The 144,179-nt window shown below is 45.3% G+C and overlaps 1 protein-coding gene and 1 pseudogene across 1 annotated transcript; one reads left to right on the top strand and one right to left on the bottom strand.

Moving 5' to 3' along the window:
* Positions 1-37,336: 37,336 nt before the first annotated feature.
* Positions 37,337-122,772, bottom strand: LOC141133727 (C-type lectin domain family 10 member A-like). The gene is made up of 8 exons (XM_073623249.1): positions 122,659-122,772; positions 110,652-110,762; positions 83,168-83,206; positions 80,428-80,466; positions 79,347-79,421; positions 75,948-76,099; positions 62,663-62,769; positions 37,337-37,704 (listed from the first exon to the last, which is right to left on the bottom strand). The coding sequence occupies exons 1-8, from the start codon at positions 122,690-122,692 to the stop codon at positions 37,554-37,556; spliced, it is 708 nt and encodes a 235-aa protein (XP_073479350.1). The 5' UTR covers positions 122,693-122,772; the 3' UTR covers positions 37,337-37,553.
* LOC141135841 (U2 spliceosomal RNA) lies at positions 98,399-98,544 on the top strand (annotated as a pseudogene).
* Positions 122,773-144,179: the final 21,407 nt, after the last annotated feature.

The following is a 144,179-nucleotide window of genomic DNA, read 5'->3' as shown; positions in this document are numbered from 1 at the left end:
AGTGATGGTTGACTTTCTACAACTTTCTCCCATCTCCCGACTGCATCTCTGGAGCTCAGCCACAGTGATCTTTGGGTTCTTCTTTACCTCTCTCACCAAGGCTCTTCTCCCCGATAGCTCAGTTTGGCCAGATGGCCAGCTCTAGGAAGGATTCTGGGCGTCCCAAACATCTTCCATTTAAGGATTATGGAGGCCACTGTGCTCTTAGGAACCTTAAGTGTAGCAGACATTTATTTGTAACCTTGGCCAGATCTGTGCCTTGCCACTATTCTGTCTCTGAATCCGGTAGCATTAAGTTACTCAATCCAAAGAGTTTCCTTCTGAAGGATAAATTTATCCCACCCCCCCCCCTCTGGGGCTTTTGGGGACGATGGCCAGAACAACAAATGAGACAGAGGATGTATCAAAACGATGATAAAAGTCAAGATGTCGGCTAATGGGAGTGAGCATTTTCCCATTACCCAAATAATAAACATGATCGTTGATTCTCTGTCTCAGTTGTCTGGCCATCTTTCCCACATAAAAAAACCCACATTTGCACGTCATGAGGTAGACCAGACCCTGTGTGTAGCAGGTTGCGGAAAATCTTGGGTAGTAAGTCTCACCATTGGGGAGTAGAATTTTTTGAATAGGTGACACCCATGGGCAAATCACACAGCTGCCACAGCGTGATGTCCCCAAGGGTAATTTGGATGTACAATCTTTGTGTCCAGTATAGTGACTGGTCACAAGTCTGTCTCGAACGGAACTAGCATGTCTAAATACAAGTTCCGGGCGTGCGACATCACCAGATGCCCCCCTTCCCCTCATGACGTCACCGATCAGTGCACCGACCAGTGAATGTCACATGGGGGGGCCAGGATCTGGGGTCCCCCATTTAAATGGGGCTTCCAGATTCTGATATTCCCCACCCGCAGACCCCCACAACCATTGACCAGGGTTGTGGGATGAGGCCTTTGTCCCCATCAACATGGGGACAAGCACCTCCCCCACTATGTTGAGGGCATGTGGCCTGGTATGGTTGAGGAAGGGGGTTTCTCGCTCACCCCCCCTTTCCTGACCTGCCAGGCTGCATGCTCAGATAAGGGCCTGGTATGGATTTTGGGGGGACCGCATGCTGTTTTCATTTAAATTTGGGCATGGAGTTCCCCTTAAAATCCGTACCAGACACCTTGACATGCCTCATTGGCTTTTTTGTGGCATTGGCGCAGTAAAGGCTTCCTTCTGGCTGCTCAACCATGCAGCTCTTTTTTGTTCAAGTATCGTTGGATTGTGCTCCTTAAAAACAACCACACCGTCTTTTTAGAGAACAGCCTGTATTTCTCCTGAAGTTACCTGTGGGATTTTTCTTTTGTGTGCTGAGAAATTCTTCCTCCAGTTGTGGCTGCAATCTTTCTTGGTCTACCTGACCTTGGCTTGGTATCAAAAGAGCCCCAAATTTTCAATTTCTTAATAGGGGATTAAACAGTCCTGACTGGAATATTCAAGGCTTTGGATATCTTTTTATATTCTTTTCCATCTTTGTAAAGTTTCATTACCTTGTTATGCAGGTCTTTTGACTGATCTTTTCTAGCTCCTCATGGCTCAGTGTCGAGCCTGCTTAGTGCATCCATGTGAGAGCTAACAAACTCATTGACATATTTATAAACAGACACTAATTGTTATTTAAAAAACCACAAATGTGGGAAATCAACCTCTAATTGCCATTTTATCCTGTGTGTGCCACCTTCTATGTCTGAACCAAGGCCAAACATTCCAGGGTATGTAAACTTTTGATCAGGGCCCGTGGAGTGATTTCTATTATCATGATTTAAAAAGGATCCAAAAAACGATGTGGTAAATAAATGGCTTCATATCATGACTAGGGCAGCCAGATAACTTACTAGCCCAACAACACATGCATAATGCCCTACCATTACTATTTAATAATTACACGGATACCTTCTTGGAAGTAAATGGCCTGTTCGGCCTTTATTAACAAAGCCAATAAACTATAACTTTTATTTCAAATATTTAAAATATTTAAACTATTCCAGCTCCAATCCCAATAATTGGTTGCTGGTCCCTGACAACCCCCCTTTAACTTTTTGAGTCTGTAATAGCTTTTAGTTAGCATCTGTCCCCAGCCGCCAAACTCGTCTCAAGGACTCACTAACTGACCACAGACCCCCACAACTTATTACCCGTTAGTCCAGACTGAAACCAGACCAACCAGGAGGACTTCATAACTGGGATGGGTCCCAACGTTTTTCAATACCTCATGTTTATATATATATATATATATACCTGTCATCAAGGACCCAACCGCCACCGGGGCACCAGTGTGAAACCTTACACTTGTGCTCGCAGCCACACCCTATGGATGCCATCCTCCAACCCCAATGCCCAGAGGTCAATCCCGACAGGGTTAAGATGAACCCCATCCCCTCTCAAGTACCTCCAGGTGTCTACCTCCAACTCCCAATGCCGTACCACCACTCCACCATTACGGGCAATAAACCTACCCACTTGTTTATTAACCTTGATCCGTGTTTTGTTCAATTTGTCTATTGACCAGGCCCCCCTCCAAAACATGCGGGCCACAATATCGGACCACACTACAATCATGTCCGGGAAGAAAGTCCGTAACCTGAGAAAGTCCCACTGAATGTCCTTTGTGACCTGTCTCATGGGTCGAATTCCCAAGTCATTGCCACCCACGTGAAGGACCAAAATGTCTGGAGGCCTGTCCAGCTGTGAAAAACGATGTACAACCTTATGCCACATCATGCCTGGCACCCCGATCCACCTGATCCTGCCTTCCTCTCTTGTCAACCTCAACTGTCTCCCATTTGGCCTAACATCAGCTCTTCTTGCCCCCCAAAAAACGTATAAAAGTCCCAGTATCCAGATGAGACATTGTGGGGAATCTGAAAAGACATAACAAAAACCATACCCAGCAACAGACTTAACCAACGAGCAGGAAAGAGATACTCACAGGAAGGAGAATCACAGCAAATGTAGACAAACATACAATTGATATCTAGTTGACTCCCATCTGCCAATCTTCTTTATTACTTCTGAAGAAAGTCCCCACCAGGACGCCTCTGTGGCCGCCCCTATATGAAAAGAATGCGCTGAATAATCCCCCGGGGCCAACCCACCCACCTTTAAGCACTTACGGAAAACTTCTGTAAACTGAAACCTGGACAGGCACGATCCATCCCGGTGGATGAACAACGCACCCTCCCCTTCTGGGCGAATAGCCAGAAACTGCCTCAAGGCTGCGACTGGACAAAACTGGGTGTAATGCCCCCTGAACAATTCTGCTTGGACCCCTCTTCCTTGGTCAGTTTTTGAGCGCCTGATCCAAATTTTGACTGACAATTCTGAGCAATGTACATTCCCTAACCGCAAACCTCCCACCACCAGTTTGGAAGGCGAAACCAGCTCACTAATTCTGAACGCCCCAAAAAAGGACAGCACAAAAGCCGCCCGGAAAAGTACCTGCTCAAAGTATGACGCACACATATTCCCCAAACAAGATAAGATTGACCCCAACACCTCAAACGAAACTGAGCATCTGGAATCCTTGTGGTAACTTCCTTTTCGATAGCCCCTTAATGCCCTACGAACCATAAAAGATTTGGTGAAATCCCTGTGCCCCTCCAACTAAAACAAAAAGGCTAAGGCCGCCATCTTTTTTTCCCATCGTTGCCCCTGAAATACCCTTTGAATAATTACTGCAGATAAAACACAACACCCATGCCTGAATATCTTCCAGGTCCTCCAACCTAACTCCTCCATCAGAGCCAACCATTCCTGCCACACTTTGGAATACGCCTTCCACGTTCCAGCACTGAGGGCTGCCGTATCAATCCAGCGGCGATTCCAGCACAATTTTCCATAATCCTGGAGGACATGGCTCCCCAAAACGGTCTGCCCCCATGCCAGCTTGCGAAATTCTTCCCACTGGAAACGAGACAAAGCATCTGCTAACTTGTTGCCAACCCCAGGGATATGAACTGCATAAATAAAAGCATTTATCCGCAAACAACTGAGCACAAGATACCGTAACAATCTGACCACTGGGGGGAAGAAGCCGAGATGGTGTTAATCGCAGTTGAACCGCACTTTTTTGCTTCGTAAAGCCTCTCCCCATAGCTCCACAGATAGAACAACAGAACAATGGTAAAAAGTTCCAGCAGAACCAAATTCTGAAGGAAACCTGCCTCCCTCCAAGTCTCAGGCCATGGCTCTGCGCTCCGCTTTCTCTGACATTAAATGCCATATCCCACTGAACCCACTGCGTCCGTGAACAGGACCAAATCAGCATTCCTAACCGGTCCCGCCTGCCACATTGAGCGCCCATTGAAGGATTCCAAAAAGGTATCCCAAATCCTCAAATCCTCCTGCAGCTCTCTGGTCAGTCATTTAAAATAATTGGGTACCTGCACTCCGGCCGTGGCCGCCGACAGCCGCCGACAGAATATGCGACCCATGGGAATAATCCTGCAAGCAAAATTCAATTTGCCCAAAAACGATTGTAGTTCTTTTAAACAAATCTTATGCTTGCCACTCACCAGCCTCACCTCCGTTCTCAGGGCCACCAATTTGTCCTCTGGCAACCTAAATTCCATGGCCAGTGACTCAATGGTGATACCCAGAAAAACCAACTCTGAGGTTGGGCCCTCCGTCTTGTCGTCCACCAATGGGATACCGAACCTCTCAGCCAAGTTCTGCACGGTCCCCAGCAACACCCCGCAACAGCGAGATTCTGGTGGGCCTATGCACAGAAAGTCATCCAGATAATGGATGACTGAATTAACCCCTGCAACCTCCCATTCAAAAAACGAACTAAAACCGTCGAACAAGGCACAAGAAATTGAACAGCTCATAGGAAGGCAAGGATCTACAAAGTAAGACCCCTGCCAACAACACCCTAATAAGTGAACGCTTTGGGGGTGAACCGGAATTAACCTGAACGCTGATTCCACGTCGGTTTTTGCCATGAGGGAACCTTTGCCATACTTCCTAACCCACGAGACAGCTGCATCGAAGGATGTATAGATAACTGCACAAACTTGTGGGTCAATACCATCGTTCACCGAGCTGCCTTTGGGGTAAGACAGATGATGTACCATCCTGTATTGCCCCGGCTCCTTCTTCGGAACCACTCCCAACGGGGAGACTACCAACCCTGGCAACGGCGGGGCAGGAAATGACCAGACATCCGGCCCAGCGCCGCCTCCTTGAACAACTTAGCCGACACCCCCCCCGTGATGGAGAGGCACTGACCTCAAATTACCCGGCACAGACAGGACCTCCCTCACGGTGCTCGGAATTCAAAAACCCTCCCTAAACTCCCCTTCTAACAAACTTGCTGCCGCCCTATTGGGATACCTAATCAGGAAAGGCAGCATCCTTTCCAGTCTCACCGGTGTCACCCCTTTTTCCAGCGACATCCCCCGCGTGACCTTTTCCTTGCTTGAAACAGCGCATGAGGGGGTGTGCGCCACTGCACCCAAAGCATTCATGTTTGTAGCGACATGAGTTGCCAAACTGTAATCCTTCATTGAACTGCCAGCAAACCCCTTTCTTTTTTGGGGCCAGCTAAACCTGAGCAGGAGGCGCCGCCGACCCCACCTGGAAAAAACGGACCCATAATCCTGGAGAAAGTCATCAACTTCATCCAGAGACTAATATCTTTATGGTCCCATCTAACAGAGGGGCGAATGGCCTTCCGTTGAAGAAATTGTTCATCATACTGAAGCCATACTTAAGCCCCCATACACCCTCTGCGCCTCACTAATTGCCTCCAGGTAGCAGAACAAAGCCAAGCAATTCTCGGGGGCTTTTTCCCCAATCACGCTCGCAAATATCGCAAATGCTTGCAACCAGTTCGCAAACATGCGCGGAATAAGCCTATACCTCCTCTTTTCTTCTTCTTCCTTCTTACTCTCGTCTGGCTTCACCCTATCTAAATTGAATTTTCCAACGGGAGCAGGGAAAATATTTCCACAAACTCATCTTTCCAAATTTTTTCTCGCACTTCTTTCTTCAAATGTGCCCCTAGCTGTCCCTCGAAGCACACATACACCTTGCACCGCGCTGCATCCGTTAAGCGCACCTTCTCCGCATCTTTATCCTTTGGCGTTAACCCCATTTCCGGTCCCAAGCTGTCTTTTTCCATCTGCGTCTCTGCTACCACTGTCACCGGAGCCTTTTGGGGGGAGTCCACCGTGACCGGGGACTCCCGAACTATTGTGGGAGGTGAGGCCCGGAGGCTAACCAGGGCTGAGGCCTGCGGCACTCCACTCTCCAAGCGGCGCAGTAGCTCCCTCAAAGAATCCCACAGGCCCCCCCCAGGGGTACCCTGTATATTACTGCCTCCCCCAACCATAGGTACAGGAGACAAGACAGTAACAGAGGAGAAGTATATAAAGCTTGCTTACCAGGCTGCATCGGGCGAGAAGACCCTCCAGCCATCGGTCCCGACACCACCGCCACCTCCTGGGGATCTTCCCTCAGCTCACCCTCCTCGCTGCTGCTGGATGACCTCTCTGTCTGCCCATGCGACCGCCGCCGTCTGTCTTCCATTCCTCCTCTTCCCCTGGGCACTGCAGATGTGTTGAGTGGTGGGGGGCTGACATCCCCGTGGGGGCTTCGTCCTCCATCATTGTGCTCCTCAGTGATGATTTCATCATGCTGCGCCGCCAATGCGGCCAGCGCACAGGCACCGCTCTGGCCAACTATCCCAGGCCCCGACCTGGAGCTGGAGGCGGGGCCTCCCAACTGACCTGCTCTGCCTGTAGCAGTGCCTACTCCACGAGGCATGATGGCGCCACCGCTCCCCACATCAGGGACTAGGCCGGCGCCCGACAGACCCATTCTCCCATGACAGGTTGCCCCCCCCGACCGGAGCCTCGCCGGAGGTGGCAGCCGAATGAATCTGCACCTGGACACGCCTGGAGGCCTAGCAGCCTGGTGAGTGTCCCCTCCTCTAGGATTTTGCCATGGACGGGGATTCCTCCCAGGCCCCCTGCCCACTGACAAAGGGGTCTGCTTACCAGGGGGGCCTGAAAGGGCCCAACTGGGACTTCCAAGCCGGCGTTTAGTCCTGGGGGTGTTATCTGGGCTAAGGCGCTCCGGAGGTCTGTACCTCCAAGCCCGTGTAGAAGCAGGCCTCACCGTAGAGGGGCCCTGCCTTACCACCTTTAAAGTAGAGGCGATTTGGCTCTGCAGCCATTCAGTGCCATGCAACTCTGCTGCATCTCTAAGCTGTTCCCAAAGCTGTTCTAGCCCACTAATCTTCTCTTTTGCAGTGAATGCAGACCTCCCCAGAGAACGTTCCACCACGCTTGCTACCCCGGACTGCTGTCTCTGCTCCACCCATCTCTTGAACTGAATACCATCATCACTCCTCCCATCTCCTCGGATCCTCCAATCCGATAAGATCAGTTCTTTCTTACAACCCCTCCTATTCTTAAGCTCTTCTTCTCAGTAAGCTCCTTGCACCCTGTCATGTATGTCCTGTGCCTCCTTTTCAATACAGTTGCCTACATGTCTTCACTATCCTTAAATAAAAGACAATTTTTTGGCATGATCAGTCATATTTTCAATATTAATGCCAACATTTCACAATTTCTGCAAGGGTGTGCAAATTTTTGAGCACGACTGTATATCCAGGTCTTTTTCTCAGAGAATAGGTGCAGGTAGTCCCCCCTTGTCTCCACCCCTACTCACCTCCTAGCACCGTCCCTTGGTTCCAACCCCTACCCACCTCCCAGTACCACCCCTTTTAGAGACCCAAGTATCATTTTGTGGTGTTTAGTAATTTGTTAATGATATCGAGAAAAGCAGTAAAAATAGATCCCCTGCAGCCAGCAACAATAGATTCCCAAGCAACAATAGACCCCCAAGCAACAATAGACCCCCCCAGCAACAACAGATCCCCCACTACAATATACTTTCATCCAGCACTGTATATAAAGTCTATACTGCACTGAGGAGGGATGGGCGGACCTCCACTTTAAGGGGGTAGGGTCGGGAGGGCACAGGTTAAGTGAGAAATTTTTTTTATAGATTTTGGAAGACAGATTGTGGCGGTATATCTTTCTATTGTATTCTGTTTTATTCCATTCTATTTTAAACTATTCATTTTTTTCTATTGTATTGCATTCTTTTCTATCTATTATTTTCTGTTATATTCTGCTCTATTATATTGTATTGTATTGTATACCATTGTTATAGTCTATTTTATTCTATTCTATAAAGCTGCCTAAGTAGGAATCATGATCTTATTTCACTTTTATGCCTTACTGTATTTGTTGCAATATGTTTCGATTTCGATATCAAATTAATTTTCAAATTAAATTTTAATTTTAAATTCTAATTCATTTTCAAATTTGAATTGTTTTGTTATAGATTACTTCAGATTGCTTGAAATTTGTTACTATTGTGATTCAGAAATTCGGATACATCTGAATCTCAGAATAATGAAAACGTTTTCTAAATTTTTGATTCTTAATGAAATCACCAGGGCCGTCTATAACCACTTCAGCCCCGGGAAGAATTTACCCCCTTCCTGACCAGGCCATTTTTTGCAATACGGCACTGCGTCGCTTTAACTGACAATTGAGCGGTCGTGCAACGTTGTACCCAAACAAAATTGGTTTCCTTTTTTTCTCACAAATAGAGCTTTCTTTTGGTGGTATTTGATCACCTCTGCGTTTTTTATTTTTTGCGCTATAAACAAAAAAAAAAGCGACAATTTAAAAAAAAAACACATTTTAAAAAAATTTTTTGCTATAATAAATATTTCAAAATTAAAAATAAAAATAAAATGTCTTCCTCAGTTTAGACCGATATATATTATCTCAGAAAAGTGAGTACACCCCTCACATTTTTGTACATTTTTTATTCTACCTTTTCATGTGACAACACTGAAGAAATGACACTTTGCTCCAATGTAAAGTAGTGAGTGTACAGCTTGTATAACAGTGTAAATTTGCTGTCCCCTCAAAATAACTCAACACACAGCCATTAATATCTAAACCGCTGGCAACAGAAGTGAGTACACCCCTAAGTGAAAATGTCCAAATTGGGCCCAAACTGTCAATATTTTGTGTGGCCACCATTATTTTCCAGAACTGCCTTAACCCTCTTGGGCATGGAGTTCACCAGAGCTTCACAGGTTGTCACTGGAGTCCTCTTCCACTCCTCCATGACGACATCACAGAGCTGGTGGATGTTAGAGACCCTGCGCTCCTCCGCCTTCCATTTGCGGATGCCCCACAGATGCTCAATGGGGTTTAGGTCTGGGGACATGCTTGGCCAGTCCATCACCTTTATCCTCAGCTTCTTTAGCAAGACAGTGGTCATCTTTAAGGTGTGTTTGGGGTTGATATGTTGGAATACTGCCCTGCAGTCCAGTCTCCGAAGGGAGGGGATCATGTTCGGCTTCAGTATGTCACAGTACATGTTGCCGTTCATGGTTCCCTCAATGAACTGTAGCTCCCCAGTGCTGGCAGCACTCATGTAGCCCCAGACCATGACACTCCCACCACCATGCTTGAATGTAGGCAAGACACACTTGTCTTTGTACTCCTCACCTGATTGCTGCCACACATGCTTGACACCATCTGAACCAAATAAGTTTATCTTGGTCCACGGTAATCCATGTCCTTAGTCTGCTTGTCTTCAGCAAAATGTTTGCACATTTTCTTGTGCATCATCTTTAGAAGAGGCTTCCTTCTGGGATGACAGCCATGCAGACCATTTTGATGCAGTGTGTGGTGTATGCCTGAGCACTGACAGGCTGACCCCCCACCCCTTCAACCTCTGTAGCAATGCTGGCAGCACTCATATGTCTATTTCCCAAAGACAAACTCTGGATATGATGCTGAGCACGTGACCTCAACTTCTTTGGTCGACCATGATGAGGCCTGTTCTGAGAGGAACCTGTCTTGTTAAACCGCTGTGTGGTCTTGGCCACCGTGCTGCAGCTCAGTTTCAGGGTCCAGGCAATCTTCTTATAGCCTAGGCCATCTTTATGTAGAAATTTTTTTTTTTCACATCCTCAGAGAGTTCTTTGCCATAAGGTGCCATGTTGAACTTCCAGTATGAGAGAGTGAGAGCGATAACACCAAATTTAACACACCTGCTCCCCGTTCACACCTGAGACCTTGTAACACTAACGAGTCACATGACACCGGGGAGGGAAAATGTCTAATTGGGCCCAATTTGGACATTTTCACTTAGGGGTGTACTCACTTGTGTTGCCAGTGGTTTAGACATTAATGGCTGTGTGTTGAGTTATTTTGAGGGGACAGCAAATTTACACTGTTATACAAGCTGTACACTCACTACTTTACATTGTAGCAAAGTGTCATTTCTTCAGTGTTGTCACATGAAAAGATAGAAGAAAATATTTACAAAGATGTGAGGGGTATACTCACTTTTGTGAGATACTGTATATTCGTCTACATATTTTTGGTAAAAAAAATTGCAATAAGTGTATATTGATTGGTTTGTGCGAAAGTTATAGCATCTACAAAATAGGGTATAGATTTATGGCATTTATATATATACATATACATATATATATATATATATATATATATATATATATATATATATATATATATATATATATATATATATATATATATAGGGCTTTTTCTTTCAAACAATAGGTGCTGGAACTTAACCACGGCCCCACAAAACCTCTCCCCTACAGACACCCTCCAAATCACATCAAATAGTGGGTGTGTTCAGTCAAATTTCACAAAAACAGTAGGAGGGTCTTAAAGGGGCATTAAATACCAGGATTGCATTACATAAAGAGTGCAGAGCTGTCACTTGTAACCACAGAAACCAGACTTCTGCCAAGTGATTGTGGTGAGCAGGCACCAAAGGGTCTGAACCAGAGGTGGTGGAACTGAGTTCCACCAAGTTCCCCCAGAAAAAAAGCCCTGTATGTATATATATATATATATATATATATATATATATATATATATATATATATATATATAATATTTTTACTAGTAATGGCAGCGATCTGCGATTTTTATCAGGACTGTGACATTGAGGTGGACAGATCGGACAGTTTTGACACTTTTTTGGGACCATTGACATTATACAGCGATCAGCGCTAAAAATAGCCACTGATTACTGTATAAATGTCACTGGCAGGTAAGGGGTTAACACTAGAGGGCGATCAAGGGGTTAAATGTGTTCCCTCGTTGTGTTCTAACTTTAGGGGGGATGGGACTGCCGGGACTAGGAACACACGATCTGTCTCCCCTCCCCTGCCAGAACGGGGATGTGTTTGTTTACGCACTCACATCCCCACTCTGGCTCTGTCAGGAGCAATCGCTGGTGCCTGGTGAACATCGCGGGCGCCGGGCACGTGCATCGGCTCCTCAGTGATGTGGTGCCCTCCCCCTATATGCCTTAAAGCAGCCGCCGTACAGCTACTGCGATTCGCACAGGGGAGCCATTCGTCAAACGACAGCGGGCAGTCGGCAAGAGGTTAAGGCAGGGTAAAGGGGGCAGGTACTCTGGGTCCCATCAGTGTTGTGGGGCCCAAATCAGCTGTCTCATACTTCCAACTATCCCAGTTTGAATTCCCTTGTCCCTTGAACTTTTAGTCCCATGCTGTGTCTCGATATCTCAGTGTGAAGTCCTGTTGCTAATGCTGCCCATCTCTGCCCAATTGCCGTGTACAGATGACTCACCTGCAGACCCTGTGTTTACATGTAAATAAACTTCATTGATATGTAAATTTTTTCCGATTCCGATTTTTCTGTGTGTCAGTTTTGTTTGGTACGGATTTTAAGAGGAACCCCGCGGCAAAAAAAAAAAAAACGCCGCGGGGTCCCCCCAAAAATCCATACCAGACCCTTATCCGAGCACACAACCTGGCAGGCCGCAGGAAAAGAGCACCCTCCCAATGTTGATGGCATGTGGCCTGGTACGGTTCAGGAGGGGGGGCGCACTCTCGCCCCCCCTCTTTTCCTGCGGCCTGCCAGGTTGCGTGCTCGGATAAGGGTCTAGTATAGATTTTTGGGGGGACCCCACGCCGTTTTTTTTTTTTTTTGGCGCGGGGTTCCCCTTAAAATCCATACCAGACCTGAAGGGTCTGGTATGGAATTTAGGGGGACCCCCACGTCATTTTTTTTTTAATTTTGGCCGGGGTTCCCCTTAATATCCCCTTAATATCCATACCAGACCTGAAGGGCCTGGTATGGAATTTAGGGGGACCCCCACGTCATTTTTTTTTTAAATTTTGGTTCAGGGTTCCCCTGTGGGGAATTCCCATGCCGTTTTTATCAATAAACTTCTATGTGTATTGTCGGACCGGCAATGCATTAATAGCCGCGAGTAGTTTTAAATGGGTTTTTTCCTTCGAAATGTCATTTTGATGTCAGACTGTTCTAAACACAGGAAACATGCGTCCCTTTACAGGCATACTATAGACACCCCCAGCTACGACATTTAAAGGGATATTACACTTTTATTGTTTGACTTTAAGCATTATTAAAATCACTGCTCCTGAAAAAACAGCCGTTTTTAAAACTTTTTTTTGCATTGATCCATGTCCCCTGGGGCAGGACCCAGGTCCCCAAACACTTTTTATGACAATAACTTGCATATAAGCCTTTAAAATTAGCACTTTTGATTTCTCCCATAGACTTTTAAAGGGTGTTCCGCGGCATTCGAATTTGCCGCGAACACCCCAAATTGTTCGCTGTTTGGCGAACTTGCGAACAGCCAATGTTTGAGTCAAACATGAGTTCGACTCAAACTCGAAGCTCATCCCTATTATGGGGGAACAAAATAAACCTTGTCAAAAGGAATGTGACTTACCTTCCTAAGCAGGAGGGTGGTCTAGGGCTCGTCAACCCTGTAGTCTTTTTCTCTCTGATGTTTGTGAAGTACAATCTTGGTAACATGATGGTAGAGAGACCGCCTGGGTGGGTTGGTATTTTCCAGTCCTGGTTTAGGCCCTTTCTGTGAGACTGGGAAAATTGCGGGCCCATGAAAAGCCTGAGGGCCAAGCATGATAAGCTCCCGGCTTATGTTGCCCCGTGTTTGAAAATGCTTTAGCACTGGCAAGTAACAGCAGGAGAAGTCAGATCTCTTCCAAGGAAATCTCTTGAGAAGCGGATCATGAGCTCTACTTTTTGCGAGCCACTGGCCTTAAGGGATTGCCCAAGCCTGGTTTTGGGGGTGGTTTTGCTGCTGTCTGTTGATATCAGGGTGTGCGGATTTTCTTTGTATTCTTGTTTCACTCCCCTAGATTTTCAGATCAAATATATTTTTGATAAAAGGCTACATGCATGGTGACGGTGATGTTCCTTAGTCTGGCTCTCTTGTAGGGATTATGTTGTGTGCAATTTGGTTTGCACCATTTATCATGTTCTTGTTTTTTTTTTTTTTTTTTTGTAAGTGTAGCGCTGACAACTTTTGTTTTTAGCCATATGTGTGTTATACAGGACATAAGTTGTTATAGTGCCATCTTGTGGACAATTGAAAAGGTTCAATACTGTTATGTTTCATGATTAAGAGAAGTGACATGGAAGTAATTGATTGTTTACTTCTGAACTTTAACTATGACCTACCCACAATGCTCCTGGACAAGAGGAGAACTGAACTGCATTGTGGGAGCTTATAAAAGGGCTGGGTGCGCCATCTTAGGTCTCTTGTTCTTGGGACGTGTGGGCTGCCTGCAGAGCTCTGTGGGTGTGTGTGTCCCACAGGGTTGCAGCCTACCTTGCGGAGGAGCAGCAGCAGGGATCCTGTCATCGTATCACAGTGTGCTGGAGCAGCAGAAGTGATCGTTCCGGAGACCCGTGGAGGAGGTAACTGAGGACTCCTGGTCGTTAATGAATGGAGCAGTGTGGTGGTGGTTCCATACGGACTGAGAACTGTTGAAACAGAGGCATCCATCCGCCCGGATCCCGTGTGGTGAGAGGGTTAATTCCCAGAAGTTTGTTTAAATACACACACACTTAGAACTGTTACAGAGTGTTGCTGGGACTGATAGTCCCACGGAACAAGTTAAGTCGGAGAGCATTACATCTGAATAGACTTCAGTATTCAAGAACGTATGCTAGAGGTTTGTCTTCTTCATATAAGAACACTTAGTCAATCTGCTGGATTATAATTGCCTTAGTGTATTACATTACACTGTGCAACACCCAGGAGGAACCCTTTGTGGATTACAATTACAAAAGCTAGCAAAGACTGAAGACATCTGGACTATCTCTTTTATTGCAGGGCCCTGCATTTAGTTACCAAGGATAGTGACTTTACAGTTTAGAGCAGGGGGAGCTCCCTGGTATAGATATATACAATTAGGTATATTTGTGTGTGTTACCAATTGTCGTAACTATTTACTATACTATTGCACTACATTGGTGTGATAGTGTAGTCCTTGTAATAACCTTTTACATAAATATATTATTTACACAAAGAAAGAAATTATTTTTGATTATTACTGAAGTTTGTGTGCAGTGTTGTTATTTCTCCTGCAGGTGGAGCTACAGACACCCAGGTAGAGGTAAATATAAACATAAGTGTATATTGTGGGTTAAAGTCAATACTCATACCATTACAACACTGCACTACAGCTGTGCCAAGGGGATTGAACAATTTGAGAGGGGTAAAGAGATAAGAGGACAGGCCCACTTTAAACCAGCAGCTCCACCGAGAGTTATTGCTACATGTGGGGGCTCGTTCGGGATTTGTTAGCCGTCAATTCTCACAACCTGGAGAGGTGGTTTACCGGGAGTTTACGGTGAGAACTTTACTTTGTCATGTTCTCAGGAGAAGAAGAGGTTAAAAGTTACAGGACTTTATTTCTGAGTGTGTAGGTGGCAGGCGCCAGTAAAAGCCCGGGAGCTACGTGATCAGAAGAACAAGTGGGAGGAGCCTACCCTACTTGATACCACATGGGACGTGTGTATGTGTTTGGCGCCAGAGAAGAAGAGAGGCCTCGTGATCGTGCTGAGAAGATCAGAGTGTGGCCATGTCTTTTTCGGCGATGCAGTCAATTATGGGACCAAGAATGTTCCCAGCGAGCACCGTGTCGAGTACTGTGTTGACCGGAACCCTGCTTACAGATACCAGTATTCGTCTGAAGCCGCAGGGGAGGTTTATTTTCTACACCGTTGGAGATATCGAAGGGCTGGGCATGATTTGCCACAAATGTGAGGGACTGGCCGTACATCTCCATCCATTTGGTCGCTGCCCACAATGTGGAGAATATTTTTTTATGGTGGAGCAACCTACCATGTCGTCCCGTGCTTATCGTATGGACTGGGCTACAGGTGTCGCCACAGTAGAAGCTGCTACTTCTGCTGGAAGAGAATGGCAGGCCGTGACTTTGCCTGTTGCTACCGAGAGTTATTGCTACATAAAATATATTTTTTATACTTACTACTGTCCATTGTGCCTCTAAAGTCCGACCTTGGGCTGGTTTATGGCCAATTTTTTTCTTTTGTTGATTCAAGTGGGCCAGGAGATAACAGCTCCATAATGTGATGGAATAGGGTGGCTGCTCTCTACTCTTCCATGATGGCTTCCTCATTGGGGTTGTGCCTCACCCTCACTTTCCTCCTTTGCTCTATCCGGCACCCAAGTCGAGTCAGTGACCTCATCATCATCATATCCTCCATGCCCCTTACCACTGAAAACAATTTGGCAATACGCTGCGACTGGGGGAACATGACTGCCAATTTGTGTACCAGTGTTCTCCCCTCCCTGTAGGCTCATGTTCCTGCATTCCTCAACCTCAGAGTCAGAACCAACATCTGAATCAAGTAATGGCTGTGATTTGTCAAGGAGCAAGTGGCTGACGCTGTGTTCAAATAGCTCTGCTGATTCCTCCATGCCTGTTGTTGGGGCTATGGTAGGAATAGATGTGGACAAGGAGGTTTTGCCACTCTGGCAGCTGCAGGGGACTGTGCACTAGTCTCTGCTTGGGTGACGAAGGATGAGGAGGATGAGGAGGATTTAGTAAGCCAGTCCACCACCTCCTCTGCATGCTGTGGCTGGATGGCACGGGCTATATCTCTAAACAGAGGAAATGATGCCCTGCCTGAGGACTGACCACGTCCACCTTTGCCTGTGGACACATACGCTGCTGCCCCTCCTACAGTGGGATGGGAACGTCTGCCTCTCCTTGTTGTCCTTCCAGACATGATGGGGGAATGGTGGAGTGCTTATTAACAAAATGTAATAACAATGTTTAAATGTGTACATGGATGCATTTTAATTAATGGAAAGAGGTGTTTGGTGCACTTTAATTTGAGTACTCACACTGCACAGACACACTCCACAGATACACTATAACATACTGCATCAAATGTGCAGTAACGCGCAGAACTATATGGCATTAAACTTGCAGTAACGCAATGAAATATACTGAGTTAAACCTGCAGTAACGCACAGAACTATATGGTGTTAAACTTGCAGTAACGCAATGAAATATATGGCGTTAAACTTGCAGTAACGTAATAAAATATATTGTGTTAAATGGTCACTGCACTCACACTGAGTGAACTATCCCTACATTGACAATAATGTAAAGATGAATGGTCGCACTTGTAATGGAAATTTGTAAGTTCTGTATATAATTGTATTCTATTTTGTATGTATCGCACACTGCCCTCACTGTGCAACAGCACTAATAATGTTTTCAGTAAATGTTTACATTCTTTCGAGTCCTGATTAGAATTAGCCTGCCTATGTAACGCCCCTTGTTACCATAAATGTACAATTGTAATATTAATGTGATACCTACGTAATCATGTGCATAAAAACCTTCAATTGCGTCATAATAAAGCAGAACAGTTATTTGGAAAGATGCTGAGCGTATCTTTTGTGTCTGTTCCCTACTGCAGTAGTTATTATTAATTTGGAACCACTAATCAATATGAGGATAGGAGTTGCCTATCATCAATTTAACCGAGTCATGCATGGCGAGCTTTGCCTTAGGAGGGGATTCCAGGTGACCCTGAGTATCCGAAACGAGGAGCTTGAGACGATCCGGGAATTTCTGATAATCAGCCGGCTGAGGTAAGCCTTTTGCTTACATTTGAGTTATCAGACTTCCTTGATCGGTAAGGCATTTTCGGGACAAAGGGTACCTATTTTACTCCCCTTAATCGAACTGTATTGATTGGTGGTTATATGTTATGTTGTCCCTGTCTATTGTCCATCAGAGTATTATAGATAAGAAAGGGAAGAATAGTGCTGTTCACAGGTATATGTAGTAAATCTGCTAGATAAAGTAGTTTGGAGGCAAGAGGGTATAGGCACAAGTAGAGAAGAGAGAAGACTGGCCAGTCATTATGGGCATTGAATTAAGTAAGGGAATGAAGGGTAAGAGACCCTCAAAAATGCCCAGCGCAAGAGGAGCGCTATATATGAACCGAAGGTGCGGTTCTGCCTATACTGAGCCCCTAGATTAATGGTTAGAGTGTACAGGGATCCACAATGGGTAACTGGGTTACCAAAGGCCATAGGGACTAAGAATCATGCAGAGTAAACAGCTAGAGAAACAGCTATCTATGTGAGCAGGATGGATCAAGGGTGACATTAACACTAGACAGAAAGGGACATTTTCATGTTAAGTTGTGGGATGAATTTGGGGTCAGGCACTACAACTAGTAAGAGTCAGAAACAGAGAAATGAGAATTAAAACAGAATACTTTATATGTTGTCAGAGAGGGGAGATGGGACGAGCACTCTGGCTGCCCATCTGATCATAGAAGCTAGATATAAAAGATATCTGAACAAAATAAGGAATGCAGAATTTATGCAGGGAAATATTAAAGAGTTAAAAGAAAGTGAGAGAATGATATGCATGTGTTGTGTACAAATGGGAAAATGTAAGCGATTTTAGAGAGATATTGGTGTGTGTGCGAATGCTGGGACCTTTAGTTCTATTGCTTGTGTGTGTCATGTACGCAGATGTGACCCCCTCCTTTGTGCTCTCATGAAACAATGTGGCTGGGATGAGAGGTTAGTGATAAGCTGGAAGGACACCATGCCAATTTCTGTTTTTTAGACAAAACATTTATAACAAAATGTGCCGGGTTAACGAATCTAATGGTAAACAATGTGATCACAATTATTTTGAATCTGTTTTCCAAACATGGTAAAATGAAGGTTACATTTAACCGTGTATTACACAAATTGAATATCCTTTGATAGTGGAAACAGTGCATTTAAAAAAGGGAAATTAAATAAAATTAAGTAATAATGAGTATTCATTTCTAATATGAGTTTAACAATTATATAGATATATTGAAACTGGTTTAGACAACCTTTGGTTGGAAATGAAATCCAGGTTATTGGGGAAATTTGTAAAAATGGGATTCGTTAAGATTAAGATAACAATTTTGTAATTTTACATTTATACAATAAGCCCTTATTGAAAGAAAAAAAGATTAAGATGAGGTTGTTATTTGGAATAAAGTTGCCATAATATTTAACAAAGCCAAGATGGATGGGATACATAAGAAGTTTTTCTACAAAAATGAAATTTTAAGGTTTTTGATGATAACTTGATGTGCGGTCCATGATGTAAGAGTAATAATAAATAAAATATAAATATAACAGACCCATCACATCAAGTCCACACACCCTGTTAGGATAGATGCCACCTGCAGCCAGTTGTTTTATAGTTTTTGATGCTTTCTGGTCCATCATACAGATTGTTGGTCCTTTTGTTTTTATTTATTTTTATTTTTGAAATCCAAAGCAGAATGTGTGGATTGTGAAATGATGTGCCCCTTTTTCTTGTAAGTACAGTGGTATAAGCAGAAGAATATTTTGGATTTATGGGCATCTCTGCATGACCGCAGGGTATTGTTATCATTTATTATAATATTGCCAGGAAAAAGTTGTCTTTTGAAACATGAAACTGGAGTTCTTACACAAATAGCATGATAGAAAACAAGCCATTGTAATATATTTATGTAGCTGGACCCAGTAATGAAGGGTTCACCCCGATATATCAGAGCTGCAGCTTTTATGCAAAGGTGCTATTAGACAAAGTTAGATATTGTTTTGGTCAAACATTTAATTTTTAATGGTCCGACATTCTGTGCAGCAAATATACAGCTAACTAAATGTCTGTCTAATGAAAGGTTTAAAATATGAGTTTGTTTATGTACATATCTAACAATGAAAAATGCGTACATTTATTCAAAAGAAAGGAAAAGACACGTGTGTTAAATTGATGGTGTAGGAATCAGCTGCTGTGAGCAAAGTGCAGGACACACTCCCTGAAGACCCAGATATAAAATTTTTTGTAGATTTGAGTATGTAGTTTACCACCCAGAAGGATACTCTGTATTCAAAGTCATTGGATCCTTTTTGCCCAGCTCAAGAAGCAGAGCTCCATGTTTTAGCAAAGCCTGTGAGCTATAAAAAGAGTGTATATTTATATAGATAGTCGAGATATAGAGAGCTTTTGGTTCCATTTGAAGGGCCAGAAGTTTTGTTTTTACTTCAGCAGGTAAACCAATAAAGCATGCCAAGTTAATTTGATTGACTGTTTTCAGCCTTCCAGGTTCTTGCTGAGGTAGCCATATTAACTTTCACACATGGAAGCAGACCAGGTGACTAAGGATGCTGCATAACAGCCCCGGACACTTGATGGGTCTGTGCAACTCACAGATTCCACCCTAGTTCTGGCCCAGTATAGCTGGGATTAATAATTCAACTTTAAGGACCCCAGAACGAGAAGAACAAGTGGTCCACAAGGGGCAACTTCTTATGAAACAGGACTTTGGAAAAGGTGATCATTTATGTCTGCCAGCCACTCTTTTCCCTCCAGCTTGACACATGGACCGTGTCATCAGTCACAAGCAGTTATGGCTGCCTTAGTAAATGAGCGTGGGATAGAGCCAGGGTTCCCCACAGTTGTTTTTATAACATACCACTTCTTGTTTTACCTGTTACCAAAGGTGTTACCAAAAGCTGAACATCCCTTCCAGAGATTACAAAAAGATATATCCAGATGCCCAAGTTAGGATCTTACAAGTATGCATTTTGTCTGTATGGACATGTTTTGTGTATGTCCAGTGGCAAATGCTACTGCAAAGGCCACAGTAAAAAGTGTTATCAGAAGTAGTTTGTAAGTACAGAGTGCCAGAAAGTACAGAGAGTAACAGAGGAAATCATTTTTTATACGAGAGTCCTTACTAGAAGTTTTGAGGTTTTATTTTTACACCCCCTACTGTCTACAATATAGCGGACAAAGTAAAGTAAGAAAACCCCCTCCACCTCTGCCCTCCCGGCCTATACAAACGCCAGGTATGGGCCAGGGAGTGGATGGGGGAGAAGGGGGGGACTTACGAGAATTCCTAAAAGCTTTACCAACACGGAGTGAAATGGAGGCATTTGTACAGCGCCTGGAGCAAGGTTATCGCACTGATATCCAGGCGGTTAAGACAGATCTACAAGCAACTCAGGTTAAAACATCAGAGTTAGAGGGCTCTGTTACAATTTTGGCTGATGCTATCCATGTGCAAGACCAACGATTAGATAGGCATGAATCTCAAATACAAACACTGTACTCCCTTATAGAGGATCAAGATAATCGCAATCGGCGGAATAATATTCGGATTCGAGGGTTACCAGAAGCAATGGGGGTCGAGGATCTTCCAGAAACGGTAGAAGGCATTTTCATCTCTATATTGGGGACAATTGAGCCGGTTAATCTGGAAATCGATAGGGTTCACCGGGCTTTGGGGCCACGGAACCCCGACCCAGCCAAACCAAGGGACATTATATGCCGAATGCACTACTTCCGAGTAAAAGAGGACATTATGAGAAAGGCGCGAACAAAAGGCTTAATTGAATATAAAGGGAATACGATACAACTGTTGTCAGATCTGTGCCATTTCACCCTAGAAAAGAGGAGGGCATTAAAACCTCTCCTGGTTTTGTTACAAGACCGAAATATTTCTTATCGATGGAACTTTCCATTCCAACTACAGATCCGCAAGGAGGGAAAGTGGTTAAGTATCCGTGGTCCATCGGATATCCCAGCAGTAGTAACAGCCTTGGAGCTACCAGAGCTCCCACCGTTGGAGTGGCCACAGTCATATTCTTTGTTTCGGGGTGAAGGACGTCGAGCCCCTGTATTGGGGAAATACCCCGGCAGACCAGGAACCTTCCAACCCCCCATAACTTAATCAAGGGTTTTCAGTAGCGATAACATTGGTGGATTTTTTTTTTTTTTTTTTTCTCTACAAACTTTTTGTTGCTTATTGTCTCCCCCCCCCCTTTTTTTTTTTTATCCTTTATCAATTCCTGATTAAAATATGCCTTTGTATTATATATTATTCCAGCAATGAAATATTGAGGTATATATGCGTTTATATATGCATATTTGTATGGAATATATATTTATGCTAAATGACACCTGATGATATTTGTCAGAAGTTTTTCTATCAGGGATGCAGATGATAGGTTCCTGAGATTATTAGAAGGAAGAAAATATCGGCCTCCCCTACCCTGAGCATTATCCTTTTTTCTTTTTCTCCCGTTCTCCCCTTTCCCTCCACCAGGGTGAGGTGTGCCATTTTTGAGGGATAGGTTGCACCTGGGGGGAGAAGAGTAAGGAATTTTATTAAAGTTTTGGATGTGGATATCCTAAAAAGATATATCAGCTCAATTATAGCCAGGATAAATTTATATATATAGCACTATTCCTTTTTTTTTGGGGGACTTGGTGTACAAAATTGTGCTGCAATATGGCTATTTGACGTGCGGGACGGGGTGGAATGGGTAATATGTAGATGGGTGGCATTTGTAGTGCTTTTATAACATGTTTCTCCGACCATGCCGCCTGCACACGACAAATAAATGTTTGTGGAATCAGTCTACCGGTGTTGATGGCTCCTGGGTTTCCAGTTGAGTATGCATGACCATGCGGATATGTGAGCCTATAGCTGTAGGGTGCCCACTAGTGAGCACTCATATACATATCGATATGGGGATCAAAGAAGGGGGGGAAGGCATATCTTATAGAATGTATTGGTGCCAACTTCTTTACTCTCCCCTATAGGAACGTGTTTTCTTTCTTCTTCCCCATCTACCCCCCCCCCCCCCACGAATGTGGATTCCCCTCCTGAGATGTAGCTGTACTTGGGGAGGAGGTGAGGGAAGGGAGAGAGATTTTAGATGCACAATACGTAGCTGCAGTATGAGTTTTCGTGGGTGGGGGGAGTAGGGATAGGTACTAGGCAGGCAATTGATGTTTGTTTATCAATCTGTTGCCCTGATGGTGTCATCACATTATGACAAATAGTGGTGTATAGGTGTAGGATACGTGTGGTGTGTGTACATCTAGGTTTAGGGATTAGGGAATTTGGGGGCGGAGAGGTACACCCTATAGAAGGCATGAGTACCAATTTTTTTTTTTTTCTCCCTTCATTTTCTTTAGTGTGCAGAAATAGTTTGAGTTTATTCTCCTATATATATTATAGATCGCAGTAAAAGCAGGTTTTTCTCTCGGGTCTCACTTGGAGACCTTCCCTGTGTGTATCCACTTCCCCCGCGTAGGTATACCAGCCCTCTGGTAGGGACTGGTTTGAGGTGTGTTTTGTTTTTGTTTTTGTTTCTTCTTTTTTTTTTCTAGTTATAGTGGTGTGCTATACTTTTTGTAAAGCATACTAATTTAATTTTTTGGTTGGATCTGGTATTGGACCAGATCCAAAGAGAGAGTTATCTCTCTCATTTCTTTATTTTTTGTCTTTCACCTTTTTTTTTCCTCCTTTCTCTTTCCTTTTTTTTTTTTTTTCTCTTCTTCACAAGCCAGGAAATGACGACCAGACAATCTTCGTCGGTCTCATTGAAACTATGTTCATATAACGTTAAGGGTATCAATAAACAATCAAAAAGAGGTCAAATTTTATATGCTCTACATAAAGCTAGGGTAGATATTATACTTTTCCAAGAGACCCATTTTAAAGCAAATTGTATCCCAGCATGCTCACAAAGATACTATTCAAGTTGGTTTCATAGTACCTTGTCCTCGTCCAGGAGTAGGGGAGTCTCCATCGCTATCCATAAACGTCTACCAGTGTCGGTCTCGGAGCATGTGACTGACCCCAATGGCCGGTATATTTTTCTCAAATTCAGGTTGTGGAATAGAGTCTATACACTCGCCAATTTCTATATTCCTAATTATGATCAAATAACGGCAATTACACAATATCTTCATCTCTTGACAGAATTTGCAGAAGGTACAATCCTTGTAGGAGGAGATTTTAATATGGTTCTAGAACCCCAACTGGACACCTCCTCTCAGCGATCAAATATCTCTTACAGGCGGTTGAGAGCCCTGAAAAAAGAGTTGTTTGGACACCGATTGCTGGACTTATGGCGTATTTTAAATCCTAAAAAGCGGGACTATACATACTATTCCCCAGTCCACCAATCCTATTGTAGGCTAGATTATTTTTTCACGGGAACACAACTATTGGAATGGAACCCAATAATGGACATTGGGTCTTTCATCTGGTCTGATCACTCACCTCTTTTTTTGACAGTACAACCTCCCCAGATCCCACGGTCTGATTGGTCATGGCATTTAAACGAAACCCTTATGCAAGACCCATTATGTCATCAGGCAGTTTTGGCAGCGATTAAGAATTTTATCGCTGACCATGAACATGATGAGACCCCATTACCTATACAGTGGGAGGCCTTGAAAGCAGTAGTAAGAGGACTATTTATCCAACATGGAGCTCGCTTAAAAAAAGAAAGATCAGCAACTATACAGGACGACCTGTCAAAACTTCGGGTGTTGGAGATCTCGCACAAAAAGACCCCAACTCCGGAGCTATTGGCTGATATATCTTTAGTACGATCATCTTTGCTGCAGTCTTTGGAGGTTTCCCACTGTAAAAGTCAATATAGATATGCCCTGGGAAAGTACCGGTATGGAGACAAGGCTGGGAGATCACTTTCAAGGTCTTTGCATCCCCGACCCCCAGTAACTTTTATACCTAGCATTGCGTTACCATCTGGAGAAATTACTACAGATCCAATCCTTCTTCAAAAGGCATTCTGTGATTATTTCACAGCGTTGTACAATCTAACTCCCCCATTATCCTGCGACCCAGACTCTCTTGGTCGTCGTATACAGGAATATGTGTCCGAAACCGCTATACCAATATTAGATGAAAATAGTGGGAATTCTTTGGACTCCCCGTTTTTACTTGAGGAATTACTGGAAGTGATTAAGAATACACCATCAGGTAAAAGTCCCGGCCCCGATGGTTTTACATCGAAATTTTATAAGACTTACAAGGATTCTATTACACCATTTATGCTTCGAGTGTTTAATAGCATATCTGATATTAATGGGTTTGTACCCCAGACATTAGAAGCGCACATTTCACTACTTCCTAAACCTGATAAGGATTTAAACTTGTGTTCTAGTTATCGTCCTATATCCTTAATTGGGGTAGATATCAAGATATATGCCAAATTGATTGCCTCACGTCTTCAATCCCATATTCCCAATTTGGTACATACAGACCAAGTTGGGTTTGTACAGGGGAGAGAAGCACGCGATAACACGCTTAAATCCCTTTTACTCATCGAATATACCCAATCGGCAAAGATACCAGCTTGCCTTCTCTCTGTGGATGCTGAGAAGGCATTTGACCGTGTTGGGTGGCCGTTTTTGGAACAAACTTTGATTCAAATAGGATTAGGACCAATTCTGTTAAGAAAAATTATGGCACTCTATACCAAGCCAAGAGCAAGAATACGGATTAATCAATCATTATCCCCTAACTTTCCTATTCAAAATGGTACACGTCAGGGATGTCCGCTATCTCCCCTCTTGTTTGTCTTAGTAATGGAACATTTGGTAACTGCTCTTAGACAAAATCCTTGTATCGCAGGCATACCATTAGACGGACAGGAGGTGAAGCTGGCAGTATTTGCTGACGATCTGCTACTCTATATTACCAACCCACATGTCTCCATGCCATCTATTCTGTATGAATTTCAGCGTTTTGGAGCTCTGAGCAATTTTAAAGTAAATCTGTCCAAATCAGACATTCTTAATATCTCTCTATCACCACGTCAAGTTCAAGCTCTAGGGAATAATTTCCCATTTAAGATCTGTACTTCGACACTTCAATACTTGGGCATAAAAATTCCACAAGATCTTACTAAGCTATATATAGAAAATTATTATCCTCTCATGCAGCGTACAATACAGGACATTAAGAAATACGAGCGAGCCCATTACTCATGGTTTGGGAGGATCAATATATTAAAAATGGATATAATACCACGCTTTCTCTACCTTTTCCAAACCATACCTATAGCGGTCCCCCGTTCCTTTTTTACCATTCTACAATCTACCTTTACAAGGTTTATCTGGGGATGTAATAGACCTAGATTGCAAAGGAGAATTTTATCTCTCCCCAAAACTAAGGGGGGCGCAGGGGCACCCGACCTATATTACTACCACGCTGCAGCAGTGTTAACTAGACTAGTAAATTGGTTCCATCACTCCCATCTTAAACAATGGGTACACATAGAACAGTCAATTGCTCCCTTGGATCTCCAGGCGCTTCCCTGGCTAGATATCTCTGCCCGAGGCCCACCTTCCTCGGTATCCTTTCTTACAGCACATTTATTGCGTACTTGGGATAAACTACAAACCCAATTAGGACTTTCGCCTAAAGTGGGATTAATGACACCCCTGTTTGGTAACCCAGGGTTCTTACCAGCAATGGCACGGAGACATTTTCTGGTATGGAGTAAGGAGTCAAATCGTTGTATATCCCAAATTATTTATCAGGGAGATCTCCCATTGCTTTCAGATTTGATCCCTACTCAGCAACAATCAATTAAACATTGGTTGGAATATCGGCAAATAACGTCCTTTCTTTCTTATTTTCCTTCTATAGATGTGTTTAATAGAGAGCCAGATACCTTTGAGTCTCTTCTGTTGCAACAAAATACACCAGAACATATTCTGTCTGCCGTGTATGGGGTTCTTATTCTTAGACTCCATACATGTCTCCCGGAGTTCACAAATAAGTGGAAAATGGACTTGAATGTTGAAATTAAGCCAGAGGAATGGGAAAAAGCATTTATTCTTACACATAGTATGTCGTTAGCAATCAAGGCCCACGAGACAAATTTTAAGCTCTCTCGGTGGTATAGATGTCCGGTGTTGCTTTACCGGATATATCCAAATGTTTCAGACCTGTGTTGGCGCTGTCATTCTGCCAAAGGTTCTTTATTACATATTTGGTGGGAATGTCCTTTGGTACATAATTTTTGGGACACGATACTGCAGCTTCATACCCGTGCAACTGGGGTGACTATTCCCAACATACCTCAAATTACTTTGTTATCCATCTTATCCATCTTACCTGGCTCGTACAAAAGCATTAAAAAAGGCCTTTTAAGACACTGGTTGACAGCTGCAAGGGCAGTAATACCGCGCCACTGGCGGTCAGCACATGCTCCACCGTTGACCGATTGGATTCTAGAGATGGACCATATTGAGAGGATGGAGACTCTTCTATCACAGGAATTGGACACGTACGAACAATGTCGTCAAACTTGGCTTCCTTGGAAAGTGCTAAGGGAGTCCCCTGAACTAAGGAATCTGTATGTGGTTTGGAGGTAGGATATGAAACTGGTGGAGAGATGGTTTGAGTGAGGCGATCCTGGTTTGAGTAACTACTTCGGGTAGTGTATTTAATTAGAACATTACGGTCCCTTTTTTTTTTTCTTTCTCCATTTACTTTTTTTTTTTGTGTTGTGTCTATGTGTGTGTTTTGTGTGATTAGAGCTAATATTACTATGGGAGTTGAAGAAAGGGAGTAGGAAAATATATATCTTATTTTTCTAAATGGATGAAAGAAAATAAGACAGGGATATCCCTATTAGGGTTTAGGGATATATGGTCTTGGGCGGTGGTGGCGGAACTTGGTGCAGGGGATGTTTTGGGACCAAGCTTCCCTTGAGTGTGGGGAGGGTAGGGGAGTGTCTGGGGTCCCGGGGTCCGCCATCACGGGTCTGGAGTATGATCAGGGGTCATCTCTCTCCCTTGTTTGTTTATGATTTTTTTTTTTTTTTTTTTTTTTGCTTCTCTTTTCAGACTCCTTCAGTGTGTTGGTATATCTTTGTTTTATGTTTTATATATATTATTGTAATGTGGTATTTATATATATATATATATATGTGTGAATGTATTTATGTTTATATATGTGTATATATATGTGTATATGTGTGTATGTGTATGTATATATGTATATATGTGTATATATGTGTGTATATATGTATATATATATATATATATATATATGTATTTTTTTGTTTTGGCACTCATTGGATGAGATTAATGCTTGTCTTTTCTTTTTTTCTTCCTTTTTTGTTTTTTTTTGTTATGTAAATTTAAAATTTTCAATAAAAGATGGAATGATAAAAAAAAAAAAAAAAAGAAAAGAAAACTAGAAAACTTTTGCCTGAATGTTTTCTTATATTTTATGAAGCCCCTAAGGGGGATGTTGGACTCTCTCCCTATGGGATTTGGTTTGGGAGTGTGTTACTCACTTGCTTATATTTTGTCTCATCAGCTGAAGTCCTCCATTCGGATCTCACAGAGAATGTTGCTGATCTTTTAAGGTTTTTTACAAACTCATTTATGTGTTTTCTCCCCAATTCCAGATCCTAAAAGTTTGGAAGGATCTAAAACTAAAGCCAGGTGACTTTTGGATTGTTAAGAGACATTTATATATAAGGAAAAGTTTGGAGACTCAATACAGCGTCTATTTCATATACAGTTTTTGCAAAACTTGAAGGAAAAGTCACCTGGATCCACACCAGGCACTGCAAAAATGACTTAATTAAAGAAATCTCTGTGTTTGATTTGTTTCACTCTTGTCATCACAGTCTAGGGTACTTTTTGATTCAATTACTTTAATTGTAAGGGATATATATATTTGAAAAATAGTTTAGCCATGTTGAAGACATATTTGTCTTTTGTACGTCTTCCATTTTATGTAGAATTGTCTGTGTTTACATATGCTGATAAGTCAGCATGCCAACAATTCAGCTAGAAGGCCATTCTGGCCACAGGAGTGTACAGCCAGTACTCTGTAAATATGTCTTATCAATCATTTGTTTTTCACAATGAAAAGTCATTTTGTAATGAAAAAGTTGCTCAGCTATTATTTTCTCCACAATGGAGTTTTTTTTTTTGCCTCTTTGGCCAGGACTACCTCCACCTAAGCGTGTGGAGGTTCCAGGTTAAAGGTGATGGCAGGTATGGTTAGTGATCAAAATATTGATCAAAAGAGGGGAGACTGTAATGGAAATTTGTAAGTTCTGTATATAATTGTATTGTATTTTGTATGTATTGCACACTGCCCTCACTGTGCAACAGCACTAATAATGTTTTCAGTAAATGTTTACATTCTTTCGAGTCCTGATTAGAATTAGCCTGCCTATGTAACGCCCCTTGTTACCATAAATGTACAATTGTAATATTAATGTGATAATTATGTAATCATGTGCATAAAAACCTTCAATTGCGTCATAATAAAGCAGAACAGTAATTTGGAAAGATGCTGAGCATATCTTTTGTGTCTGTTCCCTACTGCAGTAGTTATTATTAATTTGGAACCACTAATCAATATGAGGATAGGAGTTGGAACCACTAATCAATATGAGGATAGGAGTTGCCTATCATCAATTTAATCAAGTCACACTACACTCACACTGAACTATCACTAGATGCACAATACACTGACAATAGAATCAGTATAGCACACTAACTGTCTAATAGCACTAAATAGAGCCCTGTTCTATCTCTCTCCATGCCGCTATCACACTACAAATTGCTGCTATGGAAAGAATACTTTTATAGTTTGGGGCGGGACTAAGAGGAACGAGCCATGATTGGATACAGTCATCATGACAGCGTCCAATCATAGATCTGACAGTGCTTCTGGTGAAGCTTTCATCGCTTCAGCCAATCAGGACTTTCAATGCACTGTGCAGCTGCACAGTGCATTGTGTTTGTTCGGCGGACCAGATAATTCGGTTGTTTGGAGAATGTGGAGAGTTCGGCCTGAACTTATGTTCGGTCCGAACCGTTCCCCCATCCTTAGTCCCAAGACAGAACCTTGGGGCACCCCATTTACCACTCCAGACCAGCCTGAGTAGACATCATTTATCACTACCCTTTGGACACACCCCTGTAACCATTTTTTTACCCAAGAATAAACCTTATGGTCCACGCCTGAAGACCTCAGCTTGTAAATTAAGCGCTTATGGGAGACTGTTTAGAATGCTAAATCGAGGTACACTAAATCCACTGGCCTTCCCCTGTCTAGATGGCAGCTCACTTCCTCGTAGAATGTTCACAGATTTGTCTGTCAAGAACGACCCTTCATAAACCCATGCTGATACAGTCAGGTCCATAAATATTGGGACATTGACACAATTCTAATCTTTTTGGCTCTATACACCACCACAATTGATTTGATATGAAACAAACAGGATGTGCTTTAACTACAGACTTTCAGCTTTAATTTGAGGGTATTTACAAATCAGGTAAACGGTGTAGGAATTGCAACAGTTTGTATATGTACCTCCCACTTTTTAAGGGACCAAAAGTAATGGGACAGATTAACAATCATCCATCAAACTTTCATTTTTTAATACTTGGTTGCAAATCCTTTGCAGTCAATTACAGCCTGAAGTCTGGAATGCATAGACATCACCAGACGCTGGGTTTCATCCCTGGTGATGTTCTGCCAGGCCTCTACTGCAACTGTCTTCAGTTCCTGCTTGTTCTTGGGGCATTTTCCCTTCAGTTTTGTCTTCAGCAAGCAGACTTTCAGCTTTAATTTGAGGGTATTTACATCCAAATCAGGTAAATGGTGTAGGAATTACAACGGTTTGTATATGGGCATTTTCCCTTCAGTTTTGTCCTCAGCAAGTGAAATGCATGCTCAATCGGATTCAGGTCAGGTGATTAACATTCCACTTCTTTCCCTTAAAAAACTCTTTGGTTGCTTTTGCAGTATGCTTCGGGTCATTGTCCAACTGCACTGTGAAGCACCGTCCAATGAGTTCTGAAGCATTTTACTGAATATGAGCAGATAATATTGCCCGAAACACTTCAGAATTCATCCTGCTGCTTTTGTCAGCAGTCACATCATCAATAAATACAAGAGAACCAGTTCCATTGGCAGCCATACATGCCCACGCCATGACACTACCACCACTATGCTTCATTGATGAGGTGGTATGCTTTGGATCATGAGCAGTTCCTTTCTTTCTCCATACTCTTCTCTTCCCATCACTCTGGTACAAGTTGATCTTGGTCTCATCTGTCCATTGGATGTTGTTCCAGAACTGTGAAGGCTTTTTTAGAAGTTGTTTGGCAAATTTTAATCTGACCTTCCTGTTTTTGAGGCTCCTGTCAGTATGCTGAGTTCTCTGAGGACTTTCGGGTGTAAGCCATCTGGTCCTGGTGATGTATTTGTATTAAGTCTTTTCTTCACCCCGGCTTCTGTTAGCCATGAGGGTATGCCCTGTGATGTGTCACTCACTAACAGTACTGTTGCAGTCGGTATACCCCCCCCCTTTCCTGTGTAAAAACTGAGGCGAAGAAGGCATTTAGTACAGTTGCCTTCTCCTTGTCATCCGTAACCATCCTCCCATGCTTGTCTTTTATGTGTTTTGATCTTGCCTTTTTACTGTTATGCCCCGTACAAAAGGTCGGATTTTCCGACGGAAAATGTGTAATAGGACCTTGTTGTCGGAAATTCCGACCGTGTGTAGGCTCCATCACACATTTTCCATCGGATTTTTCGACACACAAAGTTTGAGAGCAGGCTATAAAATTTTCCGACAACAAAATCCGTTGTCGGAATTTCCGATCGTGTGTAAACAAATCCGACGCACAAAGTGCCACGCATGCTCAGAATAAATAAAGAGATGAAAGCTATTGGCTACTGCCCCGTTTATAGTCCCAACGTATGAGTTTTACGTCACCGCGTTCAGAATGATCGGATTCTCCGACAACTTTGTGTGACCGTGTGTATGCAAGACAAGTTTGAGCCAACATCCGTCTGAAAAAATCCTAGGATTTTGTTGTCGGAATGTCTGATCAATGTCCGACCATGTGTACGGGGCATTAATGTATCTAAAAAATTTCTAACATTTTTTTTTTACTCAGCGGTAAGCTCTTTTTACATTAAGCTGTTCACATTAAATGTCTTAGGATTGTAAGATATAGCTTCAAGGGGATGTAAACCCGATTTTTTTAAAATTTAGGCTTGTAACTTGTACAGTATAGGATTTCATATCATCTGTGCCTAGTCTTGCCACGAAGAGTTAATCCAGCTCTGAGCAATCCTCTTATCTTTTTTCAGTGAGATAAAAATGGACAGAGAAATACCAGTCAGTTTCTCCCCCTTGCTGTAAGTGACAGATGATTTACATATCTCATGCACGAGCCTTAGAGAGGCATTATGTGTAATTCTCATCCCCTCCTCCTTTCTTCTCCAGCTCTCCCAGGATTGGCTGCTCCACACCTCAGCATGATTGGGCATGCTGAAGTCATATGGTGACTTTTCTGGGATTTGACTGGATGTTAGAGATCATAGCAGAAGTTCAGCGTAAGAAATACACAGGAGAAAATTCATGTTGACAAGGCGAGTGTAGAGGTGGGCGGGGAGTCTACTGACATCACGACTCCACCCACCGAGCTCCAGACAACAGACCCGCCCAAGGAATCTGAAGTTTTTCGGGTCTCATAACAGACAGAGGGGAGACATTTGACAGGTAAGGATACATGCAGGAGGCATGTATATCCTTATAGATAACCCCTATGGCAGTAGTTTAGAAAGGCTGAGAGTGGGTTTACATCCACTTTAATGTGAATAACTTTTGGTGTGATTTACAAAATGATCTGAAATGTTCAGAATATGTTGACATAGACAGAATCTTGTATTGTGCGAAGTTTGGGGGAAATTGGTTAACATTGAATCTCTATTTTGTACATTAAGCCACATTAAGCTCCCTAAAAAAAGAAGCTTAATGTCCCTAGTTTGCCTTGTGGAAGACCAAAACCCATGAAACTTCTAGGATTGTATGGATAGTAGGGATGAGCCCGAAAAGTGAACAATATGAGGTATTTGTGGCAAATTCGAAAGCCGCTGGAACACCGTTAAAGTCTATGGGACACTAACATGAAAAATCAAAAGTGCTAATTGTAAAGGCTTATATGCAAGTTATTGTCATAAAAAGTGTTTGGGGACCCGGGTCCTGCCCCAGGGGACATGTATCAATGCAAATTTTTTTTTTTTTAAAATGGCTGTTTTTTCGGGAGCAGTGATTTTTTTCATTCTTATGCCCCGTACACACGGTCGGATTTTCCGATGGAAAATGTCCGATCGGAACGTGTTGTCGGAAATTCCGACCGTGTGTGGGCTCCATCGGACATTTTCCATCGGATTTTCCGACACACAAAGTTGGAGAGCAGGAGATAAAATTTTCCGACAACAAAATCCGTTGTCGAAAATTCCGATCGTGTGTACACAAATCCGACGGACAAAGTGCCACGCATGCTCAGAATAAATAAAGAGATGAATGCTATTGGCCACTGCCCCGTTTATAGTCCCGACGTACGTGTTTTACGTCACCGCGTTCAGAACGATCGGATTTTCCGACAACTTTGTGTGACCGTGTGTATGCAAGACAAGTTTGAGCCAACATCCGTCGGAAAAAATCCAAGGATTTTGTTGTCGGAATGTCCAAACAAAGTCCGACCGTGTGTACGGGGCATTGAAGTGAAACAATAAAAATGAAATAGTCCTTTAAATATTTTTCTTGAGGGGTGTCTATAGTATGGCTGCAAAGTGGCACATTTTCCCCTTGTTTAGAATAGTACCACAGCAAAATTACATTTCTAAAAATTGTCATTTAAAACTGATCGCGTCTGTAATGAATTATCGGGTCTCAGCAATATAGATAAAACTAATTGAAAAAAAGAGCATGGGTTCCCCCCCCCCAGGCCCTTTGGGTCTGGTATGAATATTAAGGGGAACCCTGAACCAAAATGAAAAAAAAAATTGCGTGGGGGTCCCCCTAAAATCCATACCAGGTCCTTCAGGTCTGGTATGGGTTTTAAGGGGGACCCTGCGCCAAATTTTTTAAAAAAATGATGTAGGGGTACCCCCCAGAATCCATACCAGACCCTTATCCAAGCACGCAACCTGGCAGGCTGCAGAAAAAGAGGGGGGATGAGAGAGCACCCCCCCACTCCTGAACAGTACCAGATCACATGCCCTCAACATGGGGAGGGTGCTTTGGGGTCTGACCCCAAAACACCTTGTCCACATGTTGATACAGACAAGGGCCTCATCCCCACAACCCTTGCCCGGTGATTGTGGGGGTATGCAGGCGGGGGGCTTATTGGAATCTAGGGCCTCCCCCATATGTGAAATTGTAATGGGATACATTGTACCTCTACCATTTCACAAAAAAAGTGTCAGAAATGGTAAAAAAGACAAGAGACAGCTTGGGACAAGTCCTTTATTAAAAAAAAAAAAAAAAAAAATGTCCAGCGATGTCCTTTTATCTTCTATCACGCCGCCCAACGGACTGAAAAAAAAAAGCCGCGACCTTTCCGCCTCCACGGGAGGCTCCCACTGAGTGACGCTTCTTCTCTGTGACAGTTCTTATATAGCTGAGGGCAGGGCCACCCGGGGACGTAAACGTGTGACCTCGCCCCCCTCTGATGCCCCGGGGGCTTACGTCACTCTCTCTCTTTTTAACACCTTTCTCCCACCCCCTCTCTCTCACCCTCCCACCCCCTATCTCTCTCACCCCCTTTCTCTCACCCCCTCCAACTCTCACCCCCTTCTCTCACCCCTTTCTCTCCCCCTCTCTCTCACCCCCCTTTTCTCTCGCCCCTTCCAACTCTCACCCCCTCACCCCTTCAACTCTCATCCCCCTCACCCCTTCTCTCTTTTTCTCAACATCATTTCTCTCTCTCACCCCCTTCTCTCTCTATTATCCCATCTCTCTCTCATTCCCCCTCCCTGTGGTGGGGCTTAAGTGTGGGTGGGAACACAGGGGGTCCCATGATCTTGTTTTACCCGGGAGCCCCATGAGTTGTCAGTCCGCCCCCCGCCCCCCCCCCCCCAATATTTATTTTACAATCATTTACCTATTAGCCTAGAAAATGGGCTTTTTTAAATTTGACAGAGTTGGCTGCCTTTGATTTCAATGGGGTATGGGTTTGATATCTTTGCAGGTTTGTCGAACAAGGCTAGAACTGAACCCAGGGCAGTTCTCATTTCATCCATAAGATGTGTTTGTTAACAAACGTTTGTGAGTACCTGTCCTTATTTTTTGTTTAATAAAAGTTTTTGAAGGTGTCACATGATGCTGGTGCACTTTTTGTTTGCACTATCAACCTAAAGAAGGTGATTGAAGAAATTAAACAGGGATATTACAAAGTCCCACAATTTCTGGGAGTCACAAGTACTTCTGGTCCTCCAAAGTGATCAGATGACCAGATTCTGCATGGACTACAGGAAGCTCACTAATGCTGATGCCTAACCCATGCCCAGGGTTGATAATTTGTTCAACAAGCAGGTGGCCACCAGCTGTCTAACAAAAGTTGGGACGGTTGCTCAGCAAAGCCATCCTTCAAGTGCATCTTCACCCTTCAGGGCATGTTGCCTCCTATCCACCCCTCGGGAATTTTTTTTTTGTCCTTCATTTAGGTTTGTTTTTTAACAAAGAACTGGCCTACTTCCCGTGCACATCATTTGTCTGAGCGAACGACGTCCACTTTGCCCGCTCCAGCCCCTGGGATATGAATGTCACATATCCCAGGAGTCAAGTCCTTCATTGGGAAAGGAGGCGGGGGGGCAGAGCTTCATCGGGAAGCCGCTGGCTTAACCCAGAAGAACTGTCAGCTTTCCGATGACATCACAGGGGAAGATGGCATGAGACCGAGGGGGGGGGGGAGAAGTGGATCTCCGCAGGAAAATGCTGGATCTACTGGGCAGGTGAGCACCTTAAATGTGCAGGACCTGCAACCAGGAAAGTGGGAGTTGAGAAAAAGGGGGGTTAGTGAACGTGAAGATCCACTTTAAGCTCCAGCCAGTGACTTTGCCTAGGCTGAGATGACATCGGTCTGCTGCAAGAAGGAGTAAGCATTTTCTCACTTTCCTCTAGCCCACAGATAAGGAATTACATGACTGTGCAATCTTTAAGCCACCATCTCAGTCCAGGAAGTAGATGGTGACCCTGGATGATGCTTAAGCAAAGATGGTGCCATCCTTTTGGAGAGAAAGTAAGGCATTATGTATACTGTACTTCCAAGTGAACACTGAAACATGACTTGACTGATCCTACAGCACCAGACATAAAAATATAAGGCACGCTTTTTCCCTCATTTCGCAACCAGATTTTCCTGTATTTAATAAAAGTAGCACAATGATCTATGTCATTAGCAAATTGGTTTATTAAAGGAGGTGCGGACATGAAAGCAGATGGGTGACCGGGCTACTATATGTACAAACTCATCTTTGCTCTGGTGGACCAACTCATTGTTTTGAGAGGTTCTCATCTCACCCGTCTATAGTTGCAGGGAAGGTATTGAGATAGGACCTTAAAACTAAAGTGCAGGAATTCAGCCACTTTTCTAAAATCTACTGGCTTACTAAGGGTTACGTCTAATGAGTTGCATGTCCCCTGGGCTTATCTCTGTTATTTACAACTGACAGTTGTATTGAGCACTGGGAGTACAGCTATCACTACCCTCCCAGAGCTCTGACAGGAGAGAGGCTGTCTTTTCACACACAGCAGCTCTGCCCTCTCCTCCCTTTTGCTGTCCATTCGCAGAAGGCTTTACATTTTTTTGAATGGGTTTACATAATACAAAACACTCTGTGATCGGGCAGGAGGAAGGGAGAGGCTGGTAGAGTGGCTGCATATGACTCTGCAACTGCTAGAGCTGAGACCAGAAGTTTCAGCGTCAGAGCCCAGGATCTATAATGAAAGCTATGCTCCTGGCGCTCAGTAAAAACAACATTTATAAATTAAAGAGATAAGTCCATGGGGTGGCATGCACTTAATTGGACTTAACCCCCTAGTAATCCGACACATTTAAAAAAAAAATGGCTGAATTCCTGGAGTTCAACTTTAAAAATACTATATGTTAGATCTACTGATATAATCACTGAGTCTGTGTACTTTCCTATGCAATGGAGGCAGATCATGGCTGGTAGGAGGGGCTGGCAGGGCGCTGTACTAAGCATACTGAAAACATCCCAGCACTCTCAGTAATCCTTCTAAGAAGGCCTGATGCAAGCAGTGGGCTGGCTCTTGGGAGGAGTTATGCAAATATGAAAATTCCTTGATGGGTGGGTGTCAGTCTGGAGGAGTGGGTGTTCCTAGAAAGGCTACATTTGTATGCAGATCACCCTAGATCAGGGGTCTCTAAACTTTCCAAACAAAGGGCCAATTTACTGTTCTTCAGACTTTAGGAGGACCAGAATGTGGCCAGTAGGAGTAGAAAAGGTCCCGAAGTTGGTGGGAAAAAATATGGCGCCATTGTTTGTTTCACTAAGTGTAATTGCACCCCATTATTGGTGTAAGTAGGAGGTATTGTGCCCCATCGTTGATGTCATTGAAAGGAATTGTGCCTCATCTTTGGTGTCATTTGGCCCCAATGATGGTGTCATTGAGAGGAATTGTGCCCCATCGTTGGTGTCATTGGAAGGAATTGTGCCTCATCATTGATGTCATTTGACCCCAATGTTGGTGTCATTGGAAGGAATTGTGCCCTATCATTGGTGTCATTGGGCCCTAATGTTGGTGGCATTGGAAAGATATTGTGCCCCATCGTTGGTGTCATTAAGAGGAATTGTGCCCCATCATTGAGGTCATTGGGCACCATTGTTGGTGTCATTGGGAGGATGTGTGCCCCTTCGTTGATGTCATTGGGAGGAATCGTGCCCCCTTCATTGGTGTCAATGGGGGTGGATTATGCCCCATTGTTGGTATCATTGGATGAAATACTGCCCCAAGGGCCGGATAAAAGCAAGTAAAGGGCCGCATATGGCCCCTGGGCCACAGTTTAGAGACCACTGCCCTGGATAATGCACACATGCAATGTTTAACCTCTATGGTGAAATCCAATTAATGAATTGGGCTGGACAGGAACAGCCAGTCTGTGTAGAAAGAAGATAGATGATGCTAGATGCCCTTCAGCCAGGAACTGAAGCTGGGCTCTATAATACCTGCTATAGCTTTTAATGCACATTGTGAGAAGCTCACAGTATGTGGTGAAATAGATGAGCCTATATAGCTGTGCAAGACTAAAGGCAAGGCTGGAGTTCAGTCCCAACATATCCTCCAGCATTTTTTTATGCAGTAGTAGATTTTTTATGGCCGTAGTATGATGGAGAAGGAGAAAAGGTTGACAGAGATATCAAGTGTCCTCTGATGTTCATCAGTCCATATCAGAAAAGGATCTTCTTCTCACAGACGTATGGGTATTTCCGGGAACAGTGACCGTCGTTCCAGTCATTTGTAGGCCTTAACGCAGCACAGTCTTCCCCTCCTCCGTAACCGTGACCTTTATAATCATCGGGCTGACCCTTCCCCCAGAACCTGAAGGACAGAAGAGACAATAGTGATTAGATCAAGGCAGGAACTGAGCAGAACTGGGACCTCCGAAATGCTATAAAATTATAAGGTGTGAGCCCAACAACTGTGATGGGCTGTAAGAGAGCTGACCACATGCTACAATGTGATGGTAGAATCTACTTAGGATAGATTAGTGGTGGCCAACCCCATACTTACATACTGTTCATACATAGCCCCTATTAACTATGTAAAAGTTCTTCCTCCCACCTCTTTCACTAATGGAATATGTGAGAATTTCTCTCCCCCCGGTCCTTCCTGATCTAAGTTGTTCTCCCCTTTCACTGCTTTAATTATTGGCCTATGTAAGGAATTATTTCCCTAATTGGCAAGGTGAGGAGTAGGAATTAGGAATGAGCCAATGGTTTGGCCTGAACCTAGGCTGTTAGGGCTCATTTACACTTGCTTCGACTTTAACACACATTAAAGAGCCTACCACTTCAAATGCTTTTTTGATGTGTTTTTGATGCTTCGGTGATGCTTTTTTGAAGCTTTAATGAAGCTTGGCAAATGCCCAGTGAGTATTGATTTTCTATTTGTTGTGAAGGGGCCCAGTAGAACCTGGATCAGTAGTTCCCCTTACTCAGCAGATCCTCAACTCATTATTATCCCTGTTCAGCAGATCCCAAGCTTATTATTACCCTTGTTCAGCAGATCCCCTGCTCAGTATTACCCCCAGCTTTGCTGATCCCTCAAGCAGTTGTAACCCACAGCTCTCCTGATCCCCCGCTAAGTAGTAACTCCCAGCTCTGCTTATCTCCCGCTCAGTAATAACCCCGCTGATCCCCCACTTAGTGCTAATCCCCAGCTCTGCTGATCCCCCGCTCAGTAGTAACCCCCAGTGCTGCTGATCCCCAGCTCAGTAGTATCCCCCAGCTCTGCTGATCCCCCGCTCAGTAGTAACCTCCAGTTTTACTGATCTTCCACTCAGTAGTAACTTCCAGGACTGCTGTTTCCCTGATCAGTAGTAACCCCAAGCTCTGCTGATCCCCGCTCAGTAGTAACACCCAACTCTGCTAATCCCCCATGTAGTAGTAACCCCCAGCTCTGCTAATCCCCACTTAGTAGTAACCCCCAGCTCTGCTGATCCCCCACGTAGTAGTAACCCCAGCTCTGCTAATCCCCACTTAGTAGTAACCCCCAGCTCTGCTTATCCCCTGCCCAGTACTAATTTCAAGCTCTGCTGATCCCCCACTCAGTACTTTCCCCCAGCTCTGCTAATCCCCCACTCAGTACTATCCCCCAGGTCTGCTGATCCCCCACTCAGTACTATCCCCCAACTCTGCTGATCCCCCCACTCAGTAGTAACCCCCATCTTAGTAGTAACCTCCAGCTTATCTGATCTCCCACTCAGTAGTAACTTCCAGGTCTGCTGATCCTCTGGTTTGCCACTCCTCTTCTCTCTCCAATCCCTGCTCACCTCCCACTATATTGCTAGAGATCCCTGGGTCAGGAAAGTGATCTATTACTCCCCACATGGATTTTAACCAATCACTATCCGATAAACCAGGCTGTTTAACAAGCCTTAGAGAAAAACTTTATTGTCCTCAGCCCCCTTTACAGCACAGTCCTCCCTTTATATCAGTGTCCTCAGTTCCCCATCACAGCACCCCAGTGCCCTTTTACAGTGCAGTCTCCTTTACATCACAGTACCCCTTTACATTACTGTTACGGGCACTGCTCTGTAAAGGGGGCACTGTAATATAAAGGGAGGCTATGATGTAAAGGGGACTGCTCTGTAAGGGGGGCACTGTAATGTAAATGGGGGGCTGTGATATAAAGGAAACTTCACTGTAAAGGGGCACTGTAATAGTTACAGAGACATGACTCCTACCTTTTGCAGGGCAGAGGCTATGATCAGTCTATGTGTCCTCTCCCGGCTCCTCCGCCCGCCCAGCCAACAATGTCATCCTATCAGCAGGGCAGAGGGAGCTCTCCATTCTGATATACAACTCCTTCCTGCCCTGCTGATTGGATGACATCATCGGCCGGGTGGGCAGAAGAGCCAGGAGAGGACAAAAAGGCATGACCGCACACCAGTAGGTGAGTGGCAGTCTGTGATAGCCCTGTGCGAATTGCAGTCACCGATCATCTTCTGCTGTGCTGCCCGGTCATCAACAGACCGTGGACCAGCACCGGTCCATGGCCCCGGAGTTGGGGACCCCTGTTATAGATCATATCCCCCCCACCATACTGCGGATTGAGTTGCAATCCAATCTTTATTTTTAAACCTCTGGTCTGATGGTCTGAGGTGTTTTCATCTATAGAAGTGTTATTTCTACCATATATATATATATATATATATATATATATATATATATATATATATATATATATATACCGTATTTATCGGTGTATAACACGCACCCCAAGCTCAGGAGGGAATTTTAAGGGAAAAAAACTTTTAGGAGGGAAGTTTAAGGGAAAAAAACTTACATTTAAATGCCCATCATTGCAGCCTTCTCAGTGCAGCCTTGTCAGTGCAGCCTTGTCAGGGCAGCCTTGTCAGTGCAGCCTTCCCCAGTGTCCATTGCAGCCTTATCCCAGTGCAGCCTTGCCCCAGTGCAGCCTTGCAGCTCGCAGTTTGAAACTGCGATCCTGTGATCCCCTGCGATCCTGAGCTTCAAAATCGCCGACCGTAATTTGAAAATGGCGGCGCCAAAATACACAGAGCTGGTCCTCGGCTCTTCTCGGCGGCTCTCGTTCCCTTTCGGCTCCACTCGTAGTCCCGCCCGGGATGGGTGTGACTGTGAGCGGAGCTAGCCGAACCTAGCCGAGTACACTCGGCTAGGTTCGGGCGGCGCTTGAGTGAAGCCGAAAGTGGCCGAGAAGAGCCGAGGACCGGCTCTGTGTATTTCGGCGTGGGCGGCGCCATTTTTAAATCGCGGTCAGCGATTTTGAAGCTCAGGATCGCAGGGGATCGGCGTATAACACGCACCTGCGATTTTCCCCTGATTTTAAGGGGAAAAAAGTGCGTGTTATACGCCGATAAATATAAATATATATATATATATATGCACAGTGGTTTCTAAAGAAGCAGCAAGTGCTGGCACCCACTTCATCCCAACCACCTCTGGCACATCATTCATGTAGCACCCTTGTCCTAAACAGTGCTGCTAGTAAATTTAGTTGTGCTAGGTGGTAACTAGCCTGACTAATTTGTAGCTTTATCAAATGTTTTTCACCTAAGCTTGAATGGAACTGTGATTCTCTCTTTTGTCAATAGGTGGCACTCTTACAATATGGTAGATTACAGTTAATTCAGGTTATGAGTGAATGTGCTTTCTCAGCCAATCAGCAGGAGTTTTTTTGGCCGCTGAGGCTTCTGGGATAGTCTATTTAGTTGGAGAGAGTCAGGTGGTCGGGGTTCTTTTCTACCCAGGCTGCGGCCTGGGTGGATGTGTGTGGAGCAGCAGCAGAGGTGTGGACCTGAAGCCTGAGGCCTAGCCACGTGTATAGGGGCTCAGCCCAAGGGGAGCCTGATCATTGCCAAGAGGCATAGGAGAAAAAGTTGCCAGAGGGTCAACCACTCTTGCTGCCAGAGACAGGTGTCAAAGGGATGGAGTTTTAAAGGAGTACCAGAGCAGACTCTACATCGGCCGGGGACTGTGGAGTAAGTGGGAAAGCTTCAGGAGAGAACTCATCCAAGACGTACAGCGGGTAGCTGTGAATAAAGCTTGAAGAGAAGTACAGTGGGTAGCTATGAGTAAAGCTTGAGGGATCCAACGGGTAGCTGTGAGTCCATGGAACCCAGTGGGTAGCTGTGGGTGAAGCTTGAAGAATACAACAGGTAGTTGTGAGTGAAGCTTGAGAAGTCCAGCAGGTAGCTGGCAGCTAAGCTTGAAGATTTACAGTGGGATACTGTGAGTTGAGCTTGAGGATCTACAGTGGGATACTGTGAGTTGAGCTTGAGGATCTACAGTGGGATACTGTGAGCTGAGCTTGAGGATCTACAGTGGGATACTGTGAGTGAAGTTGTTGCCATAGGAGACAGCTTTTGCTACAAGATACAGATCGCTGCATTCAGCTTAAAGACCATTTTCCTGTATTGCTGTCTGTCTAGTTCTATTTTTGTCCAAGGAGTCTACCAATTTGCTATTGCGTTTGCCTAAGGGTGTCCTGTGCCCTACCCTCTCTCCCCCTGTTCCTGTTAAGAGAAAAAGAACTCTATTTATTCATTTTTAAAAGTGACTGGCGCCCATCTTTCCACCTTGCACTATACCCACCATGCCTAGTAACCTGCTCCCTAAGGAGGAATGTCATTCCTTCCTAACTCTGGGGGTCACCACCAAGCCTCTAGAGGTCTGGGAGACTGCTATACTCACATGGGCGGGAATCTCTGGCTATGTAAGCAAAGGAACGGGGATAGCAGCAACATCACTGCCCAAATATGCTCACTGGCCATATTTTGGTCAATAATGTCATTGCTTTCCCCACTCCTTCCCTTATATAGCTGATGGCAGCTCGGGGAGTGCCATTGGGTATGATCAAGACCAGGTCGATAATTCCAGCAAAGTGGCAAGCGCCGGGCATAATGATTGATGATGGATTTGCAATGAGGGACTCTTTAGGGGATTTTCATTTCTCTTAAAAAGTACTTGTAAAAACATGTGGGTGTCTTTTTTTCTGGGTTATTCAGGTACTGTTCACATGGAGGGAGGATGGTATGTGTAGGACTCCATATTTTTACTAGGGGCTTCTAGATTCTGATAAACTCCCCCTCTACAATCACTGCCCATGGTTCAGCAATAAGAGGACAAGGTTCTGTGCCAGGGAGGGGTCTTTTCTGGCAAGGCACCCTTCCTTTTTGAAATCATGTGGGCTGGTATGGTTCAGGAGGGAGGAAACCGTTTGTCTTCCCCTTTTCCTGGCCAAACAGACTCCATGCTTGGATTAAGGTTCTCTAATGGATTATTAGGGAGACCACGTGAACATTTTTTTTTTTTTGTGAGGATTTCCCTCAATATCCATACCAGACTCAAAAGGTTTAGAAGGTATATATATTTTTTTTTTGGGGGGGGGGTGACTCTATTTACGTTTTGTGTTTTCATTTTTGCTGTAGGAAAAATAAAGAGGATGAATCTACCCAGCAGGGAAACAGACAATAAAAACCTAACAGCAAGATCATTTTCTGAGCAAATGTAGAGATGGGATCAGGCAAGTATAAAACCTGAAACTCTTTATTATATCCTAATAACTCTATAAAGAGAACCATAAGTCATTATCACAATACATTTAAAATGACATAATTATTTAAAAATTATCAGGCCCCAAACTCGCTCATCCATGTCTTTATGGACTTTGCTTTGTGCACCGGTGTGCAGTCATGTTGGAACAGGAAGGAGCCATCCCCAAACTGTTCCCACAGAGTTGGGAGCATGAAATTGTCCAAAATGTCTTGGTATGCTGACGCCTAAGAGTTCCCTTCACTGGAACTAAAGGGCCAAGCCCAACCCCTGAAAAACAACCCCACACCATAATCCCCCCTCCACCAAATGATTTGGATCAGTGCACAAAGCAAGGTCCATAAAGACATGGATGAGCGAGTTTGAGGTGAAGGAACTTGACTGGCCTGCACCTCTACCCGATGGAACAACTTTTTTATGAACTGCAAGCCAGGCCTTCTCGTCGAACATCAGTGCCTGACCTCATAAATGTTCTTCTGGAAGAATGGTCAAACATTCCCATAGACACACTCCTAAACCTTGTGGACAGCCATCCCAGAAGAGTTGAAGCTGCTATATCTGCAAAGGGTGGGCCAACGCAATATTGAACCTTATGGACTAATGCCCCGTACACACGATCGGACATTGATCGGACATTCCGACAACAAAATCCATGGATTTTTTCCGACAGATGTTGGCTCAAACTTGTTTTGCGTACACACGGTCGCACAAAGTTGTCGGAATTTCTGATCGCCAAGAACGCGGTGACATACACCACGTACGACGAGACTACGAAAGGCCAGTTCAGAACCAAGCGCGGCACCCTTTGGGCTCTTTTTGCTAATCTCGTGTTTGGTTTGGTGAGAGACGATTCGCTCTTTTTCAGACTCGTGATTTTCAGATCATTTTCTGCTGTTCAGTTTGTGCTTGTGGGTTTGTATCTGCTCTTCAGTGCGTGCAGCAAGCTACACGTGACTCTGTCATTGTGTTCTTGTTCGTTCGTTACTGTTTTTCAGGTCGTTCTTCACAGGCCTTGCTGTTCTTCAGTGCGTTCTGTTACTTCGTTCTGAGCAGCCGACCGTTTTCTAGCCATGTTGCATATACGTACTCCTCGTCCTTCATACATATTTCCTTTCACTTACCTCCCCAGTATGGTCTCCTGGCCCTATATTCACCTCATGTATTGACTTAACAATATATTTTATCAGCTCCATAGTAGTGCTTTATACTAAATACCCCCTAAAATGTTTATAAAAGTGATTTGTGCTTTAAATTCAGGCCAGAGGCTTTTTTTGTGTGTCCCCAAATCATTTTTAACCCTCCCCCCCCCCAACTGCTAAGTCAGCTGATAACAATTCTCTATCTATCCTCAATCATCTATCTGCTAAATTTGGCAAACCCCTACACACTATACCCATCTCTTTAGTGCTCAGATTTATGGATGAATTCCCCAAAGCATGTAGTGCAAGGCCTGCCTGTATACTTTCAAATGGTACTGTGTAAAGTTTTTGTATCCTATTATTATCTTGATAGGTAATAGCAGAATGCCAAAATGTGCTAAAATGTGTACAATGTGTATTTATATATTTGTATTATGACACTTCTTACCTATCCAGTGGACTGCCAATAGTGTAACTAAGGAGGGGCTGTTCAAAGCAATACCCATTATTTAGGCATTCATCTCTCAATGAAGTGGAGAGGGTTACCTGTCCGAGAGCTCCCCCCCCTATAATGTTAGAAATGGCCCATGGGGGGGGGGGGGATCTGATAGGTGTACCTTATACTTTGGTCTTTAAAAACTCCCTCAAATAAATGTTATCTTGATGTTGGCCAAGAATGTTTGTGTCTAATCTGCTTTCCCTGTTTATGTGCAAAATGAATAATTGTTTTTTTTTTGGTTTGACTCCACAGTTTCCTTCCATGCCACAGGAATGGCAGACTGTGGCCTCCCACTTTGCCCAGCAGTGGGACTTTCCTAACTGTGGAGGGGCAATTGATGGGAAACATGTCCACATCGTCCCACCACCCAACTCGTGGTCGTACTATTATAATTATAAGGGGTTCAATAGTATTGTGATGTTGGCAGTGGTGTTGGCTACTTATGAGTTCCTGTATGTGGACATGGGGAAGAATGGCCGGATGTCGGATGGTGGAGTCATCACCCAGACGGAGTTCTACAGGCATCTCCAGAATGGAAGCTTGGACTTGCCACCTCCAGAAGACAATGTGGAAGGACTCCCATTTGTCTTCATTGCGGATGAAGCGTTTGCGCTGGGGGACCATCTTATGCGGCCATTCCCGATGAAGACCCTCACCCCGGACCAGAGGGTTTTTAATTACCAGCTGGCCAGAGCCAGAAGAGTGGTAGAGAACACGTTTGGAATCATGGCCAGCCGGTTCTGCCTATTTCTTACACCCATACACATGGCGGAGTAAAAACTGAATCATATTATCCTGGCGTGCTGTGTTCTACACAACTTTTTACGGCAACATTCTGCCAACTATGCTGGCTCAGTTAGGCCTAAGGCTGGACTTCAAAATAAAACAACCCTGACGGCGCTTGAAAGTGGCCGTCCTGGCTTGCCCCCCTGAGTGCCCGTGAGGTCCGTCTTAGATACCTTGAATACTTTGCGGGTAGGGGGGCCATCAATATGCCAGACAATGTCTGAAACCTTTTTCAAATAAAAAAAAACAAATAACTACTCAAATCTTTGGTGGCATTTATTGCTGGTGTTTATTTTAGCTGACCCTGACAGAAATGTGATGAGTCCTGAAAATGGCATGATTTTGTAACCTTACAAAGCACTGGTGGGTGTTATTTACTAAAGGCAAAGACACTTTGCACTACAAGTGCACTTGAAACTGCACTTGTAGTGCAAAGTGGATTTGCCCTTAGGATATAACACCCATTGTCACAGAAAACACCAATTAGAGCACTACAAAAGTGTTGGAGCGTTGAAACAATAATCCACACATTCTTGATTAACAATCTTTTTAATACCAGCACAATCACATGTGCATGTAGAAAAGGTTTTTAAAACAAACCAACATGTTTGTTGCATAACAATTTTTGGGGTCACATTAGAAAAAGTAGAAATGTCCATTTAAGATAAAACAGGCATGTTTAAAACCAACAAGAAAGACACAAATCTTGAACTTACAAAGTTTACATTTGGTAGAACTTGAAGGCAATATCAAACATGAGTATTTGCAAACTGTGTTTGATATTGCGTTCAGATGGGGTGAAGTCACCCCAGGAAAAGCCAAATTTTGAAGATGCACACAAATTTCAGAATGTCAACATGTGCTACCTGCCATCACGGGGGGATCAAGGGATATGTTTTGGGGGTGCAACCCCTTCCTCACAGCTACTTTATTATTGAGGAAGGGGTTGCACCCCCAAAACGCGTCCATTGATCTCCCGTGATGGCAGATAGCACATGTTGACACACTGTGTGCATCTTCAAAATTTGGCTTTTTTCAAATTTGTCAAAAAATGTCAAAAATTTGTAGGACACAAAAAAAGGGATTTTGAGGGGTTTTAAACTCTCCCTAAAATATCAATGATGTTCTTCATTTTTTGAAGAACATCATTGATGTTTTTCTTGATGTTTTCCAAGTCCCTATTACACCCCATGATCTCCCCGATCAGGATCTGTGCACTTTCCGAGGTGAAAGGATCTGGATCCACAACATCACGATCACCTAAAAAGATAGAAACCAAAAAACACCATGTATTATAAATATGCCAGCATCCATCTCTTACCTGCGCCTGTGGTCGCAGACACTCACCTGTTGTGGTGCCAATTTCCACCACGTCTTCCTCCTCCTGCTCTGCTTGTTCTGGGTGGATTTCCCCTTCTTCCAGAGGTGGGGGTCTCTGGTCCTCTGAGTCTTTTCTCCCCTATGTAAAAAAAAATAGGTCTACTTAGCACACAGATATTTGATGGCAGAACTATAAATATGAAACATTGCTTGGAAGTGGGGTACAATTGTCTGTTTTGGCAGAGTTCCAAGATGTTGCATTTTTCTTGTCCTTTGTGAAGCTTCAATACTTACCTGTTTTGTACAAGCTTCACAGATGGAGACACCCCTATAGTATACACTGGAGTACCTGTGTGGGCCCCCTAATAAAAAGGGTGTTCTGGGGTCCCACACTAGTGCTCCAGCGTACAGATGTGTAAACAGCTGCTGAGTGTCCGCTCCTTACACAGAATCTAGTTTGCATTTCATTCTAGTTACAAACCCATCTACACAACCAAATTAGTTTCACACAAGTAGGTCCTAAAAAATGTGGGCAAATGCATATGGCCAAAACAATGGTGTTTTATAGGCCGAAAGAAAAATGTTTGATACGAACGAATAATGTGCCCATGAACATGAAAGTTGACATTTTAAACTGGATAACAGTTAAGAAAAGCACATGGAGCAGCACAAACGTAATAAACGTAAAAAGAATAGGAACACAGCACAACTACTTACTTTTTTGCAGCACTCTTCGGATATTTCTGTACTGCTCGTGCTCTCTTAACTTTAGGTCCGACCACCGCTTCCTGAGCTGATCTTTCGATCGTCAAACCCCGAAATTCCGGTGCAGACTTTTGACCACTTTCGCCATGATATTGGCCTTTCTAACATTGGGGTTGGGGTAAGGTCCATACTTCCCGTCATAGTCGGCCCTCTTCAGGATGTCCACCATCTCCAACATCTCCCCCAAAGGACATATTTGATGCCTCCTCCTCCTCGTTGGTGTAATTATCAGACACCTGCTCTGACTCCGCCATGTGCTCTTCCCCACTGCGACAAACGAGAAGGGGCGGGGAATAGACTAGAAAGAACGTCAGGGGCGGGCGGAGTTTCATGCATGTGCAGTGTCTATAAAGCGTAACACGCGTGCGTAGTACGTACGATCTGTGAGCGGAGGAAGGAGTAACGGGGGGCGCCGATCGTGATTGCGAAGGTAAGATTTAACATTGGGCCTATACTGCTTCTAGATTGAGGCCTGTATTTGCACAAGTTTAGAATAGGGATGAGCCAAACACCCCCCTGTTCGGTTCGCACCAGAACATGCGAACAGGAGAAAAATTTGTTCGAACACGCGAACACCATTAAAGTCTATGGGACACGAACATGAATAATCAAAATTGCTCATTTTAAAGGCTTATATGCAAGTTATTGTCATAAAATGTATTTGGAGACCTGGGTTCTGCCCCAGGGGACATGGATCAATGCAAAAAAAAGTTTTAAAAATGGCCTTTTTTTCGGGAGCAGTGATTTTAATAACGCTTAAATTGAAACAATAAAAGTGTAATATCCCTTTAAATTTCGTACCTGGGGGGGTGTCTATAATATGCCTGTAAAGGGGCGCATGTTTCCCGTGTTTAGAACAGTCTGACAGCAAAATGACATTTCAAAGGAAAAAAAGTCATTTAAAACTACTAGCGGCTATTAATGCATTGCCGGTCCGACAATACACATAGAAGTTCATTGATAAAAAGGGCACGGGAATTCCCCACAGGGGAATACCGAACCAAAATTTTAAAAAAACATGACGTGGGGAGTCCCCCTAAATTCCATACCAGGCCCTTCAGGTCTGGTATGGATATTAAGGGGAACCCCGGCCAAAATTTTTTTTTAAAAATGACGTGGGGGGTCCCCCTAATGGATTTTAAGGGGAACCCCGTGCCAAAATTAAAAGAAAAAATGGCGTGGGGTCCCACCAAAGATCCATACTAGACCCTTATCTGAGCACGCAACCTGGCAGGCCACAGTAAAAGAGGGGGGGACGAGAGAGCACCCTCCCCCCTCCTGAACTGTACCAGGCCACATGCCCTCAACATTGGGAGGGTGCTTTGGGGTAGCCCCCCAAAACACCTTGTCCCCATGTTGATGAGGACAAGGGCCTCATCCCCACAACCCTGGCCGGTGGTTGTGGGGGTCTGCGGGCGGGGGGCTTATCGGAATCTGGAAGCCCCCTTTAACAATGGGACCCCCAGATCCTGGCCCTCCCCCCTGTGTGAAATGGTAACGGGGTACAAAAGTACCCCTACCATTTCACTAAAAAACTGTCAAAAATGTTAAAAATGACAATAGACAGTTTTTGACAATTCCTTTATTTAAATGCTTCTTCTTTCTTCTATCTTCTACCTTCCTTTGGTTTCTTCCTCCATCTTCTTCTTCTTTTGGTTCTTTTGGCTCTTCTGGTTCTTCCTCCGGTGTTCTCGTCCAGCATCTTCTCCGCGGCATCTTCTTCCCTTCTTGTCCTTGGGCCACTCCGCATCCATTGCATGGAGGGAGGCTCCCGCTCTTCTCTTCATCTTCTTCCCTTCTTCATCTTCTTCTCTTCTTCATCTTCTTTTCGGGCCGCTCCGCATCCATGGTGGCATGGAGGGAGGCTCTCGCTGTGCGATGCTTCTCCTCTTCTGAGGGTTCTTAAATAACGGGGGGGCCACCCGGTGACCCCGCCCCCCTCTGACGCACGGTGAATTGACGGGACTTCCCTGTGGCATCACGGGGAATGCCACAGGGAAGTCCCGTCATGTTCCCGTACTTTTGTACCCCCTTACCATTTCACACAGGGGGGGGCCGAGATCTGGGGGTCCCCTTGTTAAAGGGGGCTTCCAGATTCCGATAAGCCCCCACCCGCAGACCCCCACAACCACCGGCCAGAGTTGTGGGGATGAGGCCCCTGTCCTTATCAACATGGGGAAAAGGTGTTTTGGGGGCTACCCCAAAGCACCCTCCCAATGTTGAGGGCATGTGGCCTGGTACGGTTCAGGAGGGGGGAGGGCGCTCTCTGGTCCCCCCTCTTTTCCTGCGGCCTGCCAGGTTGTGTGCTCGGATAAGGGTCTGGTATGGATTTTTGGGGGGACCCCACTCCGTTTTTTTTTTTTAATTTTGGCGCGGGGTTCCCCTTACTATCCATACCAGACCTGAAGGGCCTGGTATGGAATTTAAGAGGACCCCCCACGTCATTTTTTAAAAATTTTTGCTGGGGTTCCCCTTAATATCGATACCAGACCTGAAGGGCCTGGTATGGAATTTAGGGGGACCCCCCCACGTAATTTTTTTTTTTTTAATTTTGGTTCGGGGTTCCCCTGTGGGGAATTCCTATGCCGTATTTATCAATGAACTTCTATGTGTATTGTCAGACCGGCAATGCATTAATAGCTGCTAGTAGTTTTAAATGACTTTTTTCCTTTGAAATGTCATTTTGCTGTCAGACTGTTCTAAACACGGGAAACATGTGCCCCTTTACAGGCATACTATAGACACCAATGGAAATAAAAAGAATATATATAGGGCGCACAAGACTGACGTAGTCTAAACAATGTCTCTATATGAAGGGGCAGTCCAAAAAAAAGGGGGTGCTGGTAAAGATGGTAATGAAATCGTGGAATGATATCTTCAGCACAAAGGGCTGCAGCTTTAAAAGACTGAAGCAGCATCTATAGGAACATAAAAAACAAATGAAGGCGCCTCTAAGTGCAGAAGAAAAACAAGTTTAATGCCCCAACTGGGTTCAAGAACACTTACAGGATGGAGGGTGTAATCAGGCACATCATAAGTAAGGCTGCATTGGAAGGGGTCATGGTGGGAGAACGCCTTCAGAGAGAATGGATGTAGTAGTCACTAGCAGCAGCAGGGTGAAACACAGGATGCCGCTGTGAAGCCGGCGTCGTCAGCGTGGAGAGACGGCGTACCCGGAAGTGATGTCATCCACTGAGCGGCTCCGTAACCAGCCTGAACCGCAAACACACAGCCAGAAGTGGGATGTGATGTCATCAAAGAGGGACGCATTTCGGAACCGTTGATCGTTCCTTTATCAACCTTCACAGCGGCATCCTGTGTTTCACCCTGCTGCTGCTAGTGACTACTACATCCATTCCCTCTGAAGGTGTTCTCCCACCGTGACCCCTTCCAATGCAGCCTTACTTATGATGTGCCTGATTACACCCTCCATCCTGTAAGTGTTCTTGAACCCAGTTGGGGCATTAAACTTGTTTTTCTTCTGCACTTAGAGGCTCCTTTGTTTGTTTTTTATACTATAGACACCCCCCAGGTATGAAATTTAAAGGGATATTACACTTTTATTGTTTCACTTTAAGCATTATTGAAATCACTGCTCCCAAAAAAACGACCATTTTTAAAACTTTTTTTTGCATTGATATGTGGATCGATTGGTAGAGAGCGCGCGGCCGTACTGAGATGCGCGCGCATTATTCACCACAGGTTGACGGTCGGAAGCAGTGGGTGGAACGTAAACACACCCACGCTTCCGGACCGTGTTCCTGGCGCACAGTGACCTCTGACACCTGTGGAGGAGGGGGAAATGACGCCAAGATCGGCCGGAAGTTGAGGGTGGAACGCAGGTACGCCCACACTTCCTGGCCTTTCGAATGGCATGCGTACCACACATGGCATGCGGCACTACTATGGCTCCTGGGAGCCGGAGGAGCCCGGCATCATCCACCCCAGTAGATCGGAGGCATGGGGACACAAGTAGAGCTGCATGAAGGAGGTGAGGTGTCTTTGTTTTTGGCGCACCCAATCCCCCTTCCCCTGCCCTGTTGCACATAGCATATGGTGAGAGTGAAATTGATCGACTGGTCCAGTGTCTCTATATTCTTATTTATATCTATTCATTTTTTTAATTAATCAATTTCTTTTTGTACTAGTATTACTACTACCACTATCTTTTTAGCAGATTACATAGAGTGATGTTTGCCCTCTATATTTTGGCTACAAATGGGGAATCACACTCAGAGGGATGGGATAGAGAGGGTTAACCCGAATGGGTGGGTGGTACCTAATATCTGTGGGAGGGGGCATCGCCACTAATTGGGTGGGGTAGACACAGACACATACATACATTTATAGAGAGAGCAATTCGAGAGACCAACCATTGCCTGCTTAGGCTCTGAAGAAAGGGGTTCTCCCCCGAAACGCGTAAGCCATCAGCCATATGCGCTGGTCTTATCCTCTCGGCAACAGGTCCTGGGGTGTCGATCCACAGAAACAGCGCTTTTGCGCCCTTTTGAAAGCTATTTATACTAGCTCGTTTGTGAGTAGGGATGAGCTGAACACCCCCCGGTTCGGTTCGCACCAGAACCTGCGAACGGAACGAAAGTTCGCACGAACGTTAGAACCCCATTGACGTCTATGGGATTCGAACGTTCGAAATCAAAAGTGCTCATTTTAAAGGCTAATTTGCATGGTATTGTCCTAAAAAGGGTTTGGGGACCCGGGTCCTACCCCAGGGGACATGTATCAATGCAAAAAAAACTTTTAAAAACGGCCGTTTTTTCGGGAGCAGTGATTTTAATGATGCTTAAAGTAAAAAAAAAAAAAAGTGAAATATTCCTTTAAATATCGTACCTGAGGGGTGTCTATAGTATGCCTGTAAAGTGACGCGTGTTTCCCGTGTTTAGAACAGTCCCTGCACCAAATGTCATTTTTAAAGGAAAAATCTCATTTAAAACTGCTTGCGGGTTTAATGTAATGTCGGGTCCTGGCAATATGGATGAAAATCAGTGAGACAAACGGCATGGGTACCCCCCAGTCCATTACCAGGCCCTTTGGGTCTTGTATGGATATTAAGGGGAACCCCGCACCCAAATTAAAATAAGGAAAGGTGTGGGGCCACCAGGCCCTATATACTCTGAACAGCAGTATACAGGCTGTAGGTTTGTTGTTAAGTAGAATCTCTTTGTAATTTTGAACGGGTACATTTTTAACGTGTTTAGCTCCAGCCAAAAAAATCTTTTTTAAGCTTTTTGGAAAACATAGGGAAGGGTTATCACCCCTGTGACATTTGTTTTGCTGTCTTTCCTCCTCTTCAGAAGATTTCACCTCACTTTTTGTCCCAATGGATTGGAAAGCATCAGTGGAAAGGAGAAATGTTTTTCCCATATTAACTCTTATGGGGCGTACACACGGTCGGACTTTTCGTCTACAAAAGTCCAACGGACGCCTACGAACTAAAGCTGGCTGGTAATCCGATCGTGTGTGGGCTTCTCCGGACTTTCAGCAGACTTTTTCAGCCTCAAATCCGACGGACTTTAGATTTGAAACATGCTTCAAATCTTTACGTCATAACTACGACGGACCCCGAAATCCGCTCGTCTGTGTGCTAGTCCGACGGACAAAAACCCATGCTAGGGCAGCTATTGGCTACTGGCTATGAACTTCCTTATTTTAGTCCGGTGTACGTCATCATGTACGAATCCATCGGACTTTTGTGTGGTCGTGTGTAGGCAAGTCCGTTAGTTAGAAAGTCTGCTGCAAGTCCGCCGAAAGTCCGCCGGAAGTCTGTCGGACAGGCTGTCGGACTTTTGTAGACGAAAAGTCCGACCGTGTGTACGCCTCATTACAGGAGAGAATTTCCCTTCCTAGGGGTAGATTTATTCTCACTTCCTGTTGTCTCCTTCCGTTTGCAAGTAGGAGTCGTTTGTAAGTTAGTTGTTTGAAAGTAGGGTCCTGCCCTATATACTCAGCAGAAATTTGGGCCTTAGGTGTTGCTGTGGCCACAACACTGTAAGCCCTCACAGGGCTCTGCTGTGAAATATTAGATCAAGAATTGTAATTACATGCCCCTGTTGAACAGGAGCTGAAAAATTAGGCCTTAGGCACTGGTGCTGGTGCCACAACACTGCAACCCCTCACAGACACTCTAGTTGGAATGCAGGAACGAGCCCTGCTGCAAAGTATTGCATCAAAAATTGTAATTACACGCCCCTGTTAAACAGGGGCAGAAAAAATGGGCCTTAGGCACTGGTGCTGGTGCCATAACACTGCAACCCCTCACAGACACTCTAGTTGGAACGCAGGAACGAGCCCTGCTGCAAAGTATTGCATCAAAAATTGTAATTACACGCCCCTGTTAAACAGGGGCAGAAAAAATGGGCCTTAGGCACTGGTGCTGGTGCCACAACACTGCAATCCCTCACAGACACTCTAGTTGGAACGCAGGAACGAGCCCTGCTGCAAAGTATTGCATCAAAAATTGTAATTACACGCCCCTGTTAAACAGGGGCAGAAAAAATGGGCCTTAGGCACTGGTGCTGGTGCCACAACACTGCAACCCCTCACAGACACTCTAGTTGGAATGCAGGAACGAGCCCTGCTGCAAAGTATTACATCAAAAATTGTAATTACACGCCCCTGTTAAACAGGGGCTGAAAAATTGTGCCTTAGGCACTGGTGGTGGCGCCCAGAACCAAAAATGTTCTTACAAGCTATCAGCGTGATGATTGAGGAAGAAGAGGATAATTACTCAGGGATAGTCACTCAGCATCAGCATAGGCAGTCTTTGAAGGGATCTGAGATTTCAAAAAAAATTATTCGGTTACATCAGCATCAGGTGCTTGGTAGCTGGTGGTGATCCAAGACTGATTCATTTTTATGAAGGTCAGTCGATCGACCGAGTCAGTGGACAGACGCACCCTGTGATCGGTTACCACGCCTCCAGCAGCACTGAATGTGCGTTCCGAAAGAACGCTGGATGCAGGACAGGCCAGTAGCTCAATTGCATACTGTGCAAGCTCTGGCCAGTGATCCATCCTCAAGACCCAGTAACCCAGAGGATTTTCGGTGGGAAAGGTGTCCAAGTCTGATCTTGCCCCTAGGTATTCCTGCACCATGTAAAACAGACGCTGGCGATGGTTGCTGGAACCGATCATACCTTGGGGCTGCGAACCAAAAAATTGTCTGAACGCATCGGTCAGACGGCCACCTTCTCCACCGCTCCTTCTTTGACTGACCGAAGCCTCAGCAACACGTTGTCCAGAAACAGGAGTTTGTAACCTCCCAGTCTCTGGGAACACGTTGCACAGACCTTTCTGTAAGGCCTCCCAAAGATGTTTCATCCTCTGCTCCCTCTGCGATGGCAAGATAAGGTCCGCAACCTTACCCTTGTAACGTGGATCAAGGAGGGTTGCCAGCCAGTATTGGTCCTTCTCCTTGATACCACGAATAAGAGGATCCTTACGCAGGCTTTGCAGGATCAGGGAGGCCATGCAGCGTAGGTTTGCTGAGGCATTCGGTCCAGAGACCTCTAGGTCACTAAGGACGACATGGTCCGCAGCCACCTCCTCCCAGCCACGTACAAGTCCATGTGTTTCTTGGGACTGATCCCTTAAAGACTGCTGCTGATGCTGAGTGCCAGGCTCCACCTCCATACTGACACAATCTTCCTCCTCCTCCTCCTCCTCCTCCTCGTCCTCTTCCTGTGTGATCGGCGGGCACGCAGGAACACTGTCTGGATAAAGGGGGCCTTGAGAGCTAAGGAAGTCCTCCTCTTCCTGCCTCTGTTCTGCCTCAAGTGCCCTGTCCATTATTCCACACAGCGTGTGCTCCAACAGGTGGACAAGGGGGACAGTGTCACTGATGCATGCACTGTCACTGCTCACCATCCTCGTGGCCTCCTCAAAAGGTGACAGGACAGTGCATGCATCCCTGATCATGGCCCACTGGCGTGGGGAAAAAAAAACAAGCTCCCCTGACCCTGTCCTGGTGCCATAGTCGCACAGGTACTCATTGATGGCCCTCTGCTGCGTGTGCAGCCGCTGCAGCATGGCCAACGTTGAGTTCCACATGGTGGGCATGTCACAGATTAGGCGGTTCTTGGGCAGGTTAAACTCCTTTTGGAGGTCCGTCAGCCGAGCACTGGCATTATATGACCGGCGGAAATGCACACAGACTTTCCTGGCCTGCCTCAGGACATCCTGTAAGCCCGGGTACCTGCCCAAGAACCGCTGCACCACCAAGTTAAGGACGTGAGCCAAACAGGGCACATGGGTCATTTGTCCCTGTCGGAGGGCAGAGAGGAGGTTGGTGCCATTGTCGCAAACCACCATTCCTGCCTTAAGTTGGCGTGGCGTCAACCACCTCTGAACCTGCCCCTGCAGAGCTGACAGAACCTCTGCCCCAGTGTGGCTCCTGTCCCCCAAGCACACCAGCTCAAGCACCGCATGGCATCTTTTGGCCTGCGTACTTGCGTAGCCCCTTGAACGACTACGGAGCACCGCTGGTTCCGAGGAAGAGGCCATGGAGGAAGAAGAAGAGGAGGGGGTGGAGGAGAGAGGTGTGTCACAATCATTAGCATTTTGGAGGCGTGGTGGCGGAACAACCTCCAACACTACTGCACCTTGTCCTGCATCCTTCCCAGCTGCCAGCAGAGTCACCCAATGCGCCGTGAAACTTAGGTAACATCCCTGTCCATGCCTGCTGGACCATGAGTCAGCGGTAATATGCACCTTACCGCTGACCGCCCTGTCCAGCGAGGCAAGGACATTGCCTTCCACATGCTGGTAGAGAGCCGGAATCGCCTTCCGTGAGAAAAAGTGGCGTTTGGGTACCTGCCACTGGGGAACCGCACATTCCACAAACTCACGGAAGGGGGCAGAGTCTACCAACTGAAAAGGCAGCAGTTGAAGTGCTAGCAATTTTGCCAAGCTAGCATTCAACCGCTGGGCATGTGGATGGCTGGGAGCAAACTTCTTTCGGCGGTGCAGCAGCTGGGGCAGGGAAATTTGCCTGGTACAATCTGACGTCGGTGTACCAAAATCAGATTGCCCACAAGTACGTGGCTGTGACACACCTAATTCTACACCTTAATTCCTCTCAGTGCAGGTCTCAGAGAGGACTGAAGGTCTAGTGGGGTTGGCAATCTCAGCTGATGAGGAGCAAGGAGAGGTCCTCTTTGTTCTTTGGTGTGGGTCTTTTAGATACGCTTGCCAACGAACTGCATGGCAGGTCATCATATGTCTGGTCAAGCATGTGGTACCCAAGCGGGAGATGTTTTGGCCACGCGAGATACGCTTGAGACATATGTTGCAAATAGCAGCGGTGCGATCTGATGCACTCGTCTCAAAAAAGGCCCACACCAAAGAACTTTTTGAATAACGCGCAGAGACTGCAGCGCCCTGCACATGTGGAGCTTTGGGGTGTGATGCAGTCAATGTGCTGCCCTTAGGCTGGCCCCTGGAGGGCATCCTGCCTCAATGGTGATGTGCCGCCTCCTCCTCCTCCTCCTCCTCCTCCTCCTCCTCTCTCCTATCAGGCACCCACGTTGAGTCAGTGACCTCATCATCCCCTCCCTCCTCATCACTGGAGCAAACCTGGCAGTATGCTGCAGCAGGGGGAGCATGACTGCCAGATTGCTGTCCTTCTTGGGCACCCCCTCTGTCCGTGCTCGTGTTACTGCCTTCATCGAGCTCAGTATCATCATCAGAGCCTTCCAAACGCTGGGCATCCTCCTGGAGCATGTACCCAACACTGTGGTCAAACAGTTCGAGGGACTCCTCAGGAGGACATGGTGGGGCTAGGGAAGGAGTCACTGATGACATTGAGCCGAGGGAAGAGGCCGCTGCTTTGCCAGACAAAGTACCCTGGGCATGGGTGAGAGAGGATGAGGAGGATGAGGACGGCTTGGTCATCCACTCGACCAAGTCTTCCGCATGTTGCGGCTCAACATGGCCAGCTGCCGAAAAAAAGGCCAAGCGTGTCCCATGGCCACGTGCTGATGAGGATGCACCGTCTCCACGACCAGCACTAGACACAGAGCCTGCTTGCCCTCTCTTATTGGCTTGTGACTGTCTGCCTCTCCTTCTTGGCCTTCCAGACATACTAATGGCCTGTAGCTGCACTAAGCTGGGATATATATATATATATATATGTACTGATACTGCAGCTAGCGAAATCAACTGCCTGCCTGTAGTATGAGAACACCACCAACCTTCTACAGGTAGCTTTAGCTGAACACTGTGAGGTGGACGCACCCCACTAACTTGTAGGTTTAGCAGAACACTGTGAGCAGGACGCACTGCACTAACTGTAAATAGTCTAGCTGCCTGACTGTGGTACTAATAGGATCAAAAGAACACCAGCAATTTTCTTCAGGTAGCTTTATATACTGTAACAAGACAAGCCTGCCTGTCAGTAAGAAGATAACAGAAACGGATCTAGCTGAACACTGTGAGCAGGACGCACCCCACTAGCTTGTAGGTTTAGCTGAACACTGTGAGGTGGACGCACCCCACTAACTTGTAGGTTTAGCTGAACACTGTGAGCAGGATGCACCCCACTAACTTGTAGGTTTAGCAGAACACTGTGAGCAGGACGCACTGCACTAACTGTAAATAGTCTAGCTGCCTGACTGTGGTACTAATAGGATCAAAAGAACACCAGCAATTTTCTTCAGGTAGCTGTATTTACTGTAACAAGACAAGCCTGCCTGTCAGTAAGAAGATAACAGAAACGGATCTAGCTGAACACTGTGAGCAGGACGCACCACACTAGCTTGTAGGTTTAGCTGAACACTGTGAGGTGGACGCACCCCACTAACTTGTAGGTTTAGCTGAACACTGTGAGCAGGATGCACCCCACTAACTTGTAGGTTTAGCAGAACACTGTGAGCAGGACGCACTGCACTAACTGTAAATAGTCTAGCTGCCTGACTGTGGTACTAATAGGATCAAAAGAACACCAGTAATTTTCTTCAAAATACTGTAACAAGACAAGCCTGCCTGTCAGTAGGAATATAACAGGAACGGATCTAGCTGAACACTGTGAGCAGGACGCACTGCACTAAATGTAAATAGTCTAGAAGATAACAGGAACGGATCTAGCTAAACTGAATACAGTGTATATATATATATATATATATATGCAACACCTGGGATGCATATATATACACAATACACTTTAAGTGCAGCTAACTGACTGACTGTCCTGCCTAATCTAGCTAACTCAAATGAAATGACACTGTCTCTCTCTCTCTCTAAGCACACCGGAACACACTGCACAGGGCCGCCGTGCAGGCGGCCTTATATAGTGTGGGGCGTGTACTAAATCCCCTGAGCCATAATTGGCCAAAGCCTCCTTGGCTTTGGCCAATTACGGCTCTCTGTTAAGGCGGCGCTGTGATTGGTCAAGCATGCGGGTCATAGTGCATGCTTGGCCAATCATCAGCAAGCAATGCACTGCGATGCCGCAGTGAATTATGGGCCGTGACGCGCCACACGAATTTGGCGCGAACGGCCCATATCGTTCGCAATTCGACGAACGAACGAACAGCCGATGTTCGAGTCGAACATGGGTTCGACTCGAACACGAAGCTCATCCCTATTTGTGAGTATAATTTTTACTGTTTTTATGCTGCATTAAAGTTTATTAGTGGTAATGCACTAGGTTGGTGCGCCCTCTTTCTTTTCTGTTTTGGAGGCTGCCATAGGCCTCTTTTGGAAGGCTACAGAGGCCCTGAGAAGCCCCCACAGTGTGGAGGAGCACTTTGCTGGCATAACTGCCTGCAAAATGATGCAGATGGAGGAGGGCCAACGACTCCTGTGTAAGTCCTTAATTTTGGAAGCTCTCAATGAGGGGTTGAGGGGCCAAATAACATGTGCTACCCACATTTGTAACCTCACACATAGTCCTCCTCCTCCTCCCCCTCCAGGTCCTACTCCTCCTCCTCCTCCAGGTCCTACTCCTCCTCCTGCCACATCTCCAACACCAGAGCCACAGCCAGAAAGGAATCGTGGAAAGAAGACCAGAGAGTGATGGGTTCAGTCTGGTCTGGCAAAAGATGCAGCCTCTTGTAGTACCACAGCCTGGGGACATAGATGTCATCTGCTGCTTTCATGATCTCTGGGACTTCTGGACCAGACTGCATTCCCTTAGATATGGACTCCTCAGGCCACCAATTTTGCAGTAAAAGAATTGATGTCTTCCCTGGGGGTCCAAGGCTTCGCCAATTCATGATGTTTCTCCAGCGTTGCCTCCCTCTTTGTTTGATTCTGAGCCCTTAATAAAGGAATTTTTGTTTCAATTATACTCACCCAGTGGCGTAGCGTGGGGGGTGCGAGGGGGGCGTAGGCCCCGGGCGCAACATTTGGGGGGGGCGACATCCTGCTCCAGTATGTGTCACCCTCTCTCCATACAGCTAAATTCTGTTCTGTGACCCCGCGCTCCGGCCGCCATGATAATTCTCAGGCAGGCCCCTGGCGCCCTGTGATTGGACGAAAGGGGTCATGTGCAGCAGGTGGGGCTGGCCTGTCCTCAATCGCGGGGGGAGCGGGGCTGGCCTTCATTGTGGCTGCCATCTTCTCCTGCTCCTCCTCCCCGGCCCGGGTCACCAATCATGTCGGCCGTCGCGGAAGGCAGTCTGTGGTCGCTGTCTTCTCCTCCTCTCCTCCTCTACTCCTCCTCCTCTCCGGCCCAGGTCACTGATCATCATTACCCCATCGGCCATCACGGCAGGCAGTCTGTGGCCACTGTCTTCTCCTCCTCTCCTCCTCCTCCTCTCCGGCCCGGGTCACTGATCATCATGTCCCCGCCGGGGCAGGCAGTGTGACAGTCGGCGGCGCAGAGGCAGAGCAGATGGAAGAAAAAAAGGTAAGAGACTCACTCGGCCCGGGGGGAGTAGATATGGTCTGGGGAGAGGGAGCAGCCAGAAAGTTAGTGTATAGTGTAATGTATAGTGTTGTAGGTAGTGTATAATGTATTGTGTGTAGTGTATTGGTCTGTGGGTAGAGTGTTGTGTAGCAGTCAGTATGTAGTGTATTGAGTAGTAGTGGTCTGTGGGTAGTGTATTGTGTAGTGGTCAGTGTGGTGTGTGGTCAGTGTGTAGTGTAGTGGTGTGTAGTGGTCAGTGTGGTGTGTGGTCGGTGTGTAGTGTGGTGTGTAGTGGTCAGTGTGGTGTGTGGTCGGTGTGTAGTGTGGTGTGTAGTGGTCAGTGTGGTGTGTGGTCAGTGTGTAGTGTGGTGTGTAGTGGTCAGTGGGGTGTGTGGTCGGTGTGTAGTATTGTGGTCAGTGTGTTGTGTAGTGGTCAGTGTGGTGTGTAGTGTAGTGGTCAGTGTGGTGTGTAGTGGTCAGTGTGTAGTGTAGTGGTTAGTGGTGTGTAGTGGTTAGTGGTGGTCAGTGTGTGGTGTGGTGGTGTGTGGTTAGTGGTGGTCAGTGCGTAGTGGTCAGTGTGGTGTGTAGTGGTCAGTGTTGTGTGTGTAGTGGTCAGTGGTGGTCAGTGTGTGGTGTGGTTAGTGGTGTGTAGTGTAGTGGTCAGTGTAGTGTAGTGGTCAGGGTGTAGTGTCGTGGTCAGTGTGGTGTGTGGTCAGTGTGTAGTGTAGTAGTCAGTGTGGTGTGTAGTGTAGTGTGGTTAGTGTGTAGTGTGTAGTGTAGTGTGGTCAATGTGTATTGGTGTGTGGTGGTCAGTGTGTAGTGGTCAGTGTGTGGTGTGTAGTGGTCAGTGTGTAGTGGTTAGTGGTGTGTGGTGTGTAGTGTAGTGGTCAGTGGATAGTGTAGTGTATTGTGTAGTAGTATAGTGTAGTGGTCAGTATAGGAATCAGGTAGGTCAGTGTGTGGTGTTTAGTGTAGTGGTCAGTGTGGTGTGTAGTGGTCAGTGGATAGTGTATTGTGTAGTGGGTAGTGTAGTAGTATAGTGTAGTGGTCAGTATAGGAATCAGGTAGGTTGGTGTGGTGTGTAGTGTAGTGGTCAGTGTATAGTGGATTGTGTACTGGATTGTATAGTGTAGTGGTCAGTGTGTAGTGTAGTGGTCGATGTAGGAATCAGGTAGGTTGGTGGGGTGTGTAGTGGTCAGTATAGGAATCAGGTAGGTCAGTGTGTAGTGTAGTGGTCTTTGTAGGAATCGGGTAGGTCAGTGTAAGGGTCAGTATAGGAATGAGATAGGTCAGTGTATCATATAGTGTAGTAGTATAGTGTAGTGGTCAGTACAGGAATCAGATTAGTGGTCAGGTAGGTCAGTATTATTGTAGGAAGGGAAGGGACTCAGGGAGTGCGAATTGTCCGCAGGTTAGGGGCGCAAATTACTTGCCTTGCCCCGGGCGCTGGCAACCCACACTACGCCACTGTACTCACCTATGTGTGTTTTCCTTCAAAAAGGACACTTTGTTTGTGAGGATTCAGGTACATTTCAAAATACAATGTGAAATTAACAAGAGACACCAACACCAAGCAACCTCCTTGAGATTAAATAATACAAGATATCAATGGTGTTGTGGTAACTTGACACACAAAACACACACAAAAATATTATGGAGTAAAACTAAAATTAAAATCAAACAGAGATTAGCCTTGAAAAAATACAAACCCAAAAAAAAAAAAAAAAAAAAAAAAACAGCCTTGAAAAAAAAAAAAAAAAATATATATATATATAAAACAACAAAAAAGAAATTTGGTCAGATGTGACAAATCAAAATATATTGAGGGAATCCCGATAAATGATAAAGAAATAAGTTTGTGAGAAGTGTGTGTGAATATGAGCAGCAAAACTACTTCATTCTTCTCGCATTATAAAGAAGAAGAGAGTGCGCTGTATTAAACCATTTTTTACATTGCAGCGTGACGAAAGTGCTGTATCCATTGCGAACGCTAAGTTTACCAGAACGAGTTGTTCCGTGCCGGAATTTCTTCTGAGCATGCGTGGCACTTTGTGCGTCAGAACAGGCCACACACGGTCGGAATTGACGCGATCGGATTTTGTTGTTGGAAAATTTTATAGCTAGCTCTCAAACTTTGTGTGTCGGAAAATCCGATGGAAAATGTCCGATGGAGCCCACACACGGTCGGAATTTCTGACAACATGCTCCGATTGCACATTTTCCGTTGGAAAATCCGACCGTGTGTACGGGGCATAAGACTGGGATGCCATTAAAGTTCATGTGCGTGTAACGGCGGGCGTCCCAATACTTTTGGTAATATAGTGTGTGAGAGAAGGGTTTTGATATTTGGGGTTTCAGTATCTTACTTTGGAAGTATGTCATAAGGCGTTCCATCCACCCATGTCCAGGTTCCATCCTGATCCGTTAGACCGATCCACAGAAATTTGCCTTTTGCAATGCTGCACAGAAAATTCTTAAAAAGACAAAATATAGTAGTTATTAGAAGATGAATTATTATACCACACAATGGCAGATTGGGTCACATGGCAGTTGGGCTACCAGTTCATTTTTGGGTCATATATGACTCATATAAGTTCAGAGCATAAAAAAATGATGTTCAATGATGTAATATATCAATATCCCTCATAGGCGTGCGCACTGGGTGTGCTGGGCACACTCCAATCACCCTGTGCAGCGCAGATTCCCCCTGCTGCATGGGACCCCCATGTCTCTCCCCTCCGCAGTGCTGCCGGATTCCCTCCTCTCCTCCCCCGCCCTAGGCACTGTGGTATAATTTGAGGTGGGGAGGGGGGCACCACAAGGAGCCTTTTTGGAGGGGGGATTTGGGGGAAGCAGGGGGTAAGACTTGTTCTAGGAAGGGAAATTTGGGGAGGTGTGCTAGGAGTGGTGACTTGGGGGGATTTGTGTTGGGAGGGGGGATGGGGGAAGAGGATTTGTGCTGGGAGGGGGGATGGGGAAGAGGATAAAATTTGTGCTATGAGGGATTTTTTTTGGTGGGGTGGGGGGTTTGTGCTAGTATGGATGATTGGGGGGGGATTTGTGCTAAGGGCAATTTGGGGAGGGGGGGTTTGCTAGGGTAGGAAGATGATGCTGGAGGTAATTATTTGCTGTTAGGGGGGATATGTAGTAGGGGGCGAGGATTTGTGCTGAGGGGGGGTATTTTTGCTGATGGCATATTGGGAGAGGATCTGAGCTGCGGGGGATGGGGGGTGGGCAAAGATTTGTGCTGTGAGTGGGGATTTTAGCATGGCGCTGAGTTGTACTGATAGAGAGGACATTTTGGAAGGTGTGCTAGGAGTGGTGACTTGTGTTGGGGGGGGGATGGGGAAGAGGATTTTTTCTAGGTGGAGGAATTCAGGTAGTTTGCTCTAGAAAATGTGATATGATAGAGGGGGAGGGAATTTGTGCTAAGAGGGGAAGTTTTTTGGTGGGGGAGGTTGTGCTAGTAGGGATGATTGGGGGTATTTGTGCTAGGAGGGGCAATTTTAGGGATGGGATTTTTGCTAGGATGGGGGAATGGAAGAGTTCAACTTGTGCTGGTAGGGGGGGCTTCGGAGTAGGGGGGAGAGGATGTGTCCTCAAAGGGGAAATTTGAGGGATAGAGGATTTGTGCTGGGGGGGGGCAATGGCGGCTGGTGCTCAAAATTTTTGGTGTAAACAAACTGAAAAATTCTGAAAAAAAACATCAAATGCATCCACTGTGCCCATCAATTGCAGCCTCACTGTGCCCATCAATTGCAGCCTCACTGTGCCCATCAAATGCAGCCACTGTGCCCATGATATGCAACCACTGTGCCCCATGATATACAGCCAATGTGCCAATGATATGCAGCCACTGTGCCCATCATATGCAGCCACTGTGACCCACCCGTCCGCTGTCTGACTGCCACTTACCCCCATCTTGGTGGCGGGTCAGGCAGTGGGTGACGGCGGTAAGCTGTGTGGGACGATCAGCGGGTTCTCCATGATTCCCTGCATCTCTACTTCTGTTCCGCTAGGCGTCCAATAGGATTACTTCTGCCTTCAGCCAATCAGGTGGCGGTTATTAGACCCACGCTTCCTGCATGGCAGAGAGGAGGTTCAGTGGCCTGGATAGGGGGGTGGCTACAGCCATGGATAGATTCATGCAATGCATGAATCTATCCATTAGTCATATAGGGTGGTGGGGTGATAGAGGGGGTGGTGCCCATGCACTCTTATTGGACGCACGGCCACTGCTGGGGGGGGGGTTATTTTTTGTTGGGGGGGTATTTGTGCTGGGGACATATTGAGGGAGGATGTGAGCTGCAGGGGATGGGGGGCGGCAAAGATTTGTGCTAGGAGTGGGGATTTCAGCATGGAGCTGATTTGTACTGGTAGGAGTGGGAATCTTATACATCTTGGCGGTCAAAAGAGCCCAATTTATATATATATATATATATATATATATATATATATATATATATATATATATATCTCACAAAAGTGAGTACACCCCTCACATTTTTGTAAATATTTTCTTTTCATGTGACAACACTGAAGAAATGACACTTTGCTACAATGTAAAGTAGTGAGTGTACAGCTTGTATAACAGTGTAAATTTGCTGTCCCCTCAAAATACCACCATTATTTTCCAGCACTGCCTTAACCCTCTGGGCATGGAGTTCACCAGAGCTTCACAGGTTGCCACTGGAGTCCTCTTTCCCTCCTCCATGACGACATCACAGAGCTGGTGGATTTTAGAGACCTAGCGCTCCTCCACCTTCCGTTTGAGGATGTCCCACAGATGCTCAATAGGGTTTAGGTCTGGAGACATGCTTGGCCAGTCCATCACCTTTACCCTCAGCCTCTTTAGCAAGGCAGTGGTCGTCTTGGAGGTGTGTTTGGGGTACGTATGTTGGAATACTGCCCTGTGGGCCAGTCTCCGAAGGGAGGGGATCACGCTCTGCTTCAGTATGTTACAATACATGTTGGCGTTCATGGTTCCCTCAATGAACTGTAGCTCCCCAGTGCCGGCAGCACTCATGCAGCCCCAGACCATCACACTCCCACCACCATGCTTGACTGTAGGCAAGACACACTTGTCTTTGTACTCCTCACCTGGTTGCCGCCACACACGCTTGACACCATCTGAACCAAATAAGTTTATCTTAAGAGTTCCCTTCACTGGAACTAAGGGGCCAAGCCCAACCCCTGAAAAACAACCCCCACACCACAATACCCCCTCCACAAAATGATTTGGACCAGTGCACAAAGCAAGACCCATAAAGACATGGATGAGCAAGTTTGGGGTGGAGGAACTTGGGCTTGGCCCCTTAGTTCCAGTGAAGGGAACTCTTAAGATGTCAATATACCAAGACATTTTGGACAATTTCATGCTTCCAACTTTGTGGGAACAGTTTGGGGATGGCCCCAGGGATCAACTGGCCATCGGGACTACCGGGAGATTCCCGGTGGGCCGATGGCTCAGTGTGGCCAGTTTCACTTCTAGCTGCATCTGCGTTCCGCGGCGATCTACCCGTCAACCGCCAACAGCTGGCGCCTGACAGGTAGATCGAGATTACCCAGTATGCAGAGTAGCGCAGGGAGCTTCTGTAGTAGTAAGTTCTCTCTCGTGTCATCACGCTGTTCCCCGGCGGCCCCTCCTCTCTTCTATCCCAGATGATCTTACAAGCCAATTGGTATAGACAAGAAGAGAGGAGGGGCCGCCGGGGAACAGCGTGATGATACGAGAGAGAAAGAGAACTTACTACTAGAGAAGCTCCCTGCGCTACTCTGCATGCTGGCTAGTAAGATCCCACAATGTGCCCTGATTATGTGCCACATAATGTGCCCCGTGCTCTAATGTGCCATGTGCCCCATAATGTGCCCCATAATGTGCCCTGAGCCCTGATGTGCCCCGTGTCCTGATGTGCCCCGTGCCCTGATGTGCCCCGAGCCCTGATGTGCCATGTGCCACGTGCCCTAATGTGCCATGTAGCCTGATGTGCCCTAATGTGCTATGTGCCCTGATGTGCCCCATAATGTGCCCTGATGTGCCCCATCATGTGCCCTGATGTGCCATGTGCCACGTGCCCTAATGTGCCGTGTAGCCTGATGTGCTCTAATGTGCTATGTGTCCTGATGTGCAACATAATGTGCCATGATGTGCCCCATCATGTGCCACAATGTGCCATAATGTGCCCTGATGTGCCATGTGCCCCATGCCCTAATGTGACATGTGGCCTGATGTGCCCCATACCCTGATGTGCCCTGAGCCCTGATGTGCCCTATGCCCTGATGTGCCCCGTGCCCTGATGTGCCCCGAGCCCTGATGTGCCATGTGCCACGTGCCCTAATGTGCCATGTAGCCTGATGTGCCCTAATGTGCTATGTGCCCTGATGTGCCCCATAATGTGCCCTGATGTGCCCCATCATGTGCCCTGATGTGCCATGTGCCACGTGCCCTAATGTGCCGTGTAGCCTGATGTGCTCTAATGTGCTATGTGTCCTGATGTGCAACATAATGTGCCATGATGTGCCCCATCATGTGCCACAATGTGCCATAATGTGCCCTGATGTGCCATGTGCCCCATGCCCTAATGTGACATGTGGCCTGATGTGCCCCATACCCTGATGTGCCCTGAGCCCTGATGTGCCCTATGCCCTGATGTGCCCTGAGCCCTGATGTGCCCCGTGCCCTGATGTGCCATGTGCCCCATGCCCTGATGTGCCATGTGCCACATGCCCTAATGTGCCATGTAGCCTGATGTGCCCTAATGTGCTATGTGCCCTGATGTGCCCTGATGTGCCCGATAATGTGCCCTGATGTGCCCCATCATGTGCCCTGATATGCCACAATGTGCCCTGATGTGCCATAATGTGCCCTGATGTGCCATGTGCCCCATGCCCTAATGTGGCATGTGGCCTGATGTGCCCCATACCCTTATGTGCTATGTGCCCTGATGTGCTATGTGCCCCATAATGTGCCCCATCACATGCCCTGATGTGCCATGTGCCCTGATGTGCCCCGAGCCCTGATGTGCCATGTGCCCCATGCCCTGATGTGCTATGTGCCCTGATGTACCATGTGGCCTTATGTGCCTCATGCCCTGATGTGCACTGATGTGCCCCGTGCCCTGATGTGGTATGTGCCCTGATGTGCCCCATGCCCTGATGTGCGATGTGCCCCATAATGTGCCATGTGCCCCATCATGTGCCCTGATGTGCCATAATGTGCCCTGATGTGCCCCGTGCCCTGATGTGCCCCGTGCCCTGATGTGCCCCGTGCCCTGATGTGCCATGTGCCCTAATGTGCCCGTTCCCTGATGTGCTATGTGCCCTGATGCACCCTGATGTGTCCTGATGTGCTGTGCCCCAATGTCCTATGCCCTGATGTGCCTTGTGCCCCGATGTGCTTTGCCTTGATGTCCTGTGCCCTGATGTGCCCCGTGTCCTGATGTCCTGTGCCCCGGTGTGCTGTGTCCTGATGTGCTATACCCTGATGTGCTGTGCCCTGTACCCTAATGTGATGTACCCTGATGTACTGTGCCCTGACATGCCCTGATGTGTTGTGCCCTATTAGCTGATGTGCTGGGCTCTGTACCCTGATGTGCTGTGCCCTGATGTACTGTGACCTGATGTGCTGTACCCTGATGTGCTGTGCACTGTACCCTGATATGTTGTGCCCTGTACGCTGATGTACTGGGCTCTGTACCCTGATGTGCTGTGCCCTGTACCCTGATGTGGCCTGGTGTGCTGTACCCTGATGTGCTGTACCCTGATGTGTTGTGCCCTGATGTGCCTTGTGCCCTGATGTGCCTTGTGCCCTGATGTGCTGGGCTCTGTACCCCGATGTGCTGTGCCCTGTACCCTAATGTGCTGGGCTCTGTACCCTGATGTGCTGTGCCCTGTATCCTGATGTGCCCTGATGTGCTGTGCCCTGATGTGCTGTGCCCTGATGTGCCGTGCCCTGATGTACCGTGCCCTGATGTACCGTGCCCTGATGTGTTGTGCCCTGGGCCGGTCTGAATGAAGTCCAGGGCCACATTTTTGTCCCAGTCCAGCCCTGGATGGCCCCTTCCTGTTTCAACATGACTGCGCACCAGTGCACAAAGCAAGGTCCATAAAGACATGGATGAGCGAGTTTGGGGTGGAGGAAATTGATTGACCTGCACAGAGTCCTGACCTAAACCCGATAGAACACCTTTGGGATAAATTAGAGTGGAGACTGCGAGCCAGGCCTTCTCATCCAACATCAGTGCCTGACCTCACAAATGCTCTTCTGGAAGAATGGTCAAACGTTCCCATAGACACACTCCTAAACCTTGTGGACAGCCTTCCCAGAAGAGTTGAAGCTGTTATAGCTGCAAAGGGTGGGCCAACTCAATATTAAACCCTCCCGGACTAATGCCCCGTACACACGGTCGGATTTTCCGATGGAAAATGTCCGATCGGAGCATGTTGTCGGAAATTCCGACCGTGTGTGGGCTCCATCGGACATTTTCCATCTGATTTTCCGACACACAAAGTTGGACAGCAGGAGATAAAATTTTCCGACAACAAAATCCGATCGCGTCAATTCCGACCTTGTGTGGCCTGTTCCGACGCACAAAGTGCCATGCATGCCGTCACGGAACAGCTCGATAAGGTAAAATTAGCGTTCGCAATGGATACAGCACTTTCGTCACGCTGCAATGTTAAAAATGGTTTAATACAGCGCACTCTCTTCTTCTTTATAATGTGACAAGAATTAAGTAGTTTTGCTGCTCATATTCACACACACTTCTCACAAACTTATTTTTTTGTTTTTTTCTTGGGATTCCCTGAATATATTGTTATTTGTCACATCTGACAGAATGTTTTTTTTTTTTTTGTTTTCTTTTTTTTTTTGATTTAAAGCCATTTTTGGTTTAGATTTTATGTTTGTATTTTTTCCTAGGCTGATCTTTGTTTAATGTTATTTTTAGTTTTACTCCAGACTATTTTTGTGTGTGTTTTGTGTGTCAAGTTACCACAACACCATTGATATCTTTTATTATTGAAGCTCAAGGAGATTGTTTGGTGTTGGTGTCCCTTGTTCATTTCACATTGTATTTTTGAAATGTACCTGAATCCTCACAAACAAACTGTCCTTTTTGAAGTAAAACACACATAGGCAAGTATAATTCAAAACAAAATTCCTTTATTAAGGGCTCAGAACCAAAGAGGGAGGCAACGCTGGATTAACAGGAGAAATTAGCGAAGCCTGGGACCCCCAGGCAGACATCAATTCTTGAACATCAAAATTGGTGACTTGAGGAGTCCGTATGTAAGGGAGGGTAGTCTGGTCCAGAAGTCGCAGAGATCCAGAAAGCAGCAGATGACATCTGTGTCCCCAGGCTGTGGTACCACAAGAGGATGCATCTTTTGGCCGACCAGACTGGATCCAGGGTCCTCACTTTCTGGTCTTCCTTCCATGCTTCCTTCCCGGCTGTGGCTGTGCTGTTGGAGATGTGGCAGGAGGAGGAGTAGGACCTGAAGGAGGAGGAGGACTGGGAGGACCTGGAGGAGAAGGAGGAGGAGGACCTGCAGAAGGAGGAGGAGGACCATCTGTGAGTTCGCAAAGGTGTGTGAGATGTAATTTGGGCACTCATACCTTTATTAAGAGCCTCCAATATGAGCGACTCACACATGAGTTGTTATCCCTCCTCCATCCCCTGCATTTTAGAGGCAATGATGGCAGCGAAGTCATCCTCCACGGTGTGTGGTGCTCCCAGGGCCTCTGTAGCCCTCCAAAAGAGGCCTATGGCAGCCTCCTCTAGGGCACTCTTCCTCCTGACGCTTTCTCTTACCAAGGGGAGTGGAGGGACCTGCAGATCAGGCAGCCGGCTCGGCCCGGCCACCTCCTGGCTGCGACTTCCCTGTGTATGAAAAAGGGACATGGTTTTAGTTTTTGCATCATCAATCACAATCATAAATTAGTACTCCAAACTAACATCTAGTTAACATCATTGATTGGACAACCTGAACTATTTAGAGGAATGCTATACCTGGCTCAAGCTGGGCTCCTCCACATGTTGTTGCCTGAAAGGCCCAGGTTGGACGTCAAAAGCGTCAGCTGGAGGGGAAGGAAGCGTGGAAGGAAGACTGGAGAGGGATGGCCTGGGTTCAGTCTGGCCTGCCAGAAAATGCAGCCTGTCATAGTACCACATCCTGGGGACATAGATGTCATCTGCTGCTCCGGATCTCTGCGAATCCTGGACTTTCTGGCGCTCCCTTACATATGTGCTCCTCAGGCCACCAATTAAGATCTTCAAATATGTGATGTCTGTCGTGGGGATCACCTGCTTCACAATTTCCAACAATTGATCCAGCGCTGCCTTCCTCTTTGTTTGGTTCCTGTAATGTGGGTGGTTGATCTCCCACAAACAGGGCAGCTCCCTGAACATGTCAATGAATATTGACATGAAGTCATTATCTTGTAATAAGATATCCATGTTCACTGCAATACACAACACAAGACAAAGCCTAATGTCAGGCCAAACTCTCCTAATCTTGTAACAATATAGGCCTCAATCTAGACGCAGTATAGGCACAAGTATGTCTCTTACCTTCGTTCTTACGATCGGCGCGTCCAATGCTCCTTCCTCCGCTCACAGATCGTACGTAATACGCACGTGTGTTACGCTTTATACACACTGCGCATGCGTGTAACTCCGCCCGCCCCTGACGTTCTTTCTAGTCTATTCCCCGCCCCTTTTCATTTGGCGCAGTGGGGGAAGAGCATATGGCGGAGTCACAGCAGGTGCGTGCTAATTATAGCAACGAGGAGGAGGAGGAAAGCCCAGATCCGGATACGTCCCGATCCAGAAGGAGAAGATTTAAGGCCACAAATATGTCCTTTGGAGAGATGTTGGAGATGGTGGACATCCTGAAGAAGGCCAACTATGATGGAAAGTATGGGCCTTACCCCAACCCCAATATCAGAAAGGCCAAGATCATGGCGAAAATGGTCAAAAGTCTGCACCGGAATTTCGGGGTACGACGATCGAAAGATCAGCTCAGGAAGCAGTGATCGGACCTGAAATTAAGAGAGCCCGAGCAGTACAGAAAGATCCGGAGAGTGCTGCAAAAAAGTAAGTAGTTGTGCTGTGTTCCTATTCTTTTTGTCTTTATTATGTTCGTGCTGCTCCATATGCTTTTCTTAATTGTACAGTTTAAAATGTCAATTTTAATGTTCATGGGCCCATTATTTCGTTTGTATCAAACTTTTTTTTTTCGGCCTCTAAAACACCATTGTTTAGGCCATATGCATTTTCCCACATTTTTTAGGGCCTACTTGGATGCAAAATATTTGGTTGTGTAAATGGCTTTGTTACTAGAATGAAATGCAAACTAGATTCTGTGTAAGGAGAGGACACTCAGCAGCTGTTTTCACATCTGGACACTGGAGCACTAGTGTGGGACACAAGAACACCATTTTTATTATTGGGCCCACACAGGTGCTCCAGGGTATACTATAGGGGGGGTCTCCATCTGTGAAGCTTGTACAAGACAGGTAAAGTATTGCAGGTTGACAAAGGACACTGAAAATGCTACATCTTGGAACTCTGCTAAAATTGACAATTGTACCCCACTTCCAAGCAATGTTTCCTATTTCTAGTTCTGCCATCAAATATCTGTGTGCTAATTATACCACTTTTGTTTTACATAGGGGAGAAAAGACTCAGAGGACACCCCTCATGCGAGGAGACCAGAGACCCCCCACCTCGGGAAGAAGGTGAAATACCCCCAACACAAGTGGAGCAGGAGGAGGAAGAAGATGTGGTGGAAATTGGCACCACAACAGGTGAGTGTCTGCGACCACAGGCTCAGGTAAGAGATGGATGCTGGCAGATTTTTAATACCGGTTTTTGTTTGTTTTCTCTCTTTTTAGGTGATCGTGAGGTTAGGGATCGAGATCGTTTCACATCAGAAAGTGCCCAGATCCTGATCGGGGAGATAATGGGGTGTAATTTAGAATTGGAAAACATCAAGAAAAAAATCAATGATGTGATTCAAAAAAATAATAACATCATTGATGTTTTGGGGCAAATTTAAAACCCCACAAAATCACTTTTTTTTTTGTGTGGTACAATGTTTTACATTTTTTAGCAATGTTTGGAAAAGCCAAATTTGGAGGATGCACACAGTGTGCCAACATGTGCTATCTGCCATCACGGGAGATCAATGGACGCGTTTTGGGGGTGCAACCCCTTCCTCAATAATAAAGTAGCGGTGAGGAAGGGGTTGCTCCCACAAAACACGTCCCTTGATCCCCCCGTGATGGCAGCTAGCACATGTTGACATTCGTAAATTGGTGTGCATCTTCCAAATTTGGCTTTTCAAGGGGTGACTTCACCCCATCTGAACGCAATATCAAACACAGTTCCTAAATACTCATGTCTGATATTGCCTTCAAGTTTTACCTTATGTGAACTTTGTAAGTTCAAGATTTTTGTCTTTCTTGTTGGTTTTACACAGGCCTGTTTTACCGTAAATGGACATTTCTATTTTTGATAATGCCACCCCAAAAATTGTTATACAACAAACATGTTGGTTTGTTTTAAAAACTGTTTCCAAATGCACATGTGATTGTGCAGCTATTAAAAGTTTGTTAATCAAGAATGTGTGGATTATTGTCTCAACGCTACAACACTTTTGTGGTGATGTAATTGCTGTTTTATGAGAAAATGGTGGTTATTTCCTAAGGGCAAATCCTCTTTGCACTACAAGTGCATTTTCAGTGCAGTTTCAAGAGCACTTGTAGTATAAAAAGTGTATACGCCTTTAGTAAATAACAGCCAACAGTGCTTTGTATAAGGTTACACAATCACGCCATTTTCTGGACTCCACACATTGCTGTCAGGGTCAGCTAAAACAAACACAAGCAGTAAATGTCACCAAAGATTACATTTCTTTTTTTTATTTGCTAAATGCTTCACAAACTGTCTGGCATATTGATGGCCCCCCTACCTACAAAGAACTCAAGGTATCTTAACCGGAAATCACGGGCACTCAGGGAGGGCAAGCCAGGACGGCCACTTTCAAGCGCCGTCAGGGTTGTATCATGTAGATTTCCGGCCTCAGGCCCAACTGAGCCAGCATAGTTGGCAGAATGTTGGCGTAAAAAGTTAATGAGAACACAGCACGCCAGGATTAGATGATTAAGTTTATATTCCGCCATATGGATGGGTGTCAGAAATAGGCAGAACCGGCTGGCCAGGATTCCAAATGTGTTCTCCACCACTCTTCTGGCTCTGGCCAGCCGGTATTTAAAAACCCTCTGTTCCGGGGTAAGGGTCCTCATTGGGAATGGCCGCATAAGATGGTCCCCCAGCGCAAATGCTTCATCCGCAAGGAAGACGAATGGGAGTCCTTCCACATTGTCCTCTGGAGGTGGCAAGTCCAAGCTGCCATTCTGGAGACGCCTGTAGAACTCCGTCTGGGCGATGACTCCACCATCGGACATCCGGCCATTCTTCCCCACGTCCACATACAAGAAGTCGTAATTAGCCGACACCACCGCCAACATCACAATACTATTGAACCCCTTATAGTTGAAATAGTACGACCCCGAGTTGGGTGGTGGGATGATGTGGACATGTTTCCCATCAATTGCCCCTCCGCAGTTAGGAAAGTCCCACCGCTGGGCAAAGTGTCTGTCATTCCTGTGGCGTGGAAGGAAACTGTTGAGGAAAACAAAAATAAATTACTATTTTTGCACATAAACATGGCAAGCAGATTAGGCACAAACATTCTTGGCCAACCTCCAGATAGCATTTATTAAGGGGAAATTAACACCAAAGTATAAGGTACACCTATCATTTCCCCCTCCCCCCCCCTCTCATGGGCCATTTCTAACATTATAGGGGGGGGGGAACCTTGGACAGGTAACCCTCTCCACTTCATTGAGAAATGAATGCCTAAATACAGGGTATTACTTGGAACAGCCCCTCCTTAGTTAAACTATTGGCAGCCCACTGGACAGGTAAGAAGTGTCATAATACAAAGATATAAATACACACTGTACACATTTGAGCACATTTGGACATTATGATATTACATATCAAGATAATAATAGAATACTTTAAACACTACCATTGGAAAGTTTACAGGCAGGCCCTTGCACTACATGCTTTGGGGAATTCATCCATACATCTGAGCACAAAAGAGGTGGGTATAGTGTGTATGGGTTTGGCAAAGTCAGCAGATAGATGATTGAGGATAGAGAATTGGTATCAGCTGACTTAGCAGTTGGGGGAGGGAGGGTTACTAAAAATGATTTGGGCACACCACAAAAAAAAGCCTCTGGCACTCTGCCTGAATTTAAAGCACAAATCACATTTCTAAACATTTTAGGGGGTGTTTGGGGTAAAGCACTACTATGGAGCTGATAAAATACATTGTTAAGTGACTACATGAGGTGAATATAGGGGCAGGAAAGCATGTTGGGGAGGTTATTGAAGGCAGATATGTATGGAGTACAAAAATAATTACATAAAAATCCAGCATGAATGAGGACAAAGGGGACATTCACAGCATATTCCAATCATGGTAATTAGGGAATGAGGAAAGATATACAATATCTTAGAAAACATTATATACAATAAAATGTGATATTAAAGGATAAAAATCTTACCTTCATATACTCCTTCTGCAGGACCTGGATGATGGCAGAACAGGTCTCTGGGATAATGATACCCAGAGCCTGGGGGGAGATGCCTGTTGAGAACTTGAGGTCCTGCAGGCTTCTCCCTGTCGCCAAGTACCGCAGGGTAGCGAATAGCCTCTGCTCTGGAGTGATGGCTTGCCTCATGCAGGTATCCTGCCTGCTGATATAGGGGGTCAGCGAAGTCAGCAGACGGTGAAACACGGGGTCCGTCATCCTGAGAAAGTTCCTGAAATCATCAGGATTATTCTCACGGATCTCATGGAGCAAAGGCATATGACAGAACTAGTCACGCTGAAGCAACCAATTCTTGGTCCATGAACTCCTCCCCACCCTGTTCATGGACTGGACTTGTGTCAAGGTCAGGACCCCAACACCAAGCCCCCGCACAGCATGAACTCTACGAGAAATACGTATCCGCAACATGGCTCGGCTGCTCAGAATGAAGTAAGAGAACGCACTGAAGAACAGCAAGGCCTGTGAAGAGCGACCTGAAAAACAGTAACGAATGAACAAGAACACAATGACTACTTAAAGTCACGCGGAGCTTGCTTGCACGCACTGGAGAGCAGATACAAACCCACAAGCACAAACTGAACTGCAGAAAACGATCTGAAAGCCACGAGTCTGAAAAAGCGCGAATCGTCTCTCACCAAACTTTTACTAACACAAGATTAGCAAAAGGAGCCCAAAGGGTGCCGCGCTTGGTTCTGAACTGGCCTTTTCTAGTCTTGTCGTACGTGCTTGACGTCACCGCGTTGTTGGCGATCGGAAATTCTGACAACTTTGTGCGATCGTGTGTACGCAAAACAAGTTTGAGCCAACATCCGTCTGAAAAAATCCTAGGATTTTGTTGTCGGAATGTCCGAACAAAGTCCGACCGTGTGTACGGGGCATAATATTAAAATACTGATGACAGTGATGTGATCTGACAGTGGAATTATCACAGTGGGACGTGTCTATCTGTTCAGCATTCATACCATCTCTCCCTCGCTATTAATGACTATCAGGTGGGCCTCCATGTCCTCACAGTCTTTCTTGGAGACGTTCCATGGTTGTGAGCTTGAAGAGAAGTAGTAACAGCTGAGTCCATACCGCCTCCATCCCTCACTGCATAATGGATCAGAAGAGTCTGAGGTAGCAAGAAAGAGGATTATGAGGGTCATGCTAGATTGTCATGGTTATTACCGGACCATTCAGCCAAGATGGTAAAATTATAATAAAAGGAAATCACAGATAAAAGACATCACATCCCTGAGTCATACCCTGGAGTCTTTTATGTCTCAGAAATTCCATCAATGAGATCTCCCTGTTAGAATTCTTGGCTCTGTTCCTGCACACCCGGGAGTTTTGTGTCTCCGCCCAACTTTGTGTGTCACAACTTTTCTTACATTCTCCATGATATAAAATACATACAAATTCCATCATAAATACTGGGGGACCATTAAAATGGGCACAGTAGGCAGACTTAGGAACTCAGAGCAGGAATAGTGGGACTCCCCTATAATGATCATTGCAGGTCTACATACTAATAAACTCAGCACAGTGATAATTGGAATTTCTCATAATGGACACATCTGGGAATTAATGGCAGCAGTGGTGGGAACTCCTCATAATGGGCAAATCAGTTACTCAGACCCAGGAACTCAGAAAAGGGTGTAGCAGAGCGTCCCAGAGAGAGCCGGGAAAAGTCCTGTTCGGGGTTTATATGTCTTCCAGGCTGCTTTCATACACATTCAGGGATTTCTGATCCATGGCCCAGTTTGGATCTTGGTCCTTTCCCCCAGGCCAATTTAAACTCACCTGAGACAGACAACCAGTGCTCTTGGCCTGGGAACCTCAGACAACTTCTGTCTAGGAGAGCAAAAGGTTAGAAAAAGCTATTAAGCTGTGTATGTGGAAGCTGAAAGCTGTAGGCTTGCTCGACCTGGTAGTTAGGACCTGTAAATATTGTATAATTAGTGTTTGTCACTACCTCACTGGATTTGGTATCTGTGCCTAAAAGCCTGCTCATCTCAGGGAGCTTTGTACCTGATACCTGTACCCCAGGTTATAAGGGATAGTGGAAACCCCTTACAATGGACAGAGCAGGAGTACAGACCTGGCAATCCTGGCAGACCAGGCCTGAGATGGTGGGAACTCCTCTGTTTGGGCACAACAGGCATGCAGATCCAGGAACTCAGTACATGGATGTGGAAACCCTCACAATGGGAACAGCTGATGTGTAGACACAGAAACTCATATTGGACACTGCTGGTGTTTAGAGCTGGTAAGTCAGCGCACGTTTGGTGGAAACTCTATATAATTAGAGCATCAAGTGTACAGAACCAAAACGGGCTTGGTGGGAGCCCACCCCCACTGACAGATCAGGTATTGCAAGTGGAGAACTCCAGTGCAGAGATCTCAATAAGAGATTGAAGAAATGTTAGGGGGTTTTATTCTCAAGCTTGTGGGTTTGAGCCACATATGGCCTTCTCCTTCCTTTTTTGTGGCATAAATTTACTCCTAGAATTTAAAGTAATTGAGACTGTCCTTATTGCACTTTATTGAAATAAAGCTACACTTTATTATGTAGGGATTTAGTCTGTGGCAGCCTGCTGTGTTTTGTTTAAATTCCCTGAGGAGCATTGCAGCCAGAGATGACCTGTAGGACATCAACTGCCGCTCATTTATTTAAGGAGACTTCAGAGTCCTGTGTAAAGTTGGCCTTACACAGTTAGATTGTCATTTGAATGTTTGTATATAATTACAGTACATTAGAACTTCTTTCTTGCCATCACTTCATCTAATTGTGTTCAAACCCCCCCAAAATTGTATCCAGATCTGCTATTTTAATGGAATTCCAGTTTTATTAAACAGGCCTCATTACAATATGTAAAATATTTCACAACAAATACCAAATTCACAGTTTTCAAATTTTCCATCGTGCTTATTCAAATTTTATAAAACGTACATCAGTTTTATCCCACTAACCATTAGAAAATGTAATGAATTTCCAAAGAAAGTAAACTTTTTAAGCACAATTTGATCAGTGTTTTGTCAAACAGGAGACTCCAGGTGAGCTTTTTATCAGTGGATTTTTGATCAAACACGGCAATGTTCTGGAAAGGCCTTCGACACGCCAGCCACAGGTGAGCTTTGATCAGTTGATTGAACCTAGCTTTGACCAAACATGGAGGTAATGTTCTAGAAGGCCCTTTAACCAGCAAGCACCAGGTGATTTTTCATCAGTAGATTGGACCTTACTTTGACTAAACATGAAGGCAATGTCCTGGAAGGTCCTTCAACACGCAAACCCCCCGGTGAGCTTTCTTTGGTGGATTGGACCTAGCTTTGTCCAAACATGGAGGTAATATTGTAGATGGTCCTTCAACCTGCCAACCCTAGATGAGCTTTCATCAGTGGATTGGACCTAGCTTTAACCAAACATGGAGGCACTGTTCTGGAATGGCCCTCAACCAGCCTACCCCAGGTTTGCTTTCATCAGTGGATTGGACCTATCTTTGATTAAACAAGGAGGCAATGTTCTGGAAGGTGGTCCTTTTTTTTTTTTTTTTAATACTCTCCTTGAGGGTGAAGGACCTGGAGCCACGCCTAGAGGTTAATTTACCTGTGTAAGAAGACTGTGTGAGACTCCTTTATGTAATCATCCAAAAAACTGAGACTGCTGCTGGGTGCTGTAGGCATCTTGGACGTGATGTCAGCAGCCCCAGCAGACTCATTCCAGTGGCACTCTAAGGTATTCTCATTTGCTCCTCCCCAGCAGCTATATAAAAGTTTATAAGGGAGGTGGGGGAAGGGATGATGAAGTTGTACACACACAGACAGTATACGGGACATTCCTAGAAGAGGAGAGGGCTATGATGTGCAAGAAGGGAGGGGGCTGTGCTAGTTAATGTACTAATCGATTTTTCTGGCAAGTACAAAGGCACATTTTAAGTGAGTGAAAGTTTTTATGGAAAAGATAAACAATGCAAGGAAGCTTTTAAAAGTCTCGATTTTTCTGTGCTTTTACCTTCATTTTTTTTAAATTGGTAACATGGTCTCTTTAATTTAAGAACCCAGAAATGTAGCTGGAAGTCTCACTTAGAGGAGGCTCAGCTTCCTTTTACACTGGAGTTACAGCTTTGGGTGTAATTGTTGCAAGGTGAGGGTCACCCCACACAATCCCCCTGAAACGGGGTTCCACATATCATTTTGAGGTTAAATATTTTAGGAAATGTTTTCTTGTCCCTTTCTGTGGTGTACCTACAATTATAACTATAATATAAATTATTGGTGCTTTTATATTTATCTGGAATTACATAGGTGCAACTCTCAGTGGATCATTTGTGGGCCCTTGAAGAATTTTTGGATAAAATAATTTAGGTTAAACTTACTTTTCATGTTCTGGAGATCTTCTGCCACTTTCCCCAACAACTCCATAATCCACTGATTGTCGCTGGAATAATAAGCTGAAATACACAGAAGAGGAAAGAGCTTACTTCCTTTATATCAAAGGTCTCTATACTATGGCCCACTGCAAGATTTTATATGGCCTGTAGCTAGGGGTTCGCAGTCCCTCACATGCCTACAGTCTTCATTTCTCACCAACATCCACCCATCCTGGTGTCCAGCACAGGTTCTCTATGCTGCAAAGGACTGCAGTTGCTAGGACTGCTGGTGTCCTAACAACCAATCAAATACTAGTATTCACAGCAGGACCACACTTCCTCCATCTAGACTTGCTGCTACAGCCACACTGTAAGCATGTGAGATAAGGGTGGACTCCGATGTAAGGGAGACTCTGATGGTCACCCTGATGTAAGGAAGGACTCCAATGGGGACCCTTATGTAAGAGGGAACTCTGATGCAAAAGGGACTATAATGGGAGCTCTGGTGTAAGGGGGGAAATCTGATACTCTGATGGGGACTCTAATATAAGGGGTGATGTCAAGGGGACTCTGATGGGACTCCAATGTAATGGGGGATACTTATGTCAACCCTGATGTAAGGAAAGAATGTGATGTAAGGGCAGGCTTTGATGGAGATTGTAAACCACACTTCAGAGTACCATGTTGAGGAGATGAGGCTGAGGCTTTTTCAGGCATGGTATATCCTAAACATGTGTGGTTGGTTTCATTTTGAATCAAAATTAAGACACATTTTTTGTTATTAGGAAATTTGAATGTATCCGACTTTTTCTGACACAAAGGATGGGATTACGCAACAAGAACGGGATGGTTCTGCAAACTTCACACCTCCCATACATGCTCATCACTAACAGGGGCGAAAAATATGCCGCTATCCATTAAGGAGATTCCCTAATACATTGAAGCAATGACCAGAGCTGCCAATCTTCTACATGCTCCCCCATTCTTTGTGGGTCCATGAATAGGGACTGGATACAGAAGGTGATTAGAATATTTAGATAACAGCTATCAAAACTTTTCTAATATACATTGAGCAGTACATAATTACCTATGGTTCGATCTGTTAAATTATGCTTCACGTCAGAATCTGAGAAAAAGAGGAAAATCAATATCAATCAGTATATTCAGGTTTATCATTATACACCCCTCTGTACTCTACATACATTCATTCAAGACACACCCACTAACCTGTAGTGCCTAATTGTGGAGCACCTACTTTGCCAAGTTCTACCTCATGTTGTTTTTCTGCACTGTTTTTACTGAGCAATTATGGTTAGTGGGTTTTATCTTTTAAGCTGCCTAGATGTCAGGAGGGGGTTAAGATGCCCGCTCTCAAGTGTTGTGTCACCGCTCTGCTCCCTTATGGAGTGCTGTAAATACAAGAGGAGGCAACCTATCGGAGCCCTATTGATGGGGAATTGCAAGAAGGACTGCAGACACATGTTCTATATGTCTGCTATAACTTTTGGGGGCTCCCCCTTGGTGGGTATCCAGTTGGAGTACCATAGACGGGTTCATGGTCTTTACTCAAAGGACTTTGCTCTATTTGAAGGTATGAACTGGGGCAGCCTGAAGTTAGGATGAACTAGAGATGTGTATGGAAGAATCTGTGAGAGACTGATGTTTATATTGCTCTGTACCTACACAAGTTTCCAGTAAAAGTTCTAAAGTTCTAAGAAAGTGTCTGGCCTGATGCTCATTCAAAAGAACAGGGCTTAGGATGGGGATAAAGAGAATTTGGTGTGAACACATTACAACGATTTTGCCTGCAGTAGAGTGGAGAAGGCGATATTGCAGCTGTCAAGGGTAACTGGAGTTATGATGGGTGATAAGGTAGCCAGTGAGAAGGAAGTGGTAGTGACCTGACTTGGGTGACAGAAGTGCCTTGTGGTGAGGGAGTTTGTGAGTTTAACACCCTCCCCAGCGAATAATGCCCTACATCCAGGGACTGATATTGCCACACAGGGTACCCCATGTACCCAGCCTGGAGGTCAGAGAAGACTAGAGGGAAGGAGGGCCCTGGGGAGTGGAGAAGCTTGGGAACATGTGAAGAGATGATCTCTGTATGTGTCGGAGAGAAGCCTCATAGTGGGAGTGAAGTGACATGTCGGGCTGTACTGGTGAGTGGGGTACAGGCTACCTGGTGCCCACTCAGAATTGCAGCATCCATTTGGAGAAGTAAGAGTACAGTTAAAGTGAAGCGTGGGTCTCTAAGGAGTGTGACCTTCACAAAGGGTTTACTGTGCAAGCCAAACATGCTTGATTCTAAATTAGAGTGCAGTCTTAAGACTGTTTTCCAGTGACCAAGGCCTGTGCTTGTGAGCACAGGCATTAGCAAGCTCCAGGAGCACATTAAGCCCTACCCACAACTCTACCCACCCCAATTGGGGGTCACACTCTTCTACTAAAGAGTGTGAACAAGCAGTCTGAATTCTGAATCTAGGGACTTGGTCATGTGACCATAGTGGGCTTTTGGAAAAGCGGTGAACATGCTTGTTACCATTTATGATCACCATGGAACATGATGGGCTGGGCAGTGGAAATCATATATGATGATAGCTCTGCTTTAAAGCCCAACTTCAATTTAATAATATACACTGCTGAGGACAAAAACGGACCCATGATGTCAGGATCCACCCACTGCTGAATAAAGGAGAGGACCTGTGATGTAATGGGCCCATGATGTCAGGATACTCCTACTGCTGAGGAGAGAAGAGGGTCCATGACTTCAAAAGTCCATGACATCAGGGCCCACCCAGTGCCCCTGATGTCCTGTGGCCAGACAGGAAACGTGACCTGCCATGTTTGGATGGTGTGGCGGCTTCAGTTTGTGCAACTCTGTCTCCACCCTTGTGTAAGTGTTTGCCTATTGCACTACAGTATTGTAATAAACCTGTTTTGGTGGTGTAACACTATGCTGGCTCCTTTGGTACTTGTTTAAGGAGTTCATGTACTGCACAAGACGCGCTATTAACCCCTTAGTGTCTGGCTGGTTGGTTCCTGAGGACCACATCAGCTTGCATTGGTGACTCCTAAAGACCTATACACATTGAGCGTTTTTTTTATCTCTTTAAATATTAGAGATGAACATCTTCCAGTAAGATGCTGAGTGTTTTATAGTGATGAAATCACATGGGGGAATATCGTTCAACCTCCTCCACAGAATTATGTATGCAGGATCTCCTTCCACTACCTCCTCCTCCACAGAATTATGTATGCAGGATCTCCTTCCACTACCTCCTCCTCCACAGAATTATGTATGCAGGATCTCCTTCCACTACCTCCTCCTCCACAGAATTATGTATGCAGGATCTCCTTCCACTACTCTCTTCCTCCACCGAATTATGTATGCAGGATCTCCTTCCACTACCCTCCTCCTCCACCGAATTATGTATGCAGGATCTCCTTCCACTACCTCCTCCTCCACAGAATTATGTATGCAGGATCTCCTTCCACTACCTCCTCCTCCACAGAATTATGTATGCAGGGTCTCCTCCCACTACCTCCTCCTCCACAGAATTATGTATGCAGGATCTCCTTCCACTACCTCCTCCTCCACAGAATTATGTATGCAGGGTCTCCTTCCACTACCTCCTCCTCTACAGAATTATGTATGAAGGATCTCCTTCCACTACCTCCTCCTCCACAGAATTATGTATGCAGGGTCTCCCTCCTCTACTTCCTCCTCTACAGAATCATGTCTTCTGCTATTTCCACTACATTTTTGCATGTATTGGAAGTAACTTCTGAAGCCACTTAATAGCAAACCTGAATTCCTAAACACTCACCAGTCTTCATCTGTAGCATTTCCTTTTGGAAACTTTTATCTAAAGAAAAAATAGAAAATCATGTCAGAAAAGATGCCTTGACTGTTGGGGAGCTCAGAAAAGCAAATGCAGCTAGAAAAAAACGTCTAAAGGCATTATCAACAGATTGCACCAAAGTCTGAATATTGTGGATCTTCACAATTTTTTTTTTTTTGTAAAATATAAAAGATCAGCTTGCGCTGAGTAAATGGATACCCAACATGTCAAACTTTAAAACTGTGTACATGGGGTAATGTGGTTGCTTTTAATAATTTGCCATAATTTTTATGAATTTTTCCTTTAACGTCTTTCAGGACCACCCACTTGTCAGGAAACACACCTCCACCAATCTTTAAAAGGAGGCTTCTTCCCACTTATCATCAGTTTTTGTGTTTCCTCCGGAGAGAACACATGTGGGAGTTAGGAGCTCTCAAGGTACTGTCCTGAGAGGCCAGGCTCCCTACTCCACTATTTATTTTTTTATTACCTCAAGAGAACCGGTTCCTCCCATCTCCACAGGCTGATGTAGTGCCTAGTGGATGGTCTCCTTCTCCCTCGTCAGTGCTCGGGGAGAGCCAGGACTGCTCCAGGGGTCGCCGCCCCCAGGCGGGGGGGGGGGGTGTTAGGCATGTTAGGCACTTTTTTTCTGGCCAGGACATGTTTCTTTTACCTGACGCTGCTGCCATATTGGGTAGGGCAGTCAGAGGACTGTGAGGTAACCGGAAGTGGGGCGGCATCCGACGAGCAGACGCTGGGCGTCATTTCCGCCGGAAAGCGCAGTGGGAGGAGGGTCTGATGCCTATATATTTCCGGTTCCAGTCTGGCGCAGAGGCGTTGTTGGAGTCCGGTACCGGCATTTTTTCACCACAAGCATCACGCTGCTGCCTCAGCATGGCCTCAGGAACCGCAGCAAGTGGTACAGGAACAGGCACCAGCAAGGCCCAGGTAAGGAGCAGACTGCAGGTTCTGTTCTATTTTACTGTGGGGTCTCTCTCTAGCTCTCTTCTCCCTAGTTCTTAGTGGGGCCTGAGTGTGTTTTCCCCCTGGTGGCGGGGGTCTGTCTGGACACATGAGTCTGTTGTTTCTCTCACTGTGCACCTGTGGTGAGCATCTTTAATGGTTTCAGGCTGAATCTAAAGGATGGTTTGTCTTTTTCTCTTTTTTCCCTTATCATGGCAGACCAAGAGCTCTGACGCAGGGATTAAAATGAAATGTCCTTCATGCAAAACTAAGTTACCTGAAGGCTGGAAAAAGACTTTATGTCAAGCATGCATTGACTCCTTGGTGAGAGAAGAAGCTGCTTCCGCATGCAGCGATCTTATCGTATCTGTCATGTACCTGGTAGGTTGTGAGCCTGAAGTGCAGAGAAAGACCTCCCTTACAGCTCCCACTCCTGTTCTCCTGGAATGGAGACAGAAGGCCCAGGAGTGAGGAGTGGTATGGGTGCCTGGCAGGATCGACAGTCACCGGAAGTTCAGGAGTGGTGGCACCCTCTGGAACCTGAAGCTGAAGAGGAGGCTGGAATGCAGAGAGGACCCGGAACCACAGCAGGTAAGTAAGCAGGTAAGTAAGCAGGACTGAGAGCTGGACTGGAACCAGGAACAAGGCAGCAGGTAGTAGACTGGAACGCTGGACTAGAACCAGGAACAAGCAGCAGGTAGTAGCCTTGAACGTGGGCCGGAACCAGGAACAAGACAGCAGGTAGTAGCCTGGAACGCTGGACTGGAACTGGGAACAAGGCAGCAGGTAGTAGCCTGGAACGCTGGACTGGAACCAGGAACAAGGCAACAGGTAGTAGCCTGGAACGCTCGACTGGAACCAGGAACAAGCAGCAGGTAGTAGCCTGGAACGCTGGACTGGAACCAGGAACAAGGCAGCAGGTAGTAGGCTGGAATGCTGGACTGGAACCAGAAACAAGGCAGCAGGTAGTAGGCTGGATACTGGTATCAGACAGAGGGATGGTCAAACAAGCCTGAGGTCGGTATCGGTCGAGCAGCAGAGGTACCAGGGATAACACAGAGGGATGGTCAGGCAAGCCAAGAGGGTCTGGTGCAGGCGGATAGCAGGATAGTCTAACAGGAAGCCGGGTCAGATAGCAGAGTACACAGGTCAGATCAGGTAAGGCACACGGAACGCTGTAGAGCAGACAGCGGGGATAGAGTGTGACAGGCTGGTTTAAATAGCCCGCCTAGCACTAGCGGGAGTGCGCGCGCACGTGCCCGTGCGTGACAGCACCCGTGAACGCGCGCGCATGCGCAGTGGAACCTGTGGCCGTGTCCCCGTGCGTCTGGATTGCCGATTACTGGCAGGATCTTCATGACATTGCCCCCCCCCCAAAGGGCAGCCTCCGGATGCCCCTTTGAAGAAACTTCTCCGGATGGGCTCTTTTAAAAGATTGCAATAGATTTTCAGGATGAATATTATCCTCAGGTTCCCAAGAATTTTCTTCTGGGCCAAACCCCCTCCATTTTATCAGAAATTGATTTTGGTTAAATCTTCTCCTATGGTCCATGATAGCCTCCACTTCGAATTCCTCCTCCCCATCTACCAAAATTGGATCAGGAGGATGGAAATGGATTAGAAACAGAGGGTCTGAGCAGGGACACATGAAATACTGGATGCACTTTTAGCGAATCCGGAAATTCAAGTTCGTATGCCACCTCATTAATTCTTCGCTTGACAGGAAATGGTCCAAGAAACTTGGGACCCAATTTCTTTGACGGGCAAGCCAACCTGAGATTTACTGTATATAACCATACCTGGTCCCCGGGTGTAAGTAACAGCTCACCTCGTCTCTTCTTATCGAAAGTTGCCTTATTATACTCCTGGGTCCTGGTCATGGTCTCCTGCAAAACTTGGTTGTTGGAAGTAAAGAAGTCCAACCTCTCCTGAACTGCGGATACTGTGCACTCTGGAAGAGAATTAGGCAAAAATGAAGGGTGGAAACCATAATTTGCAAAAAATGGAGTTTGTTTGATAGCGGAATGAATAGAATTGTTGTAGGCGAATTCAGCCAATGGGAGAACAGAAATCCAATCATCTTGGGCAAAAGAAGAAAAACAGCGTAAATATTGTTCAAGAGTCTGGTTTGTTCTCTCTGTTTGCCCATTCATCTGGGGATGATAAGCAGATGAAAATGAGAGTTCAATCTTCAATGTTTGCACAGAGACCTCCAGAATCGGGAGGTAAACTGTACCCCCCGATCTGAAACGATATTAACCGGTACCCCATGGAGCCTGATGACTTCTTTAATGAATGCCTGTGCCATTTCTGTAGCTGAGGGGGTGCCCTTCATTGGGACAAAGTGGGCCATTTTCGACAACCGGTCTACTATGACAAAAATTGAGGTGAAGCCCCCAGCTGGAGGTAATTCCACAATAAAATCTATAGAAAGCATTTTCCAAGGCCTATCTGGGACAGGTAATGGCTTTAGCAATCCCCATGCCTTGGTCCTGTGCCCCTTGTTCCTGATACAGGTGGTACAGGATTCAACAAATCTCCTACAATCTTTGCGTAACTGAGGCCACCAAAAGGTACGCTGTACCAAATCAGTGGTCTTAGCCACGCCAAAATGCCCAGCCAATGCATGCTCATGACAGAGTTCCAGTACTGAAACTCGTAGTTCTTCAGGTATAAAGATCCTATTCTCGTGCCACAGTAACCCATACTTAACTTGGAGTTCTGACCTAATGGAAGATCCCAACTCTGCGGAAGCCTGCTTAATCTGGGAAAGCAGGTCTCCCTGAAGCAAAAGAAAATTCCCCTTGGATAGAATTTTGTCCGGAGGGGAAACCTCTTGGAGCTTGTGAGACATCCTGGATAGGGCATCAGGTTTAGTATTCTTGGAGCCAGGGCGGTAAGTGACATGAAAGGAGAACCTGGAGAAAAAGAGAGCCCACCTGGCTTGGCGTAGCTTGATTGCCAACAACTCTCTGTCACCTACATCATAATTTCTCTCTGCCGTGGACAATTTACGAGAGAAGAAGGCCACAGGATATAACAGGGCCTTAGTTCCCTGTCTTTGGGACAACACTGCCCCTACTGCAATTTCGGATGCGTCCACCTCTAGTACGAATGGCAGAGAGGAATCTGGATGCTTTAGTACGGAGGCAGAAGTAAAAAGGCCCTTGAGAGTCTCAAAAGCCTTTTGGGCCTCAGCAGACCAGTGGAAGCGTGTACCCAGTTTAGTTAGCTGTGTGATGGGTGTGATGATGGCTGAGAACCCCTTAATAAATTTACGGTAAAATTTAGCGAATCCAACGAATCGCTGGATCCCCTTCTTGTCTGTCGGGACTGGCCAATCTAGAACTGCAGCGACCTTTTGAGGGTCCATCTTAATGCCTTTACTGGAAATGATTAACCCCAAAAATGGAATACTTTCCTGTTCAAATTCACGTTTCTCAGCTTTTGCATATAGTCCGTGTTGTCGAAGCTGGGCCAACATACTTCTGACGTGCCTGCGATGGGAATCAAGGGAACAAGAAAAAATTAGTATGTCGTCTAAATAGACGATAAACAAATCTAGGAAGTCTCGTAAAACATCATTGATGAAGTACTGGAATGTAGCAGGGGCATTGCACAGACCGAAAGGCATCACTAGGTACTCGAAATGTCCATAACGAGTACGAAAGGTGGCCTTCCATCTGTCTCCGTCCCTAATATGAACCAAATTGTAGGCTCCGCGGAGGTCCAGCTTAGTGAATATGGTAGCTGTCCCAAGTCTTTGGAACAATTCTGGTACCAGGGGAAGAGGGTAACGTTTTTTTACAGTGATCTTGTTCAGCTCACGGTAATCTACACATGGTCTGAGGGTCTTGTCTTTCTTCTGTAAAAAGAAGATACCTGCACCTGCTGGAGACGTGGATGGACGAATGAAGCCTTTCTTTAGATTCTCATCGATATATTCTTTTAAAGCCCCTTGTTCTACTTCAGACAAAGGAAATATTCTTCCAAAAGGTATCTCAGCACCGGGGAGTAATTCGATAGGACAGTCATAGGCCCGGTGAGGGAGTAAGACCTCTGCCCCCTGCTTGCTGAATAGATCTAAGAAATCATGATAGGCAGAAGGGATGGAGAGGTGTAGACTAGGATCGGTATCCAAACAGTGCAAGGTAGGGTTCTCCTGAGCGTTCTGAAATCTACATGACCATTGGCAATATGGAGAAGAAAAGGTAACTTCACCTGTGATCCAATTAATGTCAGGATTGTGGGCCTGTAACCATGGCATGCCGAGGATTATGGGAAACAGAGGTGAAGCGATGATATCTAGGCGTAGCAGTTCTTGATGAGAATTTGAGATGGAGACGGGTATTGGAACAGTCTCTTGGGTAACAGGCCCAGACTTAATGGCGGTTCCATCAGCTAGATGGATGGAAAGTCCATGGGCTTTAGGCAACAGAGGTATCCGGTGTTGGGTAGCAAAAAGAGAGTCCATGAAACAACTGCAAGCTCCAGAGTCAATAATGGCGGTTATTTGCAGAGTCTCTCCTGGAAGCTGTAACAGGATAGAGAGAGCAAGGTGAGTAGTGTTCTTAACCAGAGGTGCAACATAGTCAGTGGACAGGGATAGGCACTTACGGAGTTTAAGAGGACAGTTTCTGACATAGTGCCCAGGTTCCCCACAATACAGGCACAGATTATTCACTCGATGACGTTGTCATTCCTCCTGGGTAACAGCAGGCCGCAGGACCCCTAATTGCATTGGCTCAGGTGGGTTGAACGTGGAGGTAGGTGGTGCTGGTGATGTATGATGAGGAACTTTAGGGGTAACCCAAGTTGGGCAAGAAGTTCCCACAGCTCTCTCAGTCCTACGTTCTCTTAAGCGTCGATCGATCTGGATGGCTAGATCGATCAGTGCATTTAAAGTCTGTGGGGTACCAACCCTGGCCAATTCATCCTTCAGAGAGTCAGAAAGTCCCATTCGAAACTGATAGCGGAGAGCCGCATCATTCCAATTTGTGTCCGCACTCCATTTTCTGAATTCCGCCACATAGTCCTCTGCAGCCCTGCGACCCTGTTGAAGGGTGTGCAAAGCCGCTTCTGCAGTCACGGACAGCTGGGGGTCATCGTACAGCTGAGCCAATGCATCAAAGAAGGTGGAGAGATACGTCCTTTTGCTCCAAGAGGCGATGGGCACAGGTTTGGGGGTCACCAGAAAGCAGAGAGATTACGTAGCCCACCTTGGTAGCCTCCAGGGAAAAGGTACGTGGTTGGAGAGCAAAGAACAATTCACAGGAGTTGCGGAAAGCCCTGAATTTAAGGCGATTTCCGGAGAAACGTTCAGGCGTCGGGACCTTGGGTTCTGGAGGGAACATCACCATTGAGGAAGGCCCGACTGAAGGAGCAGGAGCGGAAGGAACTCCCTGGGCCCCAATGGGATTAGATAAGGTTAACACTCGTTCCTCCAGCCTGGTGTATCCTTGCTGTAGATTCTTGACTGCTTCAGTCAATCCTGCCAGGTGTGCACAAAGTTCCTCCATAGGAGACGTTCCCTGCTCAGGCTCAGACATGGCTGTCTGCTACTGTCACGTACCTGGTAGGTTGTGAGCCTGAAGTGCAGAGAAAGACCTCCATTACAGCTCCCACTCCTGTTCCCCTGGAATGGAGACAGAAGGCCCAGGAGTGAGGAGTGGTATGGGTGCCTGGCAGGATCGACAGTCACCGGAAGTTCAGGAGTGGTGGCATCCTCTGGAACCTGAAGCTGAAGAGGAAGCTGGAATACAGAGAGGACCCGGAACCACAGCAGGTAAGTAAGCAGGTAAGTAAGCAGGACTGAGAGCTGGACTGGAACCAGGAACAAGGCAGCAGGTAGTAGACTGGAACGCTGGACTAGAACCAGGAACAAGCAGCAGGTAGTAGCCTGGAATGCTGGACTCTAACCAGGAACAAGACAGCAGGTAGTAGCCTGGAACGCTGGACTGGAACCAGTAACAAAGCAGCAGGTAGTAGCCTGAACGCTGGACTGGAACCAGGAACAAGGCAGCAGGTAGTAGCCTGGAACGCTGGACTGGAACCAGGAACAAGCAGCAGGTAGTAGCCTGGAACGCTGGACTGGAACCGGGAACAAGGCAACAGGTAGTAGGCTGGAACACTGGACTGGAACCAGGAACAAGGCAGCAGGTAGTAGGCTGGATACTGGTATCAGACAGAGGGATGGTCAAACAAGCCGGAGGTCGGTATCGGTCGAGCAGCAGAGGTACCAGGGATAACACAGAGGGATGGTCAGGCAAGCCAAGAGGATCTGGTGCAGGCGGATAGCAGGATAGTCTAACAGGAAGCCGGGTCAGATAGCAGAGTACACAGGTCAGATCAGGTAAGGCACACGGAACGCTGTAGAGCAGACAGCGGGGATAGAGTGTGACAGGCCGGTTTAAATAGCCCGCCTAGCACTAGCGGGAGTGCGCGCGCGCGTGCCTGTGCGTGACAGCACCTGTGAACACGCGCGCATGCGCAGTGGAACCCGTGGCCGTGTCCCCGTGCGTTTGGATCGCCGATTACTGGCAGGATCTTCATGACAGTATCTGTCAAAAAGGAATTGGATGCTACTATTCAATCCTTTAAATCCTCACTTACAAATCCATCCACAAGTCAGCCTACTACCTCACAAATCCTCTCAAGGCTCACTGTTAGTCCCTGCAGTGGAGGCAGAAGTGGGTCCTCTGAACCAGGAAGGGCTTTCCCCCTCTCATTCTAATGAATAGGGATGAGCTTCGAGTTCGAGTCGAACTCGTGTTCGACTCGAACATTGGCTGTTCGCAAGTTCGCCGAACAGCGAACAATTTGGGGTGTTTGCGGCAAATTCAGATGCCGCGGAACACCCTTTAAAAGTCTATGGGAGAAATCAAAAGTGCTCATTTTAAAGGCTAATATGCAAGTTATTGTCATAAAAAGGGTTTGGGGACCTGGGTCCTGCCCCAGGGGACATGGATCAATGCAAAAAAAAGTTTTAAAAACGGCCGTTTTTTCAAGAGCAGTGATTTTAATAATGCTTAAAGTCAAACAATACAAGTGTAATATCCCTTTAAATATCGTACCTGGGGGGTGTCTATAGTATGCCTGTAAAGGGGCGCATGTTTCCTGTGTTTAGAACAGTCTGACAGCAAAATGACATTTTGAAGGAAAAAACCCATTTAAAACTACCCGCGGCTATTGCATTGCCGACAATACACATAGGAGTTCATTGATAAAAACGGCATGGGAATTCCCCAAAGGGGAACCCTGAACCAAAATTTAAAAAAAAAAATGACGTGGGAGTCCCCCTAAATTCCATACCAGGCCCTTCAGGTCTGGTATGGATTTTAAGGGGAACCCCGCGCCAAAAAAAAAAAAAAAAACGGCGTGGAGTCCCCCCAAAAATCCATACCAGACCCTTATCCGAGCATGCAACCTGGCAGGCCGCAGGAAAAGAGGGGGGGACGAGAGTGCGGCCCCCCCTTCTGAACCGTACCAGGCCACATGCCCTTAACATTGGGAGGGTGCTTTGGGGTAGCCCCCCAAAACACCTTGTCCCCATGTTGATGAGGACAAGGGCCTTATCCCCACAACCCTGGCCGGTGGTTGTGGGGGTCTGCGGGCGGGGGGCTTATCGGAATCTGGAAGCCCCCTTTAACAAGGGGACCCCCAGATCCCGGCCCCCCCCTGTGTGAAATGGTAAGGGGGTACTTACCCCTACCATTTCACTAAAAAACTGTCAAAAATGTTAAAAATGACAAGAGACAGTTTTTGACAATTCCTTTATTTAAATGCTTCTTCTTTCTTCTATCTAGCTTCATCTTCTTCTTCTTCTGGTTCATCTGGCTCTTCTGGTTCTTCCTCCGGCGTTCTCGTCCAGCATCTCCTCCACGGCGTCTTCTATCTTCTTCTCCTCGGGCCACTCTGCACCCATGGCATGGGGGGGAGGCTCCTGCTCTTCTCTTCTTCTTTTCTTCTCTTCTTCTCTTCTTCATTTTCTTCTCCGGGCCGCTCCGCACCCAAGCTGGCATGGAGGGAGGCTCCTGCTGTGTGACGGCGCTCCTCGTCTGACAGTTCTTAAATAACGGGGGACGGGGCCACCCGGTGACCCCGCCCCCCTCTGACGCACGGGACATGACGGGACTTCCCTGTGGCATTCCCCGTGATGTCACAGGGAAGTCCCGTCAAGTCACTGTGCGTCAAAGGGGGGCGGGGTCACCGGGTGGCCCCGCCCCCCGTTATTTAAGAACTGTCAGACGAGGAGCGCCGTCACACAGCAGGAGCCTCCCTCCATGCCAGCATGGGTGCGGAGCGGCCCGGAGAAGAAAATGAAGAAGAGAAGAAAAGAAGAAGAGAAGAGCAGGAGCCTCCCCCCATGCCATGGGTGCGGAGCGGCCTGAGGAGAAGAAGACGCCGCGGAGGAGATGCTGGACGAGAACGCCGGAGGAAGAACCAGAAGAGCCAGAAGAACCAGAAGATGAAGGAAGATAAAAGAAAGAAGAAGCATTTAAATAAAGGAATTGTCAAAAACTGTCTCTTGTCATTTTTAAAATTTTTGACAGTTTTTTAGTGAAATGGTACGGGTAAGTACCCCCTTACCATTTCACACAGGGGGGGCCGGGATCTGGGGGTCCCCTTGTTAAAGGAGGCTTCCAGATTCCGATAAGCCCCCCGCCCGCAGACCCCCACAACCACCGGCCAGGGTTGTGGGGATGAGGCCCTTGTCCTCATCAACATGGGGACAAGGTGTTTTGGGGGGCTACCCCAAAGCACCCTCCCAATGTTGAGGGCATGTGGCCTGGTACGGTTCAGGAGGGGGGGCCGCACTCTCGTCCCCCCATCTTTTCCTGCGGCCTGCCAGGTTGCGTGCTCGGATAAGGGTCTGGTATGGATTTTTGGGGGGACCCCACGCCATTTTTGGTTTTTTTTTGGCGCGGGGTTCCCCTTAAAATCCATACCAGACCTGAAGGGTCTGGTATGGAATTTAGGGGGAACCCCACGTCATTTTTTTTTTAAATTTTGGCCCGGGGTTCCCCTTAATATCCATACCAGACCTGAAGGGCCTGGTATGGAATTTAGGGGGACTCCCACGTCATTTTTTTTTAAATTTTGGCTCGGGGTTCCCCTTTGGGGAATTCCCATGCCGTTTTTATCAATTAACTTCTATGTGTATTGTCAGAAGAAAGAAGAAGCATTTAAATAAAGGAATTGTCAAAAACTGTCTCTTGTCATTTTTAACATTTTTGACAGTTTTTTAGTGAAATGGTAGGGGTAAGTACCCCCTTACCATTTCACACAGGGGGGGGGGCGGGATTTGGGGTCCCCTTGTTAAAGGGGGCTTCCAGATTCCGATAAGCCCCCCGCCCGCAGACCCCCACAACCACCGGCCAGGGTTGTGGGGATAAGGCCCTTGTCCTCATCAACATGGGGACAAGGTGTTTTGGGGGGCTACCCCAAAGCACCCTCCCAATGTTGAGGGCATGTGGCCTGGTACGGTTCAGGAGGGGGGGGGGCGCACTCTCGTCCCCCCCTCTTTTCCTGCGGCCTGCCAGGTTGCATGCTCGGATAAGGGTCTGGTATGGAATTTAGGGGGAACCCCACGTCATTTTTTTTTTAAATTTTGGCCCGGGGTTCCCCTTAATATCCATACCAGACCTGAAGGGCCTGGTATGGAATTTAGGGGGACTCCCACGTCATTTTTTTTTAAATTTTGGCTCGGGGTTCCCCTTTGGGGAATTCCCATGCCGTTTTTATCAATGAACTTCTATGTGTATTGTCAGCAATGCAATAGCCGCGGGTAGTTTTAAATGGGTTTTTTCCTTCAAAATGTCATTTTGCTGTCAGACTGTTCTAAACACAGGAAACATGCGCCCCTTTACAGGCATACTATAGACACCCCCCAGCTACGAAATTTAAAGGGATATTACACTTTTATTGTTTGACTTTAAGCATTATTAAAATCACTGCTCCTGAAAAAACGTCCGTTTTTAAAACTTTTTTTTGCATTGATCCATGTCCCCTGGGGCAGGACCCAGGTCCTCAAACACTTTTTATGACAATAACTTGCATATTAGCCTTTAAAATTAGCACTTTTGATTATTCATGTCCGTGTCCCATAGACTTTAACGGTGTTCGCGTGTTCGAACAAACTTTTTTCCTGTTTGCATGTTCTGGTGCGAACCGAACAGGGGGGTGTTCGACTCTTCCCTACTAATGAATCAGATGAGGACGGGGATGATCTGTAAAATATGCTTTCCAAATATAAATTGTCTTTGGATCAAGTGGACGGCCTCTTGAGCGCAATTTATGCTACCTTGGGCCTGGAGGAAGAGCATAAAGAATTGTCTTGACATGACAGGATGTATGCAGGGGTCAGCGAGCCCAAAACACATACAGTTCCAGTCCATGCAGTGATTTCTGAGACAATCAAGAAAAAATGGGCTGATCCTGAAAGAAAGCCATTCTTCTCAAGGGCTCATAAGAGAAGGTTCCCTTTTGATGAAGACCCAGCGGCTCTCTGGAATAAGGTTCCAAAACTCGATGCAGCCTTTTCTCAGGTGTCAAGATCAACTGATCTAGCATTTGAGGACATGGGGATCTTAAAAGACCCCATTGATAAAAAGATGGATCAACAACTGAAGAGGGCTTGGCAAGCCATTATGGGCAACCCAGCAATGGCAACTACTTGCGTCTCCAGAAATATGGAGTATTGGGTGAATCAGCTTAAAGCTCATATAACAGCCGATTCCCCTAGGCAAGAAATTTTAGATTCCTTTTCAACTCTTTCAGTGGCAGTAGCTTATCTCTCAGATGCATCAGCTGAATCTATCAGGATGACAGCAAAAGATGCAGCCCTTACTAATTCAGTCAGACGGGCACCATATATTTCTGATAAAAAAGCCATCCGGAAGTTTTTGATTAATCCTCAACCTGAAACCGCTGAACAGATCAGTCCCATACAAAAGATTTCGTATGGACTCCATCTTCACGGTCAGAAACCTATTGACAAAGGAATGCTTTATGGCATTGATAGACCTTCGAGATGCCCATTTGCATATCCCCATATCCCCTCAGTCTCAGAAATTCCTAAGGATGACTATAAACATTGGGGAAGAGGTTCTGCACCTACAATTCAAGGCCCTCCCCTTCGGCCTTTCTTCTGCCTTGTGGATATTTACAAAGGTGATGGCAGAAGCTCTCGCACCTCTCTGCCTGCAGGGGATTGCGGTAATTCTGTACCTGGACGACCTGCTCTTCTTTTCCCTTTCCAGGGAGTAGTTGTTAGAGGACCTCGGGAAAACCCACGGTCATCTAGAAGCCTTGGGTTGGATCGTAAATATGCAAAAGTCAAATTTCAATCCAACCCGGGAAGTACAATTCCTGGGGTATCAGATCTGTTCAGTGGAACAGAGTTTTTCTCCCAGAAGATAAAAAGGTAAAAGTCCAAAAAGTTGTAGCCTCCTTATAGACAAATCAGGAATTATCAGTCAGTCAAGTCATGTCAGCACTAGGAACCTTAACCTCAACCATTCCAGCCATTCAATGGGCAAGGTTACATTTCAGAACTCTTCAGACTTTTCTCCTGAGGGTATGGAATCACAGGACAGAATCTCTGGAGGCAAAAGTAAAGATCCCCATCAAAGTGAAGCGATCGCTTTGGTGGTGGAGAAATCAGGCAAATCTGTCAAAGGGCCTGCTTTGGTCTTTTCCAATAGAAAAGGTGGTAACGACGGATGCTAGTGTGTGGGGTTTAGGGGCTCACCTGGGTCAAAGCTTCACACAATGAGTTTGGTCTCAGTCAGAGGCAAAAAGGTCCTCAAATTGGAGGGAACTAAGGGCAATCGCCTTAGCATTGGATGCCTTCTCTCCAATCCTTCAAGGTTCCCATGTCCATGTCCTCTCAGACAACGCCACTACCATAGCCTACCTGAACAAGCAAGAGGGCACAAGAAGCTAAACACTGCAGTTTCTAGCTTCAACGATCCTGGGATAGGCAGAAAATCATGTGCTGTCCTTATCAGCAGTCCACCTCAAGGGCACTCTAAATGTAGTGGCAGATTATCTAAGCAGAAGATGGATTCAAGAGGCAGAATGGAGCTTGAATCCAGAAGTTTTTGCCATGATCACCAGGGCCTGGGGCTAGCCACAAATAGACCTGTTTGCGTCAGAAGAAAATACGCAACTCCCGGTATTCTCCTCAATTAACAGAAACGACAGTTCCCAGGGGACAGATGCATTAATACAGCCCTGGAAATTTCATCTGGGTTACGCTTTCCCTCCGTTTCAACTAATCCCGTTGGTATTGAGAAAGATACAGAGGGAGAAAGTGGAAGTAATTCTAATTACTCCATTTTTGGCCAAAAAGGGCATGGTTTACCACCATTCTACAGATGGCAGTCAAGCCATCTTGGCAGCTGCCTCACTGGCAAGACTTGCTCCTACAAGGTCTGATACATCATCCGGAAGTGGCCAGTCTAAGCCTCACTGCTTGGTATCTGAGGAGCAGAGGAGGAGGGTCTGTCACAACCTTTAGTAACTACCTTACTTTCCAGTAGAAAAATAGTGACCAGAAAAATCTATGATAAATATTGGAAAGTCTACAACTCCTACTGTCGTTCGACAAATAGAACGGTGTAGTGTCAATTTTAGAATTTCCTCAAAATGGTGCTGACAAAGGCTTGTCAGTGAGCACGCTTAAGGTGCAAGTAGCCATTTTGGGAGTCTTTCTAGAAAGACCAATCTCTTCTGAGCCCTTGGTTATAAGATTTTTCAAGGCGCTTACCAGATCCAGACCAGCTCCTGCTAGGCACTTTCCCAATTGGGATCTATCAGTGGTCCTACAAGCCCTGACGAAGGAACCTTTCGAACCACTGAAGAACCTTACTCCTAAGACTTTATTTTTGGTTGCAATAACATCAGCAAGGAGGATTAGTGAGCTGCACACCCTATCTGTTAAAAAAAAACCCTTTTATCCATCTACACAGATAGGATTATACTCAAAACCGATCCAGGGTTTTTGCCGAAGGTAGCGTCAGCCCACAACAGGTCGCAGGAAATATCCTACCAACCTTTTGCTCAAACCCTTCAGGGGAGAAAGAAAGCAAATTCCACAATTTGGATGTAAGAAGGACTTTATTACATTATCTGGAAGTAACAAAAAAACTTTCGGCCTTCGGACTCTTTGTTTATACTTTTTTCTGGAAAAAAGAAGGGACACCAGGCATCTAAGGGGTCGATAGCTAGATGGCTTAAATCCGCTATTCTGGCAGCCTACTCTCAGTCGGGGCTACCCCCCCCCCGCTGGGAATTAAAGCACATTCTACCAGGGCTCAGGCCACTACATGGGCAGAAATAGCTGGTGCCACCCCAGATCAAATTTGTAAGGCGGCTACGTTGTCAAGTTACCTAACGTTTGTCCGTCATTACAGACTGGATCTTCTGTCAGCAAGTAAGCAGGCTTTTGGCAGAAAGGTCTTGCAGGCTGTGGTCCCTCCCTAGTGGGTAAGTCTCTGTTATCCTCTCAAGGTGCTGTCCTGAAAGACGTTAAGGGAAAAATCAAGTTAGACTTACCGGTAACTTGTTTTCCAGGAATCTTTCAGGACAGCAGCAACCCACCCTTATTGTATTAAATTACTATGCTGTGACTAACCATATTCTGATTATGTGTTCCAGCTTGGGCCGGAGGTTCTCTACTACTACTGATGATAAGTGGGAAGGAGCCTCCTTTTAAAGATTGGTGGAGGTGTGTTTCCTGACAAGTGGGTGGAGCCACGCTCTCAAGGTGCTGTCCTGAAAGACTCCTGGAAAACAAGTTACCGGTAAGTCTACCTTGACTTTTTTTTTTTTAACATGCTTTTTATTTTTTTCATTTAACTTTATTACTATCACAAGGGGGCTAACAACCCTTATGTAATAGCATGGGCAGGTTCTCTTTTTGGAAACATCATGGGTCTATTAGACCCCTATTGTCTCCCTTGCCCTCCACTGCAGCTAATCATCCACAGCATCCACGGAATGATGGTTCTGAACCTGTAATTGACAAAATGCTTGCTGCTTCTGGGTTCATTCATCACAGAGGAGACCTAGGGAATGGATATTCCCCAAGATTCTCCAACTTTCCATTCTGAAAGCATTCACCATGGTCCCAGGCTCCCATTGAGTTGGCCACACACCTGCAGATGGCTGCCAGCATTCTAGCAACTAAAGCAACTGCTGGTTGTTAGTTTGTTTTTCATACAGTAAACAAGCCATTCCACATCCCACCTTTTGTCTTGGCCTTTTGGCTAAGATCAAGTGTAGTATCTGTTGTTGGCAGTGTCCACTGTCCAGTAGGGATGCTCTGCTGTCACTCTAGGCTTTTGGTTGGAATTGCTGGCTGTATATTATTTCTGGTATGATGGGGACTCTAAAGGTTTGTCCTGTAGGAACAGAAACAGGGGTGCTCCCTAGGTAAGGTGGGGCACAGGAAGAATTCTATGGTGATGTACATGAGGGACCCAGTGCCTTCTGATTTGAATGGTGATACCTGGTCTGTTCATATGCTGGGTAGGGATGAGCTTCGAGTTCGAGTCGAACTCATGTTCGACTCGAACATTGGCTGTTCGCAAGTTCGCCAAACAGCGAACAATTTGGGGTGTTCGTGGCAAATTCGAATGCCGCAGAACACTCTTTAAAAGTCTATGGGAGAAATCAAAAGTGCTAATTTTAAAGGCTTATATGCAAGTTATTGTCATAAAAAGTGTTTGGGGACCCAGGTCCTGCCCCAGGGGACATGGATCAATGCAAAAAAAGTTTTAAAAACGGCCGTTTTTTCAGGAGCAGTGATTTTAGTAATGCTTAAAGTCAAACAATAAAAGTGTAATATCCCTTTAAATTTCGTAGCTGGGGTGTGTCTATAGTATGCCTGTAAAGGGGCGCATGTTTCCCGTGTTTAGAACAGTCTGACAGTAAAATGACATTTCGAAGGAAAAATTACATTTAAAACTACCCGCGGCTATTGCATTGCCGACAATACACATAGAAGTTCATTGATAAAAACAGCATGGGAATTCCCCACAGGGGAACCCCGAACCAAAATTAAAAAAAAAAATGACGTGGGGTTCCCCCTAAATTCCATACCAGACCCTTCAGGTCTGGTATGGATTTTAAGGGGAACCCCGCGCCAAAAAAAAAAAGAAAACGGCGTGGGGTCCCCCCAAAGTCCATACCAGACCATACCAGGATCTGTGTGAGGTCTCCAGCACAGCGCGGCCTACCTCCACGGAACAGCGATCCGAGTAGCAGTATTGTGGCATCCCAGAGAGTTGGACTGATGGCGGGGCAAGACTGGAAAGGAGCCAGAGGAGCCTGTCGGAGTCATCTGGGAGTTCCGGAGTGTCTCGTGGAGAGGAGCGGAGCATTTCAGCAGTGCCGGCTGGCCGGAGACAGAACCCTGTACATCAGAACAGAGTTTTCTGACAACATTGTCCTGGTTGGGTGAGGGGGCTGTTGCCCACAAGTTTCTTGATGTGCTTTATTACATCCGTCTAGACAAGACAGAGTTGCTGGGACCCATAGTCCCACAAGCAAAGTCAAGAGAATTTAGTACTGATTCCCTGGCATCAAAGTCAGTTATAGTGCTGCTGCACCAGAACCTCACTGTCACATTTTCAGTCTACTTTGATCAGGAGTCACTAACCCTTTGGATTACAAATCTATGTTGTTTGCTAGCAGAAGAAAAGAAGATAAAGAAGGACTGATTAGTAAAACACAAGGCATTGTGTCCCTTTACTATATTGGGGTAGTGTGATACTAAAGGAGGGAGTTCCTTAGTGTTGTATTATACTTAATCAAGTCAACATTTGATTTAGTATAGCCTTAAGCGCGCAGGAAATAGGAGAGTGCTCATAGTGAGATACATTCACTCTGACGGTTATCCTATTTACTTTGTTATATCTCTTATATATTATTTCAGACATTTGATACCTGTATTGTACCTTCGTAATATAAAGTTTAGTTGTCTGTCAGACTATGTTGGTCTGACAGTACAACCATTGTAGTTTAACTCTTTCCAATACAACTACAGTAAATAAGGTTATTATTTAAGTATAACTGTGTGAGTGTTGTTTGTCTCTTCATCACCAGCCAAGAGGAGGGTAAGGTGACTACAGACAGGTATATTATATTGAATATTGTCAACTTGCTTTATAATTTCGTTTGACTGCACACTATCACACTACAGCTGTGTCAGGGGGACTGAGATATTAAAAAGGGGAAACAAAGCAGAGTACAGGCCCAAATAAATCAGCAGCTCCTTCGGGGGTTAGTGCTACACAAGGATCCCAGTTTGTCCCAGATGCCAGATCTCAGAAGGTATAAAGTCTTAGATTTGCTTTGGCAAATGCGAGTTCTGTTAACCACTTGCTGACCAGCCGCCATCATTACGACGGCATGATCCCGCGAGCCGTTGTAGCTGTACGTCGGTCCTTTAAGCAGGATAGCAGGCGCGCGTGCCACCTGCACCGCGGGGGGCGCTGATGCTCGTGACTGGCGGTCGTGGGCACGAGAGGCAGAACAGGGACGTGTGTGTGTGTAAACACACACATCCCTGTTCTGAGAGGAGAGGCAGTTTGTGAGTTCCTAATAGCTAGGAACCACGATCTGTCATCTCTCTTAGTCAGTCCACTCCCCCCTACAGTTAATACACACACTGAGGGAACACAGTTAACCCCTTGATCGCCCCCTAGTGTTAACCCCTTCCCTGCCAGTGACATTTATACAGTAACCAGTGCATTTTTACAGCACTGATCGCTGTATAATTGTCAATCGTCCCAAAAATATGTCAAAAGCATCCAATGTGTCTGCCATAATGTCGCAGTCTCAATAAAAAATCGCAGATTGCCACCATTACTAGTAAAAAAAAACCAATAATAATAAAAATGCCATAAATCTATTTTGTAGACGCTATAACTTTTGCGCAAACCAATTAATATACGCTTATTGTGATTTTTATTACCAAAATTATGTAGGAGAATACATATTGGCCTAAACTGAGAAAAAAATTAGCTTTTTTTAAAAAAAAATGGGGATGCTTATTATAGCAAAAAGTACAAAATATTGTTTTGTTTTTTCAAAATGGTCAATCTTTTTTTGTTTATAGCGCAAAAAATTAAAACCACAGAGGTGATCAAATGCCACCAAAAGAAAGCTCTATTTGTGGGAAAAAAAGCATGTCAATTTTGTTTGGGTACAGTGACGCACGACCACGCAATTGTCAGTTAAAGCAACGCAGCGCCGTATCGCAAAAAAACGGCCTGGTCATTGAGCAGCCAAATCTTCCAGGGCTGAAGTGGTTAAGAAGTGTTTTTTAAGAGTCTGGAGCACTTCTTCTAATAAGGTTTTTGTTTCCAATGGGTGTGAGAACCAGTGTGACTGCAATCAAGGTGTGGGAAATGAAAAAGCTGAAACGTGGAGAGAGGTCCAGGATGGCAATACCCAAAAGAACCATTTGTGGTGTGAATGATAAGGTATGGGACGACACCGAGGATATAAAGTTTGCAATTTTAGACCAGTATGAAGATATTTTGGGGCAATACCACCAGATGTGATAAAGGGAGCCAGATTGACCACACAGTCTCCAGCAGTGTGGGGACTGGTCTGGGAAGAAAGAGGCAAGCTTGGTTGGGGTGTAATACCACTTGTGGATGATTTTGTGAAATGATTCCCAGTGTGAAATGCATTTTGAGAGTTTAAGTGGAAGCTGTAGAGTAATATGCCATCAGCAAAGAGGTATGGAGAAGTGTAGTGTCCATTCCCAGTAATAGATGACGACTTGGATTTTGCCACCTGTGTCAAGAGTAAGCGGTACAGGTGAAAGATCCCTTTCTGGGTAGCAGCAGGGGAGTTGTAAAATTTTATGACCTCCTTCAAGAAGGTCATTGTCCTTATTCTTGAGGCTCTGGAGTATGGATCTGATACGGAGATACTTGAAAAAGTCATTACGGTGAATGTGGAACTTTTGTTGGAGCTCTTGAAAAGAAGATATGTGTTACTGTAATGGTCTCCAAATTGTTTAATACCGCTCTGGATCCAAACACTAACTTCTAGGTGTGAGGACAAGAGAGCTTTTGCCCTGTAGCGGAAGGAGTTGAAGGATATTAGTTGGTGCACCTACTGCCAGTGAGGATCAGATACATGTGGTGGATAAAGTCTTACTGCATTGGAGATGAGGCGGGTAATATTTGAGGAGGGTTGCGGAGAGAGTAGCTTTAGTTGAAGAGCAAAGAATTGAGCTTTCAATCTGAATCCAGGCTGGAGGATCTGAGGACCTCCACCAGTGTCTGGTTCAGTCTAATGCCCTGTACACACGGGCGGACTTTTTGGCAACAAAGGTCTGACAGTCTTTCCGACGGACTTTCGAACGAACGGACTTGCCTACACACAAATGCACAAAAGTCTGACAGATTCGTATGTGATGACTTACGACCGGACTGAAATAAGGAAGTTCATAGCCAGTAGCCAATAGTTGTCCTAGCGTCGGTTTTCGTCCATCAGACTAGCATACAGACGAGCGGACTTTTCGACCGGACTCGAGTCCATCGGAAAGATTTGAAACATGTTTCAAATCTAATGTCCGTCAGATTTTTGACCGAAAAAGTCAGCTGCAGGTCCGATGAAGCCCACACATGGTCGAATTGTCTGCCGGACTCAGTCCGTTGGACCAGTCCAGTCGAAAAGTCTGCTTGTGTGTACGCGGCATAAGACAACCTCCTTGTAATAATTTGCTATATTTGGTACACCAAGTCCTGCTAAAGATGCTGGCATACAGAAGAGTAATGCTTTGAACAGAAGACTTTTTTGTTCCATATGAACGAGTTTATGATTGATTGTAATTTACTCAGATGTTGGGGCAGTAGCGGGAGAGGTAAAGTCCTGAAGAAATAGAGTATGTGGGGCAAAAGAAACATTTTTGCCAAGGTAATCCTACCAGCCCAGGATACTTTAACTTGTTTCATATCTTAAGATATGTTATTTAGCTTTTCCACTACTCTGTTGTAGTTAGTAGTAAGGATGTTACTAGAAGGTGCAGTCAGCTGTTACCCAGGTATGAAAGAGAGTTTTGGTGCCCAGGAGAAAGGAGTTAATCTTGAAATTTGTTTTTTAAGGACAGTATCAAGGTGAAGATTTAGCATGCTAGATATTCACCAAATATCTCTAGGGTTTTTTGTACTTCAGGGAGGTATACTAAAGAGGAGAGGGAGAGGAGGACGCCATCCACATACAGGCTTATTTTGAGCTCCTCCCAACCGATCATGATGCCCGAGATACTGGGGTTGGATCTTATGGACATCACCAAAGGTTCCAAGATTACCGTAAAAATAATAGGGGAGATTGGACATCCCTGACAGGTACCATTGGTGATGTCAAAGGGGCTAGATAAAAGTCTGCAGGTTCACACTAGGGACAGAGTTTAGCGCTAAAATTGCTGAGAGAATAGAGCCACTAAAGCCATATTTCAAAAGAACCTCCTTAAGATAATTCCAGTGCACCCTGTCGAAGGCCTTCTCCGCATCAAGAGACAAGAGCAGAGAAGGCCCTCGACTGCACTCTGTCCATTAAATCAGGTCTATAAAACGACAAGTCGCATCAGAGGCCTGCCGTCCTTCAACAAACCCTACCTGATTCTTGTGAACCAGCGATGGGACATACTGTGAAACTCTGGAGGCTAGTAATTCAGTGAAAATTTTTATGTCTGTTAAGAAGTGAAATGGGACGATAGTTAGCTGGATTGTTTATAGGTTTGCCTGGTTTGGGGATTGTCACTATAAAGGCTTCTAGTGAATCTTTGGGGTTTTTACCAGAGTTTGTGAAGGATGAAAATGCTTTTTGGACGTGGGGAGCAGTGGCGGCCCGTCCATAGGGGGCACGTGGGCACCGCCCCCCCTCCAGGCAGTAAAAAAAGAAAAAACTTTTACTACTGGCCCTTTAAAAAAAAAAAAATACAAAAAAAGGGCCTTAAGTGCACTGTGTTCGGATGCCAGACACAGTGCGATGCTGGACACAGTATACTTATGGGAAGTGCCACGTCTATGCAATCACAAGATTGCATAGACGCGGCGCTTCATTTGCGGGCATTTAGCCCACCTTGCGGCACTTTCTGAAGCGCCGAGTAGCTTCTGCCCGGCACTTGTAGTATATATTACTACGGCCGGATGGTTTGATTGACATCTCAGATTGATGTCACTTCCTGTTTTCATTCTCCCATTGCGCCCGGGAGAAAGAAAACAGGAAGTATGAGGTAAACGGGCGGACCCCTCCATCTTCATTGTGGAAGAGGACACTGCAGGACAGGAGAGGACAACACACAGCAAGGTAAGTAGTACCGCTGTGCTCCCGTGGAGAATGGGGGGGGTTCGATGTGACACAGGAGGCTGCATTTGGGGAAAACAGGAGGCTGCATTTGGGGGACACAGGAGGCTGCATTTGGGGGACACAGGAGGCTGCATTTGGGGGACACAGGAGGCTGAATTTGGGGGACACAGGCTGCATTTTGTGTTACACAGGCTACATGTAAGTACAGACTCCGCTGGAGACACCTGATGGCATCTGGCGGCAGGTGACACACTCGGGGCTCCCACTGATTCTGCATTATGGTGAGTTGAATGATTTCATTTTATATTACAATGTAATAATAGAAATAATGTGCTTCAATCAGTCGACACCATAACAACCGAGGTGCCGGGATGATTGAAGTGCTAACACCAAGTGTTTGGAATATTTTTATTTGCTGATTGTTAAACTTTCTAGAATACACATTTCTATTGTTGTGTAGGATCTGGGTCTGCTGTCCGCCCATCCCTCTCTCCCGCTCCCTCCATCCCTCGCTCATCTGAGACACTAACCACACCACCTTAGAGCCACACCCACTATTTTGCTGAAACCACACCCATTTTCACCAAGTGGGAGGGGTCAAATGGAAGGGCGGGCTCTGGCGCCCCCCCATCCTAAAACTTCACCAGCCGCCACTGGTGGGATATAGTAATTCTTTCAAGGACTTCGTAATATTCATTACTGAACCCATCTGGGCGAAAGCTTTGTGTAGAGGGAGATTATAGATTACTTTAAGAATCTCTTCAGTTGTAAAGGGTCTAGAGAGATCATTTAGTTGTTCAGATTGGAGCGAGGGTGGCACAGTGGTGTAGTGGGTAGCACTCTCACCTAGCAGTAAGAAGGGTCGCTGGTTCGAATCCTGACCATGACACTACCTGCCTGGAGTTTGCATGTTCTCCCTGTGTCTACGTGGGTTTCCTCCCACACTCCAAAGACATGCTGGTAGGTTAATTGGATCCTGTCTAAATTGGCCCTCATATGTATGAATGTGAGTTAGGGACCTTAGATTGTAAGCTCCTTGAGGGTGTAGGGACTGATGTGAATGTATATGTAAAGTGCTGCATAAATTGATGGCGCTATATAAGTAAATAAATAAAATAAAATAAATAAAAGTCAATGGATGCTAAGAAGGTGTGAACAACTGCAGGGGAGTCTTTCAAGTTATACAATTGGCATAAAATTTGCTAAATTTGTTGGCGATGTCTTGGGGGTTTTCTGCCTTGAGAATCTAGCAGGAAGGAGATTTTGGATTGTGCCATCTTGCGTTTGTATTGTTTGTATTGTCTTGCTAGTATTGTGCCAGGCTTGTTGCCTTGGGCATAAAGGGTAGTACGCAGACTTTTGACATAGTAGTCAAAATCTGTGTGTAGCAAGGAGTGTAGTTGAGTTCTTCATTTATGCAATTCCTCCTCATCTTGGGGTTTGGGAGAAGATTTGTGGGAACGCTCAACTACTCTGATGTTCTGAAGCAGTGTAGCAATGGCTTGTATACGGGACTTATTCTCCTGTGCATCAAATTTGATCTAATGAAGGCTTTGGGTATTCCACAGTAAGGCATCAGATACAGATAAAAAATTCACCTCAAACTTTTTTTGAATTTCAGAATCTATCTCCTCCCGATAAGAAGAATGGGAGAGAAGGGAGGTGTTTAGTCTCCAAGTTGTTTGTGGTCATTTAGATGGAGAGGTATAAAGTTCCAGCGAGACTGGATCATGATCAGACCACGTTATCAGACCAATCTGTGTGGCGCTCACATATTGAAGTAGATGTTTGTTGACCAGGAAGAAATCGAGTCTGGAATAAGACTTTTGTGTGGAGGAGTAGAATGTGTAGTCTCTTTCAGAGGCATGAAAACATCTCCAGGGTCTTAGAGATCCTCAAGTTGTACATAAGAGGTTAAGGCAGTGACGCATCTTCTACAGACATTAGATGAGTCAAGGGAGTGGTCTAAGACTGTGTTAAAGTCCCCACATATAATTATTTGGTTCTAGGGGTAAGGGCTGAGGTTTTTTTTGTCAGGGAGTGAAAAAATTGCTTGTGGCGCTCATTGGGGGCGTAAATATTGACAAGGACCAGGGGGTGATTGTTGAAGATAGCTGAGAGAATTCAACTGAATGCATCTGAAATGGAATAGAATCACAAACAGCAATCATTACCCCCATCTTTTTGACCTCTGCTGAGTCAAAAAAGCAATGGGGGAACGATTTGTAATGAGACAGGGGCCTTTTCAGCAACAAAGTGTGTCTTTTGTATACATAGTATGTCTGCTTTATGGGATAAAGCATCTTTCCACATAAGTCTGCATTTAAATGGGCTGTTCAGCCCTTTAACATTGTGCGTGACAATTTTAAGTGACATGTGAGTTAAAGTAGAGGTGCTGCGATATGTCCAGGTAAAGATAACACACTAATTCTCCATCCAAAAATCCCACAGAGATGGGATAAACAAAATAGGTGACATTATAAAGAACAACCTAATATCTACAAAGCTCATTAAAAAAAGCATTTCAATGTAAGTAGAGCAACAAAAAACAGTATGGTGTGCATAGCACACTTGTAACCTGGGGAGTGGAGAAACAAGGGATGGCTGTCTATTCAGGAGATAGAGTAGCTAGATATAAGTCAGGAGGACGCCTTAGGGTGCGTTGCCATTAAAAGCTAGGTATTTCCAGCTGTGGACCAGGATCTCTGGATTCTGGGCGGAGATGGACCCACAGAGCGGGGTTCTAAGGGGATGCCCCAGTTGTGAAGGAGTGTGTATCCTTCTTTTAGCATATGCATTGGCACAGTTTTATTTTGGTAGGTGACCATGAGTTGTTGGGTACCTCCACTGGTAGACCAAGTCTCTGAGACCTTTAGTTATTGGAGAGAATTCCTTCCACATCTGTGCAGTGGTGCCAGAGATGTCAGCAAAAAGAGCCATTTTTGAGTAGGGATCAGGGAGGATGCGTGCGGATCTGGCAAGCTTCATGATTTGGTATTTTATTTGAAAAAAATGGATGCAGGCTAACGCATCTCTTGGGATGGACGCAGGCAGATGTTTTGGTTTAAAGATCAGTTAAAAAAATCAGATGGGAATAGAGATGGAATAAGTTTGAGAAAAGTTACTGGATAAATGGAACCAGGTCAGGATTTTTAACTGTTTCAGGTATCCCCCTGAATTTAATATCATTCTGCCTGTCTTCCAGGTCTGCAACTTTAGCTTTTAGAAATTGGATATCTTCTGCATGGGCAGGTTGGGAATAAATCAATTTGTTATAAGAATGAGTGACTTCCTCCATCTGTCTTTCAATTCGGGCTTTGCGCTCTTGGACATGATCAATTCTGGAATGAACATGTGACACTGAAGAGCGAAATTCTACCTGAATGTTTTTGTGGAGTGTTAAAATCATTGATTTCAAAAGGTGCTCAGAGGCTGGGATGGAAGCTAAGGAGCCCAGATCTTCCCCCTCCTGATTAGTAAGAGAACCATCATCTCCCATGTGCTTTTTACTCACCAGGGCTTTTAGTGGAGAGTGAGCAGGGGAGTCTGCAGCTCTTTTGGGCCTGTCAGCAGAGAGGAGATGAGCAGATCTGTTGCCCAAGTGGTGAGTCCTCCATAGGGGAGAGGAGCAGGCGGGAGGGGAGGCAGCGGTGAGTGCGCAGTGCTCCCGGAGTCGGCACCATCTTGGGAATCCATTGCCCCTCTGTGGAATAACTCGGTCAGTTTGCGCAGTACTGGGGGCTTAGATTTCTTCCTGGACATATCTCAGAGGGTCTCCAGTGGTCCCCAATATCGATAGGTGTAGTGGGGAGTATTTTTGGCAAGCTCTTGTGCTTTGCAGTGGCTTTGAATCTGCTGTCTGGACAGAGCAGTGCCGTTATGCAGCGATTCCACTCAGCAGCCAGACCATGCCTCCAGTACTTATGTTTGTGCTTCTATTTTGACTTGGATAGCAGGGTGTGGGTCTTTGGCTCACCCTAATTCTAGTGGGATGTGTGGCCATCATGCTGGCTGCATAAGTTTCCAAGCCAGCACAATGTTGTTTTTTTTAGTGTCTGATTTAATAATAGTTAATGTGACGGGAGTCACTTTGGACGGGGGACCCGTGGAACCAAGAATCCCTTGGGGAGGATGGGAAACCCTTGTTTTAGCTCCCCATGCACCTCCTATGTCCAAGTCACCCTGTGTCTCTACTGGGGGCACAGGGTGACTGAGAATCCTAGTCTGATCTGTACTAAACAGACTCATTGTACAACCAGTGTGTGTGTATATATATATATATATATATATATATATATATGTATGTGTGTGTGTGTGTGTGTGTGTGTGTATATATATATATATATATTTACACAATTAGTCTCATACTATGGTGTACTCTGTGTTGGGTCATTTGGGGTGTGGCTGTATTCTGTTGTGTCTGTCTGCCTTGGGTATTATGGGATGTGTATGTAGATTAGCTGTGAGAGGGCGAATTCCTCCAACCGCTCTCCCTGCTGATTGGACAGTCTACTGAGGAGATGTTTGAATATCTCCTTCCTTCCTTGATTATGGATCAGTATTGCTTGACAGTATGATTTACTGTTTACACCATGGGACTTTTACTTAAATAAAATGACAGTTTGTGTATTTAGTAACCAAAAGTACAAGGAAACCCTTAATCCAGTAGGGGGCAGTGGTATATATGGGGACCTCCCTATTTTAAAGAGGGCTTGCAGATTCTTATAAACCCCCCTGCAAATCCTCACTACCATGGCCCAAAATTGTGTGGATGAGGCCCTTGTTCCCATCAAAATAGAGACATAGTGCCTTACTAAGGGGGCCCTCTGTGGCAAGGGATCCACCAACTGATGAGGGAATAAGGACTGTTTTAGTGCATGAAGGCCATACACTTGCTGCCTCTCTCTTTTCCTTTTTGTCTGGATGACACCATTGATCCTATATGACCATGACACTATGGCGTCAATGATATCATCAGGGATCCCACTTATCTTACAAAGAGAAACAGGAGACGGATTGGAACTATCATTTAGCAGCACATTTTCTTCTTTTGAAATAACACTTTAATACCTCCTACAGGTGCCTGATTTCACAGGCAGGTTTAGGGCATTCACCAGTCATGTTATTTAAAGGACTTGTGCATTTGTAATGTTTTAATTTAAGTCTTAAAAAAAAATCCACTCCCCACTGAACTATCTTTTTTTTTTAAAGATCTTACATTGGTATATGTTCCCCTTGGCAGTGCCCATCTTGTTTGCCTATCACTTGCCTATTAGCCTTGACAATGGCCAGAAAAAACTTTAATAATCACCTCAGAATAACTTCAGTAGGGTGTGCATTAACATTTGCACTTTGAGGATATTTTGTTGCATTCTCTGAATGTGAGCCAAGTTCAAGCACATTCACACATCACTAATCCTCACACACACATGCAAAAGGTAGAGGAAATATTTTATATATGTAAGCAAGTGGAGCCATGTGATGTCAGTGTTTGCTGAGAATGCAGTGGGTGCCTGTCCCAAACACATCCTTAGCAACCATTGGCATCTCCCAGTCCATTCATCTACATGGCCTCAGATGCTAAGCTCATGGTGGGTGCCTGCATCTGCTGCTCCCCTAGCAACCATTATTAGCAGGAAGCTGCCATGTTTCTCCACAGTGAACAACCTAAACCTTTTGGCTTACAGCTAGTAGACCTGTACAGGGTCCCATGATTTAGTGGTGGCCCTGTATTTCTTTCTACATCCCATGCACGCCCCTTCCTCTTACATTCCGTGCACCAACTTCCCTCTTCACTACTCATCTCCTGAACCCTACATCGCCTGTGTGTAGTTCCCTCTAACATCTCTCACACCCCTTAACCTTACACACCCTGCAAGCCCTCTGCACACCCTTACATTTTCTTCCTGAATACAATCATCAGTGTCCAGAGGTGAACAGAACAGAGAAGAAAAAATAAGGAAACATTATCACAATTTGTACATTTTCAGGCTTGGTGTTGTTTCCTCTAGCCCCCCCCCAGGCACCAACCCCCTCCCACCTCCAACCCCTGAATGCAATTATGGTAAATACATCCCTGCACTGCCAATGCTAAAATAGTACAGTTTTCCTTTGTCTTTTAGTTTCATGTAATAAACCAAATGATAATTATAATAGAGATACTCACAGTAAATGAAGAGGAAACTCATGAGGGTGACCACAATAATGAAGACCAATATTAGGAGGACCCCCAGGATCAGTATAACCTGGTGCTTTCTACTCCTGGCAGCCGGAATCTCTACAGACAGAGAGGATAGTGAATAACCCTGCGTGTATCAGCAGGTATAATGATCCTCCAGAATTCTTATCTCACGTAAAGAAATTTTATATTTATCTGTGTTATACAGTATATCTCTATCACATTGTTATTTCACATATATCAATATATTATGTCACGCAGCATACAGTATATCATATCTGGGTGTGAAATTTATACTGAAGCATGGCAACCAATGAGATACTGGCTTTTATTACCTCTATACAGAGATAGTAAGAGGTGATATCTGATTGGTTCATTTGGTTTATAGATCCAGTATAGCAGTATTAGTAGACATATGTCCTATAAATGAAGACTCGGGTCCTCAGCTGTCTATAATGGATGAAGAGGATACCCCTCATTATAATAACTCACCTTTGGCTGTTGATGTATTCCTCATCCTCCGTCCATTGAGATCACATGTGTTGGCATATACATCGTCCTCACAATGTTGATCTATTGAGTAACAGAGACCTTCATATGAAAACCTAAGATTCCAGGGAGGATATTCAGGCAATGCAATGCAGATATAATGGAGCTCTCTGAGAGCGATGTATACTCTCCACTCAATATTCCTTCCATCAGACTGGTGGCATCATCTCATCCTAGGCCATGGGTGCTCAAACTGGCCGTCCAGCTGTTGCGGGATTGCAAGTTCCATCATGCCACTTCCCTTGGGAGTCATGCTTGTTCCTGTTAGCCTTGCAATGCCCCATGGGACTTGTAGTTCCGCGACAGCTGGAGGGCCCCTAGGCAAAGTCCCTGACTGGAGCTCAAGGGTGACTTTACATGATAAATGTTGAAACTGACATGCTCAGGTCTCGCACAATTCTGGACAGACATTTAGTCTTTGATTAATCATATTGCTGGTATGAGAGAAATATTACTACCGCGGTTGGCCTTGGGTTTAGAAGATTAGCCAAGACATTCCCATCCTATCCTGACACACATCCTCATTGCTGCTCGTCTAACCATAGCCTGTAAATGGAAAAGCAGTACCCTTCCAACCCTTCAACAAGCTATAGCCACTGTCAACCAACACATGCACCTGGAACACATGTTCACCAAAGTCAATCTAACCATGACAAAATTCCTCCTAGACTGGCCCCCCTGGCCTGCTGATGCTAGGGCAGAAAAATTGTCCCCTAAACTAACTTTATGTCTCTACCCCTTTGTACTAGGCTCCACTGACATGGCATAATATAGGTTGTGATGCCAAACCCAGCAAGGTCCACTGCACTTGTAACTTAAATTCAGTCCGTTTCCTATATTGCTGCTACAAACCTACTATTAGGCTTCCCCCTTCACTAGACTCCTGCCTTCAGAGGCTTTGTGAGGCCTTTGGCAAAACTTAGACATGAGGCCCACTTACACCCATAATGGGGAAAAATAATTCAAGTGATAAAAAGGAACTGTATTAGGAGGGTACAGTGCAGGAGAGTACACCACAGGGGGAGAGTAAGTGGACAGTACAGGGGGCAGGAGGGCACAGTACAGGGGGTATGTAAGTGGGCACAGTGCAGGAGGATACAGTATAGGGGCAGTAATGAATAAATAAGATATGTTCTCCTCAAGCAGAGCTGCGCAGGGAAGCTGCTCTCACAGATCCTACCTATTCTGGCAAGCTGTCACAGAAAGAGAGAAATAAAGGGGATGGATCGATGGAGGTAGAAAGAGAGGAGGATGGAGGTAGAAAGAGAGGGGGATGAAGGAGGAAAGAAAGAAGGAAAGAGAGGGGGATGAGAAAGGATAGAAAGAAAGAGAGGGGGATAGAGGGGAAAAAAAGAAGGAAAGAAAGAAGGATATAAAGACAGAGGGGGATGGAGGGAGAAAGAAGCAAAGGATTGAGTCGGGTGTGGCCAGCGCATGCACTGTATGGCAGCATAGGATCCGAGCTCCGGAGCATTTAGGGCTTCCAGCGAGGTTTGGGGGACCCGAGCCGCAACTGACATACCTCAGCACCTGACTGACACCCGCAGGAACACCACTGATATGGCCAGGAAGAGAAAGGACGATTGGCGCCGGCAGAAGCTAACCAAATTCTTCCTTCTGCCCATGTGAGGAGGCTGACAAGATGACTCCGCCACCTTGGCCCCTGCCTCCTCCTCTCTCAGAATGGGCTCCTACACAGACCTGCCAGATGACCAGCCTGGGACTGAAGGATTCCAAAATGAGGGCTTTTCACCAAAACCACCCTCATCACCCAGCCAGCTGTGTGCCAGTCCTGCTAAAGCTAGAATGTGCTTGAATGACAGTTCACAAGAATCAGAGGTGAGCCATGCTGTCCCTGAACACATGATGCAATCTCCCCACCACTCCTCTATAGCTTCCATTTCCTACCTCTAATCAGCCAGTGATGGACACATTGCTGAAGGATATGCTAGTATCACTGCAGAATTCTCTGCATGCTGATTTTGACACTCTGACCCATAAGTTCTCCTCTGGGAGAAATCAATACTACAATAAATGACCTGGTGGATGCTTATGATGACAACTTAGAAGACAGACAGTGGATGAAAGCAAAAATTGCGGATTTAGAAGATAGGTCCAGAGTAATAATTTAAAGCTAAGGGGGATCCCAGAGTCAGTGCAACCTGGCGATTTAAAACGCTACGCCACTGAATTGTTCAATTCCCTTCTACTTGACACAACTCCTTTGGACCTAACCATTGACTGCATACACCGCCTGCCTAAACTGAATCATTTGATAGAAACCATTCCACGGGATGTCATCATGTGCATACACTTTTTTCACATTAAAGAGCAACTCCTAGCAAAATCCAGGTAAATTGGCCAGTTTCCAGCTCCCTATGTGGAGCTCTCCAAATACACCTTGGACATAAAGAGGCAACTTGCCACAGTGACAAAAGCATGTTGTAATCACAACATCCCCTACAAATGGGGCAATCCCACCAAATTCATTGTGGAAAGAAATTGTGTATCTCATACTATCACCTCTGTGAATAAGGGCTTAGATATTCTCCATACCTGGAGCATCATTCCTGAGCCACCACCACAAGCGGCTATGCATAAACCCCCCCAGGGAGAGTAACACCCCCCGGCATAAATCCACCCATCACTTGCAACGCAGGAACAAATAATTGCTCACAGGGTCCCCCTCCTTGGAATTTAGTTCCATCCTTCAACATATTAGCCCTCTGCCCCGGATGTCGCCACAGAGTGCCTAGCTTTGTTCTCATGGACACTATCCCCATTGATTACCCACAGCGGCCTAGTCACAGCATATGCCACCGCTGTCTGTATTTATTTTGCTTTGTTTTGTTACAACTCTCCATATCTTTCCTTTCTTCTTTTGAATATCCTATGGAACACACCATCCACTTTGTCTGCTTGTCGAATGGTTACCCCCACCCGACCCTCCCTGCAAGTGGAAATTATCTCCCAGGCTTCCTGGTAATCTGGTCCATCAACTACCGCATACGCATCCTAACTGTGAGTACAGAATCTTCAACCCAGCACTCCACACATACCAATGGGACTTAAAATGCTATCCCTTAATGCCAAAAACATAAAACAACGGGTTCCCCTAAGTGGACTTTCCCGGCACTTGCACAGAGTTAGAAAAAATATAGGAGTATAGACTAATGTACAATATAAAAGAATATATATTTATTTAGTAAGGAAAATCTCCAAAACATTTCGCAAACTGCAGAACCACTGGAATGGTTTATCTACTCCAGTGCAACTGTGGTTGCTTTTACATAGGAAAGACTAAACTAGAGTTTTGGCGAAGAGCATACAGGCACATTGTATCCATGAAAACGGCCGACCCTGATCTCCCCCTGGGTCGACACGTGTCACTGGTATATGGAGGCAAGTTTCCCCACATTAAATTCTTAATTTTGGATCGTATACATCCCAGCCCCAGAGGGGGTGACTGGAATAAAATCTTACTCCAGAGAGAACTAAAATGGATCCATCTACTGAAGGCCACTATGTCCCCAGGCCTCAACGAGGCCGTCTGTTTTAAACCATTCCCAGAGGGTTTTAACTCCGGTGGAATGGAAAAATAATTTCATGATTACTAACATATATACCTGGCCTTCCCCCCCCTCCCCCCCCCTCCCTTCCCCTAGTTCACAACCTAACAACAGAGGTTAGCTGGATGTCACTTGTCTCTCCTCCTCTTTCCCCCTATATTGTGGGAACTATTCCATTTCTATTCTCTCAACTGTTGGTAACATCATTTAGTTGTTCTTCTTTCTGTGTCTGATGTGTACACCAAGCTGTGCGTTCTGCCATATACGTGAACCCCCTCTTTTTTCTACAGTTATCTCCGTTGGGAAGGCCGTATTATCGGTTCTATATGCGTGTATTCCATTGACTTACAGTTTTTTTTACCCTGAGGGGTGTGGGGGAGTGTGGTGATATTTACTGCCCCTCTCTACCCCCCCCCCCCCCCCTCAGCTCCCAATGAACACTTAACCATCGATAATTTATACCCAAACTACTTATTGTACTATAACATCATACCACCATGTATTATATGGGGCCACGTATTTGACATACAGAATCAGCTTGGGGGTTCCCTACAGGAACCATCCATTTGTTAACATATTACTTGTTGGTTACTGTTGTACACTTTGTTTTATCATTTGATGTACTCTCAACTAAGGTTAGGTCTTTTCTCATTCAATGTCTGATTCATATTCTCCCTCTCGTTATGTTCATGCATAATACAACATCTGAATGTAATGACCGTTATGTTTATCCTGTTATTACTAGAATGGATTAGGTATATAGATCTCTCTATTGCTTATTGTTAATATATAATGTATTAGATTGTGTCTGCCTTTGTCCAATACTCACTACCTTTACTGCATCCCAGTCCCTGCCCATTTCAAAGAGACCACCCTGATTAGGTACTGATGAGCTCAGAATTACATTCTATTCTCATGGGTTTAAAACTCCTTTGTGCTGCTTTTTAATCCTTATTACTTATGCATATCTATTATAAATGCCCTGGTTCGGGTTGGCGATTATGTAATTAACATCTCCATTCTTTAGGAATTTACTTTTATATGTTCTCTGTCTTTGTATCTGGTCCCCCTTTCCCCGCCCCTCCCGGGGAGCGTGTGGCCCGAGCGATTGCCCGGCACGGAAAGCCGCCCAGGTCTGTTCCCAGGGCGGCGCCATGGGAGGTACCAGGGCGCTCTTCCATCCACGCCCATTGCCTCCATGTTGCCACTCCGGCGAGCATGCTCAGTTCACCGGAAGGGCACTTCCGTGTCGGTGGGGCGGGTGTGCGCGACGTCGCCCCAACGTCATGACGTTCGCGAATGCGCGGTAGGGGCGGTGCCGCGCATCCTCGCCTCGAGGGGTCTCTACGAGGCTTCCCAGCTGACGGGCTCCACAACACAGCTGTGCGTCGTTCCGACGCCGACTGATTGGAGCCCGTCCATTACTTAAATCGGCTCCACTCATTCCCAGTCAAGGCGCTTTACATGCCGGATGCTGGGATGCATGGTTAGCCGAACCTACAAATAATCTACTTAAGGTATTTATTCACTTCTTCCATTACCCTCCTATTTGGGATTACTGTTACATCTTCAGTATTTTTCCCCTCATTGTTGCACCTACATAGCTACATTTTTGTATGCTGACACCTTTTTGCTGCTTTCCAGTCCGCAAAATCTGTGTTCCCTGCAAGCTAAGCATAGTATATATGGCTGATCTAGTAACATACTCAACTCCTACAAACTTACCATATGCTGTTATGCTATAATTGGTAACACCACTTCAAGTTCCTTAACATGGAACTATATAACTATTTATAATCTATGCATACCATGTACTCATTGGCATATACTAAATTTATTTCCTATGTAATGATTTCTTACAATATTGTGTATACACCAAAGACTCTGAGCATCACAAGCTATACAAAACTTATACTCATTGACTTGCACTAAGTATACTTTTTTTGCATTGAGCCTTGAAAAATATTGCTTGTGCATGTAGTACTTTGAACATGTACCCTATTTTTTAAGTTCCTTCTACATCAGTTTGTCCTTTAACCTTTTTCTAAGGCATTCATATTGGATCCCCTTTTTATGGTACCTTAACTTTTTATTTTTAGGGGCGCCTCCCTCGACCCCAGTATATCGCTTTGGCTTATGCGCGCCCGGGTCGGGCGGGATGGGTGAACTGGTACATCCCCCTGTGGAGATTGCTGCTTACCAACTTCTAGCTTTTACCACCTAAGAACAGCACCCGTACCTACTATACCACAACTGCCCACCATCCCATATTGCCTTTTCTCGTGGTCCCTTTTTTAATAAAAATCTCCTTTTCAGAAGTTAACAATGAAACTTTTTCAGGTAGGTGATCAATGGATCATTCAAACCTCCTAACAGATATCCAGTGGTAGTTTTATTACAATATCTGACTCATGCACCATTTTTTTCAATTAATCCAGATGAACCCCTCTTTTCAACTATGCCCCTGAAGAAGGACCCAACAAATATTAAATACCCCGAAACGCGTCGAGCTTGAAAAGAGTCTCTCTGTTTCCCTCATCATTGTTTACTGTTTGATGTCTATTATGTCTACTAAGTATTACCATTATGCTACTTAGGATATCCACTCTGTTTTTAACAAATGTATTTCCTTACTAAATAAATATATATTCTTTTATATTGTACATTAGTCTATACTCCTATATTTTTTCTAACTCTGTGCAAGTGCCGGGAAAGTCCACTTAGGGGAACCCGTTGTTTTATGTTTATGATTCATTGGATGTGGCACGGCTTTTTCCTCCTTCCTAGGCGAGTTGGTCGCCCTCTCTGTTATATGATCCCTTAATGCCAAAGGGTTAAATCACCCAGCCAAAAGAGCCTCCTTGTGGAAGACCGCTTCAGCGCTTAGGTGTGACATCCTCTGCACACAAGAGACTTATTTCCAAAGCACATCTGTGCCACAATGTACACACAAATGCCCTGTACACACGGTCGGATTTTCCAACGGAAAATGGGTGATAGGACCTTGTTGTCGGAAATTCTGACCCGGTGTAGGCTTCATCACACATTTCCGACACACAAAGTTTGAGAGCTTGCTATAAAATTTTCCGACAACAAAATCCGTTGTCGGAAATTCCGATCGTGTTTACACAAATCCGACGCACAAAGTGCCACACATGCTCAGAATAAATTAAGAGACGAAAGCTATTGGCTACTGCCCCGTTGATAGTCCCAACGTACGTGTTTTACGTCACCGCGTTTAGAACGATCGGATTTTCCAACAACTTTGTGTGACCGTGTGTATGCAAGACAAGTTTTAGCCAACATCCGTCAGAAAAAATCCATGGATTTTGTTGTCGCAATGTCTGTTCAATGTCCGACCGTGTGTGCAGGGCAAAAGCCTTCCCCCACATCTTTACAGCTAACAGCCCAGACAAAAAAAGAGATGTACTTATTGTCATACATGATACTGTAGCCTTTCAACTTCTGGATAGTAACTTGGACCCAAATGGCCGCTTTATAATCCTAGTTTGCAAGATTGAGTCTATTGTCTATACACTAGTCTCTCTCTATGCCCCCAATTCCGGTCAAATATGTTTCTTGGAAAATTATTAAGCGGATCCGCCTACTACAAAAAGGCCACCTTATCCTATGTGGAGACTTCAACATAGCTCTCGACTACCAAATGGACTCCTCCTGACACCTGAGACTACAGTCCCCTATGTCCACATTCATTCATGCCAATGACCTATTTGATGTTTGGCGCTGCCATCACCCACAAGAATGTGACTACACTTTCTTTTCAGCGACACATAACTCTTACTCATGCATTGACCACTTTCTGCTGAACAAGCGGTTACTTCAAGCAGTGTGCAGCTCTGACATCTCCTCCATCTCCTGGTCAGACCATGCTCCCATCTGCATATCCCTACATGCAAGCCCCCACTTTACTACTCCTAAAATCTGGTGAGCCAATACCTTTATCCTCAGTTCTTCCCCTTATAAATAAAGAACTAGAGTTTTTTAACACAATGTAAGCTCTGTGAGGGAGGTTACAACTTTATGGAATGCCCACAAGGCATTTGCCAAGGGTGTGCTGCTCCAAATTAGCTCACAACCAAAGAAAAAGGAGGATGCAGCGTCTTGAACAATTACTCTCTTCTATTAACAGAATAGAAGATCTGAACAAATCCCAACCACACTGTGACCACAAGAAACAGTTGCTTTCCCTTCGGCAGGAACTTAGAACTCTCCTGCTAGAATCTTACGAAAAGTCACAGAGGAAATTACGAGCCACCTACTACAACACAAGCAATAAAGCTGGTAAAGCCATGGCCACACATATTAGAGGTGTGAGGAATAAAGCTAAGATTCCCTTTCTAACCCTATAACGAAAATCAAACTGGTAGACTCCAGAAGATAGCAGACGCCTTCAGCACATATTATAATTCCCTTTATAATATCAAAGAAGATACAGACACCACAACACCAGACTCAGACCTAACAACATCAAACTTCCATCCCTATCAAATGAGGAACTGACCACGTTAAACAAACCTTTTACCCTAGATGAGATTTACTCCGCCATTGAATCTCTGCCAAACAACAATACTCCTGGCCCTGATGGGCTTCCAGGTGAATACTATAAGCAATACAAAACTAATCCTAGCCTCATATCTTTACAACCTGATTAATGACAATGCCTCCTCCTTTGTGTTACCTGAAGACATATTGAGAGCATTGATTGTTTTACTATCAAAGCCAGGGAAGGGCCCAACGTCCCCCTCCAAAATTTCCATCCCATTTCCCTTCTTAATTTGGATATCAAGGTTTATGCTAAACTCATCGCCTCTAGATTTATGCATATATTACCTAACCTAATCAACAAGGACCAAACCAGCTTCTCTGCGGGGAGGCAGGCCTCGGATGCAACCAGGCGCCTAATAAACATTATTAATTTGGCAGAATGCACTCGAGTGCTTTCTCTGCTTCTCTCTTTGGATGCAGAGAAGGCGTTCGACGGGGTGCACTGGACGCATCTGAGAGCTGTCCTCCAGAAGTTTGGATTCAAAAATAGTATTCTCTCAGCCATCATGGCACTTTATTCCAACCCCTCAGCTCAGGTTTATGTTTCAAAAATGCTCTCCACCCTTTTCACATTTCTAACAGCATCAGACAGGGGTGTCTTCTATCCCCTCTGATTTTAAACATGGTCATGGTACCCCTTGCTGAATACATTAGATCACACCACCAAATTGCTGGATTGGCTCACAAGAACACAAAATTAGTCTCTTTGCAGATGATGTAATTCTAATGCTCACAAACCCCTCGTCTTCCCTGGCTGCGGTACAAGATGTGCTGACACAGTTTGGCAATGTTTCCTATTATAAGGTGAACACAACCAAATGTCATATCCTGGACCTCAACATAGATGGTACGACACGCAACTGGGTACAATTGAAGTACCCATATGCGTGGAATGATACAGACATAGGTTACCTGGGTTTTACTCTAACTAAATAAGTCCACCAAAGGATTGTACAAAGAAAACTATATACCTTTGAGATGACAAATGGTGAGGGACCTTGATAACCTAGCCAAATTTAAATTTTCATGTGCAGGCCACCTAGCAGCATTCAAAATGAAACTACTTCCACAGCTGTTGTACTTCTTCTGAACTCTGCCTATTCATATCCCACTCTCCTACCTTTCCTCCTTACAAAAACATCTAAACTCTTATATATGGCAAGGGAAAACACCCCGCAGAGCGCACAGTATTCTCATCAAATACAGGTTAGGGGGAGGCTCCGGACTAGTGGAAATCAAAGACTACTATCAATCTGCAATCCTAGCACAGGTGAGAAGCTGGTTCTGATCAACTTATAGTACCCACTGGTGCAAACTGGAACAATGGTGCCAGGGCACAACCTAAAAAAAATTGGCTATATAGTACAGGCCCTAGAGGCAATATCCCACAACATCTACCACTTACACTCAAAGCCGCCACTCTTACCTGGTGGAAATTCATAACCTCCCAGTGGAAACAGACTCCCACATCCTCACTGAAAATACCCATAACTCTAAAGCGGATGATACCCAGCTTATGTCTTCCAGCATTGCTGGACGTCCCCCATAGAGAGATAAGTGACCTTTATGTCCAATCACAGCCTCACACTGACAGAGTGTGTGGTGAGGAGAGCCGATCAGCAGCATCTCCTCCCAGGGATAACAAAACATAATCAGGGCACTGATCATCAGTGCCCTGAGAAAGGACATTGGGACTTTAAATGAAGCGGTGGACTGGTTAGGGAAAAAAAAAATGTTGCAATTGAACAAGTAATTTTGCATATGTGTATTAAGTAATAGATATCATAGATGAGGTAGCATGTACATAGCACATAGCATAACCAAGTAGCATACATAAACAATGTTGATATAATGACACATAGCAATACATGATTAAAATCAAAACAAAATAGTGTATATGAACACAAGAGGCTGAGCAGCCCATAACAAGTAATATCATGAGTAAAGCATTGAAGTGTCATATAAAAGATATGTCAGATAGGGATCCTATTAGCGCATATAGCTACATCCTTGATTCCTGACGCGTTTCCTGTGAAAACACTTCCTTAGGGGCGGATGCTAAAGGGTATCTGAAGCAATAGGATATAGACTAATCAGGTGATTAACTTGATACGACCAGAAGAGACAAAGTGTCCATTCTGGGTATTTACGAATTCTACCGAGCTGTGATGTGCGCGAGAGCTGAGCCATGGGATACTGTTCGTATCGTATCGTATTAGCATCCTCCCCTGAGGAAGTGTTTTCACAGGAAACGCGTCGGGAATCAAGGATGTAGCTATATGCGCTAATAGGATCCCTATCTGACATATCTTTTATATGACACTTCAATGCTTTACTCATGATATTACTTGTTATGGGCTGCTCAGCCTCTTGTGTTCATATACACTATTTTGTTTTGATTTTAATCATGTATTGCTATGTGTCAGTATATCAACATTGTTTACTTATGCTACTTGGTTATGCTATGTGCTATTTACATGCTACCTCATCTATGATATCTATTACTCAATACACATATGCAAAATTACTTGTTCAATTGCAACATTTTTTTTTTTTTTACCCTAACCAGTCCACTGCTTCATTTAAAGTCCCAATGTCCTTTCTCTGTACCCAAATATGGGATGGAGGTACATCTCAGATGTAACCTCATTTAAAGTCCCACACGCCCTCTGTGGGTGCTCCGTCCTTTTTGCTATGATCATCAATGCCCTTGTTACATTAAAGTGTCACCAGTGTCATTAATCAGTGCCCACCATTGCCCACCAGTGCCAGCAATCAGTGCCCACCAGTCCCAGCAATCAGTGCCCTCCATTGCCAGCAATCAGTGCCCACCAGTGCCAGCAATCAGTGCCCACTAGTGCCAGCAATCAGTGCCCACCATTGCCCACCAGTGCCAGCAATCAGTGCCCACCAGTGCCAGCAATCAGTGCCCACCAGTGCCAGCAATCAGTGCCCACCATTGCCCACCAGTGTCATTAATCAGTGCCCACCATTGCCCACCAGTGCCAGCAATCAGTGCCCACCAGTGCCAGCAATCAGTGCCCACCATTGCCCACCAGTGCCAGCAATCAGTGCCCACCATTGCCCACCAGTGCCAGCAATTAGTACCCACCAGTGCCCACAAGTGCCACTAGTGCCCATTAGTGATGCCAGTCAGTGCTGGCTATAAGTGTTTCTAAAATTCTTTACTCTAATTAAACAGACTTAACAAAACTATTTTATGTGAATAATTAAGGATATCTCATGTTATTTTTGCAGGATCTCTCCCCCCTCCCCCTCATTATTAGTCAATGATCACATCTACCACCTACCTGTTTCCATCTCCAGTTTCTCAGCTCCTCTCATTGTACGATGCGGTCAAACCCAATCCCGTGTTCTGCACAATCTGCGTCTTCAACAAACGTTGTTATTTTTATAACCTTCTTAAAAGAAAGTGTTTCCCTGTTTTTCACTTTTTTTAAATTTTGCAAAGTTTACAAAAAAAATGCTAAAAAAAACAAAGGGGAAGTGTGTGAATTTCTGCAATATTCTGTATAATATTACTGCAGAAAAATGTGTTCCGCTTCTGAACATGATATGTTATCTCAGCAGTTTCTGGACTCTGATTTATAATAAATGATTGTGCATTACTCCTCATCAAAAGTAACATTCAAAAAAAAAGTGACCGCCACCCCCCCCCCCCCGTTTTACCGAGCCCCATAAATTTCCTCGGCAGAGACGCGCTCTCCCTCTCTGCTCGGGGTTCTCAGCTTTTGATCCAATGGAGCGGGCACCGGGGGGCGGGGCCAAGTCATGCATTCAGCGGCTATGGGCACAAATGCTGGACTTGGGAGTGCGTCCGCAAGGTAACCCCCCACTGGGAGATCGCTCCTCCTTCTAGGGGGTTATCTTATGCGAGGACGAGCCACGAAAGCCGCCGGGGACCCCATAAGATGATGATCGGGGCCACACTGCAAAACGAGCTGCACAGCAGAGATAAGTATGATATGTTTGCTATTTAAAAAAAATAAAACACAAAGCCTTACAATCACTTTAATTCAACAAGCTGAAGACTGATCAGTTACCTTCAGGGCCGGGACAAGGGGTAGGCAGGAGGGGCAGTTGCCCTGGGCCCTGTGGTATCATGTGAGGTGGGGGGGCACCATGAGGAGATTGGAGGTGGGGATTTGTTTTGGGAGGGGGCAGGGGATAAGAATTGCTCTAGGATGGAACATTTGTGGGAATTTGAGTTGGGGGGTAATTTGTTCTAGGAGGGGAAATTTGTGCTAGAAAAGGTAATATGTTAGGTGGGGGGGGAGAGATTTTTCCTAGGAAGAGAAATTGGGGCGGGGATCGGAGGGGGGGATTTGTGCAAGAAAAGGTGATATTGTAGAGGAGGGGTGGGAATTAGTCCTAGGAGGGGAATTTTTTTTTTTGGGGGGGGGGGGGGGATTTGTGCTAGGATGGAGATGGGAGAAAGGGAACTTGTGCTGGGGGGGGATTGTTCTAGGAGGGGAAATTGGGGTGGATTTGTGCTAGGATGATGGGTGGTGGGGTAAGAATTGTTCTAGGGGGGTATATTTGGGGGATTTGTGATGGGAGGGGAAATTTGTGCTAGAAAAGGTGATATGGTGGGGGAGGAGATGTTTCCTAGGTAGAGAAATTGGGGTGGGGATTTGTGCTAGAACTGGGGGTTGGAGGGGGGGATTTGTGCTAGAACTGGGGATTGGGGGGGGGGGGTTGTGCTAGAAAAGCTGATATGGTAGAGCAGGGGAGGGGATTTGTCCTAGCAGGGGTGAAAAAATGTTTGAGGGGGGATTGTGCTAGGAAGGGATATTGGGGATTTGTGCTAGGATGATGGGGGATTGGAGAAGGTAAACTTGTGCTGGGAGTGGGGGGGGGGGGGCTTGTGCTAGAAAAGGTAATATGGTATAGTGGGAGAGATTTGTCCTAGGAAGAGAAATTGGGGTGGGGATTTGTGCTATGATGGGGGATTGGAGAGGAGGGGAGTGGGGGTTGTGCTAGAAAAGGTGATATGATAGAGGAGGGGAGGGGATTTGTACTAAGAGGGGAAATTTGGGGGAGGGGAATTTGTGCTAGCATGGGGATGGGAGAAAGGGAACTTGTGCTGGGAGGGGGGATTTGTGCTAGAAAAGGTGATATGTGGGGGGGGGTGCTAGGAGGGAAAATTGGGGTAGAATTGTGCACGGCTGATGGGGGATTGGAGAAGAGAAACTTGTGCAGGGAGGTGGGGGGGATTTGTGCTAGAAAAGATAATAGGGAAGTGGGGTGAAAGGGGAACTTGATTTGAAGTGGGGGGGAGGATTTGTGCTCAGAGAGGAAATTTGAGTGGTAGAGGATTTTAGCTAAGATGTAAAATTTAAATTTTTTTGGTGGGGGGGGTTCTGCTGGGGGCATATGGGCACGGAGGATTTGAGCTGGGGGCAAACATTTTTGCTGGGATGGGGGATTTAAGTAGGAGGGTGAATTTGTACTGGGATGAGGGGGGATTTGTGCTAGAAAAGGTGATATAGTGGGGGGAAGGGATTTGTCCTAGGAGGGGAAATTGGGGGGGATTTGTGCTAGGATGGGGGATTGGAGAAGGGGAACTTGTGTTGTGAGGGGGGTATTTGGAGTGTGGGGGGTTGTGCTCAGAGGGAAAATTTGAGGGGTAGAGGATTTTTCCTAGAAGGTGATTTTTTTTGGGGGGGAGGTTTTTGCGGGGGGCATATGGGCAGAGAGGATTTGAACTGTGGACAAAGATTTTTGCGGGGATGGGGAATTTAAAGGGGTTGTAAACCCTTGTGTTTTTCACCTTAATGCATCCTATGCCCCCCTTCACATCACTCCCCACTTTAGTGTCCTCTGCCCCCTTCACATCACCGCCCACAGTAGTGTCCTCTGCCCCCCTTTACATCACCACCCACAGTAGTGTCCCCTGCCCCCCTTCACATCACCGCCCACAGTAGTGTTCTCTGCCCCCCTTCACATCACCGCCCACAGTAGTGTCCCCTGCCCCCCTTCACATCACCACCCACAGTAGTGTCCCCTGCCCCCCTTCACATCACCACCCACAGTAGTGTCCTCTGCCCCCCTTCACATCACCACCCACAGTAGTGTCCCCTGCCCCCCTTCACATCACCGCTCACAGTAGTGTCCTCTGCCCCCCTTCACATCACCGCCCACAGTAGTGTCCCCTGCCCCCCTTCACATCAACCCTCCCACTTTAGTGTTCTCTGCCCCCTTCACATCACCGCCCACAGTAGTGTCCTCTGCCCCCTTCACATCACCCCCCACAGTAGTGTCCTCTGCCCCCCTTCACATCACCGCCCACAGTAGTGTCCTCTGCCCCCTTCACATCACCGCCCACAGTAGTGTCCTCTGCCCCCTTCACATCACCGCCCACAGTAGTGTCCTCTGCCCCCTTCACATCACCGCCCACAGTAGTGTCCTCTGCCCCCTTCACATCACCCACCACAGTAGTGTCCTCTGCCCCCCTCACATCACCGCCCACAGTAGTGTCCTCTGCCCTCTTCACATCACCGCCCACAGTAGTGTCAGGGCAAATCACAGCCCACCTGTGCCATGTGATAGCTGGTCAATCACAGCTAATCACAGTTGCACATAATGGCACAAGGATGGATGACAGTCATATAAATGATTATCACTGTTTTAAGCAATCATAGTGTAAATAATAATAATAAAACAAAATCGATCACTTTCCTAGAGTAGTACAGTGCTCTGCTCTGCTTGTAAAGAAATAAAAATGAAAAAAAAAAACTATTTTTTTTAACCACTTGTCACCAAATCACGTACCTGATACATCATTTGACTTCAAGTGGTCGTATCGGAATCATATGTCGTCATCCCAGAACTTCCGCTCTCACGCGCCTGTGGGGGGCACGCAGCGTGGCGATCGTGGCCACGTCGTGTTGCTAGGACACGGTGTGACCCGCATTTCTGTAAAGAGCCGTGTCCGCGGCTCTTTAACCATGTGATCGGCTGTGTCCAATCACAGCCGGCCACATGTAAACACGGAGATCCCGGTAATTGGCGCTCCTCACCTCACACTGACAGAGTGTGTGGCGAGGAGAGCCGATCAGCGGCATCTCCTCACAGGGGATAGCAAAACATGTAATCAGGGCCCTGATCATCAGTGCCCTGATTACATTATAGCGCCAACAGTGTCATCAATCAGTGCCAACAATCAGTGCCCACCAGTGCCAGCAATCAGTGCCCACCAGTGTCATCAATCAGTGACAGCAATCAGTGCCAACCATTGCTCACCAGTGCCAGCAATCACTGCCCATCAGTGTCATCAATAAGTGCCAGCAATCAGTGCCCATCAGTGTCATCAATCAGTGCCAGCAATCAGTGCCCACCAGTGTCATCAATCAGTGCCAGCAATCAGTGCCAGCAATCAGTGCCCATCAGTGTCATCAATCAGTGCCAGCAATCAGTGTCCACCAGTGTCATCAATCAGTGCCACCAATCAGTGCCCATCAGTGTCATCAATCAGTGCTAGCAATCAGTGCCCACCAGTGTCATCAATTAGTGCCAACAGTCAGTGCCAACCATTACCATAGTTGCCAGCATTAAAAAAAAAATTATAGGGGCAATTTTTTGGTTGTAGGCGGAGTCTTAATATAATTAGGGGGCGGGGCATGCGTTTGTAGAGGTAACAGCAAAAAAAGAAAAATGTGGTGCGCGCAGCACCGAAGGAGGGGCGTGGTTTACGTGAAATAGCGGGCATGGCTTATATGGGCGTGGTTCAAATGGGGGTGTGGTTAGAGTATGAAATGAATGAGAGATGGAGAAAGAAAGGGGAAAAGAGGGAGGGAGAGAGAAAGAAGAAAAGGAGCGAAGGAAGGAGAGAGAAGGAAGGAAAGAGGGATGGAGGGACAGCAGGCCCAGATTCTACACCACAATAGAAATGTGTATTCCAGGGCTTAACAAATCAGCAGATAAAGATACTCCAACCACCTGGTGTTAGCACTTCAATCATCCCAGCACCATGGTTGTTGTGGTGTCAGGATGATTGAAGCGCATTATTACTATTATTACATTGTAATATAGAATAAAATCATTCAACTGACCATAATCCAGAATCAGTGGGAGCCGTGGACGTGTCACCTGCTACGTCGCCTGCCACCAGATGCCATCAGGTGCCCCCAGCAGAATCTGTCCTTACATCAGGTGCCACCAGCAGAGTCTGTCCTTACATCAGGTGCCCCCAGCAGAGTCTGTCCTTACATCCCTCTCTCCACGGGGTTCTCGGTACTTGATTGGATAGATTGATAGCAGCGCAGCCATTGGCTCCCACTGCCGCCAATCGAATCCAATGAAGTGGGGGCGGGGCCAAGTCCTGCATTCGTGTCTATGGATGCAAATGATGGACTCAGGAGTGCGCCCGCAAGGTAACTCCCCACTGGGAGAGCGCTTCTCCTAGGGGGTTATCTGATGCGGGGAGGAGCCATGAAAGCCCCTGGGGGACCCCAGAAGAGGATGTTTGGGGCCACTCTGTGCAAAAGGAGCTGCACAGTGGAGGTAAATATCACATGTTTGTTATTTTAAAAAAATAAAACACGAAGCCTTACAAACACTTTAATTGAACAAGCTGAAGTTAGAGGCTGATCAGTTACCTTCAGGGCCGGGACTAGGGGTGGGCAGGAGTGACAGCTGCCCTGGGCACTGTGGTATCATGTGTGGTGGGGGGGCACCATGAGAAGATTGGAGGTAGGGATTTGTTTTGGAGGGGGCAGGGGGTAAGAATTGCTCTAGGAGGGGAAATTTGTGGGGATTTGAGTTGGGAGGGGAGATAATTTGTGCTAGGAGGGGAAATTTGTGCTAGAAAAAATGATATGGTAGAGAGGGAGAGATTTTTCCAAGGAAGAGAAATTGGGGTGGGGATAGGAGGGGGGGTGGGGGTTTGGAGGGGGGATTTGTGCTAGAAAAGGTGATATGGTAGAGGAGGGGAGGGGATTTTTCCTAGGAGGGGAAATTTGCGGGAGGGGGATTTGTGCAAGGATGGGGATGGGAGAAAGGGAACTTGTGCTGGGAGGGGGATTTGTGCTAGAAAAGGTGATATGGTGGGGGGGATAGTGCTAGGAGGGGAAATTGGGGTGGATTTGTGCTAGGATGATGGGAGATGGGGTAAGACTTGTTCTAGGGGGGTACATTTGGGGGGGATTTGTGTTGGGAGAGGGGAAGAGAATTTGTGCTAGGAGGGGAAATTTGTGCTAGAAAAGGTGATATGGTGGGAGGGGGATTCTTCCTAGGAAGAGACATTAGGGTGGGGATTTGTGCTAGAATTGGGGGTTGGGGGGAGGGTTGTGCTAGAAAAGGTGATATGGTAGAGCAGGGGAAGGGATTTGTCCTAGGAGGGGAAAAAATGTTTGGGGGGGGGGGATTGTGTTAGGAAGGGAAATTGGGGTGGATTTGTGCTAGGATGATGGGGGATTGGAGATGGGAAACTTGTGCTGAGAGGGGGGGGCTTGTGCTAGAAAAGGTAATATGGTAGAGGGGGGAGAGATTTGTCCTAGGAGTAGAAATTGGGGTGGGGATTTGTGCTACAATGGGGGATTGGAGGGGGGTGGGGTTTGTGCTAGAAAAGGTGATATGGTAGTGGAGGGGAGGGGATTTGTCCTAGGAGGGGAAATTTGGGGGAGGGGGGATTTGTCCTAGGATGGGGATGGGAGAAAGGGAATTTGCGCTGGGAGGGGGGATTTGTGCTAGAAAAGGTGATATGGGGGGGGGGTGTGTGCTAGGAGGGGAAATTGGGGTGGATTTGTGCTCGGATGATGGGGGATTGGAGAAGGGAAACTTGTACTGGGAGGAGGGGGGGATCTCACATTTGCAAGTGAAATGGATCTATGAAATGAAGTCCTATAATCTCTATGGATTAAATGTGGAGTGTGATATAAATTATCTTATTACTAATAGTCTAGTTAGGTGGATGAATGTTTTTATGTACGTATGTTATCTTCATATTATTTTGCTTTCATGTATAATTTTTATGAAATTAATTAGTAATGATTTTTTATAAATGTACAGTATATACACGCTCTATTGAGCTCATCCTTTGGATTGCATGGTGGATGTCATGCCCTTTTCTGACCACAAGATGCCGCTGGTCTTTTGATCTTATTGAGTGAATTTCACCAATAAATTTTTAATGTTTGTTCAATATATATTTCTCATCGATTTATTATATCTTCATTGTTTAAATCCTCCTTTCAGTTTGATACTCGTTTTTGGAAACGTAAGTATTGCATGAGCTTGATTGCCACTAGTGTCACCTATCAGTGCCCACCAGTGCCACCTATCAGTGCCCATAAGTATTGCATATTAGTGCCTCCTCATCATTGCCACCTCATCAGTGCTCATAAGTGCCACCTCATCAATGCCCACCAGTTCAGCCTATCAGTGCCCATCGGTGCCGCCTCATCAGCACACATCAGTGAAGGCGAAAAATTACTTAGTTACAAAATTTACTGATAGAAAAATAAAGTAAAAAACATTTTTTTTTCTAAATTTTTGGTCTTTTTTTTTGTAAAAAATAAAAAAAAAACCCAGCAGTGAATAAATACCACCAAAAGAAAGCTCTATTTGTGTGAAGAAAATGATAAAAAATTTGTTTGTGTACAGTGTAGCATGACCCCGCAATTGTCATTGCGACAGCACTGAAAGCTGAAAAATGGCCTGGGCAGGAAGGGGGTGTTAGTGCCTGGTAGGCAAGTGGTTAAGCTTTGACAATAAAACATGGAAGCTGATTGGTTTCTATGCAGAACTGCACCTGATTTTTCACTCTCCAGATTTAGTAAATCCACCCATTGAGAGCGATCACAAGGTCCGGATATCTGGTAAGTGGCTTTGTGTGTGGATTAGGTGGAAGAAGCCGTGGCACCATTTTTCATTGGACGGTATTTACATCACACTGTGTGTGAGCTCCTAATTCATGTATTGGATGACATTTTCTCACTTGGCTCATATTATTTTTTTTTCATTTTATGAGTGTTTTATAAATATTTATGATTTAAAAAGACAGCGCAACACTCTCTTTTTCTTGAATGTTATTTTTTGATGAGGAGTAATGCACAATCATTTATTATAAATCAGAGTCCAGAACCCGCTGAGATAACATATCATGTTCACGAGCGGAACACGTTTTTCTGCAGTAATATTATACAGAATATTGCAGAAATTCACACACTTCCCCTTTGTTTATTTTTGGTGTTTTTTTTTAAGTTTGCGAAATTAAAAAAAAAAACAGGGCAACACCTGCAAAAACAAAATGTAATATCGCTCAATATTCCCATGAAATATTTTTAAGTCTGTTTAATTAGAATAAAGAATTTTAGAAACACTTATAGCCAGCACTGACTGGCATCACTAATGGGCACTGATTGCTGGCACTGGTGGGCACTGATTGCTGGCACTGGTGGGCACTGCATACTTGCCAACAGTCCCGATTTTTCTGGGACAATCCCAATTTTGGAAACCTCATCCCGAATGGAGCTCGTCCCGATTAATTTCCCGGGGTTTTGCCTTTGTCCCAGGAAAATCAGGAATGTTTTAGGTAAAAATGGCCGGCGGGCTACAAAAAGATGGCCACCACCGCCATCACGAGGAATATTTCCCCTTGTGTTCAAGGAAGGGGGGAGGGGCAGCCAATCAGCTTCTCCCCTCTCCACTGAACACACACACGAGAAAGACGGGAACTGCCGGAAACTGCCGCGCTGCTGGGGGGACACAGATCGCTCTGTAAGGAGGGCTCCGCTGCTTCTGCCAGGGAAACTGAAGTAAGGAGGGCTCTGTTGCTTGGTGACACAGATCGCTCTGTAAGGAGGGCTCCACTGCTGCCAGCTGCTGGGGACACTGAAGTAAGGAGGGCTCTGTTGCTGGGGGATACAGATCTGTAAGGAGGGCTTCGTTGCTGGGGGACACCAGATGTAAAGGAGGGCTCCGCTGCTGGGGGACACCAGATGTAAAGGAGGGCTCCGCTGCTGGGGGACACCAGATGTAAAGGAGGGCTCCGCTGCTGGGGGACACCAGATGTAAAGGAGGGCTCCGCTGCTGGGGGACACCAGATGTAAAGGAGAGCTCCGCTGTTGGGGACACCAGATGTAAAGGAGAGCTCCGCTGCTGGGGACACCAGATGGAAAGGGGGGCTCTGCTGCCAGGGACACCAAATGTAAGGAGGGGCTCTGCTGCCAGGGACACAGATCTGTAAGGAGGGCCACTGCTTCTGGGGACACCTGATGTAAGGATGGACTCCTTTATGGAAGAGTGGCAAGAAGAAAGACATTGTTGAAAGAAAGTCATAAGAATTTCCGTTTGCAGTTTGCGAGAAGCTATGTGGGGGACACAGCAAACATGTGGAAGAAGGTGCTCTGGTCAGATGAGACCAAAATTTTACTTTTTTGGCTTAAAAGCAAAAAGCTATGTGTGGCGGAAAACTAACACTGCACATCACCCTGAACACACCATCTACCACTGTGAAACATGGTGGTGGCAGCATCATGTTGTGGGGATGCTTTTCTTCAGCAGGGACAGGGAAGCTGGTCAGAGTTGATGGGAAGATAGATGGAGCCAAATACAGGACAATCTTAGAAGAAAACCTGTTAGAATCTGCAAAAGACTTGAGACTGGGGCAGAGGTTCACCTTCCAGCAGGACAACGACCCTAAACATACAGCCAGAGCTACAATGGAATGGTTTAGATCAAATCATATTCATGTGTTAGAATGGTCCAGTCAAAGTCTAGACCTAAATCCAATTGAGAATCTGTGGCAAGACTTGAAAATTGCTGTTCACAGATGTTCTCCATCCAATCTGACAGAGCTTGAGATATTTTGCAAAGAAGAATGGGCAAAAATGTCCCTCTCTAGATGTGCAAAGCTGGTAGAGACATCCCCAAAAAGACTTGCAGCTGCAATTGCACAGAAAGGGGGTTCTAAAAAGGGGAGCGCCATACAAATGCCCCCCCCACACACTTTTCACATATTTATTTGTAGAAAAAATTCGAAAACCATTTATAATTTTCCATCCACTTCACAATTATGTGGCACTTTGTGTTGGTCTATCACATGAAATCCCAATAAAATACATTTTACGTTTTTTGTTGTAACATGACAAAATGTAGAAAATTTCAAGGGGTATGAATACTGTTTCAAGGCACTATATATCTGAATATACCAAATACCAAATCATACATAACAACTCAATTAATATGATAATTCACAGGTGACCAATGTGTGAATAATGAAACAGCAACACTTGCTGGTAGAGGAATACACATACATAAAGATGCCACTTTATTAGGTACCAATTACCTATTACCAATTGCTTGGTAATAGTGATGGGCAAATGGTCCGGGCTGAGCATCGGTTCGGGCCCGAACAGCACCCATTCAGGTGTTCGCAGAACATCCCAAATTTACGGGGCGTTCGGTGGGATTTTCGCCCTATGAGCTCCCCACAATGCACTGCGTCGCACTGCACAGTACATTCTAAGCCATAACTGGTTGAACCAATGCACCTGGCTGCTGGTAAGGTGCAAGGCTTTGCCCAATCAGGGCACAGTGAACAGCCGGTTGTTAACGAGCAGGCCAGGAAACTGGATGAGTCATCAGCTGTCAGGGTTTGGTATGGATTTTAAGGGGAACCCCATGCCAAAATTAAAAAAAAAAAAGTGGCGTGGGGTCCCCCCCAAAATCCATACCGTCTGGTATAGATTTTGAGGGTAACCCCCATGCCAATTTTTTTTTTTTAAGCCAGTGCCAGGGCTTCTTTCTTCTGCCTTATCCACATGCAGGACCAATTTCCAGATATCCAGAGCTTGTGAACATTCTCAATGTGCTTTATCTCAATAGTGTAGAACACGGGTGGCCAGGATGTCATCCACCCGCATATGGACTCCAACCAAAGCAAGCCAGACTAATATACATCATAGGGAAAGAAAGCAAACACTCTATAATATACTAAAACTGCAACTTGGTTTACTAACATGAAAAGAGGTACTCACAAGGCTAGGAGTAATAAAAACATGTAACACAGAAACTTTGATTCGCTCTGGATGGCAAGCGAGCGTGATGACGTCAAACGCAATAGCTCCAGCTGGCGCATTTTGTCAAAACTGATGTCGTCCAGGGGCACAGGCAAAGTGGTGGACTCATTCCCAGACTCTATAAAGGATACCTGAGGACAGAACTAGAGGGCGCGCCAATCAATACTAGAAAACCAAAATGGCGCAGGTGATGGTATGAAGGGCAATCAAGCTCATGCAATACCTATGTTTCCAAAAACGAGTATCAATCTTAAGTAAAAAAATGTAAACAATCAACATATAATAAATCAGCGAGAAATATATATTAAATAGAAATTAAAAATTTGTTTGATGAAATTAACTCAATAAAAAAAAGAAAAAAAAAAAGAAACAAGGGGCTTCTTGTGGTCAGAAAACGGTATGACATCCAACTCCTATAAAAATAGCTGGCCAAAGGATGAGCTCAATAAAGTATTTATATACATAATAATGATGTGAATGTACAAACCAAAATGCATTCTCCTGTTCCCGATGATCACAGCGAAATGACATATGTGTTCTTCATTTGTTGTTTGTGAATGAATGATTGATTTGTAAAGCGCTGCAAATGCGAACTGAATCGCCTCAAGGCGCTAAATGCGTTTTGTGTTGTCAGCTTCTTAGAAAATGAAGGTCTTGAGTTTTTTCCTGAAGGCCAGATGGTTTTCTTCCATGCGGTTGTGATTTGGAAGAGCGTTCCATAGCCAAGGTCTTTGGACTGCGAATCTTCGTTCTCCCTTTGCTTTGTAGCGGTATTTGGGAATGAGGAGAAGATTTTGGTTAGATGATCGAAGATTGCTATTGGGTGTGTAGTGTTTTATTTTCTCTCTAAGGTATTGAGGAGCGTTTCCTTGTATGCATTTGTGGGTGAGGCAGAGGGTCTTGAATGTGATCCGATTCTTTACCGTTAGCCAATGTAGGCTCCTCAGGCATGGGGAAATGGACTCCCAGGGTTTTTTTCCTGTTAGCAATCTTGCCGCCGCATTTTGGATGACCTGTAGGCACGTAAGCTGATATTGGGGTAATCCTACGTAGAGCGAGTTTGCGTAGTCGAGTCGGGAATTGATGATTGTTCTAACTACTGCTGCTTTGTCCTCTTCTGGGATGAAGGGGATGAGTCTACGTAGCAGGCGGAGGAGATGGTGAGATCCGCTAACTACTGATCTTATTTGTGCATCCATTGTCATTTCTGAGCCAAAGATAACTCTGAGGCTCTTGGCTTTGGTGCTTGGAGAGATAGTCTGTCCAAAGATGGTGGGAGGTGTCCACGGAGTCTTGGTTTTGGAATTTTGGTTAGCGTGTAGGAGAAGAAGTTCTGTTTTTGAACTGTTGAGTTTGAGGGAGCTAATGGTCATCCAGTCATCTATCAAAGTGAGGCATTTCTTAACTGCTGATGGTGGTCTTTTTGTCCGGTGATGTGAAAGTAGAGTTGGGTGTCATCAGTGTATGAGTGGAAGCAGAGGTCTGATTTTTTGATGATTTTGAGGAGTGGGCGGATGTAGATGTTGAATAGCACTGGTGACAAGAGTGAACCCTGAGGGACTCCACAGGAGATTGCGTGGGTTTCAGAGGTGAATGCTCCTAGTTTCACTGTCTGAGAGCAATTCTCTAAGAAGGATGCAAACCATTTTAGACCAGAATCTGTGGCTCCTGCTACTTCTATGAGGCGGACAAGTAGAGTAATGTGGTCCACTGTATCAAACGCTGCACTGAGGTCTAACAGTACCAGGAGACATGATTCTCCGTCATCTGCTGCTTCAAGGGCATCGTCCCAAATTTTGAGAAGTGCTGTTTCTGTGCCATGGCCTGGGCAGAAGCCTGATTGCAGAGGGTCCAGGAGTTGGTGTGTGTCCAGGTGGCGTTGTAGCTGTTGTACTACTGCTTTCTCCATAATCTTGGAGATGATGTTGAGGCTTGTTATCGGTCTGCGGTAGTTAGGGTCCTTAGGGTCGAGATTGGGTTTCTTTAGCAGGGGTTTGATGATGCCTTGCTTGAGGGTGGTTGGCACAATCCTTTCTTTGAACGACTGATTTATGAGATGTGTTATGGGAGGGGCCAAGATGTCGGAACATTCTTTCAGGAGTTTTGTGGGAATGATGTCATTTGGTGATGTGCTGTCTCAAAGGATTCTCATGTTTTTAGTCGTGTCAGTGGTGATTGGGGTCAAAGAGAAATCTGGTGGTTGTGTGATGTTCGTGTCAATATCCTCTTTTTGCTTTGGTTGAGTGAGGTTGGTTGTTTTTTTCTGTTGAATTGATTTCCGAATGTTGTCGATTTTGTCGATGAAGAAATTTGATAACTCATTGCAGAATTCTTGAGTATCGTTTGCTGGGGGCTCTAAGCAGGTTGGGCTCATTGACTGGGCGACTATTTTGAAAAGTTCCCGCGGCCGGTTTAAGGCAGTTGAGATGGTGTTCAAGGAATTTTTTTTTTTTGGCTTTGAAGATTGCTTTGTGGTATTTCACAGTGAGTACTTTGTAGTTTGTATGGTTTTCCTTGGTAGGATTTCTTCTCCATGCTCTTTCAGCTCTTCTACGTTCTTGCTTGAGTAGGGTGAGAGTGCCATAAAACCATCTCGAGTTTTTTTTGCGGATGAGTGTTCTGCATTTTGGCGCCACTGAGTCTGCTGTTTGTAGTAATGCCTTGTTTAGGGAGTTGAGTGTTTGTTCCGTTGAGAGGCTTAAGTTTAGCAATGGTATTTTGTTTGATAATGTGGTTTTGAAGAGTTCAGAGTGTAGTTTCTTCTGAGATCTGTTCCAGTGTGTTGTTGTTGTTGCATGTTTCTGTTTTTGGAGGGTGTTAGTGGTGATTTTAAATTTGATAGCGTGGTGGGCCGTCCATAGTAGTGGTGTGTTGTTGAATATGTTGATGTCCATATTCTGTTTGAAGATGAGGTCTAGAGTGTGTCCTGAACCATGCGTGGGAGCATTTATCAGCCGTTGAAGACCTAGTTCTTCCAGTTGGTTAATGCAGCTGGTCGCGATAGGGTCTTGGGTAGAGTTTGCCCAGAGGTTGAAGTCCCCAAGTACCAGAGAGTTTTTGGTTTTCAGGGTGTGCATTGAAATGAATTCAGTGAGTGGTGTAAGGAGATTGGTCTTTGGTCCTGGTGGTCTGTAGCATAGTAGTATGTGAATGGTGTCTTGGGGTGTTGTTTGAAGACGCACGGAGAGTGTCTACATGAAAGGCACCGAGTTCTGTAAAGTTGGTTTGGTGAACACAAGGTGTGATTTGAAGATCACTGCTAGGCCACCTCCTTTTTTTCCTATTCTATGCTCAGTTAGGATGCTGTAGTTCTCAGGCACCAATTCAGTTAGGATGGTGTTGCAGTCAGATGTTAGCCAACTTTCCGTAATGAAGAGGCAATCTATGTTGTTTTCGATGACGAAGTCATGGATTTCCACTCTGTGCTTGACTGCAGATCTGGTGTTGATCAGGGCGCATGCTAGTTGTTGTGGTTGGATTGGTGTCCCCCTGTATTTGATGGTTGATTGTGGGTTGGTCCTTAGTAATTTTTCTTTTTTTAGTCTTTTTTGAGTGGCAGTTGGTAAAGTTGAGGCGGTGTTTCTTAGCCTGTGGAGGGTGTCCGCTGTGTACTTGAAATTGCACATGGTGGGAAAGACAAAGTTGCTGAAGGAAGCATGATGAGTTTGCTGGGGGATGGAGAGATCAAATGCCTGCCTCTGCTACTGGAGTAGTGTAGTTGATGGGCTGAATAATGGTGCGGAAAGTTCTGGAGGTGATGGAGGGGCTACCTACTGCCCTCCTGTTGATCCAGAGGAAGGCGGAAAAACCCCAGCTGAGCTGGCCAATAGCTACAGCAGAGGAAAAAATTCCTTCCTGACCCCCCGAGGGGCGATCGGACTCGAGGACCCTGGATCAACTACTAGGGTACCCCGGTGGGCTTACCTGTACAGGATGGTCCAGAAGGAAGACGAGGAGGGGAAGAGGGGGCAGAGGGGTAGGGGGGATCTGGCCACTACTTACTGTACCCATAGGAGGGCCCAGAAACAATGGTGCACGTTTCGTTTTTTTTTTTTATCCTACCTAAAACACACTGACAATAATTTCAAAAATGCATTTTTTTTAATCCTACTTAACCACTTCAGCCCCGGAGGATTTTACCCCCTTCCTGACCAGAGCACTTTTTGCAATTCGGCACTGTGTCGCTTTAACTGACAATTGCGCGGTCGTGCGACGTTGTACCCAAACAAAATTGGCGTCCTTTTTTTCCCACAAATAGAGCTTTCTTTTGGTGGTATTTGATCTCCTCTGTGGTTTTAATTTTTTGCGCTATAAACAAAAAAAGAGCTACAATTTTGAAAAAAATTCAATATTTTCTACTTTTTGCTATAATAAATATCCCCCAAAAATATATAAAAAAACTATTTTTTTCCTCAGTTTAGGCCAATATGTATTGTACATATTTTTGGTAAAAAACAAAAAATCGCAATAAGCGTATATTGATTGGTTTGCGCAAAATGTATAGCGTCTACAAAATATTGGATAGTTTTATGGCATTTTTATTTTGAATGATTTTTTTTATTAGTAATGGCGGTGATCTGCAATTTCTTTTGGGACTACGACATTTTTTACACTATTTTGGGACCATTGTCATTTATACAGCGATCAATATAAAAATGCATTGATTGCTGTGTAAATGACACTGGCACTGAAGGGGTTAACCACTAGGGGGCACTGAAGGGGTTAAGTGTGTCCTAGGGAGTGATTCTAACTGTGAGGGGGCTGGACTTCAGCACACAGGACAGTGATCACTGCTCTCGATGACAGACAGCTTTGATCTCGGTCCTGTCACTAGGCAGAACGGGGAAATGCTATGTTTACAAAAGTATCTCCCCATTCTTCCTCTCCGTGACACGATCGCGGCCACCCGGTGGACATCGAGATCGCAGCGGGCGCATGACCGCGCCGCTGCCCGCGGGTGCGTGCCGTGACACCGCTTTTTAAAGGGGACGTACCTGTATGCCCTTTTGCCTACCAGCGCCACTCTGCCGATGTACATCGGCGTGCGCTGGTCAGCAAGCGGTTAAAATATACTGACCCCAACCTTTAATCCTGACCTTTAACCTTCGCTTAAAACTTTGACCCTGGCCTAGACTTTTGACCCTAATGTATATATCCAATGTATTATATAATGTATCCTGTATTTATCCAATGTATTATATAATGGATCCTGTATGTATCCAATGTATTATATAATATATCCAGTATGTATACAATGTATTATATAATATATCCTGTATGTATACAATGTATTATATAATATATCCTGTATGTATACAATGTATTATATAATGGATCCTGTATGTATACAATATATTATAGAATATATCCTGTATGTATACAATGTATTATATAATATAGCCTGTATGTATACAATGTATTATATAATGGATCCTGTATGTATACAATGTATTATATAATATATCCTGTATGTATACAATGTATTATATAATGGATCCTGTATGTATACAATATATTATAGAATATATCCTGTATGTATACAATGTATTATTTAATGAATTCTGTATGTATACAATGTATTATATAATGGATCCTGTATTTATACAATGTATTATATAATATAGTCTGTATGTATACAATGTATTATATAATGGATCCTGTATGTATACAATGTATTATATAATGGATGCTGTATGTATACAATATATTTTATAATATATCCGGTATGTATACAATGTATTATTTAATGAATCCTGTATGTATACAATGTATTATATAATATATCCTGTATGTATACAATGTATTATATAATATATCCTGTATGTATACAATGTATTATAGAATGGATCCTGTATGTATACAATATATTATAGAATATATCCTGTATGTATACAATGTATTATTTAATGAATTCTGTATGTATACAATGTATTATATAATGGAACCTGTATTTATACAATGTATTATATAATATAGTCTGTATGTATACAATGTATTATATAATGGATCCTGTATGTATACAATGTATTATATAATGGATCCTGTATTTATACAATATATTATATAATATATCCGGTATGTATACAATGTATTATTTAATGAATCCTGTATGTATACAATGTATTATATAATAGATCCTGTATTTATACAATGTATTATATAATATAATCTGTATGTATACAATGTATTATATAATATATCCTGTATTTATACAATGTATTATATAATATAATCTGTATGTATACAATGTATCTCTCTCTCTCCATTCAGAGGAGAATTAATGATCGGGTGATCAGGAACCAGGAGTCTCGTTCTCCTCTCGGGAGGATCGTTAGTTTAAGATCCGGGGGGTTTCGGTGAGAGTTCGGTCTCTGTGCACAAACACAAGAACCCATATATATAATGTAGAAACAAAAGAAAATGGTCATGGGACTTTGAATGGGTCACAAACTGAGCACAACTTGTATACAATTGATGATTTATCATAAGTTCATGGTATACAAAAGTACGTAAAAATGTATATATATGCAAGAAAATCGTATAAACATTAACAGTAAAAAAAATCAATATATGATGAAACACCAATACGTATATAAATAATCATGAAAATATCACAATGCACAATTGGTCCGTAAATGAGCGAATGTGTTGTAGCATCTATGGAGCTCTACACATTTCGTGGATCTCACTAGGGTCCACTCATCAGGAGTTTGATGAAGCAATTCATATATTATATATATTATATATATATATATATATATATATATATATATATATATATATATACACATACACATATATTTATATATGTGTAATGCCCAGGTTTAAAGCCCACCTCCTAGACATCACATATCTGTCCATTTCTCTCATAAAGAAGTTTAGTAATATTATTGACTATACGGGCAATATGCCTCACATCATGAGAAGGATCCAACTAGTCTCACTTTGATAGGAATTGGTAGGTTTGTACCTCACTGGCGGGGTTCCAATCACAAAAGGGAAATCTCACATTTGCAAGTGAAATGGATCTATGAAATGAAGTCCTAAAATCTCTATGGATTAAATGTGGAGTGTGATATAAATTATCTTATTAATAATAGTCTAGTTAGGTGGATGAATATTTTTATGTGTGTATGTTATCTTCATATTATTTTGCTTTCATGTATAATTTTTATGAAATGAATTAGTAATGATTTTTTATAAATGTATTATGTATATTATATACACGCTCTATTGAGCTCATCCTTTGGATTGCAATTTTTAATAAGTGGATGTCATGCCCTTTTCTGACCACAAGATTCCGCTGGTCTTTTGATCCTATTGAGTGAATTTCACAAATAATTTTTTAATGTTTGTTCAATATATATTTCTCATCCATTTATTATATCTTCATTGTTTAAACCTTCATTTCAGTTTGATACTCGTTTTTGGAAACTTAAGTATTGCATGAGCTTAATTACCGTTTGTACCATCAGATGCATCATTATGGTTTCCTAGTTTTGATTGCCACATCCTCTAGTCCTGTCCTCAGTTAAACCCTTTTTAGGGTCTGGGAGCTATGCCTGTGCCCCTGGATGATGTCAGTTGTGACGAAGCGCATCGGACGGAGTTACAGTGGTGATGTCATCATGTTCGCTCACCACCAGAGAGAAAAGGAGTTTCCGTGTTACATGCTTTTATTACTCCTAGCCCTGTGAGTACCTCTTTTCATGGTAATAAACATAGTTACAGTTTTACTACATCATGGGGTGTTCCCTTTCTCTTCCTCATGATGCATTATAGTATAGTCTGGATTGCTTTGGTTGGAGTCCAAATGTGGGTGGATGACATCCTGGCTGCCTGCGTTCTACACTATTGAGATAAAGCACAATGGGGTTAATTTGCTAAGACTGGAGCGTGCAAAGTCTGATGCAGCTGTGCATGGTAACCATTGCTGGGACAAGGTCATCTAAAGCCCAGGGCAAAAAGCCTGAATTTTTGTGCCCCCCCATCAGATTTCTGTGCATTATGTGTCAGAAAAATTGAGCATTCATCTGCATGCTTACCCCTACCATAAATTCCCCCTCTTCCCCCAATACAAATCCGCCCCCTACTTAAAATGACTGTAAACCTTCTTTTTTAAATAACAAACATATTATACTTACCTCCACCGTGCAGTTCGTTTTGCACATTGTGGCCCCAAACCTCGTCTTCTGGGGTCCCCCGGTGGTGCTCGCGGCTCCTCCCCGCATCGGTAAACACCCTAGGAGAAGCACTTTCCCTGGGGGTTACCTTACGGGCACGCTCCCGAGTCCAGCATTTGTGTGCATAGACACAGAATGCCAGACTCGGCCCCGCGGCTGTGGGCCCGGTCACTGTCAGAAGTTTTTTCACCTTAATGCATAGGACGCATTAAGGTGAAAAAACACAAGGGTTTACAACCCCTTAAATTCCCCATCCCAGGAAAAATCTTTGCCCCAGCTCAAATCCTCTCTGCTTATATGCCCCCAGCAAAAATCTCCCTCCCCCCACACCACAAGTTCCCCTTCTCCAATCCCCCATCCTAGCACAAATCCCCCCCAATTTCCCCTCCTAGGACAAATCCCTTCCCCCACTATATCACCTTTCCTAGCACAAATCCCCCCTCCTCCCAGTACAAATTCAACCCCCTACTTAAATCCCCATCCCAGCAAAAATCTTTGCCCTCAGCTAAAATCCTCCATGCCCATATGCCCCCAGCAGAAATCCCCCCCCCCACCAAAATAAATTAAATTTTACATCTTAGCAAAAATCCTCTACCCCTCAAATTTCCTCTCTGAGCACAAATCCTCTCCCCCACTTCAAATCAAGTACCCCGTTCACCCCACTTCCCTATTGTCTTTTCTAGCACAAATCCCCCCTCCCAGCACAAGTTCCCTTTTTCCCATCCCCATGCTAGCACAAATCCCCCTCCCCCAAATTTCCCCTCCTAGGACAAATCCCCTCCCCTCCACTACCATATCACCTTTTCTAGCACAAACCCCACCCCCCTCCTCTCCAATCCCCCATCATAGCACAAATCCCCACCCCAATTTCTCTTCCTAGGACAAATCTCTCCCCCTCTACCATATTACCTTTTCTAGCACAAGCCTCCCTCCCCCACTCCCAGCACAAGTTTCCCTTCTCCAAACCCCCATCATCCTAGCACAAATCAACCCCAATATCCCTTCCTAGCACAATCCCCTCCCAAACATTTTTCCCCCTCCTAGGAGGGGACCTCCCCTGCTCTACCATATCAGCTTTTCTAGCACAAATCCCCACCCCAATTTCTCTACCTAGAAAAAAATCTCCTCCCCCACCAAATGACCTTTTCTAGCACAAATTTCCCCTCCCATCACAAATCCCCCAAATATACCCCCCTAAACAATTCTTACCCCATCCCCCATCATCCTAGCACAAATCCACCCCAATTTCCCCTCCTAGAACAAATCCTCCTAGACACTTCAATGCTTTACTCATGATATTACTTGTTATGGGCTGCTCAGCCTCTTGTGTTCATATACACTATTTTATTTTGATTTTAATCATGTATTGCTATGTGTCATTATATCAACATTGTTTATGTATGCTACTTGGTTATGCTATGTGCTATGTACATGTTACCTCATCTACGATATCTATTACGTAATACACATATGCAAAATTACTTGTTCAATTGCAACATTTTTTTTTTTTACCCTAACCAGTCCACCGCTTCATTTAAAGTCCCAATGTCCTTTCTCAGGGCACTGATGATCAGTGCCCTGATTACGTTTTGTTATCCCCTGGGAGGAGATGCCGCTGATCGGCTCTCCTCACCACAGACTCTGTCAGTGTGAGGCGAGGAGCGCCGATTACCGGCATCTACGTGTTTACATGTGACCGGCTGTGATTGGACATAAAGGTCACTTATCTCTCTATGGGGGACGTCCAGCAATGCTGGAAGACATAAGCTGGGTATCATCCGCTTTAGTGTTATGGGTATTTTCAGTGAGGATGTTGGAGTCTGTTTCCACTGGGAGGTTATGAATTTCCACCAGGTAAGAGTGGCGGCTTTGAGTGTAAGTGGTAGATGTTGTGGGATATTGCCTCTAGGGCCTGTACTATATAGCCATTTTTTTAGGTTGTGCCCTGGCACCATTGTTCCAGTTCGCACCAGTGGGTACTATAAATTGAGCAGAACCAGCTTCTCAACTGTGCTAGGATTGTAGATTGATAGTAGTCTTTGATTTCCACTAGTCCAGAGCCTCCCGCTAACCTGTGTTTGATGAGAATACTGTGCGCTCTGCGGGGTGTTTTCCCTTGCCATATATAAGAGTTTAGGTGTTTTTGTAAGGAGGAAAGGTAGGAGTGTGGGATATGAATAGGCAGAGTTCAGAAGAAGTACAATAGCTGTGGAAGTAGTTTCATTTTGAATGCTGCTAGGTGGCCTGTCCATGAAAATTTAAATTTGGCTAGGTTATCAAGGTCCCTCACCATTTGTGATCTCAAAGGTATATAGTTTTCATTGTACAATCCTTTGGTGGACTTATTTAGTTAGAGTAAAACCCAGCTAACCTATGTCTGTATCATTCCACGCATATGGGTACTTCAATTGTACCCAGTTGCGTGTCGTACCATCTATGTTGAGGTCCAGGATATGACATTTGGTTGTGTTCACCTTATAATGGGAAACGTTAACAAACTGTGTCAGCACATCTTGTACCGCAGCCAGGGAAGATGAGGGGTTTGTGAGCATTAGAATTACATTGTCTGCAAAGAGACTAATTTTGTGTTCTTGTGAGCCAATT

This window comes from Aquarana catesbeiana, linkage group LG03 (genome assembly GCF_042186555.1).
Source record: "Aquarana catesbeiana isolate 2022-GZ linkage group LG03, ASM4218655v1, whole genome shotgun sequence".
NCBI classification, from domain to species: domain Eukaryota; kingdom Metazoa; phylum Chordata; class Amphibia; order Anura; family Ranidae; genus Aquarana; species Aquarana catesbeiana.
Note: the sequence above shows the minus strand (reverse complement) of the source record. Positions and strands in the feature narration are given on the sequence as shown.

Coding starts and splice junctions, on each gene's coding strand:
- LOC141133727 (XM_073623249.1), bottom strand. CDS start 122,692: ATGAGAGGAGCTGAGAAACTGGAGATGGAAACAG. Junction 83,207..110,651: donor GAGTTTCCTCTTCATTTACT/GTGAGTATCTCT, acceptor TTTTTTCTTTAG/ATAAAAGTTTCCAAAAGGAA. Junction 80,467..83,167: donor AATGCTACAGATGAAGACTG/GTGAGTGTTTAG, acceptor TCTTTTTCTCAG/ATTCTGACGTGAAGCATAAT.